The sequence below is a fragment of the Tachypleus tridentatus genome, chromosome 10, assembly GCF_004210375.1.
Source record: "Tachypleus tridentatus isolate NWPU-2018 chromosome 10, ASM421037v1, whole genome shotgun sequence".
NCBI lineage: Eukaryota > Metazoa > Arthropoda > Merostomata > Xiphosura > Limulidae > Tachypleus > Tachypleus tridentatus.
The window spans coordinates 190,387,904-190,509,799 of record NC_134834.1 but is presented as its reverse complement, the minus strand read 5'-3'; the positions used below and the strand labels follow the sequence as shown (position 1 = coordinate 190,509,799).

Below are 121,896 nucleotides of genomic sequence, written 5' to 3'. Positions count from 1 at the left end.
ACTGATTACGTTACAGGACTGTATTTTGCCTAAAGTCATTACTGATTACGTTACAGGACTGTATTTTGCCGAAAGTCATTATTGATTAAGTTACAGGACTGTATTTTGCCTAAAGTCGTTACTGATTAAGTTACAAGACTGTAGTTTGCCTAAAGTCGTTACTGATTAAGTTACAGGACTGTAGTTTGCCTAAAGTCATTACTGATTAAGTTACAGGACTGTAGTTTGCCTAAAGTCATTACTGATTAAGTTACAGGACTGTAGTTTGCCTAAAGTCATTACTGATTAAGTTACAGGACTGTAGTTTGCCTAAAGTCATTACTGATTAAGTTACAGGACTGTAGTTTGCCTAAAGTCATTACTGATTAAGTTACAGGACTGTAGTTTGCCTAAAGTCATTACTGATTAAGTTACAGGACTGTATTTTGCCTAAAGTCAATACTGATTAAGTTACAGGACTGTATTTTGCCTAAAGGCATTACTGATTAAGTTACAGGACTGTATTTTGCCTAAAGTCATTACTGATTAAGTTACAGGACTGTATTTTGCCTAAAGTCATTATTGATTAAGTTACAGGACTGTATTTTGCCTAAAGTCATTACTGATTAAGTTACAGGACTGTAGTTTGCCTAAAGTCGTTACTGATTAAGTTACAAGACTGTAGTTTGCCTAAAGTCGTTACTGATTAAGTTACAGGACTGTAGTTTGCCTAAAGTCATTACTGATTAAGTTACAGGACTGTAGTTTGCCTAAAGTCATTACTGATTAAGTTACAGGACTGTAGTTTGCCTAAAGTCATTACTGATTAAGTTACAGGACTGTAGTTTGCCTAAAGTCATTACTGATTAAGTTACAGGACTGTAGTTTGCCTAAAGTCATTACTGATTAAGTTACAGGACTGTAGTTTGCCTAAAGTCATTACTGATTAAGTTACAGGACTGTATTTTGCCTAAAGTCAATACTGATTAAGTTACAGGACTGTATTTTGCCTAAAGTCATTACTGATTAAGTTACAGGACTGTATTTTGCCTAAAGTCATTACTGATTAAGTTACAGGACTGTATTTTGCCTAAAGTCATTATTGATTAAGTTACAGGACTGTATTTTGCCTAAAGTCATTATTGCAAACCATTATTACTCTTTTCTTTTTCTTTTTTTACAAATTATTCTTATTGGCAGCTACTTTTCTACAAATACACTCTTTACATTACTACAAACCTTTAATTTCTCAGTTTTTTAACAAAGTAAAATTTTAGTTGGTAGTTAACCAAACCAACTGTAAATACAGTTAAATTTGGTCACTTTCTTTAGACATTACTTATATTTTTTGAAAAGCTCCTAGAATAAAATGTCCACTTTTAAAATTCATGTACTGTGGCCAGCTGCACTCTCTGCTGGCAAAGCATTAAACAAATTATTCCAGGTTACATCTCTTTACAGTACCAGTCACTCCCATTCTGTCATCCCAGGAGGTTTGGGCGTAAGGTCATAGAGAATCCGGGACACACCTGGAACTGCTTGTATTTCAGCTACCATCTTATTCAAAACCTAAAATACAATGTTAAGCATACATTGAAATTATTCACATTGTTCATAGTGATTATTTAGGTTTGAATACAATAAAAAATAGCAATTTTTTTTATAAAAAAAGTTTCAAGAATATTTATTTAATCACTAGGAACTTAAAAAGGAATTTCACTTTCTGCTGGTTATTTTGATGAAAACATTAAATCATTTACTCGCACTGCACGCACAGGCACCAACAATCGAGACAACAACAGTGAGAATCATTTACTCGCACTGCACGCACAGGCACCAACAACCGAGACAACAACAGTGAGAATCATTTACTCGCACTGTACGCACAGGCACCAACAACCGAGACAACAACAGTGAGAATCATTTACTCGCACTGTACGCACTGGCACAAACAACCGAGACAACAACAGTGAGAATCATTTACTCCCACTGTACGCACAGGCACAAACAACCGAGAAAACAACAGTGAGAATCATTTAGTTACACATGCAAAGTTTTTTGTATCTTGGGTAAGGGAGAAACGTGAAAAATGTAAGATACAAAAACTTCCTGAATAGGGAACGATTATTGTGTTAGTATATTATTGCCTACCTCCAATGATAAATGTTTACCGGGCGTGGCTGGAATTCCCATCACATAATTGTGTGATATAAAAGTCCGGATCACAACTGACCGCTGACAAGATGGCTGTCTTGAGACAACATCACGGTCAAAATGAATAGGAATAAGAACAGCAGTCATCTGAGAAATTTTATTGTAGTAGCCACTAGAATGGAGTATGTTCTGTGCCAAAAAATCAGCTTGTCTTAAAGTACTCAAAACCCCTGTGGTGAGGAAGGTTGGAGTGATATCCAGCACAGGAAACTGGACTGCATCTCCACATATGTATACAACTCTATGAGAGAAACATTCTGTTAGCATAAAAAACTCTGGATTCTTTCTATATAAAGAAACTAGGTAACATGAAACTGGATAGTGCACATATAAAAGAAATAATCCATATACAGTACTTGTTACAAGATAGATTTAGATAAAAAACAAAAACTAGTGAAGAGAAAAGTTTCTAAAAACCTTTGTGTGCTTACAATAACAACAAGCGTGGTTCAAAGGCTGCAGTTTTTAAAAAAACTTTGTGCAAAGCTGCATGAAGGCTATCTGCACTAGCCATCCCTAATTTAGCAGTGTAAGTCTTACACTGAAGGAAGGCAGCTAGTCATTACTACCCATTGCCAACTTTTGGACTATTCTTTTACTAATGCATAATAGGATTGACCATCACATTATATTGCCCCCATGGCTGAAAAAACAAGCATGTTTGGTGTGACAGGGATTTGAATCAACAACCCTCAAATTGTGAGCCAAGTGCCCTAACCACCTGGCCGTTCTGTGCCTTAAAGGCTGCAATCACCTCCAATAAACAGTTACAATAACTTAAGATACACAATTAAGTGTTCAATGATATTTCATTTTTATTTTTCCTATTTCTGTAAGATGAAACAATACCTCTAAATGCCATAAGATTAACACTGAACATTTACAAGTAGCCTATCTTTCCCTGTTCAGACACCCACGACAGATGCACGTTATACCACAGAATACATATCTTAACCTGAATTCATAGAAGTAACGATATTTATTTGGTGTCCTTTCATACTCAAGTCAAATTCCAGTATTAATGAACCAAATATTTTGATAAAGAGAGGAAATGAAAATAATGTTTGTATATAGGCAACAGATAAACAATGAAAACAGTTACAATGTTGGCAAAACTAAGCCAAATTTTATTACTTTATAAACTAGGTACAGCCAGTCTCTGACTTCTGTACCTGCAAGGCTAAGTTAAAGTTATAAATGTTTATATTTGCCATTGTATCATTTTTTTGTATCATGTCCCCTCTTTTATTATAAACTAAAATACTTATTGAAATTGTGTGAAATCTCGCATAAACTTACAAGCTAACATCTAGTTTCTGCTTAAAAACATTCATACAATTTGATTTAGCATTTCTATCACTACCATTTAGATCGTGAAATATCTAAAATTTTGTTGTTAGTGTTTTCTTATAGCAAAACCACACCAGGCTGTCCGCTGAATCCATCAAGGGGAATTGAACCCATGATTTTAATGCTGTAAATCTATAGACTTACTTCTGTACCAGAAGGGGACTTTTGTTGTCAGACTTTATTTTGAAAAAACAACAACAAACATTCAAAATACTTTCCTTGTTTTACAAGTTGAAATATTTCATTGTTGATGAAAGTTTCATTCTGCACTTATTTTGATAACGTATTCTGCTAATTACAATATCTGCCAATTGCAACCATAAATAAGAGAAAACAGAGGAAAAACCTACAAAGTTTTACTAGTAATTTAGACAAAGGTAAACTGACAAATAACAAATTACAATCATAATGAAGTGGTTTATTTTAGAGAATATACTATGTTAAACAGAACACTGGTCCATTGAAATGTACACTCTCCAAAATAAAACTACTCCATTATGCTTATAAACTGTTATGTCAGTGTAATATGGTTTGATGCCCAGGGTGGCTTAGATATTGTTGTTTTTTAGTAAATATCAATTAATAGTTTATTTTCAATAGATAATAAAAGTTATTTTACTTGTATGCCTTATTTGACTATTATAAACTTAGCAATAATATTCAATAAATAAGAATATAACTCATTGGAACATTTTGTCATTATAATTTGTGTTTACTAAACCTAAATAAATTTGTCTGGTGTTTTATCAAAAAAGAAACCTTTTTGTAGCTTTCAAACAGATATAATTTAACACAAAAACATTTGAAAGAATGAAAGGAATGCATATATAACTATGAATAAACTCCCAGATTTGTGGTTTGTTTAGAAATTTTCTTAAAACTTCCATTAGACTTTTGTTCTCCCCTACAGAAGCTCTCAGTAGTCAGTATTTTGAAAAACACAAAAATTACTGTTCAACCCACTCTACACTGAAGCACATAATAGAAAGAGATGATAGTTTATTAGAAAGTGTAAACAATGCTTTGTGTGATCAGAAAAATTCTTTAAAAAAAGTGAAAGGATAAACATGCTGTGTTGCTTAAAGTCAGCTCTTCAGAGCTGCCCAGAAATGAAAGTTGAAACTTTTATTCTTTGCAAATTATTGTAAATTTAACAAAATAAAATATCAAGTTTAAATATTTGAGTTAAAAATTGTTGAAAGAATTACAATTATTATTTCAATTTAAACTTTGATTCAATACGAAAGTGTCCATTTGACATATGAAGAGTGCTCTGTGGTATGGAACACTGCATGGGCTCCGACAGATTTATATGAATTCTATTTGTTACATTGTTTTATGTATTATAGCTTAGAACTGCATCTTCAGATATGTTCTCTTAAAACTTACTCTAATAATCAAAGTACTTATAACTGTAAATGGCTAAAAATAATTATATATTAGACCAATGAAGGAGAAATGAAATTCAAGAGGTCACTAATTTCTTAATAGAGAAAAGACCAAAGGTACAAGAACAATTTGCACGAACTCCATAACTTTGAAATGACACCCTAGAGGGAAGACAGCTAGTTAGTGACACATACTGATGACTGGTAGTTCACATTAAGGTAACTCAAAAAGAGATTAATGCCAAAATGTAGTCTTCTGCCAACTTTATAACATGATGTACCTGGTACTTTATCTTGAAATAAATTATTCTTTACATATTAGTGTATAAACAAGAAAATGTAAAATTTGTGCAGTGAATTCATGATAATATAAAGATGCACTCATGTATTAAAAACATAAAAATATTCATATACAAGCTTATTTGTTCTATCAAAATAGCTTGTAGAAATACTGACAGTCACCTGTTAATGTTATGGGCAATCCTCGGAATTAGTTTGGCTAATTCCATTATATCTTCCCAATTTCTTGGTTCTTTGTTACTTGAAAGGCCTAGTGCATAGCTGTAAGTTCGTTTTCCCATCTGAAGAGGTTAGCATAATATAAAAAGTCAGCATTGGCTGTAAAAATTATAGATTAGATCCTTCTCTTAAATTATATCAATATTTAAATAATATAATATATTTAAAAATTTTCCCTCTTCAACTTACACTTTTTACAAGAAACTAATCATATTAAAATTACTTCTTTGTAAACACAAAATCTGCTATAATTTAAACCAATTTCTTTATACAATTTTTAACTACCAAATCTTTGTATTTGGAGTAAAATCCTACGTTATTTATTAATTTTTATTTTGGTAACAACATGTACAAACAATAAAATGTTTAGTATATTAATTTTTGCCAACACATTACAAACCCGAGAAACTTGGTCTTCACGTTTCTTTTATAAGCAAATTTATTAAAAACCTAGAAAACTTTTCCTTACATGCCTCACCTTTTTCACATTGTCAGAGTAACAAAGAATTTTCCCAACATGGTAAAAAGAGCTGTGATTAAAACCTGTATTAGTATTAATATTTTATTCATTTTTTCTCTCCTTTTCACTGCTAGAGTAAAATAATAAATCAATTTACCTGAACTCCCAAACTTTGAATGGGGATAAGTGTTGTTGTCAGCTCATACTCTTGAGACACTCTAATTAAAAAAAATTGCTCATCCTCATTTGTGGTATTTTGTACACGATTAATGAGTGCATGTTTCTAGAAGGGGTGTAAAAAAATATTGTTATTGAAGTTATTTGTGATTTGCCACAAGCAGTATTATTAATAATGAATCTCTACCATATAGCAATAAATCTTATCTCAAACCAAAAGAATTTCTTTTTTTTAAAGTTCATTTCATATTGTAGCCATGGAATATCTGGCTACAGGTTGTGGTTCACATTTTAAATATAAGGCCATAATGACATTGCAAAAGATAATTACAAAGTGAGGAAGTACTCAAGTAGGATAAAATTGTCCAATATTTCCTGTAATGATAGTGATCAGCACATCGAGTATTAAATTTGTTTGTTTTAAGCTACCTGGGGGTTATTTGCACTACCTGTCCCAGATTTTAAAGTTATAAAGGGAAGGCAGCTAGACAATATCACCTACCACCAACTCTTGGGCTACTCTTTACCAGTGAATAGTGGGATTGATTGATACATTGCAATGTTTTCATGGCTGAAAGAGTGAGTATGTTTAAGTGAGGGGGATTCAAAAGCAGGGCCTGCAGATTGCAAGTTGAATAACATAACCACCAGACCATGCAAAGTCCATTAAATAAGTGGTGGAAAGGAAACACTGCTAGGAGTGTCAAAGTAATGTAAATGTTTTTAAAAACTGAAAAGAAAGCCTTATTTCTTAGTAATGAATGGAGTTTTTAGTTGTACAAAAATGTTAAATTATTTTTTATAGGTAACTTGATCTGTAGCTATATTTAAAGATTATCCCTAATAGATGTAAAAAAAGATTAAATTCTAATATTTTCTTGGGTGAAATTTCCACAGTCCTTTTCAACTGTTTTACAAGGTGCCAATTCAAGAATTTTCTACCTGCAGTACTTTGAAAAATGTGTCTACTACAAACTCTGTTTATTGAACCACAATACTTAAACCATTTCCATATTACGTTCTTCGAGTATAACACATAACAAATTTCAAAGTCAATTTAAGAAAAAACAAAACTGTTTAACTGACAAGCAATCTTAAACCATTGTTCTTTCAAACTACAAAACATTTTATTATATTCTGTTAACTGCTGCACGTAGAACAACTGTTCTTTTTTTTAAAAGGTAAAATTAAATCGTTTAGTTTGGTTTGTTTTGAGTTTTGCGCAAAGTTACACGAGGGTTATTTGCACTAGCCATCTAATTTAGCAGTGTAAGACTAAAGGGAAGGCAGCTAGTCATCACCACTCACTGCCAACTCTTGGGCTACTCTTTTACCAAAGAATAGTGAGATTGACCGTCACATTATAATGCCCCAATGGCTGAAAGGACAAACACGTTTGGTGTGACGGGGGATTCAAACCCACGATCCTCGGATTACGAGTTGAGTGCCTTGACTACCTTGCAATGCCAGAGAAAATTAAATTCTAAACTCCCCCATGTAAACACAAAATAACACATTACTATGACATTTATTCAATATGTACATTTATCTGACAAATTAAGACAATTGTCCTTAACTAACATTAAGAACATACTTAAATTTATGGATAAAACAAGAGTTACGACAATGTAAAGTTAACAAACAATATGTGACATAATTATGTAACTTAAAAAGAAAAGATTTAATTATGAAGTTAGTGTTAACTCTTGTTAATTCATAAATTTATGTTTTACTTACTTTTTCAAGAGAATTACCATAATTTACAATAACTTTAGCCAAAACACTAGTTTCTGAAAAGTCTTTCTCCATGTAAGCATCATCTGCACATATAACACGAATAGCTAGACCTGGACCTGCAGATAAATAATAAAAAGTGTGTGAGATTAATTTTTGTTGCTTCAATTTTTTCATCTTATCTATGCATAAAAATGGGTTCAATGAGCGGAATTCAAGTTAACCCCAACCCACAAAATGGGTTCAATGAGCAGAATTCAAGTTAATCCAGACCCACAAAAATGGGTTCAATGAGCAGAATGCAAGTTAACCCAAATCCTCTACTGAATGGCATTACTAAAATAGTGGAAAAAAAAAGGTTTTCTTTGAATTTCTTACTTAAGAAGGTCTAAACTGCATAATAACACCTTTATAAAATACGTTTTGGTAGGTTATAAATAGGTATGTTACTTTAAAGCAACATTCTTCAATTGAGGAATGAACAAAAATAATTACATGGTTTATTTTTTTCTGTTTCCTGTAAGTAATGAGCATTTAACTTATATAGAAGAAGCATTTGTTTGTGTATTATAAAACAAAGATAAAATTACAATGTTGTTACATTACACTGTAGAATAACAAGTTAATTTAATAAATCAGGCAACAGTTTATATGTATGCATCCAATAAAATACTGTAGAAATTTATTTACAGGAAGTGTTTTAGTTTAGATTGAAGGATGTTAACCCAGACCATAAATAAACCTTTTAGGATAGCTGTGAATTTGTAATTCAAACAAACAAACACACATTATTTGTTAAAGTAAACAAATTATAATAAGAAAATACATTTATTAAAAATAAGAACTGTTGGTACTCGGGTGTAGCTAGTTTGATTGTTTTTTGTTCAAGTATTAATAACTCTTCTTATTGGCCAATGAATTAAAACTTTACATGAAAGTGAAAAAAACCCAGAATAATATCAGAATGAAGCATCCATTTGAGGCATATTTAGAAGAAACCTGCAAACTGTGATGAGAAAACCCTATATTATATTGTAATTAAGTTTCACTGCAGAAAAAGCTTGAAAATAGCAAATAAATATTTATTACATAACATAACATTTCACAACTGGTTAAAAAAAAAGAAACAAGACACATATGTTTTACCTTAAAAAGTTAAAACAATTTTTCACAATACATTTAAAGTATATAAATTGAATCTATTATAATAATGCTCAATTTTTGTCTGTCCTGAAAATGCAGGCACATTTCACTTGAATGAATGTAAACAAAAGATAGATGTGAGCATACTTTAGTAGATGCTTTATACAACAACATATTAAAAGCTTAAAGGTTTTTTTTTAAACATCTGAAGTTTATTTATTGATAGCACTGAGTAAGATAAAGTTTACGAATTAGAATTTTTTAATATTATTCTAGAAACCCTCTGTTTAAAGAAGTACTGTTACAATAAAGATATTAATCTGACCACAAATGTTTTGTGCATCTCTACTACTTTTAATAAATATGTAAATGAGAAATGAACTATCTGCTGGAAAGTCTTTGGTCATTACTATTATAAGTTTGAGTTAAAGTTTCTGAATTTCAAAGGACACTTCTCAATAAGACTAAAGAATTTCATAAAATAAAAACACATACTAGGAAATGAATGTCTGTTGTAACTTTCTGTAGGTAACCCTAAATGTTTCCCTAAAACTCGAACTTCCTCTTCGTGGAAATCTTTCAATGGCTCTAAAACCGTTTCGCCTTCTCTTAAAAGATGCATAAATTGTGCATCATCATGTTGAGTTATGACTTCACTAATATCGTGGCTGGCAAACTTAGTGACACTTTCTATTAGGTCTGGTCGCAAGGTACCTTCAAGAAGAGTTACATTCAATTGAAATATATTAAAAGTCAAATCTATATAATATTCTATAAAATAACTTCTTTTTATTCAGAACAACTAAACATTTCTTTAACCTACATAATTTTACATCACCAAAACTGAATTAAATCAAGATATTCTTATTTGCAATGAAGCTCATATCATAAAAACATTGTTCTTGGGTAGATACAGATACATTAGTTGCCATTTTATATTACTTCTTAATACAAAAGAAAAAGACCCCTTTTTTCCAAAAGAAGTTCTCATAATGGAGCTGTTAAGATTTTTAATAAAACACATTTTTAAAAATGTTTAATACAATATTTCTTAAGCTGTGTAAACACTAAATATTTCACAAATAAATAATTTTTTTTTGAAACATTGTAACACAGAAGTGGTATTTGCAGAACTGACTTAAAAATGACAACCATATATACTTCAATTATTAAGGATCATAGTTTCACAAGTAAGATCGTCAGCATCATGAGATATCTGTGACATCTACAGTTTTCTTTGTTTTTCTTTTCCCCTCACTTCTGTAATTATGAAGTCTCACCAAATAATGATGGCAAGTATCAATGAATAACAAAGGTAATTTAAACTTTAATGGAAAGTATGGATTGTTGTTACAATAAAAAAAAGTACACAAACAACTGATACAAGCTGAATAGATTTTAAAATGACTTGGCTGGCAGATTTAGACCAATCTGTACAATTAGTATCAACTTTACTTTATCATGTACCTTTTTTTATTACAGCAATAATCCTTACTTCGCAACAAACATTTTTCTCCATTTGTTTGTTCAATTTTTATACAGATGCCCACAGACAAGTCAAGTAAGCCTGGGTAATGACAGTCTGAGCAGTGTGGGAGCTATACTTACCGATATGATCAAGGTAAGTAGCGGGCAAAAAAGTTGCTATTTTAGAAAGTTCTTAATTGTAAACAACATTTTTAGTTTGGGATTGTGATTAAAATATCATAACCAATACTTTGAATGGCTTGTTTTTCACGTAGGAATTGGATAGGTCGGTTTTTCAACACATGAATTATTTGGAAACCTCTGTACTTAATAATAGTATTTGGTTAAATGAGTCACCTGTTACTAAAAACGAGGTAAAAGCAAAGACTGGAAAACTTTCAGGTGTTACATCTTCACTCTAAAGGTACAAAAAAATGACACAAAGTTTATATGGACAGAGACAGAGTTCTATGTATGATGTGAAAAGTTTATCAAAATTCAACAATTTAATATTATGTTGTACTAATAAGCAAGTTACTGCAGAAGCTATGGGAAGAAGGAAAAAAAAATACTTGAAATTTCATAAATGCTACCTCAAATATACACAGTTCTTACCTTGACCAAGGTAAATATTTTCAGGCTTTAACTGGAGTTCTAAAATAATATCCTTCACTACCTGTGATTTGATATTAAAAAAAACGTTTATTTTACATGCAGACAAATTCTACATTCAAAATGAGAATGAGCAAATATACATTTTTTATGGTTAAAATTTAAGATAAAACTTTTGACATATATATATTTTCTCAGTCTCTGAAATTGCAAAAGAGAAAAATTCTGCTTTGTTTCACCACTACCTGGAATGTTATACATACTTTTGTTTTTATCTTAGGCCTAATACGTGACCAACATGCTGGTTTATTTGCTACCTGAAATTTTATGTACTGTTTTAATACATGATTAAAATTTATTAGTTGATTACTATACTTTAAAACTTTTATCCTTCAAAACACCACAAGATCAAAAGTTTAGTGTAGTTGAATACACACTGAATAAAAAATACAATTTATGGAGTCAAGTATCTTACAACCAATCCTATCATTTGTGGACTTTACCTGCCCATTAGCCAAGCGTTTGTAAAATGTTAAAAAAAAAGAAAACAGACTTGTATGGTGTTTACTTTTATCTGCATAACAGTCAATGATTGTATTATTGGAGTCACTTTCAGAGATTTTACGAACCTGTCCATCAAATTATTGTAATAGCTAATAAATATGCACGAGTCACATATATTGGCTCACAGTAGAATGCTGAGCAAATAATAATAAAATGAAACCAAAAGCTTGTTTTATTTGATTACTAATGGAAATTTTATGAATAAATTATTTTCTATCTTCAAAGTAGCAGTTGATCTTGGATGAAATGAAACAATTTCTGTCACAGAGACTTCTTTTATTCAAAGATTTAAGAGAGGTCAAGTTTTACAAGAATACATAAATAATATATATGCACACACACACACATACATACATAAAAAATTTATATAAAATGGGCTATAAAGAATCAGAAATGTATATACGTGTAAACATGTTGGATATGAATATTCACGTGTGTGCGAAAAACATTTGACACACATTGCACAAAACTATTAAATATGATAAACACCCAAGTTACACAGATGATACATTTCGCAATATAATTGACTGGTTCATGAGTAAAACAGCAAGTGGATAAATAAATACGTGTCAAGTTAATGTGTACAGAAAACAAACAGTTTTGACTTTTAACCTAAAAAATAATTAGAATCTTGAAATGTAATGTATCATTGAGGGAATGTTAAAAATTATGCAAGAAAAAACATTCACAGGCTTGTCACATAAAAAAGTACTTAATATTTAGATTTGATAAACCCCACTTGGAGGGAGCAAGTGCAATGCCATATTGGGGAGTCAAGTTAAATACTGTTGAAAATGTTCTAGCTACATTAAAAATAACATTTTGTTTAAAATGATAAATTTTTGACAGCAAGGCCGTGCTCATTTCGCCCTGGCAACAGTAACACAACTGCTCAGCGCAAGCTCGTTAGACAGGTCGGGTTAGATATACTCTGTGCGCATGTAAGTAATAATATAATAAACATTATCAGTTTGGATGAATTTGACAAAAAAAAACAACACGTTTTCTTCATGACTGAATGAGAGTTAGTTTTGAAACTCTTAAAAGCTTTGATAGAACTGTTTTTTTTCAATTTTAAAGAAAAATAAAGATATACTTTTATGTGTCAGAAATATACAATAAGCTTATATTTCAATGTTTTCTTACTGCTCTAAATCTATGCATAGCTAGTTTATGTAATGTAGTTCTCAAATGTATATTTTCAGTTTACAGTGTACCAGGAGCTGGAAGCAATTTTAAAGGGTTAGTTTAGTTACAAGCTCATTTTATTTCATAAAATAACAATTCTGCTTGCATACCAAGTATATTAAGAAATGTTATGCAAACTAGCACTTTCCAGACTGGAGAAGTGTCACAGATATTTTGAAATACTTAACACAATTGTATTACACTTACTATGTGGATACTAAATAGTATCTGGCTTTGATTTTAATAGAAATAAATTTAAAATTTATACAATTTAACACCAACAATATTTTCAAGAATAAGAAGGACATTTACAGAAACAAGACATTTCCAGATTGTTGGTTCATTCTCAAGTTTGCTAAGTTTCCAATTAGATCCCTTTGGGTATCTTTAAAAGAGCACTGGGTAATCACTTTACTAAATATTGACTTAAACTGTTTATAATTAAAACAAAAATCAAACCATATATAAATGTTGTATGTACTTATTTTCAAAGCTGTGCTTCATGAGTATTTTATTCAGATTACATGAAGACAACATAAAAAGGTGAGAACAAGCTATCAATTCTAAAGTATGTTGTGCAAGTGTGAACTTGGCACCTGAAAGGTTATCACTGGTCAACTTCAGGTTAACTGGTTATTTGGAATTAAGCAAAAAGCTAAACAATGGGCTATCTGTGCTCCGAGTACCATGGGTATCGAAACCCGGTTTCTAACAGCGTGAGCCTGCAGACATACTGCTGTGCCACTGGAGGGCAGTTGAGGTTAATTAAATACAAACACAAAACTATATTGTGCTAAACTTATTATGACATGATCTGAAAATGTTAAATGCATACAAAAACAAGCAAGCCTCTACGTATGTACGTGACTTAGCTAACTGTAGTAATATAGAAACCTTAACAATACGAGAGGTATTAAAACAAGGAAGTCAAACCTATAAAAACTGAATTGCTTAAAAATGTATCCCCACTTTAGCTCAGACTAGCACACTTACAACGTCTTGCCAAAGTAGGGATAAGTTTTTGTTTCAGTACTTTTCATAGCATTAAACTTTCTATAGTACTACAGCTAGATAAGTTACTTATCTTTATGAAATTTAAAATCATTTATCATAACCATTTTCATTACCTTATTTTGGTGCACCTACAATACCTTGCATGAGGAATACATACATTCTATTAAATTTTACTTATTAGAATCTCTACCAGCCTACTCTCAAATCTAATTATAAGCTCAAAGTGACACATCTTCCATTTTATATATATTATTGTTTTCAGTACAGAAAAAGAAACATGGGGACCCCAGATACAGGAATTCCATGAGAAAAATAGAGCCATATGGTTCATTTTTTCCCCACATGTATTATATATTATATTATATTTTCTTATGTTTATGATGTTTCTTTTGATACACATATGGTTTAATGTATAGTCAAGTTTCATTTCTTACATAACTGACCTACTTCTAAATCCAAATTAATACACACGATGCAATATACTAAGCTGTAATTCAGGGTTAGATTCTTGCAATATGCACGGAAAAGTTATTTACTTTGCTTGAAAATCTGTAAAAATAGTGAAATTTCGTTTCACTCCATAAACACGTATGTAGTGATTGACACGGCTTTGCTGTTCAGCTAGTATTATGAAATAGTTATTGTTAATATTCAGATATTTTGTTTAGTGATGGTCCCTACTATCAATTAATGCTTTACTTAAATATTAATTGTAAAAAATTAGAAAAAAATTTATATAATGTAAAACAAGATCTAGTCTGACTGATTAGTGCTCTGTGACTATAAACCAATAGGTTCAACTACTATTCTTTAATTTTTTACCTGTCAGTTTTAATTTTTTTTTCTTGGATTTTAAACAAGCAACTGCAGTACATGACTTAGGGTTCATTTGCAATATAATTTTCATGTTAAAATTAAAAATAATTTTATTAATTTCAGTTTTCAAATAACCTCTAAAATGGTGGTTTCTAAACATTTTTCACTGACAACATCCTAACTTTTCTTCATTCATGTTAAATCCCTGCTGCCACTTGCAATATTTTTCTTATGTTCTTAATTATTATTAGTTTGGTGAAACTCTTGTAACACCCTTACCAACTTACACTGACACACTATTGTGTAGTGATTCTGTAAGATGTTACGTTTGTAAGTTAAAGGCTTTTATTTGTTCTTCTTGACAGTATAGACATACTGTGATGTTGTTAGACATGGGATTCTTCTATAGTAAGTGTCTGTGACTTGCTGGCAATAAATTGAAAAAACAACAACAACAAAAAAAACAAAAAAACAGCACTCCCTACACTTGTTTTCAAAATAATACATACAGACACACTGGAACTAGTTAAATGTATGTACAATAAACTCTTTACACTTTAGATTATCATAGGCATGTTATAAACACTATATAGTTCTCTATTACTATTACCAAACTAACTGATCATAATTTGCTTAAATTTTGTTGAGTTATCACGGTTGCTCCCTATACTTCTAAAATCATCTGCTCTTTTTTCATATTTAGGCCTACTTCCAATAAATGTCTACCTTTTATTAAAGCTCACAGAAGCTCACTATAGAACTCTTTTTGATGACGTAAACTATTCTTCTTATCTCATTCAACACCATTAAATTTGATTTGACTTTATTTCTCACCTGCTCTGTGTTTGTCTATGTGCAGTTTATATGTTTATCACTTAATTATCTGCCTGCTGTATTCTAGATAAATTTCATGTAACGTTTGATAACCTTGACACTAATGAGTTACAAACACAACATATGAATCTTATGGATTTACGTAACTAAATTTGTCATAATATTTACTTTAATAAAATAATTGCTTCTAACTCTGTTGTTATGAATAAAACTAGAGAATCATAAAATATTTGCTCACAAAATAAATAAATTAGTAATATGTACACCAAACAGTCTTTTCTATTATGACAGACACAGTTTGGAAACCACTGCTCTAAAATCTCCTCCATGGATAAGAAATTTCTTTGTTCCAGCAAAATTCTATATTTTCTCTACTCCAATACTGTATGGGCTTGGCTAATATGACCAACCTTGTAACCACAAATAAAAAGTATGAAATAAATGTAATTTACCCCTTTTTACTTTCTAGTATAACTGAAGATTTTAAAATAAAACTACAAATGTTTAACATAAATAGCATCAAGCCTGTAACAGTATTTGTCTGCTTGTACATTTTATAGGTTGGTTTAATTCTGTGTTAAAACTATTTCTCAACATGAAGGGTAACTGCCTTCCTGCAACTAGTTGGAGACAGTGAAATGCAGTTGGAGTTGAGACGTTGTGGGTTCAGGTCCTCAAATCTTAACCCTTACTTAATTCTCCTTTGTTGCTGGTGAAATTTTCATCAACATATGAATTTTACTTGACAGATGAAATATCTCCAACCCATTAGGGTGTTATGGCCACAGAAATGATCATTTATGATTTAGGGATGACAATAAGGAACGATAATGGAGACATAATTTTAAATTGCAGTTTTATTGTATTGTTTACATATGTATGTTTTAAAAATATATGTGGAACCATGCATCCAAGTTGTAAGTTTTTATCTGATACTTACACTTATAAATGTATCCCCAATTATTTTCTTCTTCTCTTCAGGATTTGTGGTCATACACAGCATTCTTGTAGTTCTTTTTCTCACTGGATCTTTCTTGTCGATGGGGAATGTAGTTGTTCCATTGTAAAACTGATGAGAGGCATCTACAACTGGAAAAAAATAAAACAAAAATTATTTAGCCTTCTCTGGGCAAACAGGGTTACTGAGAAAGAAAATATTTAGTATTTCCATTGGAAATCTGTTATGAAATGATGTTTTAAAAGCATTGAAATATTTACTTTTGGTGCTTATTTTATTTATTGTTTAACTGTGTCTAAAATCACATAAATGTACTCAGTTATTTTTTCAGTAAAATTAAATGTCGTGTCCGAGTGTTTCTGATAATTACATATTCATTTTCTCATATGTTCATAGAGACTCCGTACAAAGAAAGAAAGTACAATTAAAAAAGGAAAAATCAGAAAGCTCCATTTTATAAATACAGTTAGATCTAACATGTTTCACTGTTGAACAGCACGTGTGTTGACTGGTAGAAAGGAAATTTGAATTAGTATCTTGGCCAACACTAAGTGATATTTTTACCAACTAGATTTCTGGTTAAAACTTATCCTCTCTAATGATCATAGTTTGTCTTCAGTAGATACAAAATTCTTGAACCTGTACAAGTAATAATTCATACAGATAAAGTTTTTCAGCCATCTGAATAGTTCACCATCACAAAACTCCTAGCTTAGTGTACTAACTGTAATTAGCATCTTCTCATAAAAGAATATTTTTATATTATTAAAACAAGCATAATATAACATAAGACTATCACTAATGTTAAAGATCATCAAATGAAACAATTAAAAAACAAAACAAACATGTTTGTGGCTTGTTTCTAATTTTGTAAACTTTGCATAAGAATACTCTGTTCACCACTATGAGAATTTCTGCTACTTGTGTTCTTGGAAAACATACATTAGTGCTTACCTAAGTCTTTACTTTATAAACACAGACACAAGAAACCTTTCTTTCTTATCCTTTTAGCTGCTGGATCTACCTTGTTTTGAGGCTAAAGTTTTATTATTTACTGCCAAATCTACCAGTTTTGGCATCATAAAGACCTCTTGACACAAGCTTCTTGAAATAATCATTAAGAGAAAATTTAAGTCACTTGAATGATAAAACTTTGAATTAGTGTACTTAATAATGAATTCCAGGGCCTGGGATATATATAAGCCCATAACTGGAAATTGGCAAAACATATGTGTAAAGGCTTTACAGTTGATATCATATGGAATTGCAGAGAGATTAAAGTTCACACATTTTAACATTTTCTCTAGAAATTAAACTAAATACATTTTGCACACTTACAAAATATCAAATTATTACATATTTTTAAGTAAAAATAATTGCTGAAATTGGCAATTTTAATTTCTAATCCAAAGTTGACTTAACTCACTCTTAAAGAACTAACACAATGTAAAGAACATTTCCAGAAGAGAAAAAACAATTGTTAAATTAAACAATAAAAATATATCCGATACAAGAAAAGTTATTTCATATTCTTCTATGTTAACACAGCTTAAAATGTTTGGAACATAAATCAGGAATGTTTTTAAATTCCATCTTCAAAATTAAATACAGTAAAATGAAAATATAAATGAACAAAAACAGAAATGAAAATCTACGTAATGTTTTTAATATTTAACTTAACTTAATAATTACTTCTTGCTGGCTAACAGCTATCATATTTTCTTTCATATAATATTCTTCCCCAGTGAAGGTGATATGAAATATATCAGCTCATTGAGAAAGAGTTAATAACTATTGAAGTAGCACATGTGGAAAGTCATAGATTTTGTAACTTAATTACTTATTAAATGGCAGAATTCTCGAGTTCCTCCAATAAGTATATTTTTGGTGAATTGGTTACTATGTTCTTCCATGGTTTCTCCAAGATTACTTGGTGTTTAAAGAAATATTTGTATATTTTTGGTGAATTGGTTACTATGTTCTTCCATGGTTTCTCCAAGATTACTTGGTGTTTAAAGAAATATTTGTATATTTTTGGTGAATTGGTTACTATGTTCTTCCATGGTTTCTCCAAGATTACTTGGTGTTTAAAGAAATATTTGTATATTTTTGGTGAATTGGTTACTATGTTCTTCCATGGTTTCTCCAAGATTACTTGGTGTTTAAAGAAATATTTGTATATTTTTGGTGAATTGGTTACTATGTTCTTCCATGGTTTCTCAAGATTACTTGGTGTTTAAAGAAATATTTGTATATTTTGGTGAATTGGTTACTATGTTCTTCCATGGTTTCTCCAAGATTACTTGGTGTTTAAAGAAATATTTGTATATTTTTGGTGAATTGGTTACTATGTTCTTCCATGGTTTCTCCAAGATTACTTGGTGTTTAAAGAAATATTTGTATATTTTTGGTGAATTGGTTACTATGTTCTTCCATGGTTTCTCCAAGATTACTTGGTGTTTAAAGAAATATTTGCCCAAATTAATTTGGGTGAACCATTTCTCACCATACATTTTAAAAGGTTTTCCTGAATGTATTATGTATTACATTAAGCTTTCTTTTTTAGCCCTTTTAAAAAAAAATAAACAAAGAAAAAACTACTAGCAATAGATTAATCAAATCAAGCCTTTGAGGTTGCCTTATAAATAATCTTTTGAAAACAAATATACAAATTAATTCTCTTTGAAGCTAGCTTCATGTTTGTTTTCCTTACTTTGCAGTTTCACACCCAACTGCCTGAGAGACTGCTCCACTTGTAGACTCTCATTTTTCCTCATGAAACCATTATCTATGTGAACGGCAACCAGCTGTTCATCTCCGAGGGCTCTGTGTAACAATACTGCACACACAGTTGAGTTAACACCTCCACTCACTAGCATCTGATATCACAGAGAAAATAATTATGAGCTAAACAGAGAAGAACTCCACAGTCATTTAACACTATATGATATAATCATTTTGAAGCAAACATTAGTTTTCTTTGTAAATCAGATACTTGGGAAAACCAGTATTTTTATACTGTATTGTCAAACTGTTATCAACACTTGTTCTTTAACAGTAATTTGTTCTTGGCAGTTATGCCAAGCACCATACAAATCAGTTTTTGTAAACAAGTTATTTCCTTAGATTTATCACATCTTGAAGCTGTATTGATTGTTGTGTAACCATTCTGATTTGAACCTTCCCACAAATCAGTCTTCACACTGTTTACAATTAAACCTGGTCAAGCTTCTCTTAAAAAAAATCAAAAAAAATCACAGATTATTTGAAATCCAAACATTTGCATTTTGTTTTAATTAACATTTCAAAACAAAAGAATACCTAATTATACGATTCATTTAAAATAAAAAATATAAATATTATCACAAAATTTAAAATATGCATATAATTTAAGAAGTAATTTTAAAGAAAATGATTATTAATTGAAAACTCTAAGCTATCTCTTTAAGCCTGACATGAGTTCTCTTTAGAAATGTATGGATAAATGAACACGTTTGTTCAAGATACTTAAGTAGCAAGTATATATATATATATATATATATATATATAAAGGGAGCTTTTTCAGGATTTTTGTACTAAATAAAAATAAAACTAAATAAAATATACCTATTTTATGATTCATTCCATAATATATTCTTGAAGTACTGAATTCTTGCTACAGTTTTAGGTGACTAAGTATAAGAAGCAATCAAACAAGCACATAAAACTAAACAATCCTTACCGGAATTATAGTTTAAAGCGAGAAACTATGTCTTCTAGGTTTACTTACTACTTATTTCTTTTGTTTGTCTGTTTGCTATCAAGCAAAAAAAACAACAAACTATACAATGGACTATCAGTGATCTGCTTGCTTGGGTATTGAAACCTAATCTTCAGCAATACAAGCCCTCAAACCGAGAGCCACTTACCAAAGATCTATCTATCCCTGTTAAATGAGAAAATGGTATAGATTTCCAGTTTTGTAGTTCTAGCTAACATCAAGATTCAATCTTAGTCTAAAAGCAAAAAGTTTAAGGTTTTTAAAACTCTGTATTCTTCGGCCACTTTATCAAGTCCCTGCCTATCTAATAATAATTTCTTTAGTCTTCATAAATGTGTAAAGATTTATAAAAAGAAAATTTAATGAGTGACATTGAAATAGATATTTTGTTTTACCAGGGATAGAGAGATCATCATAATACTCTCTTCATTCACATACCTCAACTTTTTAATAAAATGGAAGATATACCAGACAGCAAAATATGACATCATATCCACTTCATAAAAATCCCGTGCATATAATTTCAACTTGCCAACACATGTGACATCATAGGCTAAATGGCCACATTACAGACTATATATAAAGTTAATGCACAGTCACCTATCTTCTAATTATAGTCAGCATCACCCACTGGCTACAATACTATTTTCAATTAAATAGTGGGATTAAATGTCACTCTTACAATGCAACCACTGCTGAAAATACAAGAAGTATTCAGCAGTCTACTCTAGTTCAAACCTCGGACTTTGAGATCTGAAGCCTAGAACATTAACTATTAGTTCATACACAGCCCACATTTTAAACTAAATCATTTACAAGTAAATATGTGGTCTTACTTACGAGCACTTTTTTATCTTGAACTGTCTTTCTGATGAACTCGGTGCATTCTATTTCTCTACTTTTCAATGTAAATGTTCCTTTCAAACTAGCAATATCATACAGAAAGTTCTTGAAAATGTCCTTGCCCTTTCCAGTTAAGTTGACCTCAGGATGGAACTGAACACCATATAGCCTTAATTTATCACTACCAATAGCTAGAAACACCAAATAAATATTACAACACTCATATAAATCTAATGCAAATGTTGTACTTAAGTCTAATCATTTACAAATGCTCAGTTAAATGCTTAAGAATTTACATCAGACTAGACGTATACTTGAAAGTTATAAAAATTAAGATTATTTTTCTGTTATTCTGATTGCATGCTGCTCAAATTTAAAATATATTTTTCACTTGACTGAAACTAACATCAACAACACTAACTGTAACAGTTAGTTTCAAATGAATCAACAAACATACAAATTGCTGTTTTTTCAAGCAGAAACAAAATAAAAAACTAAATAATTATTCAACTTGTACCAAAAAAAATGTATGTTGATAGGTTTAATATGTATCATGTTTTATGATGTGTATAGTGGCTTTCCTGTTAAGTACCAACTGTTGGCAAGGGATATTTATGTAATATTACATTACAATTCTTCTTTTCTCCCATGATTCAATATAGGATTCCATTAAGAACAGATGTAATAACAACAATTAAACATTAATGTAGACTAACACTACAAACAAACAAACCTTGGTTTCTTGCAAAAGGCAGCATGAACTGTTTTAACTACAGAAGGTTTTGTATGTTGTTACCATGCTGGTCTCTACTGATACCAGTAAAAACTGACAGAAATTATTTTTAGTTTTATTGTGATACGATACGACATATATTACTCACTAAAAAGTTTCTTACATTAATCAATTTAAAAATGTGTTTAACAACTGATACCAATTTTAAGAAAATAATCACTTGTACAGCTTTTGCATCTGCAGTGAACTTTGAGAATGTATTTGTGAATCAGTTTTCTGTAACATCTTGTTAAATACATCCACTTAGCAGCTAAAGATAAACTGTCGATGGGATATTTACTTGTTTGAACAGTTCTCCATTTTATTACAATACTCAGCATTGTTTTGATATATGTAAAATTAGTGTATGTAGTTGTTTTAAATAGCTAACTACGATGAAATAGACAGTAAAGCATCAAACAAGCTCTAACCATAACTAAAATTTGTGTACATGGTGATATGCAGAAAAATATTAATTTAGAACAGGTAAACCGATACCTCCTGCTCTTACTCGCTGTGGAAAGACAAGAAGATAAACCGATACCTCCTGCTCTTACTCGCTGTGGAAAGACAAGAAGATAAACCGATACCTCTTATTCTTACTGGTTGTGTAACGACAAGATAAACCAATACTTCCTATTCTTATTCATTGTGCAAAGACAAGAAGATAAACCAATACTTATTATTCTTACTTGATGTGGAAATAGAAGAGGTGCAGCCAGTACTTGTTATTACATAATAATGTGAAAAGATGTTCAAATGAATAATTATTGTTCTTAGTTGATACACAGAAACAGTTAAAACGATACTGATAATTTAAATTTAATAAATTAAGACAAGTGGTTGTTACTTGTTTTATTCAATATAAGGAGAGAGACCCTGCTTTTTAAGGCAAAGACAAACATATTTCTTAGTCTAGTTTTTTCAATTCAAAATGCATTAAAATAATAATTTATAAAATTTGAAAAGGATAGAAAAACCTGAAACAGAATGCCCACAAGTTGCTATAATTTTCATGCTTATAGCGACCTTATCCACACTATCTCCATGTGTAAAGTATGCCAGCTGTTCTTTCTCAAGACCCCTGGAATTGAAAAGGGAAAATAAAGAATAATTTATTTCAACAGTCTTACAGTCACAGTTAGATATAGAAAATTAAGTTTCTCATTGCACTTCACAGAATGATAGTAATACTAATATACCTTTTGATAATCAAGAAGTCTTAAACTAGTACTTATTTAAATAATTTCCCTTCACAAAACTATAGGGTACAACAAAACTTAGTCAATACAGTTAATAGATTTTTTCTTGTCTATTAAAATATTTAGAAAAATACACCTTAAACTTCTAAAATATTCATCAAACTTACTTGAATAAAGGGGACTTGTTGTCAACCAAAATTTTTAACTGACCATCATTACGGATACCTTTCTTTAGAATTGTGCCACCTAGTGCTATATTCATCAACTACAAAAAAGTAAGAGAGCACCTTAAAAATGTGAATAAAACTAAAAACTTCTGTATGCAAAGTTCCTTATTTTAAATTTGGATCAAAGTAATAATAGATTTCTTGAATATGGCCACTTCAGCTTTATCAAATATGTGACTAATTTACCACAAATCAAGTCTCCTTAAGAACTAATCTAGAGTACTATTTTGTTTGAATCAAAGAATGAAAAGTGAATACGTCTAGACAAAGTTTCTATTATTAATTGTTTATAAAGATAACACACAAACTTTTATAAATCTGTTTCAATTGTCTTTGATGTTAACAATCATAAATCACAAGATCTACAAATGCTAAAATAAAATTTAAAAAAATTATTTTAAGACTTGGGTACTTAGTTTTCCATAAATGCAAATATTTCAATGAACAGTTTAGAACTAAACATAATTATAAAACCTTGATTTTATATTGTTTTGTATTTCGTGCAAAGCTAGATGAGTACTATCTGAGCTAGCCGTCCCTACTTAGCAGTGTTAGACTAGAGGAAAGGCAACTAGTCATCATCACCCACTGCCAACTCTTGGGCTACTCTTTTACCCATGAATAATGGGATTGACCATCACATTACAATGCCCCCACAGCTGAAACAGCGAGCATGTTTGGTATAAAAGGGATTCAAACCTGCAACCCTTGGATTATGAGTTGAGTGCCTTAACCACCTGGCCATGCCGGGCCTTGATTTTATATACATAACTTTGTGATAAAAGCCATTTTACCCTCTCCCTTCCACCACATTAAACAGTAGTTTTATAGTACTTGGTTTTGTGGTTCATTGTTGAGTAATTCACAATGTAGTTAACTACTAGAGCAGGGATGGCCAAACGTGCTTAACGTAAGAGCTACATATGACAAACTTCAGATGTTTGAGAGATGCAAGACACGAACAAATATTACACACGTTTTTATTGTTACATGAGCATTTTGTGTGTGTGTGTTTTTTTTTCTTGTAGCAAAGCCACATCGGGCTATCTGCTGAGCCCACCGAGGGGAATTGAACCCCTGATTTTAGCATTGTAAATCTGTGGACAAACTGCTGTACTAGTGGTGGGCAAGCATTTTGTCAGAAAGTTTTTATAAATATCAAGAAATACATGTACATAATAATATCTATCCGTGAATGTAGTTTTTAAACTGTTAATTTGTATTAGTTTCAATAGTAACAAAGTATATATATATATATATATATACACACACACACACACGACGTTTTCGAAATCCTGGTTGATTATTGTTTAAACTATATTGAGGGTATTTAATACGGCAATGAACTACGGAAACATCTAAGACAAATATGCAAATTTGTATTTCATTAACATTAAATGAGACTGACAAAAAAAAATAAAAAGGGTAAAAACAGATATTTTAATGATATATATTTTAGTAAATATCTGGTCAAAACATGGAAATAAGTAAACCATTAAAGTTAGAGATATTTTAATCAGATATCACCTTACAAAATTTTAGTCTTATCATAATATTTTTCTGACACAAACAGACACTGATACAATTATCAGCCTGTTTACTGCTAGTACAGGTCTTGTGAGTTTCCATCTTGGTTGTGAATCATTGAAATTCCAGCTAATATCTTGTCAAGGCTGTACGAGTTAGTTCTCTCAAGTGTTGATTTGTAAGGACTTCACAATGCCTCGACTTCACAAACTTCATTACAGAGTACAGTGATTCACAGCAGTATGTTGTACTGAAAATTGAGATGAGTTGCACACTGGTTTTCTTTAGTTCAAGATATGTTATGTCTGGAACTTGCTTCCAGAACTCAACCGTAGAATGGGATTTATGGATCATCTATATACCCAGGTCCTCCTGTAGTCCTATTAGTTCCATTTCCACAGCAGATGATTCTGTAACCAGAGATTCAAGAATTGGACAACCATCAATGATCACATCAACCATGAATGGATTTACAAGAAAGACAGAGTAGAACTTCAGCAAGTCCTCAAACCTGTCTAGAAAATTATCCAGTAATCCTTATAATTTATCTTTGTATTGTATACTTCCAGTTTGTGGTCTTTTACTTCAATTTTAGGGAACATATTTACTCTCCTTTTGAGATTGGGAAAGTAACTGTAGTTTCTTGACAATATCTCTCTTTGAAAAGTGTTATTTTATTTTGAAAGCTGAAAATTGTTTGAATAAGATCAGAAAGAATCTTATCCTTCCCTTGGAGTGCCAAGTTGAGAGTTTGAAGATGATTCATTATCTCAGTAAGGAGCATTAAATCTTGCATCCATTCATCATTTCTCAGTTGAAGACAGAATATTTTCTTTTCTTTCAGAAAAGTAATAATAGGTTCCAACAGATCCACAAACCCATTTAAGACACTGCTAGTTGACAGCCACCTCATAATGCAGCAGAAAGAGACACTGCTGGGTTTATCTTTGAGCTCCAGTTCTTCAATAAACTTTTTGAGCTGTCAGTGGGTCTTCCCATTTAAGCATATGAAATTGACAATTTGAAGAACAAATTTCATAACATCTTTACACTTGAAGTATCTGACTGTCTGGTGTTCATGATGAATAATTCAATGAACAGGGAGAAACTCTGGAAAGCTGGTATCACTTTTCATAAGTGCAATTGATCCTGCATTTTTACCCACCATTGCAGGTGCTCCATCTGTTGCAGCACTGATGAGTTTAACCAGTGGAATAACAGCATTTGTCAAAGCTCTGTCAAAGCAGCGGTTTGGCCACCCCTGTACTAGAGAATAGGCTAGCCAGATGTGTAATCTGGAGGTTATTTGTCTGTTTAAAAATATGAAAAAGGAAGAAATAGACAGTACTGACCAACAAGTTCCATTTTATATATCCAATTAGGTTCAACTTGTTTTATTTCAACCAGTTAGTTATATTTGTTATTTATCTTTGCACTGATGAACAGTAAAAGCTGTATCAATGTAACCCGCATTTGTATTCTAGGCCTACAGTGATAATGGGCAATATTTTTCCAACTATATTTTTGGTCAAGCTTAATTTCTCACTAATAATTATATTTTGTTTTCAATAATTAAGGAGTTGTACTTGTTATTTGTTGTGTGAGTAATAATAAACTTACTTATACACATTAGTAGAAAGCTTTTCCACCATCTGAATAATTTGCCATTGCATAACTCCTAGCTTATCATATTAACTAACCCTAAAATATATTGTCATCCCTTATAAGAAGACTGCTGTAGTTTTAAAACAGATTAGAATTTAGTGTATCTCTGACTTCATTTTTAATCTTTCCTATTTGCTAACTGATTCAACTTCCTTAGAATGTGCAGACTAATGAGTTTTATCTAATTCATCATATGATTGAAATGCATCCCCCATGCAAAATTTTGCATTTTCAGCCATGTTTTCTTCATCCCTCTGGATTTTGTGACATACTGCTATTGATCTTGAGACAAATTTGCACATGTGCAATATGATTATAGAAAGACAGCCTTATGGCTATTTGGTCAGATAAAAACCCACTTCTAGAGGGGGGAGAGGATTTTTGATCTACATATTTGACCATTTAATGAGAAAGAACTTGGACTAAACAAACGAGTTTCCCAAGAACTTATCCTTAGTTATATAAAGAATAAATAGAGTTGTTCTTCTAAAAATTTTCTTTCATGATGTTATAGATTTTCCAAGAGGATTCAACACTCCTTTAGCACGTAAGAAACTAAACTGTAAACCTCATACAAGTTAATCCACACGACACAGATCTTCAAAAAGCAACATTTGTGCAGCAAGATTTTTGTCATTATGGTGGGGAAGACAATGTTATACTTTAAAAATATCTGGCTTTTCTATAAAGTGATAACAAGAGATCAGCTTGCTAAAAGATCTACAAGCATGCAAAAAAAAAAAAGAAATCAACTGGAAGAATTTTAGTTACAAGTTTCAAACAAAACATATTGATCAATCAATGTACCTACCTGCATACCATAACAAATTCCTAAAACTGGTAAGCCACAGTGAAAAATATCAGGATCATACTTCGGATCATCTTCATCATAGGCAGAACCAGAACCACCCAAAATAATGATAGCCCTATTACATGAATGGATATATATATATTACCTCTCAAAGACAAATTAGCAAGATTTTAATAACAATAATAACACATTATTTTACCTAAACACAGATTTTTAGTCTGGAGAAACAAAACTCAGAAGTTTTCCAAGACAGAATAAAAATGCATCTGCCAATATAAAAACTTTATTGCAAAATATTAATTAACAATTAAACTGGTGTTACTGTATTAATATTGCTTTGATGGTTGTTGTTTCATGCAAACTTGATGTCCAACATGAAATTAGCTGTTAAGGTTACTGTTAATGTAAAGACAGTAAAAACTTATTTTTTTTCTATAACCGATATTTGAAGGCATCAGTACTTCGTGAAACTCCATAATTACAGAACTGAGGAAGACAAGGCATTCATGACCATTATTTTAAAATAAGTTTTTACCATCAGGTATTAGGCAAAACCATGGTCATGAATGAATTATGAATTTGCAAGATGTACAATTGTCTTGGTTTTCCAAATTTCTGTCTTTTTTTTCATTCATTAAATTACTGTTCTCACACAACACTAAATGATGAAAAACAGACCATACTATATAAAGGAAACAAACAAGAAATTGAGATGACAACCAGTTAACCTCTTTGATTAGTAAATCCATTCACTGTAAATATTAGTAAAATATCAGATTCACCTCAACCAAGTTACCATTCTCTCGTGGTAAGTCTTGCATACACTAGCTATGAAGGTCTTGTGTTTCAATCACTACTTGAAATGTATTTATTATTTAAGCCTATACAAAAGACACTTCTAAGTCAAGAACCTTTAAAACACAAACAAGAATTTTTATATACGTGTATTACTGTGCCTTGGTCCAGGTGTGTGTGTGTGTGTGTGTGTGTGTGTGTGTGTGTGTGTGTGTGTGTCACTGATACTTTTTGGTTTTTAATTTCTCACAATGAAAATATTCAACTTAAATGTGTGAAACTTAGAACAAAATGATCAAATACATTAGCCACATTTTAAAATTTTGTTAGAAAGAGCCTGAATTATCAATTGTCAAATTTTCAGTCACATTACACTTGCAGTGTGCATCAATGTTTTTTGTACAGCACCCACTTTTATAAACACGTATTTTATTGCCCACTCCCCATCTCTTTGCACCCCAAACAGTGCATCATTTTCCCCTGTTAATCACTGCCATATAGTAATAATAGCTGTATAATATTAAAAATTCAGCATTTGTAAAAGTTTATTCTTTCAGATATAAATTATACACTACTTTTGTCATAGTTGTGAACTTCCAATACTGATTCTGTGCTCTTACACCAATAGTTGTATATCATGACCAGCTGGCATCAGACAAATACAGTCAGCTAGGCAAGATCGCTTAATATATTTATTAAAGAAAAAATATTTTTTTACATGTATTTGTCAACACAAAATAAACAAATTTCCCTTATACATCTACTTACATTCATTCCAAAGCTTTGGATATATGGTAAGCACAACATAAATGAACATATAAACAATTATTATTCATCCACAGCAGACGAAAAATGGTGAATTAAAAACAAAGAAAATTTAAAAAACTGTAAGAAAATTATGAAACAATAAATATATTTTTTTTACAGAATTGTAAAACTAACCACCCTTTAACCAAAATAATTGCAAAAAACTATTGGGAGGACCTAATAATTACAAAAAGTGAAATACATTAAATTTGTTTATAAACTATTGAAATATAGCTTATTTTGTTTACTTTACACAAACATTTTACTTATATGTAGATTAGGATCATTCTAAAATATCACACATTGAAACTTTAGTGAAATATTATTCTTAACTTACTTGAAGCATTCTTTTATCAATGTCTGTGCACTTGTGTTGAAAGGAACAATTACGGTCTCCACACACAGTTCACGGACAAGTTGGTCAACCACCTAAGTTTTAAACAATTGTTAGGTTTTAAAAAAAATATTTAAAGATAAACAAAAGACAATCCACAAAAGGAAAGTCAATATTTCTTCTAAAAACTGTCTTGGCAGTAAAAATCTAGATAAAACTTCATAATTAATGTAACTTCAAAAAAAATTATTATAACTACCAGCTGTTCACAAGTGCCTTCCAATGATACTACCACAAGTATCAGACCAAAAGGAACTACTGTGAGGCACCTTCTCTTGGATATGAACACACAGTCATGTGAAAAATTAGGACACCCTATGAAAGCCTATAACATATGTAACATATATGTAACAATTTTGGATAAATGGATATGTAATCTCAATTGTAACAATACTGAGAGATTATAGGAATATAACTAAACAATTAAAACTGAAGAAAAGACTTTTCAAGATCTTCTGTAAATGTAATTCTACAAAAATGCATATTCTAACTGAGGAAAAAGTTAGGACACCCCCCACATTTATTCCCACTTAAAATGGCTCAATTCACACACAGGTGTATCACACCAGGTGCACATGATAAGAAGATCGTTACTCAGCATTTTGAATGAGGCTTGTCTTATTTAAACCTCAGACATTTAGTTTGGTTTGCTCCTGACTGTTGAAGTGAGAGTGAGCACCATGGTGAGAGCAAAAGAGCTGTCTGAGGCCTTCAGAAAGAAAATTGTAGCAGCTTATGAGTCTGATAAGGGATTTAAAAAGATCCCAAAATTTTGAAATCAGCCATTCCACTGTCCGAAAAATATTCAACAAGTGGAGTGCTTTGAAAACAACTGCCAACATGCCCAGGTCTGGTCATCCATGCAAGTTCACCCAGAGAGCAGACCGCAAGATGCAAAAAGAGGTCTCCAAAAACCCTAAAATGTCATTATGGGACCTACAGCAGGCTCTGGCTACTGTTAATGTGAAAGTGCATGCCTCTATAATCATAAATAAACTACACAAGTGCAACTTGCATGGGAGGTGTGCAAGGAGGAAACCTTTGCTCTCCAAGAGAAACATCAAGGCCAGACCGAAGTTTGCCAGAGAGAATGTAGACAAAGACTAGGTCTTCTGGAATAATGTTCTTTGGACAGATGAGTCCAAAATTGAATTATTTGGACACCAGAACAGAGGACATGTTTGGCATAAACCAAATACAGCATTCCAGGAAAAGAACCTCATACCAACTGTGAAACATGGAGGTGGAAATGTCATGGTTTGGGGCTGCTTTGCTGCAGCAGGACCTGGACAGCTCACGATCATAGAATCCACCATGAATTCTACTGTGTATCAGAGGTTCTTGAGGATCATGTGAGTCCATCTCTGAGAAAATTAAAGTGGAACTGGACCCTGCAACATGACAATGACCCAAAACATACCAGCAAATTCACCAAGGACTGGCTTAAAACTAAGAAACGGAGAGTCCTGGAATGGCCAAGTCAAAGCCCAGACCTTAATCCCATTGAGATGCTGTGGGGTGACTTGAAATGGGCTGTACATGCAAAAAACTCCTCAAACATCTCACAGCTGACAGAATTTTGCATTGAGGAGTGGGGCAAACTTTCTTCAGACCGATGTCAGAGACTGGTAGATGGCTACAAGAAGCGTCTCACTGCAGTTATTTCAGCCAAAGGGGGTAACACTAGCTATTAGGGAGTAGGGTGTCCTAAATTTTTCCTTAGTTCAAATATGCATTTTTGTAGCATGACATTCACAGATCTTGAAAAGTCTTTTCTTCAGTTTAGTTGTTTAGTTATATTTCTATAATCTCTCAGTATTATTAAAATTGAGATTAAATTTCTATATATCCAAAAATGTTACAAAAATACAACAGGCTTTCATAGGGTGTCCTAACCTTTTCACATGACTGTAAGCTGCTGGACAGTTTTGTGATTAGTCCTTATTTACGGTGTATTAACATTTTAGAAAATGCTACTATCCTCACATCAAAACTAAGTTTAAAAACCATGTTACTTTTTACAGACTTGAGAAGTACTCACCTTCCCATATTGAGTCCCAGTGTCAAGAATGGCTACTTTCTGGGAGTGCAGGATGCCATTGATGTGGTTTTCCTGTCCTGTGTCATGCATGACACACACTCCACAACACTAATACAAAAAAAATGTGCTTTCATTATTTTACAAATGTTTCTGTCAATGTGTACAAAAGATAGTTTTTATATCTGCCATCACAGATAAGTACTCACAATGCTCTCAAGCAAAAACTTGATACCTACAGATGTGAGATGACAAGTCATACTGTGGAACACATCCTCTAGGAAAATGAGAGCCAGTACTGTTGTGGAAAACACTGGTTCTGCATAAATTTCAAAATTGCTACAAGTTCTTTCAACCAGTTGCCTTCCCTCTAGGCAGAAGTTCAAACTTACTGACAGGTATCCTTGGTAGTTGCACTGCAACAAAGGCAGGACAATTATTTTTGATAACAATGGAAAATGAGTCCAAGACCCTCAAATCAGGTTTAAACCTGATATGAGCTATGGATTAAATTTAATCTAATGTCAAGTGATCCTTAGAGTGCTATATATGACTAGGACAAGCATATTTACAGTGAATTTAATAAATATTGAGAAAAAAACAACTTTGAAACATTTAAAAAAGCTATAATAGTTATGACACGTATAGTAAGAGCCACAGTGGCTAAGACAGTTTCATTGGAAGGTTGCTTCACATCTCTTGCCATTTGAGGTTATCAGATATGAGAAAATGTGACCATGAACACATAGTGACACAGAGGTGAAAGGTGATAAAAAGATGATGGTAAAATTCAACCATCGTCAGTCTCCAGCTGTGCCTTGCAAAGAACATTGCAATAAATGAACTACAGCAGCAAGAAATTGCACTGCCAAAATCAAAAACCTTAAGTTACCAGCAAGAGTCCACTGAGCAACATTTTATCCTTTTTTGCACAGTAAAAGACAGATGTAGAGAGAGTCACATGAATAACTTGACCTTTTATTGCATGATCTCAAACGTCCAGACCTGTGGGGGTGGAGTCATAGTTTAAGGCAGTATTGTCAATGCTTCAAGCTTATTGGCTCTAGTAGTTTCAGGGCTGAGAGATCCCCTGCTTCAGGCTATAGAGCTGGCTCCAGTGCATGACCAACCATAGTTTAGGGCAAATTTTCCTAGCATATCCTGGATTCCTCTGTCACTTTAGAAAATATTGAATGAATATAATTGGAATCAAGTGCACTTAGCAATTCTTCATGTGTACCCTGATGGGAATAACTAATTTCAAGGCCATAAATGTTCTACCCATATACCCAAGTTATGTAATCATGGTTTGAGGAATACATTGGAGTATTTTTCATGGCCACAGCAATCCCTGGATTTTAAGATTTAAAATATGCAATTAGCATCACCACTATCTGATTATTTTGCATCATGAACTTCGAATAACATAAATGACTCAATGAAGAAATACCCTCAGGCATCTTTCAACACTTTATGGATTGTATTTCTTGTGGCATGTAAGTCATTTATGCAAATGGTGATCCAATCTATTATTTGGTATAGGTCCTAGGTAAAGTGGCCAGCTAGCCATGTTTAGTGATACTCTTATGTCTGGTTTATCAACTTCACACTGTAAAAATTCTAACATCTGGCAACAGACACAGAATAAGCAAAAAACAACCCCCACTTTATTTGTAATCTTATTAAGGTTTTCCTTCAGAAATAACTATTACTAATTTATACCAATAGATAGCATAAATGCATGAATACGTTATATTGTAATTTGTCAGATGATTCTGTTTAAAGACGAAGCCTATGTACAGTACTATCCCTAATAGCATTGATATGATTCTCACGTGACATATATGTAACTAATTATTCCTATTAGAACACGTATGTTATTAAGAATGTTGCTCAACAATTGGTCAAGCTAATATATAAGAATGCATACAAGCGAATCACAGCACCCATGGTAATATAAAACTAGTAACAATAAAAATAGATTGTCGTTAATGTACAGCACAGTCAGACTGCTAAAACCAAGATCATTAGTGATCTACGAAGAATTGTCCAGTAATATTAGTATTCTTGGTTTCATAACATTATTATGTGTATTAACTGGAGTACAAGTTTGGGTTTTATATATTTTGTAGTGTGTATTGTTCTTTATGACAGATACACTTCACGTGCAAATTAAATATGATGTCATAAAGATAAATTAATGGTATCAGATCTGAATTATTATTACATATCTCTTAGCCGATTTCACTAAAGATAAATGAACTAAAAACTCGAATTATTTTTTTTAATGTTTACTTCAGCAATATGAGAGAATATAGAACTTTACTGGAATAGAAAATACTGTCCAAAAACTTTGAATATAATAGACATGTATTACGAGATGGATCTTAAAATAGAAACTTGATGCGCGTTAAATCCACTGCACATGAAAGGTATTGTCCAGTAAGCAATTATTAAGCGTTTGTTTCCATGTGTAAAACAAAGGCTACGTTCGCAGTTCCTTATTGGCTGTATTCATAGATGCTACTTTTCAAATTTAAAGTTCTCGTGCAATACAAATTAACACTTTTTTTATACTGGATATATATTTACATACACAAAAATGCCAACTTTGCATAGTGAGATCACAATGAATGGTGGTATTGATTTCATTTTACGTATTAAAAACCCTATCACCCCTACAAAATGCTCCATTCTACACAGAAGCAGGTAAAGTAACGACTAAATTGTCTCACGATGACGAGAAACCTACTTGAAGTGAAAAATGTATCTTAGGTCAAAACGCTGTTCTCTGCTTTATTAGTAAAAGTATTAATATCCATACCAGCCATCCTGAGACACACAACTACCATGGCCAGGTGGTTAAGGCATTCGACTTGTGATCCCAGGGTAGCAAGTTCGAATCCATGTCACACCAAAACATGCTCGCCCTTTCAATGCCGTGGGGGCGTTATAATGTGATGGTCAATCCCACTATTACTTGGTAATAGAGTTGCTCAGGAGTTGGCAGTGGGTGGTGATGACTAGTTGTCTTCCCTCTATTCTTACATTGCAAAATTAGGGACAGCTAGAGCAGATAGCCATTGTGCACCTTTGCACGAAATGAAAACAAACAAACAATACATAACTACACTGGTTAGTAGTGAACCACTCGAAACCAGCACTGTCATAGATAAATGTAAGACCATTTCCCAAGATATATATGTATAAAATGGAACTTCCTGTGAATTAATTAAACTTGACAAACACATAATTATAATTACATAAAACTAAAATGCAGGAATATTCATAACTACTTAATAAGTTGTTTTATAAAAACACACTTGCTGTGAGAATTTCAATATAACAATGTTTTGGAAGATAAATAATATAAAACTAAACACACGTGTAAAATATTTACATATAAATAGTTTGTATGATTGTGTAAAATAAAAATAACACATTTATAAATCATTTTATGTAGCAATTTACTATATTTACTTTGCATTCTTGACCGTGGACTGGAAAATAAGTGGTCCTATACCAAAGGCATTTCCACCTATTTTAAATCGATGTGCGACTGCCATGGCCACAGGGAATGCTCCAGGGTACATGATATACAACGTTAGAAGACACACCTACAAATACGTATCTCAGAATGGCTGTTATGGTTATCGACAGTTATTAATAAGGAAAGACCAACGCTTCCTAGGTCAACCTGAAGATGGCCTAGGAAGGTCGAAACGTTGTTCTATTCTTGTCAATAACAGTGTTAATAGCCATAATAGCCGTTCTAAGAAACTTTTATTTCAAGCGAGTTTCTCGTTATCAAGACTTACAAATACATGTTATTTAGAATATTTATGTGGTAAATAAAGAAGTTTCTAGGAAAAACCCAGCTGACGTCACAAATCTAGACAAGTTCGAAACTGATCGAAAGTTGCAATTTGTTTGTGATTATTTTTAATTAAAAATCTAGTTTATAATAATACAACAAAATAACTGCAGAGTATTGAAAGTATTTATAAACTATTTTCGTAATGTATTAATAATATATTTTTATATTATGCAATGAAAACTAACAAATCCAAACTTTGAAGTTGAACCATGCAACTTTGTAAAAAATAGATTATACACAGATACTTTTGTTTTGGAATTTCGCACAAAGCTACTCGAGGGCTATCTGTGCTAGCTGTCCCTAATTTAGCAGTGTGAGACTAGAGGGAAGGCAGCCAGTCATCACCACCCACCGCCAACTCTTGGGCTACTCTTTTACCAACGAATAGTGGGATTGACCGTCACATTATACACCCCCACGGCTGAGAGGGCGAGCATATTTAGCGCGACGCGGGCGCGAACCCGCGACCCTCGGATTACGAGTCGCATGCCTTACGCGCTTGGCCATGCCAGGCCCAATACACAGATACATAGCCATGTGTTTTGTAATGTAATATCGTCAACTTCGATAAAGTGAAAATGCAAATATTTTTAAACTTTTATTTACACTATAAATGCTTGCACTTGAAAACAACAACAAACATTCATAACGTAAAGACTGATTGATAAAATATATTTTTACGTATTTAACTTATTTGAAGACACCCACAATAAAACACAATGCTGGTGTGATGCCTTTATATCTCAAACAAAACAAGACGTGTATCATAAGGTAGGTTCAAAGAAACCTTCTAGAAGATTATTTACATTTCATTTTGTTTTTCTTACGTTCCTTTTTCTTTTGGCCTCAAGAACATAGATTGATTCCTGTGTTCAATATTTCTGACAATTATGCGCAAAAATAAAACCGATCCAGTTTAGGCAGCATTTTTTCATTCCAGAAATGTCATCTTAAGGGGTTTGTTCGAGGGGTGTCCAAATAATTAAATTATAAAATTATTACCTAGTTATACGAAGTTGACCCTGTACTTGGTAATAAGACGTATGTGTATCTTTCAGTTTCAACATATTATCAAGTAAAGTACAACAGAAATCTCTAATTGACAGTGCAACCTGTGAAGGAGTCATTTTCTAAGCCTTCAGTAAGCACTGGACTTCAATAATACCATCAGACATTGCAGTGGCATTTGGGATGCTGCCAAGTAACCATTCTCTATGTCCACAAATAGGTCACGATCATGTACTTGGTTTCCAGTTTTAGTGGAGTAATCAAGTATGGCATTTCTCTTGTTGCTTTTACTGTACTCTATTGCAGGCATAGAAAAAGAACTTTATAAAATTATTTTCATTTTGGAGCTGCATGATGTAGTATCTCTCATCTTGCAAATTTCTTTAAAGTGGGAAGCTGTAAGTCATTGTTCCCTTTCTGTCCTCCAAGAACACTTGTTTTTTCTGACTTTGTGTTTGTTTTCTATTTCAATTTGTTGTTCTTTTGTAACTAGTAGTTTTTAACAAATCATTTTTCAGTTCTATGAACTTTGAATCTGAGTTTTCTGACTGAGGTCCATAACTCTTCATTCCATTGTTATCCATAAATAGAAGTTTCTTGAATGTCTAGCATTTCTTTTTTGCCTCAGGAGGTAAAAGTCTTTTGTGACCATTAGGTAAATAGCCACAAGGTAAAGGATAGCCAATGGTAAGAAAACAGTAAAAGTGTAGTGAAATAGCACAAGTACAGTTGACAAGTTAGTCTCAACAAGAGAAGGACAAAGTGCTTATATAAAAATTGAATAATAAAAAGGAAACATGGAACCTGTCAAACCAACTCTGTCACATTCAGAATCACTTTTCACAAACTGAGTTTTGACCAGCTCTCACTTTAAAACGTTCACAACAGGTTTTAACAGTGAAATAATCATTACTTTCTAAACCTTGTAGGCTACAAAGTTTGATAGTTTTTATTCTATAGGTATTCTATCAATGAACAATTACAGAGATCTGTAAAATATTGTTTACACAAATTTTATATAAAAACGAGTTTTTATGTTTAGGCCAACATGAAAGTTTATAAAGTGACATATGAGAAATGTTTAGGAAAATCTGAATTCATATTACTTTTTTATGTTTGCATGTGTGTGTATGCATATGTCCTGATAAAACTATGACTTACAGTCATGTGAAAAACTTAGGACACCCTATGAAAGCATGTGTATTTTTGTAACATTTTTGAATATATAGATACTTAATCTCAATTTTAATAATACTGAGAGATTATAGAAATATAACTAAACAATTAAAACTAAAGAAAAGACTTTTCAAAATCTTCTGTGAATGTCATGCTACAAAAATGCATATTTGAACTAAGGAAAAAGTTAGGACACCCTACTCCCTAATAGCTAGTGTTACCGCCTTTGGCTGAAATAACTGCAGTGAGACACTTCTTGTAGCCATCTACCAGTCTCTGACATCGGTCTGAAGAAAGTTTGCCCCACTCCTCAATGCAAAATTCTGTCAGCTGTGAGATGTTTGAGGAGTTTTTTGCATGTACAGCCCATTTCAAGTCACCCCACAGCATCTCAATGGGATTAAGGTCTGGGCTTTGACTTGGCCATTCCAGGACTCTCCGTTTCTTAGTTTTAAGCCAGTCCTTGGTGAATTTACTGGTATGTTTTGGGTCATTGTCATGTTGCAGGGTCCAGTTCCACTTTAATTTTCTCAGAGATGGACTCACATGATCCTCAAGAACCTCTGATACACAGTAGAATTCATGGTGGATTCTATGATCGTGAGCTGTCCAGGTCCTGCTGCAGCAAAGCAGCCCCAAACCATGACACTTCCACCTCCATGCTTCACAGTTGGTATGAGGTTCTTTTCCTGGAATGCTGTATTTGGTTTATGCCAAACATGTCCTCTGTTCTGGTGTCCAAATAATTCAATTTTGGACTCATCTGTCCAAAGAACATTATTCCAGAAGTCCTGGTCTTTGTCTACATTCTCTCTGGCAAACTTTTGGCCTTGATGTTTCTCTAGAGAGCAAAGGTTTTCTCCTTGTACACCTCCCATGCATGTTACACTTGTGCAGTCTCTTTCTGATTGTATACATCTTGAGTATGTGTGTGAATACACGGATATGTAATGACAAAACTGTGACCCATCTTGTGTATGTGTGTGAATACACGGATATGTAATGGCAAAACTGTGACCCATCTTGTGTATGTGTGTGAATACACGGATATGTAATGGCAAAACTGTGACCCATCTTGTGTATGTGTGTGAATACACGGATATGTAATGACAAAACTGTGACCCATCTTGTGTATGTGTGTGAATACACGGATATGTAATGACAAAACTGTGACCCATCTTGTGTATGTGTGTGAATACACGGATATGTAATGACAAAACTGTTACCCATCTTGTGTATGTGTGTGAATACATGGATATGCAATGACAAAACTGAGACTCTTGTCATGTATGTGTGTATATATCTAAACATATAAAAATGAATGCATACAATATTATGAAAGATGAATTTGAAAGGTGTGGACCTCTCTTCTGAGAATATGTTAGTCATTCCTGTAATAATAACAGGTAGAAGTGCAGAACTCTTTGTAAGTGAAAAGATCCGACCCGATCTATGTGCTGTCTGTACAAAGTATGTATAGAACAGGAATATTATGATAAATATTACAGATTCATATTTGCAGAAACAACTGGGTGGAATTTCTCCCACTTTTTAGCATGTAAACCATATTGTTTGTTTTATATTTACTGTTAAATAAAAACAAAATTCCAAAAGGTATTTTTGTATATTTTCTAGGACTAAGAGTAAGTAGTTTTTTTAGCTTCTTAGTTCCTTAGAGAAAATTTTTTCCAAAATTTCAACACATCCTTAAGAGAAATCCCTTCCTCCCCCAAATGAATTTTTCTTGTACTTTCAACCAAGGTTCCTAAACATATTTCCTTAATTTTTCACTGTGTCTGATAACAGTGATTCAATTACAAAACCACATAATCAGTAGTTTCTTTTTCTTTTCCTTTCCAATTTTTGACATTTTCCCACTTAATTGTTTTTCATGACACAAAATTCTTCCACAATTTTCAAAATCACAAAGTAATTCCCATATTTTTTGGAGAATGATTTGGAAGAATATTTATCCCCGACATGTAATTCCAATTATGATATCCCAAACACTTTATCTTGCACAATAAATGCCATTCACCAAATATTCATCTAACAACCTTTTCCAAACTGGTTTGCAGTATAACATCCTCAATACAGTTATAGATAGTCCATAAATAACAAGGACAGTTTTAGTCCATTAATAAATTTCACTTTTTCTTGTCCAACCACTCCACAATTCAATTTACAAACCCTTTCCCCACCAATGTGATTTTCTTAGCTAATATTTTGTGTTACACCTTACAAAAGGTTTTTTTAAAATCAAAGTAAACCAAGCCTACACCTTTTCATTATTCAGATAACACATAATAAAAGCCAACAGATTGACAAAAAATGTTCCAATTTAGCAAATCCATGTTGATTTCCTTTTGTGTCTTTTTAGGTGGGTGTAAATGTTTCATCAGATTCTTTCAGTATTTTTAACCACTACGGAAGTGGGATACAATTTCCATTGTAACTCTTACCATCACCTCTTAAAACATTCTTCAGTCCTCAGGCCCACCAAAAACGAAAACATTTTAAATTTCTAAACGTAAACAAATGGTATACAAAACACGTTATGCATTTCCTAGTTATCAAATGATACAGTTCAAATAAATTTGGACCTCAGATTTGGAATCAAGTAAATTAAAAACATAAAAATTAATATTTTACTCTATACACTTAATTTTGAAACATGGATCAGTCAGTATGTAATTTTTTGTTGTTGTGCAAGACAAAACTTTAACAGATGCTGACTTCTAAATTAACAAGTGATTTATGGTTTATTTTCTAATTAATATAAAATTAAACTTTTTCCTAGTCTTCATACTGACAGTATTGATATTAGTAGTAGTACTGGCAGCTCAATACCAACATTATTAACAAAAACAGAGAAATAGAACTTTTCCAAAAGATTAATATAATTTCTAAAGCCAATATATCACTACATGTTTATTTAGGTTTTCAGCCAGTGTTTCTTTCTGTTATTCTGGTTTTCACTCCAGTATAAGCCTACAGACCACAACAAAACAATTCATAGGACACTGGGCCCTGCATGGTCAGGTGGTTAAGTCACTTGACTCGTAATCCGAGAGTTGCAGGTTCGAATCCCCGCCGCACCAAACGTGCTCGCTCGTCCTTTCAGCCATGGGGGCGTTATAATGTGACGATCATTCCACTATTTGTTGGTTAAAAGAGTAGCCAAACAGTTGGCGGTGGGTGGTGATGACTAGCTGCCTTCCCTCTAGTCTTATACTGCTAAATTAGGGACAGCTAGCGCAGATAGCCCTCGTGTACCTTTGCGCGAAATTCAAAACAAACCAAAATATATTATATCGGTTTTCAGCCAGTTTTTCTTTTTGTTATTCCGGTTTTCGCTCCACTATAGGCCTACAGACCACAACAAAGCAATTCATAGAGTATGTATACTCACGTTTGATATACCGTACTTACAACGACAATATAGATTCACATTAACAAAACACACTGTAAACCACGGTACTATTCAAATATGATATAAAAACAAGGGGTAACAAAATAAATTTTAAATATATTTCTTTATAAAACAAAAACATGTAAACAACTAAAATTCAACAACAGTCGTACATACCAAATTCTCTATCACATACCTTTAACAACGAGATTTTGCAGAAAGTGAAAACTACATCAGCCACCCAATTCCGTGGTGACCCCCGATATTTAAGCGCATGCGCTATATCAGTAGCAACGTCATCTAATACAAAGAGAAAAACGATTAATTTTAAAATTTAGACAAATAGAACAAATCAGTATTCCATTTCCATTTATCTTTTCATTTTCTGCTTACAGAACATTTAAAAAGTTTTCAATAATTAACAACAAAATTATAAACTACTAACATATAACAACTAAGTTTTAAATCTTGAATAAAGGAAGAGCTAAGCGGGTTTCTACAGATAGTGTCCATACAAGTATTGATAAAACCTTTTATAATTCTCAACGCGGCATCCAGTATCACGTACTTAAGCGATTTAAAAAAAAAAAAAAAAGACAGCCACACCATTTTCACCGATTTCATTATCGACGACGCATTTAACTCAGCACGGAGATCATTAAGCTGACTACAACATAACAAACATAAGTGGACGCAATACTATTAATTAATAAAATTAATTTCTTTCTTTGAGTAAATATTGTTATGAAGTGAATGTCTTTTCCAAGTTGGCAAAGCACGATTATAATTAATTTGCCTCTCATAATACATTATTATTAAGCCTATTTTATTAGCCGCGGCGTAGCGACTCATTGAATGGCGAAACGTTTTTAAAGTACAAACCTTTATATCATAGCTTTGCCATCTCTTGGTCTATTTGAGATATAATTATAGTTTTGGACTCGGGAAGTGAAACCCTTTCGATTGATGTATTTGTTCGTGTCTAAGGTCTCATAGGTTATTTTGTAATAGAAAAAAAAAATTACCCGTGAAGAAAGTTCTTTATTACATATTTGTGACTTAAGTTATGCTCCATCGAACTACAGCATTTGGAGAGCATAAAAAACACGTTTGTGGTTGTGTTGATTACCCCAGAGCGTAGCTTAGTGCAGTTTAAAAATACCTTCTAAGAATTTATTTATAAAAGCAACATTCTAGACTTGCTTTACAATAGAGGTCGCTCTATACATTGAGGTCTCAAAGGACTGCAGTTACTTTCCTCAAAAATAGAGTCATCTTATTATACACCGGTGAAAACGGTATCGAAAAACAAACAAAACCCAACAATATATAGAATCATCTGTTGGACACATTCACTATTAATTATATTTTCAGGCATAGTATTGAAACATTTGCGATAATAGTCATTCAAAATGCACTGAGGTATTTGATAAGTGTGTGTTCGAATGGTATTGTTGTTATTTCAATTTCTTCAACAATTCTTTTCATTAGAAGAAAAAATGGAATTGTGACTGGAAGTTTGTGAACATTTGATTTATGAGCCTTTATTAACCGGCCCGGCATGGCCGAGCGCGTAAGGCGTGCGACTCGTAATCCGAGGGTCGCGGGTTCGCGCCCGCGTTGCGCTAAACATTCTCGCCCTCCCAGCCGTGGGGGTGTATAATGTGACGGTCAATCCCACTATTCGTTGGTAAAAGAGTAGCCCAAGAGTTGGCGGTGGGTGGTGATGACTAGTTGCCTTCCCTCTAGTCTTACACTGCTAAATTAGGGACGGCTAGCACAGATAGCCCTCGAGCAGCTTTGTGCGAAATTCCAAAACAAACAAACAAAGCTAGCGGAGATAGCCCTTGAGTAGCTTTGCGTGAAATCCAAAATAACATAACTTTGTTAACTTTAATTTCTTATTTATTACTATGCTAACAGTACCAGGAAATGTGTTCAGTTTTATCGTAATGCTTTTTTGTTTTTACATTGGAGTTTTTTTTTTTCAAATATAGTTTTTAGTAAATATATGGATGAAGTTAAATTCTTAGAAAGATTTGGGGTGAAATTTATGAGCACTTTTTCTATTTAAAATGCTCTTCTGTACAATCCCTTTTTTTACTTCTATGAAGTACATTGAAGATTTTTTTTATGAAACGTTGTATACGTTAGCTTTGCAACGCTTAACCATCTCGCTAAACAGATGTCCTTCTTGGAAATGTCTATCAACCAAAAATATATCCGTGGTAGCATTGAGGTATTGAACGTTGGGGAATTATCCGTGAAACAAATCTATAATATATTACCTGTGGTCAATGGCTCGTGTGTACAGCGATAAACTACTAGAATATTCAGGCCTCATGAAGTATGATTAACATTTTAAAACCGACCATGTGTACATTCATCAAGAAAACCAGATGGAACTTTTCCCTTCATGTAATGTTATGTTTTCTTAGGGAATTAGTGTAGAACAGTGGTATAATAAACGGTTAGTGTGCTATAGCTAATAATTTTAAATCTCTTTATGGTTGGTTTGCTTTGAATAAAAAGACTAAAAATGATAAACTAAACACGTCAACTTGTAACGTCAATCTGTAACTGTTGTCTCTAATTTTGTATTGATAGAGTAAAAGGTTTGTTTTGTTTTGGAAATTTACGTAAAGATATTTGAGGGCTATCTGAGCTAGCCGTCCCTAATTTAGTAGTGGTAAACTAGAGGGAAGGTGGCTAATTAATAGCACCCACCATCAACTCTTGAGGTGTTATTTTACTAACTAATAGTGGGATTGACCGTCCCATTGGTGCCTCGGCGGCTGAAAAGGAAAGCACGTTTTGCAATGGAGATTAGAACCTACAACCTGTGAGTCAAGCGCCATAACCATCAAATCATGCCAGACCAGAGAAGAGGGAAAGCAGCTAGACAGCAACACTCAATGCCAATTCTTTGGCTACAGTAGTCGCCATTTTTACAATCCATCCATAGCACCGTAATATGGAGCGTGGTTTCCTTTTATGGAAAGAGTGCGTGAGTCATAAACCTTTGAATTCACAGTTTATCACGCTGTCACATCTGGCCTTAAATCCCAAGAAAACTATATAAAATAAGGACAGAACATCCTCACAGATTCACTATGTATAAGAGGCTACGTCCCAAACAAATATTAAAGAAACACTGTAATGTAATTCCCATTACCTTAATCGCACTTGTATTTGGTAATTTAAACCTGAACGAACCCCTTATGCAACACTCAGGTTAACGGTTAGTTTCAGGTATATCAACACCTAACTTAGTTTGCTTATAAGTGAGATAGAAACCAATTATTTAATATTTACCACCTAGATTAAAGGAGTAACGAGTATGACTAATACTGGTACAACTTTCTTTTTTTGAAAAATAGAAAACATGTGGCACACCTCGGCTTGAACCTTGGATCTTCAGATGCGCAGTCCAGCATGTTGGCTACTGAGTCCACACCTGGCCTTTTAACTAAAATAGAAAATAAAAGTGCTTTGTTTTGGTTTGGCTGTGAAAATAAATTAATGCATCATTCTTATTTATTTGATTAATTGTTTACAGATTACACGTTAAACAATGAAACATTTTATAAAGTTTTTGTTAAAACCTATTGACTAGTTTACACAAACGAAGAATGATGAAAAACTAAAATTAAGTTCAAATTTAAGTCAGTGATAGCCTTTCCTTTAAACTTTATAAATTGTTTATATAGGCAAAGGCCCTGGTGGTTAGGGAGCTCAGCTCTAGATCTGCCTGCCACTTCCGAGTTCGAATCCCATTCCACCAAATATGCTCGCCCTTTCAGCAGTGGGGGTATTATAATGTGATTGTCAATCTCATTATTATTCATTGGTAAAATAGTACCCCAAGTGGTTAAGGCACTCGACTCGTAATCCGAGGGTCGCAGATTTGAATCCCCGTCACACCAAACATACTCACCTTTTCAGGCGTGGGAGCGTTATAAATTATGGTTAATCTCACTATTCGTTGGTAAAAGAGTAGCCAAAGAGTTGGCAGTGGGTGGTGCTGACTAGTTGACTTCCCTCTAGTCTTACACTACTAAATTAGAGATGGCTCGTGCAGATAGCCCTCGTGTAGCCTTGTGCACAATTCAAAACAAACAAACAAACAAACAAACAAACAACTTTATAAGAACGTTTCTGGTAATACTTACTTATTAATGTAAACTTAGTTAGTAGTACTTTCTAAGTATATTGAATAGACTGACAAAACTGTGGTAACGTTTTTTTAGTTACGATAATTTGTCCAAAATTAGGGACAGCAGCAGATAATTTTAGTAGTTTTGCCACGAATGAAAAATATAAAAACCAACCTACAAGCATTTTTATAATGGAACGTCACAAAAACAAACGTTTACAGAAGTGTCGTCAGACATTGATTCAACTTAAATCATAATTTGTTTTTGTACCGAGGGAGGGCGCGCTATTCATAGTGTAAGATATTAAGTTAAAGTACCCCTATTTTTTTATTTCTTTTCACTATAGTGAAAGGTTATCATAGTAAGAATAAATGTCAATACTGATCAATGTGTCATATCAACCAATTGTATGTTTCTAAAAACAATATCGATATTCTCTCATTTTATTATATTATTAACCCTGGCCGATAATGCTGCTATATAACGTATTATATTGCCTTTCATCTCTCTGATTTAAAATCAATTTCTTGCCTTTATTTATCCAAAAGTCCCAACGTTTTCGTGTGCATTCAATAGAAAAAAGTAATTTTGATAAGCCGGTAACATCTTCCATCATTGTAATAAAAATGCTGTATTTTCATTTGTTTTTATTGTTCTTTCACAATGAACTAGGGTTTTCCAAGATCATTTTTTGTCGCAGGGAAAATTGCGTAACACGGGAATATCCATTCTCTATTCAATAAACAGAATCTTTTTAAAAGCCAATAACAGGGTACTTAACAAAATAACATACGATGTTTTGTTTGGATGAGTGATTTTATGAAATTTCTCTTCTATTACCATAATCGCAAGTAAAATGATTTGTGTAATACAATATACGTACAGTATTGAAGATAATTTTTAAAAGGCACAGATGATACGCATAGAAAAGTCACAAAAAACGAGCGCATGCAAGCAATTTGTTAATTTATCGCAAATACAAACCTCTGTACAAAGAAAATACAAAAGTAAAGTGAATAAACTGGAGAATGAATTGATATTTTCTATCAATGTCTGATTGTGAAATACTCTTCGAAATTCTGTAAAGTCGTTTAGCTCCTCGTTAACATTCTTAGTTTCCATGTAAGCCTACAAAGCCTCAATAATATTTGTATCGTGACCATATTCAGACCAAGTCATGGTTGCGAGTGTTTAATCAGTCCATTTTTCTCATCACATTAACTCCATGCTTAGAATCACTCTTTTGCTAGAAGATGAGTCTTTGAAAACGATTTTTCTTTGAGACAGAATTATGTGATGAACAAATACTTCATTATGCCAGTCAGCAGTCAGGGTGCCATCAATTTTGTGTAAATTTTCTTATACTGTAGAGGTGTAGATGTTATACTTGGACCGTGATACTGTGGTTCTCTTCCGTGCCATTGAACAAACTATTATTATTTGTTGACAAACAAGTTTGAACTGGATTTGTTGGGGGGAAAAAAGTGTCATTTTTTCCTCTCTTCTCATTTTATGAAGTCTGATGGTTATTTTGAACTTTCAGTTGAGATATATTTATTAAGTAGACTTTTAATTGAACCAGTTAAGGCTCCTCGGTGTTAATGCATATCTTGAGATGGCATTCACACCTGTACTTACTGTTTGATCATTGGCAAAGTCTGTTCTGAGTTGTGTCACGAATTCAGCACACTCACAGTTGTTTATCGCTATTTTAAAAGACTGCGAACTATCTTTCGCAACTGATTATATTATAGGCTGTTCTGGTTTCATATACTTTATTCAATTTCTATGCATTTGAGCATTTGCCAAGAATACATGAATATATACACCAGTGCTACTTTATGTACTCCATCACTGTATGGTATGCACTTTTTATAAGAAATTATGCTGAAGTAGCATTGTGTCAATGGTTGGATGACAGCCAGTCACGTGATTGTATTCTGGTGCAGTTCGTTTTCTTACAGTAGAGGAGTTGAAATCCTATAATGTTTATATTTTATAAGCATTTTATTCACTGTAACCATAATTATTCCCTTTTCGAACAAAATATATTAAGCTTTATCTTTTTATTGATTGAAATTAAATCTAACCATTTCAAACGTTTATGGTTCCTGTTGTATTGTTTTGATTGAGATGTCCATCATGTTATTAATCTTTTGTAAATATTATTATGGATCTGTTACCTCCAGGCCCGGCATGGCCAGGTGGTTAAGGCACTGGACTCGTAATCTAAGGGTCGAGGGTCGAATCCCCGACAAACATGCTCATCCTTTCAGCTGTGGAGGCGTTATAATGTGATTGTCAGTTTAACTATTATTTGGTAAAAGAATAGCTCAAGAGTTGGCGGTGGGTGGTGATGACTTTCCCTCTAGTCTTACACTGCTAAATTAGCGCAGACAGCCCTCGTGTAGCTTTGCGCGAAGTTCAAAAACCAAAAGCAAAACTGCTCTTCTGAACTTGACAAAACATAATATTCAAGTGGGATGTCTGAATGTGAAAATTTTCCCAACTGTATTTATATCTGCAGGTGACTTTGACAAAATATTGATAGAAAAGTAAAACTGATGGAGTGAGTTATTCACATTACTTCACAATGAGTGACACCAGTGGTTATGAAACTAAACTTGTCACGTTCTTAACGGTAATATGTTTAATATGTGTTTACAGACGTGACAGTTTACATCAAGACTGTTCTGGAAACATCAGCGTGAAATTAACGGTTATGATAAACCTTTAGTTATATCAGTCCAGAAAGAACTTAGGAAAACATCTCACAACTTGTGTGATTAATATGAAAGTCACATGTAATAAACAACCGTTACTCAATATAGTAAATAACCGTTACTCAGTATAATAAACAAACATTACTCAGTATAATAAACAAACATTACTCAGTATAATAAACAAACATTACTCAGTATAATAAGCAATCATTACTCGGTATAATAAACACACATTACACAGTTTAATAAACAACCATTACTCAGTATAATAAACAAACATTACTCAGTATAATAAACAAACATTACTCAGTATAATAAACAACCACCACTCAGTATAATAAACAAACATTACTCAGTATAATAAACAAATATTAATCAGTATAATAAACAAACATTACTCAATATAATAAACAACCATTACTTAGTATAATAAACAGTTATTACTTAGATTTCTATCGATCGACCTACAAAATGGAGACTATATATGTTAAAACCGAAACCTAAATTTAGATATTAATTAGAAAATTGGGGTTTAGAATCTCAAGGTTACGAATACTGAACGATGTATTAATACACAACCTAATGCAAGTTCCAAATACAGTTCTGTTTTCACTGTCCCCAGGGTATTGTTGTATAATAACTAAGGTGTAGTACAAACATGTAACACTTGATCTGGGCCTAAGGAATACGACTTTAACGTAGGATTCCATGGAGTGGTATAACTCTGACTTGTAAATATTCATGTAAACTGGATATAATTGTACTTCATCGGCTTAATATTGTTCATACTATAACAGCTGCTGTTTATGCACTTTGATAGTATAAACAATTCTTCAACCAATGCCGCTTATCTCGTATCACAGTCGGCCTACGAGCCGTGGTATTGAGCGAAAGGCATCGTTGGCACTGGATGTAGCAGATACAGTGTAGTTGACGTACTGTTATGCATTATTCTTTGCTTTCAGTCTTAGATTATTAGGATGGATCTTTAAATCCCAAGTGCATAATGCACGTGTCCAGTGCTGTGATTATAACACCATTTGTAACTTATAACTTTAAAGGCAAAATTACGTTTATTTCATAAGCAACCTAATGTTCAAAAGTGGTTGTTTTCCCTTTGTAGTCAAACCGAAACCAAAGGTTATTTCATCAGCATGCAGCACGTTCTCGTCCAGCGTAAATTGCAAAAGTAGATATAGATTGGAATGTATGGAATACATCGCCAGACAAGTTTATAATTAACAGCCAACGTAATAAAGCAACACGTAGTTTTCAAGAAACGTGAGACGATGAGAAAAATGACACATAGAATAAACATGTCAAGAATTAAAAAGTCTTCGAACCAGAACTAGTTTCGTATATAAATTATTTAGAATAATCAATTATAACGTCTCTGATATGGACCCAGTCGATAATTCTATGAGTTAATGTACTCGGTTTGCGATTGTACATCGTGTCTTCAAGCATGCCTATATCATATGATCTGTACCCCATCGATATTTCCAAGTGTTAGTGTATTCAGTGTTGTGTGTGTTTTTCGTGCGTTCCAAAACGTTAGTTATTACTCTAGAGCAGGGGTTCTTAACCAGGGGTGCCCGCACCCCTAGGGGGTGCGAAGATGATTCCCAAGGGGTGCGAGGATGCCCATGAATAATTAAAGCAAATCTATATTTGTACATAAGAGTATGCTTTATATTTCTCCAGGGGGTGCGAGAAATGATTACTGATTTGAAAGGGGTGCAAACACTGAAAAAGGTTAAGAACCGGTGCTCCAGAGTGTAAACGAATGACACTTCATATTCGAAACGTTCAGGTTGTTTTTACACGTGATACGGGTATGATAGTCTTAGTTCATCTCGTGTAGCAACACGTGTTTGTTTGTTTTTAAATTTCGCGCAAAGCTACATGACGGCTATCTACGCTAGCCGTCCCTAATTGAGCAGTGTAAGACCAGAGGGAAGGCAGCTAGTCATCACCACCCACCGCCAACTCTTGGGCTACTCTTTTACCAACGAAAAGTGGGATTAACCGTCACATTATAATGACCCCACGGCTGAAAGGGCGAGCATGTTTAGTGCGACGGGGATTCGAACCCGCGACCCTCAGATTATGAGTCGAACGCCTTAAACACGTGTATGATAGTCCCAGTTAATCTCCAGTAACATATGTATGTTAGTACAGTGCTTATATCTAGTAACAGAACATGTAAAGTACCGTAATGCTAATCTCCAGTAACACACGTATATTAATGCAGTGTTTATATCTAGTAACAAAATATGTAAGGTACTGTAATGCTAATCTATAATAACACACATGTGTAGTGTAATGCTAATCTGTAGTAACACACGTGTGGTGGTATAATGCTAATCTATGGTAACGCACGTTTGGTAGTGTAATGCTAATCTGTAGTAACACACGTGTGATACTGTAATGATAATCTATAGTAACACACATGTGTAGTGTATAATTACATTCCTTTCTTGTTTAATTTAGAACTTTATATATATTGGACTCTTATAACTTCCTTCAGGCACACGCAGAGCGAAATGTTATTACAATTTGAAGCATGTGTTTTGAACGTCTACGTATAAGATTTGATTTTACAAGTGGCAACGTTTTGCGCCTTAATAAGTGAGTTGTTATAAACCTGTTCCAGTAGAAACATCCAGAAACCAGCCTACGCTTTTCAAAACAATAAGCAATAAAACCGGAAGTTACGTGGAATTTAGGTCTTCTTCGGCTGCTTTCAATAAATCCTGTCTCTGACGTCATCAAATCTCGTTTAACGATAGGTTGGAAAGTCAATAGAGTTTATGTTTAAAGGCTTAGGAAACGTTCTATAACATATTTTAGTTGTACACTTCAAATAATTCACAGGATAATGGAAGATAAACGTCACGTGCGGCAAATAAAGGCATCTATCTACTGCTTGGTAAGAAAACATGAAAAACACAAAAACGGTTAAAATGGCTTTAAGGGGAAGCAAAGAAGGTAGGCAGTCATTGGATGAGGAAGAAGGTCTCTGTTGAAATATTGGTCATGTAAGGTGTTTCCCTTCGCAACAACATGAATAATTTCTTTGTATTTTAAGACAATAAACGTCAGCACGCTCACAAGTGATTTAGATGCACGCTAGAGGCCTTTAGTCGACTTCGAGTGAGTGGGGTGTGGACACTGAAGGCAAAAATAAGGCAAGAAGAAAACTTATTACGTGGAAGTCATTGGAAGATTTGATTCTAGTAGGTAAACGTGTGACTGAAAAAAAGGTCTGTCTTAATAAAAGCTTTTGGCGTTTTACTAACACCACTCTATAAATGACGGTGTGTTTGTTTGTAAGTTAAACACAAAGCTACACAATGGGCTGTTTGTGCTCTGCCCACCAAGGGTATTGAAACACTGTGAGAAAGGTTCTGGTATTATATTAAAATTACAAGCATTTTCAAATATTTATCAAATTATCTAGGTTAATGTTTTTAAAGATATCAGTATCTGACGCGACCGCAAGGAGCAGGCAAATGAATGATAAAAACTGAGATGAGTTTTTTTTTTAAATTTATTACAAGAAAAACAGTTTAGAAAAAAATTTGACTAAAGAAAACAAACTTATTCATAAACAGTTTGAACCTAAATAAGACAAGGCCTCTTTTGTCTGGTTTGGCCAGGAGATGTCATCTTGTTGTTATAATTTGAAGTTAAGCACAAAGCTACACAGTGGGCCGTCGGTGCTTTTCTCACTACGGGTATCGAAACCTGGTTTCTAGCGGTGTAAGTAAGCAGATCTGCCGCTGTGCCACTATGAAGGGCAAAACTTCAGGAGCTTTAGCAGTCGGTACCACCAGACTAAATGGCAGCAAATTTTTATGGTTTGAATAATTTAAGGGTTTTGCGCTTCTTCGTGCCGCGGGGATCGAACCCCTAATTATTATATGTAGCGTTATAATGATTCAAGGTATTAAATGAAAAAGTATGCTTTAAAATTAATTTCACAAATCGTTTTAAAAATATAGCGTTCCTAATAAAACTATCTACAGGGTTTCTTTGACGATGTAGAACAATATCTTGTAAGATATTGTAATGCTTTACTTGTAACGTTTTTAAGAAACTTGAATCGAGAGGTCAAAAAGCATCCGTAGTTTAATTTTAATATCCATAAGTAACAAGCAACAAGAACAATTCTTTATAATCGTACTAAAGCAACTCCCCTTCCCTTCTACCAGTAGTTTAGAGGCCAGCCAGCTGGATTTGATACTCTGCAACTCGTAGTGGGCACATCACAGATAAGTTTTTCTTTTCGAATTTCGCACAAAACTACTCGAGGACTATCTGTGCCAGCCGTCCCTAATTTAGCAGTGCAAGACTAGAGGGAAGGCAGCTACTCATTACCACCCACCGCCAACTCTTGGGCTACTCTTTTACCAGCGAATAGTGGGATTAACCGTCACATTATAACGCCCCCACGGCTGAAAGGGCGAGCATGTTTGGCGCGATGGGAATGCGAACACGCGACCTTCAGATTACGAGTCGCACCCTTAACACGCTTGGCCATGCCGGGCCACATCACAGATAATTCATTATGTATCTTTGCGTTTAACAACAAAGAAACAATAATTATTAAAGAACTTTCAAACTTACTTACAAAACCGATAAGATATTAAACGTGACTTATTCATTGTAGGGTTCAATTTCGAACCTAAACACTTAAATTACAACTGACAAATTAAAATTATCGACAACAAGGTAATAATTCCATTCAAAGTACAAGGTGGAGTAATACTTACGTGAGTCAATATATATATAAATATACGATCGAAAATTTGTATAAATCTAGGGCATTACCACAGCCGTTCCAAATGCTAGAGATAGGATTCTACTATTCTTATCGGCCTAGCATGGCTAGGTGGTTAGGCGCCCGATTCGCAATTTGAAGGTCGCGGCTTCGAATCTTCGTAACATCGAATATGCTCACCCCTTCAGCCGTTGAGGCGTTGTAACATAAAAATTAACCCTACTATTCGTTGGTAAGAGAGTAGTCCAAGAATTGGCGGTGGGTGATGATGACTAGCTACCTTCTATCTAGTCTTACACTGCTAAATTAGTGACGGCTAGCACAAATTCCTCTCGTGTAACTTTGCGCGAAATTCGAAACAAACAAACGTGCTATTCTTATACTTGTAAATAAATCTAAATATATTAAATAGGGAGAAACAAAATTCTCGTGATAATAACAAAAGGTTGAAGTGTTTGGCGGTAACACCATTTACTTGTTACATCTTCCATATTTATGTTTCGCTTCTTCTTTGTGGGTATTTGGGAATGTTGGAAATTTTGATACCCAGGAGGGTCAGGTGCAAAAGTCTTTTTCCTCTTAACACAGCTGACACACTTCGCTTCTTCTTTGTAGATATTTGGGAATGTTGGAAATTTTGATACCCAGGAGGGTCAAGTGCAAAAGTCTTTTTCCTCCTAACACAGCTGACACACTTCGCTTCTTCTTTGTGGATATTTGGGTGTGTTAGAAATTTTGATACCCAGGAGGGTCAAGTGCAAAAGTCTTTTTCCTCCTAACACAGCTGACACACTTCGCTTCTTCTTTGTGGGTATTTGGGTGTGTTGGAAATTTTGATACCCAGGAGAGTCAGGTGTAAAAGTCTTTTTCCTCCTAACACAGCTGACACACTTCGCTTCTTCTTTGTGGGTATTTGGGTATGTTGGAAATTTTGATACCCAGGAGAGTCAGGTGTAAAAGTCTTTTTCCTCCTAACACAGCTGACACACTTCATTTGGGTGTGTTGGAAATTTTGATACCCAGGAGGGTCTGGTGTAAAAGTCTTTTTCCTCCTAACACAGCTGACACACTTCGCTTCTTCTTTGTGGGTATTTGGGAATGTTGGAAATTTTGATACCCAGGAGAGTCAGGTGTAAAAGTCTTTTTCCTCCTAACACAGCTGACACACTTCGCTTCTTCTTTGTGGGTATTTGGGAATGTTGGAAATTTTGATACCCAGGAGGGTCAGGTGTAAAAGTCTTTTTTTCCTAACACAGCTGACACACTTCGCTTCTTCTTTGTGGGTATTTGGGAATGTTGGAAATTTTGATACCCAGGAGGGTCTGGTGTAAAAGACTTTTCCTCCATCCCTAACTTTCATTCTCAGCTATTACTATGTTGTAGTTGTAGTGCTTTAGGGTCAGAGTAACCCACACTGCTCCGGCCCTTTTCAGGACAATGTCCATATATTGTCTTGATTTGCTTTTTTTGAAATGTTTATTTATTTTATTTTGTAATCTATTTATATAAATATATTTATGAACTATGAATATTATACTAATTCTAAACGTCTAGTGCTTGGTGGCCAGCTTTTATTTCTATTTCTTAAATATATATTCATAGGAGAAAGGTATGTAATTGTCACAAAACAATTAATTATTTTTAAATAAGAGCTATATTCTGTAAGGTTTTTAATAATTTTCTAAATAAAAAGAAATATCTTGAGCTGTGAACAATAATACGTATAATAATGCGCGATGACGAGAAAACCCACTTGTAGAGAAAAATATATATGTAAAAACGGCTGGTATGGATAGAGAAAACTGTATGTAGAGGAGCGAACAATGTTTCGACCTTCTTCTGTCATTGTCAGGTTCACAAAATAAACCAACACAAAGAAACACCTTTATACCTATATCAATAAATATAATCCAGCATATAAGCACGTCCTCTGCATTCCTACACTCAATTACACAACCGTCTTCAAACATGTGGTCAGCTATCGATCAGTTATGTCTTTTCTTCTTTGTGAATGTGACGATGACCGAAGAAGGTCGAAACGTTGTTCGCTCCTCTACATAGAGTTTTCTGTACTCATACTGGTCGTTTTTACATATATACTTAGGACTATGTTTATCATGTACGTGGTATCTGTCGAGATCACATAATAAATCATTTTTATGCCAATTTTTATCAAAATAATTTAGTGTATTATGCAAGAGTCTATCGGATGCTTCTCTCAGTTTGCATACTTGTGTTTGATTGTTGATGAAGTACTGGTACTAGCTGAGGTTATGATTGAATTTTGTATTTTCTGAAGTTTGTGTTAGTGATTTTGTATTATGTTTATCCAAGCTGGACTTGCGTATTCTATTATATGTCTAATGCATGTTTTGTAGATTTTTGTTACATTATCAGGTGATGTACCTTGATTTTTACCTGACAGACTTCTTGCACAATTTGCTTTTTCCAGATTCTAGTCAGGATATTGTTAGTATGCTGTATCCACGTTAATTTGATATCGTAAGTTAATCCTAAAAATTGAACCAAAGTAGCAGTCTGTAAAATTGATCCATTCATGTATAACTTTGGTGGATCTTTTTTCAGTTTATTTAATCTGGTGAATGGTATTACTAGGTTTCTCAGAATATTTATTTTTATTCTATATTTCTGGCAGTATTCTTCTAAACTATTCAGAACTGGTTGGAGGTTCGTTGCTGCTACTGAAGGAGTGGGGACACTTTTCCAGACTGCTACATCGTCAGCAAATTGTGATGCAAAACCTTTAGGTCCGACAGTGGCATATTACTCACATACACGATAAATAAGATAGGGCTAACTACCCCTCCCTGTGGGACTCTTACCTCGGATGAAAAACACTATGAGTAGGCACCATTCACATCTACTTTACACGTTCTATTGTTCAAAAGGTTAGATGGCCAGCGAATAGTTAGTTCCCTTGGGTGAATCCATTTTCATTAAGCGGTATCGTAATCCGTGATGCCAGATCGTGTCGAATGCTTTCTCAATGTCGAGAAAGCAAGCTACAGCACATTCGTTCTTGTTAAAACTGTCTGTAATTGTTTCAGTTAATCTGATTATGTGGTCTGTAGTTTGTGTGCATTTCCTAAAGCCGTTTTGAATTTCGGGTAATTTGATATTTACTTCTAAGTATATAGATAGTCGATTATTAATTATTTTTTTCTAATATTTTTTCCGATGCAACTGGTTAGACTAATCTGGCGGTAATCGTTTGGCTTATTTGCTGGCTTTCCTTCTTTCTGAAACATGAAAATTACGGCTTGTTTCCAACAAACAGGGATATATCCAACTGTAAATGATAAGTTAAATAAAGCTGTTAGGTGTACATATAATTTCTGACCACCATTGTTTAGGTGGATGGTTTGTATTCCATTTTCTCCAGGTGTTTTTTTGTTTTTGTTTTATCAGTTGATGAGTGTTCCAGTATATTGTTTTATCTGGTTTTATTGATGTGTTTATTGTGTTTACTGGGAATTTTGGTATAAACAGCTAGTCATCATCACCCACCACCAACTCTTGGGCTACTCTTTTACCATCAAGGGTGGGATTGACCGTCACATTATGACGCCCCCATAGCTAAAAGGGCCGGGCATGTTTGGCGTGACTGGGATTCGAACCACTGACCTTCAGGTTACGAGTCGAGCGCCCTAACCACCTGGTCACGTCGAGTCTCGATTTTTAAACCAGGATAACAAAACAAATTGTGATTATTTTTCAGTTATTATTGCATTTCAAGCGGAACATTTAAATAAAGGTAATGTGGTAAACAACAGCACAATAATAACTTTAAATATCTTGTTTTATTCTAGCGCAAAAGAACAGAATCGGTTAAGTGCGTTCGGTTTACCACGGGTATCGATCCCTGAATTTTAGCGTTATCCCGCCAGTTTATATAGATTTATGTACCATCTCTGTTCAATACACAGATGGTATGATTTAGTTATTTAGAAACATGGACTGTTTTCAATACACTGGTTTTCATCTTGAATAAGTAGTTTATGTAGCGGTATTTTTGGTCGCGTTAAACCTAATGTTTTTATTCAGAGTTTTGTGATACGTTTCAGAAAAAGCTTAAAATTATTTCTCATAAATATTTTCAGTTCTCTCTTTCAACAGGGCTCATAATCCGAGGGTCGCGGATTGGAATCCCGTCACCCCAAACATGTTTGCCCTTTCAGCCGTGGGGGCGTTATAATGTGACGGTCAAATTCGCTATTCTATGGTAAAAGAGTAGCCCAAGGATTGATGGTAGGTGGTGATGACTAAATGCCTTTCCTCTAGTCTTACACTGCTAAATTAGGGACGGCTAGCGCAGATAGCCTTTGTGTAGTTTTGCTGGTAGATTTATAATGATAAAATTATGGGTTATGTTTTCGCAGGCACAGCACAGATGGCCCATTTTAAAGCTTTGCGTTTAACAACAAAGAAAGAACAGAATTTCCACTTTTAGAAACATTCATAGGGCGACAATTGTGATTGGTTTCCCAATAAAAAAAGTAATAGCAAAAAGACGTGGAGTGAAACTAAAAACTATTTCCTCTTCGACCAGCAAACACAATGATTTGTGAACGAATTGAAAGTTGGAATATTTATCACGAACCATTGTTGCCACACCTTTCAACTGTCTGTTGACCAGGGTACATTATGTCTTTTTTTTTTTGCACTCGACAAACACATGAACTGATTCAAAAGGAGAGCCAACAATGTCCATTTCTTTGTTTAGAATTAAGCACTAAGCTACACAATGAGCAGCTGTCTGTGCTCTGCCCACCACGGGTAAGGGAAACCGATTTTTAGTGGGGGAGACGGGTGTGTGTGTGTGTGTGTGTGCCAACTGAAGAGGTTTATATTTTGACTTTGTAATGATCACTGTTACAGTGAAAAAAAGAATCAGAATATTCGATTTCATAATATCTTTCGTTTTCATAAGTTAATGGAATATGTCAGATTTAATATTAGATTTTAATTTGTTATAAGCTGATGGAAAATATTCGATTTTATATAATATTTTTCGTTTCCATAAATTAATTAGACCAAACTTTTGTTAACTGTTATATTTGAGATTCATTACCGTCTATTAAGAAAAATAAACAGGAACAAAAATTTCTTTTCATCACTTTTAGAAATTAAAACTTACCAAATTTAGACCATTCATATCCAATTTACGTTAAACACCATTATGATCAGAGTGTGTTATTGGGTGTTTGATAGAAATTAAAACTTACCACATTTAGACCATTCATATCCAATTTACGTTAAACACCATTATGATTAAAGTGTCTTATTGAGTGTTTCATAGAAATTAAAACTTACCAAATTTAGACCATTCATATCCAATTTACATTAAACACCATTATGATCAGAGTGTGTTATTGGGTGTTTGATAGAAATTAAAACTTACCAAATTTAGACCATTCATATCCAATTTACGTTAAACACCATTATGATCAGAGTGTGTTATTGGGTGTTTGATAGAAATTAAAACTTACCAAATTTAGACCATTCATATCCAATTTACGTTAAACACCATTATGATCAGAGTGTGTTATTGGATGTTTGATAGAAATTAAAACTTACCAAATTTAGACCATTCATATAAATATGAACGTCAAGATTTCGGTCAAAACTGTAAACATTTTTTGTGTTTATTGTCATTAAATAGAAAACATTTGATAACTTATCAGTTTCGTATTTTCTTCATGTTTTATTTTTTTTAGTGTTACATATTAAGGACTAGAACAGGATATTGCTTAAACGATCAAGCGAGAAGCTTTTAAATTGAGGTACAACATTGTAAAATTAGAACAGAGTTTCGTGTCGGTGTCTGCTGAGACCAATTATGACTCTTGATATAATTTGTTTTAACCTGTATGAAGCGTGCTCAGCAATATCGTGTCTCTAACGTTGGGCTGCCCCATCAGCAGCCTTGCACGATGAGTACTAGGTCACGCCTACAGATTAAGTAAGTACTAAACATAATTTGTGCAAACGTACCATGCATCGAACGTGTCTAGCCTTTGTAATTTTAATGTTATAATTAAATCAGTGTTCGAGCAACAATCAGGTGTGTTTGGTTTCAGAACTTTGTGCAGTGCTGTACTAGATACGTGTGGATGTCTCTGATTTTGAGCTGAAAGACTAGGGTTAAGGAAGTTAATCAACAGCATACATTCCCAGTAGTAGGCCTACTTCTGTATGGTCGAATAGTAGAATTTCACTCTTACTCTCAACAGCACCCACTCCCAGTAGTAGGCCTACTTCTGCGAATAGTAGAATTTCCTCTCAACACTTCTGTATGGTCGAATAGTAGAATTTCACTCTTACTCTTACAGGACACCCTCGGTCGCAAAGTACGGAGCATATTTCTGCGTTGTCAACAACGGATCCTAGGTTTCACACTGCAGGCACGCTAACCCTAAGTCACGCCTGGACTTAACTAATTTCAGAAGTTGCATTGTTCTGTATAACACAATACATTCACCATCCCAAACCACTGTTTTAGTTGTTGTGGCGTGTGTGTGTGTGAGCACTTTATTAAGACTGTCTTATTTGAAACGTCTTACAAATAAACATAAATTACGATCAGTTATGTCTTTTCTTCTTTGTGAATGTGACGATGACCGAAGAAGGTCGAAACGTTGTTCGCTCCTCTACATAGAGTTTTCTGTACTCATACTGGTCGTTTTTACATATATACTTAGGACTGTCTTATTTGAAACGTCTTACAAATAAACATGAATTACGACTGTCTTATTTGAAACGTCTTACAAATAAACATAAATTACGATTGGTGAAAATATTTTGACATATTCTTACTTACACGTTTGTGTTTGTACGCCAACCTTATTTATATTTTATATTCTGAGCATGTTTTGATGTAGATGTTGAACAGCACATTGGACGATACACTGTACTCATAGCTCGGAAATAACATGGATTGAAATCTAAACTTCTTTGTTTGTTTTTTTCAAATTTCGTGCAAAGCTACACGAGGACTATCTGTGCTAGCCGGTCCTAATTTAGCAGTGTAAGACTAGAAGGAAAGCAGCTAGTCACCACCGCCAACTCTTGGGCTACTCTTTTACCAACGAATAGTGGGATTAACCTCAACATTATAACGCCACCACGGCTGAAAGGGCGAGCACGTTTGGTGCGACGGGGATTCGAAAATGCGACCCTCAGATTAAGAGTTGAATACCTTAACCCTCTGACCATGCCGGGGCCCTTAAATCTAGGTAATTAGAACAAAACTTGAAGGCAGCCTCAACTTTTATTTGGCACCAAGCCAAATATACGCAGATTTTGAGGAATAACTAAATCATTCCAACTAAATCTCATTAGTTTATAAATAGCCTCGTGAATTTCCTGTAGTTTTAACCAACTTCATTATGGGAAACGTGAGTTACAGATTTTCTGAGGTGAGTGTCTATACAATGTCAATGATAAATGTTATACTGCGTGTTTAAATTATTATAAAGCCAAGCTTATAACGGAAGGGAAACACAATATGCATATTCCTGTTCATTTACTAGAACACCGTGTATGTATACAGTAATTATGTTTTTCGTGTTGTTGTTTTTTTTAAATAGAATTGGCAGTAAGTAAAACTGGATGAGTGTTACTTGTTTTTTGAATGAATCGTAGTCATGGTGTTAGAAACACACGTGAGCTCAAAACACCAGTTAAAGACAAAATAAAAAAATTATTTTACCCATGTTTGTCATTACACGAAAAAGTCTAACCCTTCAACGCTGTTGTTTTTTTAGTGCGAATTACACAATGGGCTATCTGCATTTTGAACCCCGAATTTCAGCGTTAAAAGTCCACCAACTTACTGCGGAACTTACTTTTCGAAAGCGCTTGGGTTATATGGTTTATTATCTTTATCCAGTAAATCACAATAATAATTGAAAACAAAACATCACAGCAGTAATCACTGTTGAAAATTAATTAAATATATTGCTGCTACTTATTTCAATTGGCCCGGCATGGCCAAGCGCGTTAAGGCGTGCGACTCGTTATCTGAGGGTCGCTGGTTCGCATCCACGTCGCGCCAAACATGCTCGCCCTCCCAGCCGTGGGGGCGTTATAATGTGACGGTCAATCCTACTATTCGTTGGTAAAAGAGTAGCCCAAGAGTTGGCGGTGGGTGGTGATGACTAGCTGCCTTCCCTCTAGTCTTACACCCCTAAATTAGGGATGGCTAGCGCAGATATCTCTTGGGTAGCTTTGCGCGAAATTCCAAAACAAACAAACAAACAAACTTATTCCAAAATTACGAAATATCGGCTATAAAATAATTTATGCATTAATAATACCTCACTGTTCATTAGTTGTATGGTCGTAAATATTTAATAAAAGTCATTAGATGGTGTATTTCTCCACCCATCTATATATATGCACACACACACACTCAAATAAATATATTCTAAATTTGTTATCGAAATATTGGTTAACAAAACTAACACTAAATGAAAGACAGGTTTCTCTTTCTGTCAATATAATGGTCACACAGCACGTTTTGCAACATTGAAGAAAAACCACATAACGCATGCGTAGACATATAGATTGAATAAACGAAAAGCTCAATGCGCACGTATGGTTAATAGATAGAGACTCCGAATCCTGATACATTACCGCTTTGTGCATGAGCGTCTAACCTTGTGTTTCGCCGGAAAAACACTTCTCGGGTCAGTCACTTCTCAGCTGTTATAATCTTCTATCGCTCGAGTTTAAACATCAGCGAACGTTTGGTGTTCAGCTCGGACTGATTACGGAATTGAAAGAAGTTCATGATTTGCCACATGGTCCAATAGAACATTCCGTGCATGGAACCAAGAGCAGTACAGAGAGCGAAGTACAGTTAACATCACACAACTAAATTATCCTCTGGAGTTTTGATACAGTTGCTGAAGCCATGGAGGTATTGGTTTTATATTGTGTAAAATAAAATTAGTCTTTAACTATGAGCACACTTCACGAGAGTTGCGTCTGCTAGACAACTCCAGGACTAATTAGGACAGGTAAGCTCAATTAAACAACCTTTATTTCTATTCTGAGTAGTCTTTGGAATGTTTTAACTTTGCTAAAGGTCGAGTTTCAAATGATTTCGAATTCTCAGCCAATACCTCGGTCCGCCAACTTTTTTTTTTTGGTATTTCACGGCAAACTTAAAACAAACGGTTTTTTTTTTTAGAAAAGCCCAAAAGACGCTTTTGGTACCATTCCAAAATCTAACCTTTAACGGAAAGCATGAAATGGCGGCTATTTTAATTTGGCGTAAAAAAAAAGAGCCCAGATGTTTTTAATTAATTACACGTCTTTCAAGATGGTTCTGTTTTTTTAGTAGGTTATTTAAAAGAAAGCCTTGAGTATTTCAGTATAACGGATTATTTAAAGTAGCAAGTTAGGGATATGTTTTAAATATTTTTTTTTTACCGGCTATTTTTAACACAATTAATTCCAAAGTTTGCCGCTGTACTCTGGTGCTAACTGGATAATTTGTCTCTAACAATAGTCTTTGAAAATGTTTGTTTTTGAATTTCGCGCAAAGCTACACGAGGGCTATCTGCGATAGCCGTCCCCAATTTAGCAGTGTAAGGCTAGAGAGAAGGCAGCTAGTCATCACCACCAACCGCCAACTCTTGGGCTACTTACTCTTTTACCAACGAATAGTGGGATTGATCGTCACTTTATAACGCACCCACAGCTAAAAGATGAGACCGGAATTCGAACCCGCCACCCTCAGATTACGAGTCGAACGCCTTAACCCATCTGGCCAAGCCAGGCCTGTATCCATAAGCATTAACTCGTTTTTACAAAGAAAGAAAGAAATCAGCTTACATGTATTATAAGTTATTTTTTATGAAAAATACTCCGTCCATCTATATACTTTAACTTTTTTCTTGTATAAAAAAAACCTTTGTATACGTATATTTTATCTCCTTTCAGGTAAGAAAACCCCGTACATCCGTATTCGTCAACTAGATTGTATAAGAAGTCCTCGTATATTTATATTCTAAACTCGTTTTATCAACGTTTTTGTGTCACTTACAATTTTAATATATCACACAGTTAGTTGTTCCCAATATGTAGCTGTCAGGTAGATACAGAGGTGCCTTAGAAGGGCGTTGACCCGCCAGCTTAGGTTAGTAAATTACTGTGAGTGTCGTAAATACATTTAACTGTACATAGAAACTATAGACTTATAGTTTTTAAAAGTACAAGTACAGCTCGCGCAGGTCGGTGATTGCATTATAACCAGTAATGGACTGAATCCGCTAATAAGCTTTTGGACAACGTTTTTTTTTTTTCGACTCTTTTTGGCCTAGCCTCGACCCCTTCCCCCTCACACTAGTGGCTGCGCGTTAAGTTTTTTAGGCTTATATAGTGAAAAGTTGGGTTTCTTTATCTGCACATGTAGCTCATTGCGTAGTTTTGTGCTTAAAATGAAATACAACTTGTAGTCGAAACCTTCTCTGAAGCAAGTACTATATATCAAGTCAGCACATTAGCAACTTTTCCTTACTTGTTACGTCCAAATAGAAGCTTTACAGGGATTTAAGGTACGATGTAAAAGTCAAAAGATGGAATCCCAGGAGCATAAGCAATATTTTTACACTACTTATCTTTAAAGTTCTCCGACTTATCGATATAAATTAATAAAACAAAGAAACACCCTTCTTCGGGAATCTCCAAGGTACATACTAGGTTTGGAGACATTTGTTCCAGTGATTCGACAGATACCACAGACATATCTTGTGTACCTTTGTTCTTAAAGCAAGGAAAATGTCATGAGATTTATTCACGGCACTGCTTCATGTGTCTTTGTTTACTTATTTTTGGTTACAAGGTAATACCATGGTTCTGGAAATTACAAAACAGAATTTTATGGCATAAAAATTAAAGACTCGTTGATATAAATTTGAAAAGTCTCGTGGGTTTTCTGTTTTTTTGTTTTCAGTTTCATTGGTTTGTGTTTGTTTTGAATTTCGCGCAAAGCTACTCGAGAGATATCTGCGCTAACCGTCCCTAATTTGGCAGTGTAAGACTAGATGGAAGGCAACTAGTCATCACCGCCCACCGCCAACTTTTGGGCTACTCTTTTACCAGCAAATAGTGGGATTGACCTTCACATTACAACGTCTCAACAGCTGAAAGGGCGAGCAAGTTTGGTGTGATTGGGATTCGAATCCGCGACCCTCGGATTACGAGTCGAATGCCTTAACCACCTGGTCATGTCGGGCCATAGTTTCACTGGTGGAAAAATAAATTTCACCAAAAGCTTTTACACAGTAATATCGATGATTGATTTTAGTCTAGGTTTCATTAAATGATAACCAACGAGAAAATAAACAGACCTCTTCAGGACCATTTTGATCACACTATATACTTACATTATGTTCTTCAATTTAGTACCTAGAAATATTTAATTTAATACTTATTTATATCTTTTATTTTTATATCTTTTTTTTTTTTACAATTTTAAGTTCATCCACGTTGTACTGTTTTAAATTTTGAAAGTGCTTGTAAATTGACTCACTATCAAAAAATGGGTTACAAACACAGGCCATCGTCCAAACTATGGAACGAGTTACTGCCTTTATTGAAATGATTTCTCTTATTTTAAATCCTACTTAAGTGTAACATAACGGAAATTTTAAAGGTTTGTGTGGTTTAACTCGAAATCAGGCATTTAGTGCATGCAAAACATACTTTATTAAATACAAAATGTGCGTACAGAAGAAACTGAACGTCTGGATGTTGTGTTTTAAGCCATTGTGAAGGTATATTGGAAGTTAACCATTCGAAGAGCTGCACGAAAACAACCAGATGAGCCACAATTCAGTTCTCATTGAGAACAACAAACATGTATGGTCTATTAACTATTCATCACTCGCGTGTATGTATGAAACTTATATGTATATTTATATGGTGGTTCCACGCTGGTTTAAGAGATTCTTCGTATTTTTGTGGAATATATTTTTTATTACACGTATAATTTTCGTTTTCAAAACACCTTCATGTGATGTGTATGTAGGGATCGAGTTCTATTTGTTTTGAATTTCGCGCAAAGCCACACGTGAGCTATCTGCACCAGCTGTCCCTAATATTTTGAAGTGACAGACAGCTGGTGAACACTGCCCACCGCCAACTCTTTGGCTCCTCTTCTACCAACAAATAATGGAACTGGACGTCATGTTATAGCGCTGAAAGGGCAAGCATGTTTGGTTAGGGAGATTCTAACCCGTGACCTCAGATTGCGAGTCAAACCTCCAAATACCCAGGTCATGCCGGCACGATCAGATTTAGATGTAATAGAGGTTGGGAAAACCTATTTTTTAATATACAGCTTCTAAATCCGCTTCAGCTGGTGTATATAATATATATATGTTTCAGCGGGTGTTATGCAATGTTTTAACTTATTGATCGCATTTTCAAAATTTCATACAAATACATCAACTTTTGATATCTATTTCATCTTTGCTGTCATCGTGGACTTTTATTTGGAATTATAGAAACTCAGATGGCTACTTCCCGTGGAAATAAAGCTTTATACCAAATATAATAACACGCTGTCGGTTTTGTTTTGTTAACTAAAGCTGATCAGAGACAAATGTCTCACAAGGTGAAACACAACTGTAAGGATTGTACTGTTACTGCTAAGTAGTTTATATTGGTGGATATGAATAAACAGACAGAAGAACAAATGTCTCACAAGGTGAAACACAACTGTAAGGATTGTACTGTTACTGCTAAGTAGTTTATATTGGTGGATATGAATAAACAGACAGAAGAACAAATGTCTCACAAGGTGAAACACAACTGTAAGGATTGTACTGTTACTGCTAAGTAGTTTATATTGGTGGATATGAATAAACAGACAGAAGAACAAATGTCTCACAAGGTGAAACACAACTGTAAGGATTGTACTGTTACTGCTAAGTAGTTTATATTGGGGGATATGAATAAACAGACAGAAGAACAAATGTCTCACAGGGTAAAACACAACTGTAAGGATTGTACAGTCACTGCTAAGTAGTTTATATTGGTGGATATGAATAAACAGACAGAAGAACAAATGTCTCACAGGGTAAAACACAACTGTAAGGATTGTACTGTTACTGCTAAGTAGTTTATATTGGTGGATATGAATAAACAGACAGAAGAACAAATGTCTCACAGGGTAAAACACAACTGTAAGGATTGTACTGTTACTGCTAAGTAGTTTATATTGGTGGATATGAATAAACAGACAGAAGAACAAATGTCTCACAGGGTAAAACACAACTGTGAGGATTGTACTGTTACTGCTAAGTAGTTTATATTGGTGGATATGAATAAACAGACAGAAGAACAAATGTCTCACAAGGTGAAACACAACTGTAAGGATTGTACTGTTACTGCTAAGTAGTTTATATTGGTGGATATGAATAAACAGACAGAAGAACAAATGTCTCACAGGGTAAAACACAACTGTAAGGATTGTACTGTTACTGCTAAGTAGTTTATATTGGTGGATATGAATAAACAGACAGAAGAACAAATGTCTCACAGGGTAAAACACAACTGTAAGGATTGTACTGTCACTGCTAAGTAGTTTATATTGGTGGATATGAATAAACAGACAGAAGAACAAATGTCTCACAAGGTGAAACACAACTGTAAGGATTGTACTGTTACTGCTAAGTAGTTTATATTGGTGGATATGAACAAACAGACAGAAGAACAAATGTCTCACAGGGTAAAACACAACTGTAAGGATTGTACTGTCACTGCTAAGTAGTTTATATTGGTGGATATGAATAAACAGACAGAAGAACAAATGTCTCACAAGGTAAAACACAACTGTAAGGATTGTACTGTCACTGCTAAGTAGTTTATATTGGTGGATATGAATAAACAGACAGAAGAACAAATGTCTCACAAGGTAAAACACAACTGTAAGGATTGTACTGTTACTGCTAAGTAGTTTATATTGGTGGATATGAATAAACAGACAGAAGAACAAATGTCTCACAAGGTGAAACACAACTGTAAGGATTGTACTGTTACTGCTAAGTAGTTTATATTGGTGGATATGAATAAACAGACAGAAGAACAAATGTCTCAGAAGGTGAAACACAACTGTAAGGATTGTACTGTTACTGCTAAGTAGTTTATATTGGTGGATATGAATAAACAGACAGAAGAACAAATGTCTCACAAGGTAAAACACAACTGTAAGGATTGTACTGTCACTGCTAAGTAGTTTATATTGGTGGATATGAATAAACAGACAGAAGAACAAATGTCTCACAAGGTGAAACACAACTGTAAGGATTGTACTGTTACTGCTAAGTAGTTTATATTGGTGGATATGAACAAACAGACAGAAGAACAAATGTCTCACAAGGTGAAACACAGCTGTAAGGATTGTACAGTCACTGCTAAGTAGTTTATATTGGTGGATATGAACAAACAGACAGAAGAACAAATGTCTCACAGGGTAAAACACAACTGTAAGGATTGTACTGTCACTGCTAAGTAGTTTATATTGGTGGATATGAATAAACAGACAGAAGAACAAATGTCTCACAAGGTAAAACACAACTGTAAGGATTGTACTGTTACTGCTAAGTAGTTTATATTGGTGGATATGAACAAACAGACAGAAGAACAAATGTCTCACAAGGTAAAACACAACTGTAAGGATTGTACTGTCACTGCTAAGTAGTTTATATTGGTGGATATGAATAAACAGACAGAAGAACAAATGTCTCACAGGGTAAAACACAACTGTAAGGATTGTACTGTCACTGCTAAGTAGTTTATATTGGTGGATATGAATAAACAGACAGAAGAACAAATGTCTCACAAGGTGAAACACAACTGTAAGGATTGTACTGTTACTGCTAAGTAGTTTATATTGGTGGATATGAACAAACAGACAGAAGAACAAATGTCTCACAAGGTGAAACACAGCTGTAAGGATTGTACAGTCACTGCTAAGTAGTTTATATTGGTGGATATGAACAAACAGACAGAAGAACAAATGTCTCACAAGGTAAAACACAACTGTAAGGATTGTACTGTCACTGCTAAGTAGTTTATATTGGTGGATATGAATAAACAGACAGAAGAACAAATGTCTCACAAGGTGAAACACAACTGTAAGGATTGTACTGTTACTGCTAAGTAGTTTATATTGGTGGATATGAACAAACAGACAGAAGAACAAATGTCTCACAAGGTGAAACACAGCTGTAAGGATTGTACAGTCACTGCTAAGTAGTTTATATTGGTGGATATGAACAAACAGACAGAAGAACAAATGTCTCACAGGGTAAAACACAACTGTAAGGATTGTACTGTCACTGCTAAGTAGTTTATATTGGTGGATATGAATAAACAGACAGAAGAACAAATGTCTCACAAGGTAAAACACAACTGTAAGGATTGTACTGTTACTGCTAAGTAGTTTATATTGGTGGATATGAACAAACAGACAGAAGAACAAATGTCTCACAAGGTAAAACACAACTGTAAGGATTGTACTGTCACTGCTAAGTAGTTTATATTGGTGGATATGAATAAACAGACAGAAGAACAAATGTCTCACAGGGTAAAACACAACTGTAAGGATTGTACTGTCACTGCTAAGTAGTTTATATTGGTGGATATGAATAAACAGACAGAAGAACAAATGTCTCACAAGGTGAAACACAACTGTAAGGATTGTACTGTTACTGCTAAGTAGTTTATATTGGTGGATATGAACAAACAGACAGAAGAACAAATGTCTCACAAGGTGAAACACAGCTGTAAGGATTGTACAGTCACTGCTAAGTAGTTTATATTGGTGGATATGAACAAACAGACAGAAGAACAAATGTCTCACAGGGTAAAACACAACTGTAAGGATTGTACTGTCACTGCTAAGTAGTTTATATTGGTGGATATGAATAAACAGACAGAAGAACAAATGTCTCACAAGGTAAAACACAACTGTAAGGATTGTACTGTTACTGCTAAGTAGTTTATATTGGTGGATATGAACAAACAGACAGAAGAACAAATGTCTCACAAGGTAAAACACAACTGTAAGGATTGTACTGTCACTGCTAAGTAGTTTATATTGGTGGATATGAATAAACAGACAGAAGAACAAATGTCTCACAGGGTAAAACACAACTGTAAGGATTGTACTGTTACTGCTAAGTAGTTTATATTGGTGGATATGAATAAACAGACAGAAGAACAAATGTCTCACAAGGTAAAACACAACTGTAAGGATTGTACTGTTACTGCTAAGTAGTTTATATTGGTGGATATGAATAAACAGACAGAAGAACAAATGTCTCACAGGGTAAAACACAACTGTAAGGATTGTACTGTTACTCCTAAGTAGTTTATATTGGTGGATATGAATAAACAGACAGAAGAACAAATGTCTCACAGGGTAAAACACAACTGTAAGGATTGTACTGTTACTCCTAAGTAGTTTATATTGGTGGATATGAACAAACAGACAGAAGAACAAATGTCTCACAAGGTAAAACACAACTGTAAGGATTGTACTGTTACTGCTAAGTAGTTTATATTGGTGGATATGAATAAACAGACAGAAGTGTGTGTGTGTGTTTTTTTAATAACAAATCCATATCAAGCTATTTTCTGTGTCCACCGAGGGGAATCGAATCCCTGATTTTAGGATTGTAAGTTCGTAAACTTATCGCTGTTCCAGAGGGGGACCAGACAGAAGCAGGCGTGTATGTGTGTGTGCACATGCGTAGTTTTAAAGTGAATTTTATTTTTAAGATATGATAAGAAATAGTGCAAGTAAAAAAGGAAATAATTAGATTAGCATGAGATAACTCAGAAATACATGAGTCAATAACAAAATGGAAAACAGACTAAGTCTGAAAAGCACAATGCATGACTCAAACATTACGAAGAATTTCCTTAGCCAGTGTCGAGGACCTATGTTTTTTTATCACAGTGGACTTGCGTTCATTTAACGACGGATCAAGAGTTTTGTGTATGAAAATCGCACTTATAAACATTTGCTATCTACCACACACACTGTACCTTGAACACTCCACTCAGACCAGAGGAAGCTCCGAGTATTTTAGTGCCAATACAGCCGGATTTTGTTGAGTAGGAATAATCTGAGTTTTCATGTTTCTTTCGTTATGCGACCGCTGAACACCAGTTGTAGGAGACCCTCAAATTATGAGACGAGGGTTCGAATCCCCGTCACACCAAACTTGATCACCCTTTCATCCATGTGGCCGTTATAATGTGACGGTCAATCCCACTATTCGTTGGTAAAAGAGTAGACCAAGAGTTATTGGTGGGTGACGACGACTAGCTGCCTTCCCTCTGGTCTTAAAATGCAAAATTAGGGACGGCTAACGCAGATAACTCTCGTGTAGATTTGAGCGAAATTCAAAACATACAAAGAAAACAAGCATTGTTACCAAAACGTTTAGTGGAAAGTTTGGAGTTTGCTGTAATATATTCTCGACATCGTGTTATCTCCTTGGTTTAGAATATCCAAAAACCTTTTGATCAATCATCACATCTATACACTACTTTTTATACTGAAAATAAACAAAACAAAACATTACTTAGCAGAGACATTGTATATCTCCTAGAAAGCAGTGTATTGTATTTAATATTTACTGCTCTGGTTGACCGGTTAGGCTTACAGATTGCTAAGCCTAAGTTAATTCGATTTCCTATACGATATTATAATGGACACTATTTCAGGTCTCATTCTTTTAAAACACAGGAGACTTCAAATCAAACTGTTTTCTTCATGTGATTTCCGTTTTTATTTTATTTTTTTATACTCGAACATTGAACGAAATCGCTTGTACAGGGCACTTTAGGATTTCCATAAATTATTAGCTTGGATATTATATTCCATTTTGGATTTCCATAAACTTTTGACTTGGGTGATACATTCCGTTTTGGGTTTCCATAAACTACTGACTTAAGTGCTATATTCCTATTTGGGTTTCCATAAACTACTGACTTGAGTGTGATATTCCATTTTGGGTTTCCATAAACTACTAAATTGGGTGTGATATTCCATTTTGGGTTTCCATAAATTACTGACTCGGGTGTTATATTCCTTTTTCAGTTTCCATAAATTACTGACTTGGGTGCTACATTCAATTTTGGGTTTCCATAAACTTTTGACTTGAGTGCTACATTCAATTTTGGGTTTCCATAAACTTTTGACTTGGGTGTTATATTCCATTTTGGGTTTCCATAAACTACTGACTTGGGTGTTATATTCCATTTTGAGTTTCCATAGACTACTAAATTGGGTGTGATATTCCATTTTGGGTTTCCATAAACTACTGACTTGGGTGTTATATTCCATTTTGTGTTTCCACAAACTACTGACTTGGGTGTTATATTCCATTTTGGGTTTCCACAAACTACTGACTTGGGTGTTGTATTCCCTTTTGGGTTTCCATAAACTACTGACTTGGGTCTTATATTGCATTTTGAGTTTCCATAGACTACTAAATTGGGTGTGATATTCCATTTTGGGTTTCCATAAACTACTGACTTGGGTGTTATATTCCATTTCTTAATCCTTTCAAAAATTATATAAGTACACTTTAAACCTTTTCTTCAACTTGACTGAATAATCACTAAAGATCAATCTTCTATTAACGTATTTTTGGACCGTGTGATTTAGGAAAACAAAGTAAAATATCATGACTGTTATAATTTCGTATCGACTTTCGTTATGGCAGTCAACGATTGTAACCCTTAAAAAAATTTGCTTAGGGAACTATAGAAAACCCCATCTACTGGTGGATTGTTTGATCATGTAATTTAAGAAAATAAAGTGAAATACCATAAATATTAGGTTTTCGTAAAAAGATTTCTGTTTTTAATTAGCAGCACACACTAAGCTGGTTTAACGTTAGTTTCATGAGTATAAATAAATTGTGTATATAAGATATATTTCTTTTAAATTTACAAATTTTATCGAGGAAAAAAAATGTGATCGCATTTCAGGGACATTTTTGTCTCTCATCATCAAGTCCAATTATTTAATCGAATATTATTTTATATACAACTGATAGTGGACTCTTTAATGGACTATTTGAGAGAAAGGTGAAACATTAAAACTGTTTGTATTTATGATGATTTTATGATGAATATTAAGTACATTACTTTCTAGTGTTTTGCTAACTTTCAAAATTCGAATCGTAACTTTAAAGTGCAGTTGCAGACTATAAGAAAGTATCTTACAGGGTAAAGTTGAATGTCGACACAAATTCACCATTCCACATCACAAAAATTCGACCCATGTCTTTTAGCTGTGTTTTAATTAACTATAAAACTTTCACAAAACTTGGGACATCACGTGTTTCATTTTATATGATTTAATAAATAGTTCTAAGTTGCTTTTACATCAAGCGATCTAATGTCTTACATTTGCTTTTTTTACATATAGATGTAGATTTTAGAATATAACACCGTAGTGTTTTCTCTACTCTGTTGTTTTAAATCTTATAGCGTGTTAGACAGGGGCACAAAATAAATCAGTTCATAAATGTTGCCCCATGTATCTCAACAGTCACTTTGTAGGGTAATGATGTTAAAAGTAGGGTTTCGATTCTGGTGGTTGGTAGAGCACGGGTGTATTTGTTTTTGAAATTCACGCAAAGCTACACAAGGGCTACCTGCGTTAGCCGTCCCTAATTTAGCAGTGTTAGACTAGAGGGAAGGCAGCTAGTCATCACCACCCACCGCCAACTCTTGGGTTACTCTTTTACCAACGAATATTGGGATTGATCACACTTTATAATAACCCCACAGCTGAAAAGGCGAACATGTTTGATATGATGAGGATTCGAACCCGCGACCCTCAGATTACGAGTCGAGCGCCTGACCATGCCGGACTAGGTAGAGCACAAATAACTTATTACGTAGTTTTTTTTTCAAAACAAACAAAAACCAGACTGGTGATTATAATTTACTGATATTATTCTATGTGATACTGACTGTTCACTTCTAGGCGATTTGTAAGCCTTTATGCCTACAAAACATAGCAAAACCAATAAATTCAATTGTCACATTATCAGAAATAATTTGTTTTCAAGTGTTACTGACGGAAATATTGGTCAGGAGGTTTGGGCGCTTGCATCCTAATTTCAGAGTCGCAGGTTCGAATCTTAATCATATCAAACATGCTCGCCCTTTCAGCCATGGGGGCTTTATAATGTGACGGTAAACCAGTAACACAAGAACTGGTGGTGAGTGGTGATGACGGCTAGCGCAGATAGCTTTGCAAACAAACCAACCTCCCCATGACTCAGCACTAAGTTTGTCGACTTAAAGCACCATCAATCAGGTTTTGATACGCGTGGTGGGTACACCACAAATATCCCATCGTGTGGCTGTGCTTTATATAACGAACAAACCATTTGATTTAAAAGCACTGTACGTCCAGAATGAAGCAACTGCTATTTGTGTGTCAAGTTTTCTCGTGCTTGGAGGGAATTAGGTTAATTAAGGTGTGAAAAACAAAAGAATTAGCCATGAACTCATAACAACACTATAATGACCTAGTGTTTTTTTTTTTCCTAGGCCTAACTGAATTCATTGTGTGAGCTTTGTCGAAAGTTACTACAATTGTGAAACACTAACTTTGCACTACTAGAATCAACACAAATGAGATCACACATAAAAAAATACACTGTGCTAAGAATATGCAACTCAATGAGACAATGAGCCACAGAGCGGTGTTGTCGCCCCGTTCTTAAAAAAACACTAAATCTTTGTTCCTTGCTTGCTAATTAGGAGAAAGCTTTAAGAATCAATTTTACACGTCCGTAAGAGAAATTAACTACGTTTTTAATGATAAAGTTCTTTTCAGCAAATAAGTCATTAGTTTTACTTTCAAAAGTTTGTTCTTACATTTTTAAAACATTTGGTTAGGAAGAACTGTATAGTTTTTAAACATTTATGCGAAAAGTTTATCGTACCTATTAAAGAAAAATGCCCCCTACTGGCTCAGCGATATTTCTGCGGACTTACAACGCTAACAATCGGGTTTCGATACCCGTGGTGAGCAGACCACAGATAGCACATTGTGTAGCTTTGTGCTTAATTCAAAACAACAACAACATTAAAAGGAAAAAATAACTTTCAATCTATTTTGTTTTACCTGGATGCGGGAACTGATTTCTCAATAAAAGTAAAAATTTCGCTCTTTTTTGGCTTTTCTGGTCCTATGTTCAGAACAAAACTAAATCTAATTTTTAGTTGGAGTGCATTCAGTTGTTTTCCAACAAAATAACTGAATCCGTTAAAACGATTAAAAAAAAAACACACCAGACACACGATTTACAAATGTCACTAGTACTAGGAATATATCTCAGAACGGTTGGTATGGGCATTAACACTTTTAACAGATCATCTTCAAATGGGTTTCTCGTTATCAAGAACTAGAGGAAGGTTCTGTCTTATATCGGTATGTATAATGTTCATTAAGAGTTAGCTGTAATCTTTTCCTACTATTGACGCTGAACGATAAACACGTTCCTTAATTCAAAGGAACCGGCAGTGATATTTTTTCTGACAGCTTAGTGTCTTTACGCATCTATATAGTAAAGAAACCAGCAGTGATACTTTTTTGCCAGCTTAGTGTCTTTACGCATCTATATAGTAAAGAAACCAGCAGTGATATTTTTCTGACAGCTTGAAACTATTTGAACAAAAGAGAAAACTGAGAAATAATTTAGAATAATTTTTCAACCAATGAGAGTGTCGGTGACTACGACTTCTTTGTACTGTCTACGGTTCTAACCAATAGTTATGAGATTAGATAAGACTTGATGAAATTAATTTATTTTCAACGACTTCATATAATTAGTCTGTATAAGAGAAAATAGAAATAAGCAGTTTTAACCAATAACAATTTTGAACTGAAAAATTGTAACAAATGAACGGAAGGCTATTCTACTTGAAGTTCACTTTTATTAAGTTTTGTTCGTTTATTTTTGCCCATGACAAAGCTACTGTGGCTGTCTTCCGCCATCCCTAATTCTGAGTTGCCAACCAGAAAGAGAAGGCCAGCATCATCCATCGCAAGCTCTTGGGATGCTATTTTACCACCGAATAGCGGGGTTGACTGATCATTCTAACATCCCCACAGTTAAAAGGGCAAGCATGTTCAGCGCCAGGCTTCGATTCCACGAGTCGATCGACTTAAGCCTAAGTCTACCCAGCTATGATAGGACTATTTTACTGGTAAATCGTTTTGATTGATTGTTTGTTTGTTTTGAATTTCGCGTAAAGCTATACGAGGGTTATTTGCGCCATCCGTCTCTAATTTAGCAATGTAAGACTAGAGGGAATGCAGCTAGTCATCACCACCCAGCGTCAACTTTTGGGCTACTCTTTGACCAACAAATAGTGGGATTGACCGTCACATTATGACTCCACCACGGTTGAAAGGGCGAGCATGTTTGGTGTGACGGGGATTCGAATCCGCGGCCCTCATATTACGAGTCGAACACCTTAACCACCTAGCCATGCTGGGCCTAAATCAACTTGACGAATATCTGATAAAATAACTGAATTAACAACCCTTAAAAACTTTGATATATTTATAATTAAAACAGCGATCCCCTCGATACTGGAAAGTTGTGAATTAGGTGTCCGATTCTTCGTGATGGACACAGAAGATAGCCCAATGTGGCTTTACTCTAAAAGAAACAAAAAATATACTGTAATATACGTATATTTTGATATGCGTAATTCATAAGAAACAGATAATGAAGCAAAAAAGTTATAGCCTGCTGAATATACAGATCAGAAAAACAATCGTATTTAATTATAAATGCTACACCGACCACCGACATTACGTAAACATTTAAAAAACATTAAAGCGTTTTCGGAGTTAGTCATAAAAATAACTAAATTAATTACCAAAAATTCTGATTAGAATTTTTTTGTATATTACGTAAGTAGGATATTTGTAAAATTCAAAAGAGAATAAGACTTCTGAGTGAAATAAACGAACAGTGTATAATAATACATCAACCATGCCGTATCAGCTGTATCGCGTGCCGACGAGGCCTTTGGTTAATGCTAAGACTCTAACAAGCGGTTGTAAAAAACTGGCTTGGTAGTAAATGAGACTATTTGTATTAGCAAAGTGTTTAAAAAAAACCGATTTCCCCAGTGGCACAGCGGTATGTGTGCAGACTTTCAACACTAGAAACCGGCTTTCGATACCTGTGTCAAGTATAGAACAGGTAGCTTTTGTATAGCATTGTACTTAATCACAAACAAACCGCAACCGAATTAGCAAGTTGAAGCATATTTTTTGTTAATGTTATTCATGTTACTACGTCTCACAACCAGGGTACATTTTTTGACATCGTATCAATAATTTATTATACAGTAATTAAATCTAATCATCATTTAGAATGACTGGAGAACCAGAGCTACAGATCTGAATAGAATGTGTTTTAAACGAGAAACAAATGTTTTAAATAAAAAAAATTCCATTTTTACATGGCAATGATTACACTGGTCAACAAAATTTTTGTTGCATTTATATCAAACAATTGGTATTACATAATTTCTTGCCCTGATTTCAGATCTGAAGTTAGTTTTTTCCTCAGTGCTCTACTTTTTTTGCAATCAAGGTATTTGAAAATCTCAAAATTTCGTCATCATCACATTGACGTCGTAGTCTATCATGAAAAATATGTGATAAAATATGTTATAAAACTCTTTAATATAGCTGGGCAATAAAAAAGAAAATGCAAGATAGTATAAATGTATTCAAGTTATTTATATTAATTCAATTTATTTATATAAAACTGATTAGTAGATAAGACATTTGCTACTATGAGGAGGGAAAGCTCAATTGCAGTCTACTCAGGCATGAATTTCCGCTTGTAGCTCTTGCGTTTGTGGACTGTCTCAGGGCATTCTCGTTTAATGATCCAGCAGTAATCTGCCATCATATGTTTGTCCCATCTCCCTTGGTAACGCTCTTCCATGGTCTTGAGGTCCTGATGGAACCGCTCGCCTTGCTCGTCACTTATAGCTCCTGGGTTCTCAGGGAATCTATCAAGATGACTGTACAGGTAATGGAGTTTGACACTCATGTTACATCCAAGGTCGCGAAAAGCTGACAACATATTCGTTACAAGGGTTTCATAGTTGTCAGCTTTTTTATTACCGAGAAAGTTTGCCATCACCGCCACAAATGAAAGCCATGCAGTCCTTTCCTTGTCGTTCATCTTTCTGGCAAATTCTTGATCACGCACAAGTGCACGAATCTGTGGTCCATCAAAAACACCTGTCTTGATCTTCTCGAAGGACAAACCAGGAGCACAGAAAATATGTGTTGGAAGCATTCACCGTCAGTATTCAACGCCTTCATAAACTTTATATGCAAAACGGCTCGTTTGGGTTGAGAAAATATTTTACACAAACTGTTTCATCAAGCCCAGCATGATATGGAGAGGAGGAAATATGATCTTTTCCTCAAATGACAGACAATTGGATTGTTGACAATATTTGGCATACCTGCCTTCAGAGTCTCACGTATGGGCCACTCCTTCTGGTTCCAGTGCTTTTCTCGAGCTCGGCTGTCCCACATGCAAAGATAGCAGGGGTACTTTGTAAATCCTCTTTGTTGACCTAGGAGGAAAGTAACCATTTTGAGGTCCACACAAATTGTCCAGTTGTGCTCGTGGTATTTTAGTAGGTCAGTCACAGTCTTAATGACATTATATTCCTCTCGTAAATACACAGAGTGTCCAATTGGAACAGCTGCATAGACATTGTCATTATGAAGTAGAACGCACTTCAAACTTTGCTTAGAACAATCTAGAAATAATCGCCAGTCATTTGGATGGTATACTGGCATCCCTAATTCCTGGAGAAGACCTGAGATATTATGACAATAAACAAACATATTCTCCTCTGTAAAATATGGCACAAAAGCCTGCTCCCGATTTCGGAAGTATGACACTTTAGTTGTATGGCTCAGCTGATTCTTTTCTTGCATCCTGGAAGCTAACACTTCAGCTGCATTTTTGAGAGACCCAAATCACGCACAAGGTCATTCAACTCTGGCTGGCTAAACTGTTGAGGAGTTAATAACTGTGGGGTCTCATAAGAAGGATCGCCAGATTCTGAAAGTATTTCTTGAGTTTCATCAGCAGTCTCTTGCTCTTGGTCACTACCCACATCTTCAGATGGAAGAAATCCTTTAAAAACTGGGATTGGGAGCTCATCAGAGTGCAGAATAGGTCGGATTGCTGAGGGATACTAGGATATGAGATTTTGTGTCTGTTTTTCTTGCCAATGCCCTTGTATTGACCAGACAAAAATAGCAGTCAGTTGTGTGGTCCATCGGTTCTCGCCAGGTCATGGGAATTCCGAAAGGTAAACCCTTACGTTTCCCTTTTGTCCAGTCACGCAGCATTTCCTCGCAGTTATGACACACAATATGTGGGGCCCATTTCTTGTCTTGGTCACCAAGAGCAAGTCCAAAGTACGCTTTATAAGCACGCCTCAGAAATGATGTTATATTACGCCTTTGACGAATAAGCGTGAAGCATCCACAAATATAACAGAAAGCGTCCGGCTTGTTCTCACATTGACGTCTCCTTGTAGCCATGATCAGATCTGAAACAAAATCTAAACAATTTTAATATCTCTGTTGATAACATAAACGTGTAAGTAATTAACACGTTTCCTGCGATGGGACCCACCGGTGTCCCACTATTGTCTTACCTTTAACTAAGTTGCAGGCAAGAGACAAGTGTAACGACAACCTCACGTTATCATAGCTCATGCAGCACTGAAGCTGACAGATGTACAAGAGCATCGCAGCAGTTGCCGGTTTGCCAATATAGGCATCGCAGGAAACGTGTTAATTTGACCACAAACGGCTAGAATGAAAAACTTAAAATTGCATTAAAACTAGAGCATGTAGAGCTGAACCGTTTTCATATTTGAATTTAGCAGGTCACAAAGGGTAAGAATAAGTAAAAAAATCTTATGCAACTGAGATTTCGAAAAAATTTGTTGACCTGTGTTATCAGTCAATGTAACAGTCATGTATATAATATTTTAAGTTATTATAAAAGAAATATTTCAAGCCAATAACGCACATAAAGACAAATTCATTATATACTAAAGTTTGTTTGTTTTTGAATTTCGCGCAAAGCTACACGAGGGCTATCTGCGCTATCTGTCCCTAATTTAGCAGTTTAAGACTAGAAGGATAGCAGCTAGTCATCACCACCCACACCCAACTCTTGGGCTACTCTATTATCAACGAATAATGAGATTGATGGTCACATTATAACGCCCCATGGCTGAAAGGGCGAGTATGTTTGGTATAACAGGGATACAAACCCGTGGCCCTCGAGTTACGAGTCGATTGCCTTATCCACCTGGCCATGCCGGGCCTTATACTAAAGTATTTCTCATGCATTTATGTAAACATAGTCCAGTCTTTATGATTTACTTGAGTTATTTCGATATATTGCAGTCAGTCTCAAATTTGTAACTATTAGATTGTTACAATGAAATGTGGGATTTTTAAAAGAAAATGTGAAACACATACGCCTTTTGTTGTTTAATTTATTTAATCAAAACAAGCCCCCTCCGACCCAACACACATCTGCCAATGAGTTGTAAGTTTATAAATACCATCTTTAAAGAACCGGGTGTCCTTTTATGCATTAAACTCTTTGAAGGCATTTTCAATTGATATTTGGTTTGAAACGTTTTTTTTCCTTAAAAAATGTCTAAATGTTTGAAAAGTTAATAATCTGTAGGGGAAATATCTGGTGAATATGGTGAATGAGGTAAAGTTTCATAATTAAGTTTTTTAGTTTTTGTATAGTAACACGTGAGACACGAGGTCGAGCATTGTTATGAAGCAGTATAGGACCATTGCAATTTGGTATTGCTGGATGTTTTCGTGACAACTTTCGGTGTATAATTTCAAGTTCACAACAATGTTTATCTGCTGGGATCTTTTCTCCGTTTTAAGAATGAATAATGGATCACACCTGCTGACGACCACCAAGTGCTGACCATAAGCTTCTTATAGTGAAGAGCTGGTTTTGACATATGCTTTGGTACTTCTTAAAAACAAAGTCAGTGTCTGGATGATCAACTTTCAACTCGTCTTGTTTGATGGTTTTCACTCATTTCGTGAGGCATCCATCTATCGAGCTTTTTCGCCTTACCAATTGCTTTAAGATATCGGAAAACTATTGAATAATGAATGAACATTAAGTTTGTCAGCAAGTTCTCTCATGGTTTGGTGGGTATTTGATTCAACTAAGGTCTTTAGTTCTTCCTCATTTATGGCTGTCTGAGGGCAGCCCATGGGTCATTTTGAAGGCTTCTGTCACGGGAGTGAAATCTCAACCAATGCTGTGCTGTGCACCCATCAGCTGTGCCATCACGAAATGCATGGTTGGTATTACGAGCCGCTGTTGACCAAGATTGAACTCGTACAAGAAAAGTACATGAATATTAATTTTATCCATGCTGACAAAAATCATTATACATGTGATTTAGTTTCTGAAATAAGAAAAATAAAGTGTGCTTGAAATGAACCAGATAATATAATATATTATAATATTCTGACAAAATTACGATAAACAATATAATATATTATAATATTCTGACAAAATTACGATAAACAATATAATATATTATAATATTCTGACAAAATTACGATAAACAATATAATATATTATAATATTCTGACAAAATTACGATAAACAATATAATATATTATAATATTCTGACAAAATTACGATAAACAATATAATATATTATAATATTCTGACAAAATTACGATAGACAATATAATATATTGTAATATTCTGACAAAATTACGATAAACAATATAATATATTGTAATATTCTGACAAAATTACGATAAACAATATAATATATTATAATATTCTGACAAAATTACGATAAACAATATAATATATTATAATATTCTGACAAAATTACGATAAACAATATAATATATTATAATATTCTGACAAAATTACGATAAACAATATAATATATTATAATATTCTGACATAATTACGATAAACAATATAATATATTATAATATTCTGACAAAATTACGATAAACAATATAATATATTATAATATTCCGACATAATTACGATAAACAATATAATATATTATAATATTCCGACAAAATTACGATAAACAATATAATATATTATAATATTCCGACAAAATTACGATAAACAATATAATATATTATAATATTCCGACAAAATTACGATAAACAATATAATATATTATAATATTCTGACAAAATTACGATAAACAATATAATATATTGTAATATTCTGACAAAATTACGATAAACAATATAATATATTGTAATATTCTGACAAAATTACGATAAACAATATAATATATTGTAATATTCTGACAAAATTACGATAAACAATATAATATATTATAATATTCTGACAAAATTACCATAAACAATATAATATATTATAATATTCTGACAAAATTACGATAAACAATATAATATATTATAATATTCTGACAAAATTACGATAAACAATATAATATATTATAATATTCTGACAAAATTACGATAAACAATATAATATATTATAATATTCTGACAAAATTACGATAAACAATATAATATATTATAATATTCCGACATAATTACGATAAACAATATAATATATTATAATATTCTGACATAATTACGATAAACAATATAATATATTATAATATTCCGACATAATTACGATAAACAATATAATATATTATAATATTCCGACATAATTACGATAAACAATATAATATATTGTAATATTCTGACATAATTACGATAAACAATATAATATATTATAATATTCCGACATAATTACGATAAACAATATAATATATTATAATATTCTGACATAATTACGATAAACAATATAATATATTATAATATTCCGACATAATTACGATAAACAATATAATATATTATAATATTCCGACATAATTACGATAAACAATATAATATATTGTAATATTCTGACATAATTACGATAAACAATATAATATATTATAATATTCTGACATAATTACGATAAACAATATAATATATTATAATATTCTGACATAATTACGATAAACAATATAATATATTATAATATTCTGACATAATTACAATAAACAATATAATATATTATAATATTCTGGCAATATTACGATAAACAATATAATATATTATAATATTCTGGCAATATTACGATAAACAATATAATATATTATAATATTCCGACATAATTACGATAAACAATATAATATATTATAATATTCTGACATAATTACGATAAACAATATAATATATTATAATATTCTGACATAATTACGATAAACAATATAATATATTATAATATTCTGACATAATTACGATAAACAATATAATATATTATAATATTCGGACATAATTACGATAAACAATATAATATATTATAATATTCTGACATAATTACGATAAACAATATAATATATTATAATATTCTGACATAATTACGATAAACAATATAATATATTATAATATTCTGACATAATTACGATAAACAATATAATATATTATAATATTCTGACATAATTACGATAAACAATATAATATATTATAATATTCTGACATAATTACAATAAACAATATAATATATTATAATATTCTGGCAATATTACGATAAACAATATAATATATTATAATATTCTGGCAATATTACGATAAACAATATAATATATTATAATATTCCGACATAATTACGATAAACAATATAATATATTATAATATTCTGACATAATTACGATAAACAATATAATATATTGTAATATTCTGAGAAAATTACGATAAACAATATAATATATTATAATATTCTGACATAATTACGATAAACAATATAATATATTATAATATTCCGACAAAATTACGATAAACAATATAATATATTATAATATTCCGACATAATTACGATAAACAATATAATATATTATAATATTCTGACATAATTACGATAAACAATATAATATATTATAATATTCTGACATAATTACGATAAACAATATAATATATTATAATATTCTGACATAATTACGATAAACAATATAATATATTATAATATTCTGACATAATTACGATAAACAATATAATATATTATAATATTCTGACATAATTACGATAAACAATATAATATATTATAATATTCTGACATAATTACGATAAACAATATAATATATTATAATATTCTGACATAATTACGATAAACAATATAATATATTATAATATTCTGACATAATTACGATAAACAATATAATATATTATAATATTCTGACATAATTACGATAAACAATATAATATATTATAATATTCTGACATAATTACGATAAACAATATAATATATTATAATATTCTGACAAAATTACGATAAACAATATAATATATTATAATATTCTGACATAATTACGATAAACAATATAATATATTATAATATTCTGACATAATTACGATAAACAATATAATATATTATAATATTCTGACATAATTACGATAATGCTTCTCTTTCAGCCACTAAAAATCGAGTTTCAAATTTGCACATGTAAATCCCACATTTCATGTGCAACAGCTTGATATATGACTTACATTATTCACGTATTTTTTATCATAAATATTTTATAAGCATATTCATGTTTCATTACAAATATTCTTTAGTTTACTTGGCATTAATTAATTAGTTTAATGTTTTGTACATATATTCATGTTTCATTACAAATATTCTTTAGTTTCCTTGGCATTAATTAATTAGTTTAAAGTTTTGAACATATATTCATGTTTCATTACAAATATCCTTTAGTTTCCTTGGCATTAATTAATTAGTTTAATGTTTTGTACATATATTCATGTTTCATTACAAATATTCTTTAGTTTCCTTGACATTAATTAATTAGTTTAAAGTTTTGTACATATATTCATGTTTCATTACAAATATTCTTTAGTTTCCTTGGCATTAATTAATTAGTTTAATGTTTTGTACATATATTCATGTTTCATTACAAATATTCTTTAGTTTACTTGGCATTAATTAATTAGTTTAAAGTTTTGTACATATATTCATGTTTCATTACAAATAGTGTTTAGTTTCCTTGGCATTAATTAATTAGTTTAAAGTTTTGTACATATATTCATGTTTCATTACAAATAGTGTTTAGTTTCCTTGGCATTAATTAATTAGTTTAATGTTTTGTATATATATTCATGTTTCATTACAAATATTCTTTAGTTTCCTTGGCATTAATTAATTAGTTTAATGTTTTGTATATATATTCATGTTTCATTACAAATATTCTTTAGTTTCCTTGGCATTAATTAATTAGTTTAAAGTTTTGTACATATATTCATGTTTCATTACAAAATGTTGCTCACTTTTCTCGGCATTACTTGATTAATTTTGCAAGTTTTTTTACACTTTATATTTTTTTCTTTGCTAATTATGTCATTTTATTTTTTTCATGTTACAAATTTGTATAATTTTTTGACGTTATGCATTACAAAATTACTTTTTAAGTTTCTTTATTACGTGGCCCGGCATAACCACGTGGGTTAAGCTTAGCGCTTGACTCGTAATCTGAGAGGCGTGGGTTCGAATCCCCGTCGCACCAAACATTCTCGCCCTTTCAGCCCTGAAGGTATTATAATGTGACAGTCGATCCCACTATTCGTTGGTAAAAGAGTAGCCCAAGAGTTAACGCTGGGTGGTGATGACTAGCTGCCTTCCCTCTAGTCTTACATTGCTAAATTAGGGACGGCTGGCGCAAATAGCCCTCATGTAGCTTTACGCGAAATTCAAAAACAAACAATGAATCAGAACGATTTACTAGTAAAATAGTCTTTAACTGTTAAACTAGAGACGGCCAGCGTAAATATCCCTCGTGTAGCTCTGCTCAATAATTAAAAAAGAATCTTATTATATAACTAGATTTGCTTTCATTGTACAGTTTTATTCATATTTCTGTATTATAACTTAGCCTATTTGTTTTGTTTTATACAAGCTTTTCTCACCTTCCATACTAAAAATATTTCACAAATGATATTTGTCCTTGTAACTGTTGTTTAATCTTTTTTATATAGTTACTGATATAACAGTATTAAACAAACTTAGTATTTCATTTTGTATATAGATCTGCAAAAGCCCACAAAACCTCAGATGTTAATGCCAATGACACTTCTCTAGCCTGTTCCAAATAAAGAAAGCCAACAAGACTTCTTCACTGGCCAAATCAGTTATACTAATTGAAACAATAAAAAACGCTCTCTGAGCCACAACTCCAATAATTTAAATGTCCCAGCAGGAATTTTTCCTCAACACATGCTATGATACGAACCGCTGACCACCAGAAACTGACTACAAATGCAGTTATATTGGTCACTTTGCGTGAAATGACAAAAGTGACAGCTTGAGCAATTTGCCCTCACTAAAACCTCCAGTTACGTCTTTAGTTGTGTCTCTAATATTGTTATATAAGTTTATATAGGTATTTCCACCTCCAAATAAAGTAATAGACAAGGCCACCGGAAATGTTCCCAAAAGATAAAGTGCAACATTAACAGTCTTTATGATCCTACAGGTTTTTTTTAGGAATATATCTCTTATGATGGTATTATAAATGGAAACTTAGTAGTAGAACAAAGAAGCATCAATAAGAGGATGGTACGCAAAGACAAAGTAGTAACCAAAGACTGATATGCTACCAAGTACTGACCGAACCAGAAGTATCAAAATGGTCTTCCACTCAAATCAAACGGAATGTCCTTCCATAATAATTGTTGGCAAGAGGAAAGTGACATAAGCAAAACATCTTATTCTAAAGGTCTCAGAGAGGTCAATATTCCTCATAATACTCACTGAAAGACCTTTGACACTTACAAAAAAAGCGCAAAGAAGGGTTAGCGGAACACAAATATACTGTTTCTCAAACATTTCCGTGAAGTGGAAATGGATTAGAAAATCCTTCTGTTCCTTTATTATTCAAAAGTACATCTCGTTGGATCGACTAACCTGAAGTAATTACGTCACTGTTTGACACACAATAATCGTTCATTTCGGATTCAGTTTCGTCTTAACACGTACTAGTGACCAAATCGGCATCTCGTTTTTATTTCTTCTTATTGTTTTCTTCTGCATCAATTTGATGTGTCAAAAAATAATTAGAAATATGTAATGAGAAAAACGTTAAAAATCTATAAAAATATGACTATAAATGCTCACCATAATACACATAAAATGTACTGATCTTGTGTCCTAACAGCTGTCAAAACTCTTACAACACCTTTTATAATTTTATCCTAAATGCGTATTAAAACAGTTATAAGATCTGTTTAAAGTATAACCCACATCTCATTGAAACATCTACAGAATAAAAGCTCAAAACTTTACCTAAAGCTATTGTATATATATATATATATTTAAATTGAACTTACACGGTGTAATTTTATTTATGTTAGCTTACTTTACTATATAAATATTTTTTGAGACTGCTAGGCTCCCGCTGGTATAGCGATAAAGTTTCAGATTTATTCCGCTAAAATTAGGGGTTCAAGTCCATTCGCTGGACTCAGCAGATAGCCCGATGTGGCTTTGCTATATGAAAACACACACACATCAGACTGCTAACTATGATATGATATATATTCAAACGTCTATTTGAGAGACGTTATATTATTTTACTATTACCTATTTTCAGTTTACAAGCACTTATAAGTCAGACATCCTGGATCATATATTCTTTTGATATAGAGTTTCTGACTTATAAGTGCTTGTAAATTTATTACTTGTTTTCATGAAATCAGTTTAAAACCACAAATAATAAATTGATAACAAAAAAGTATAAAAGAAGACACCGTTATTTGTTTTTACTTCCATCTTTAACCAGTGGTTAGCTCAATTGTTTACAAAGCTAAAATTCGGAGTTTGACTTCTACTGTGGGTACAGCTTAGAGAGCTGATAGTGGAGTTTTACGCTTAACAACGACAACAGAACAATCGAACCTCTCTCCTTTGTTTTCGATGCAATATTTCAAACGATTGTTATAGCTTAAGCTCGGTCAGAAGTACATGTTTTATTTTTAACGTGTACAGTTCTTTGGTCAATGTTACTACATTGTATCCTATAAGATAGATTTATAGGTTTGTTGGAGGTATTTGTACAAGAGCTATCTGCACTACCGTTGTTAAATTTGGACAGATAAAGGGAAGACACGAAGTCAAACAGCACATTACGCCATCTGTTGGGCATCTCTTGTCTGATCGAAATGTGGAATTTAACTGTCACTGTCATAGTGCACCCAGGTCCCCAAACTGCTGAACGTGATTTTGTAGCAGCGTGACGCAAACAATAAATCCTCTGACATACATTCTGGTTCATTAACTAGTTATTTTATTTTATCTCCGGTTTTAGGGTCTGACACTAATTATCAGTCACTAAAACTGGAGATAAAATTATAATTAAAGGTTAATATTCCTTTAACGGAATCAGAATCATTCACCTGGACGTTGCCTTGTGCTACACTTGGACCAAAGGGGCGCGTCAGAGACCCGTAGGCTTCAAGTAATAACCGTCCTTGATTTTGAATTATTGGCAAAGAAAGCAGCCAACCAACAACACAAGGACTTCATCTGGCTCTTTGAACCGAATGAGAAAATGAAATGTCACCTAGATTGATCATAAAGTAGAATGTTAGGCTGCATCATGTCTCGAACCCTGGACTCTTTAATCTGCATTCCGACTCTTTAATCACTAATTCACGCGCGGCTCACATTTGAAAGATTTCATGCCAATGGTAGGATTCTTTTACGTTTACATTTGATAGAAATAAATAACGCAACGTGTAAGTTTCCGCCTTTTGGTGGAGTGATCCGTACCTACAAAGCTTGACAGGAAGTAAATAGGCATCGATTATTGGAAAGCATTTCGTCTTATTAAATGAACAAACATGAAACAAAGCACACAACGTTAGAATTAGTGTTTGGTGAATCTGCCCTTTACCATGTTTGAGGGAGAAACGCTGTAACAGGTTTTATCTAAAATATTTGAACTTCTGCCTGTAGGGCTGAATCTTTCGCCTGGAAATAACTCAGATAAAGTTGTCAATAGAAATTGGCCCTTTTGCAAAGTTGTGTCGCGCATGCTCAGTAGGATCCATATTTATTGTTAATTCTTATCATTGAAAAATGATAACTTCTTGACCTTTGAGACATCATTTTGCGGTAATGTCTTGACCTTTAAGACATTATTTTGTGGTAATGCTTTGACCTTTAAGACATCATTTTGTGGTAATGTCTTGACCTTTAAGACATCATTTTGTGGTAATGTCTTGACCTTTAGGACATCATTTTGTGGTAATGTCTTGACCTTTAAGACATCATTTTGTGGTAGTGCCTTGACCTCCATGCTACCATTTTGTGATTCGCCTGATTAAGAAGAACCAACCTCACTGCTTTGTTTGGTAAATTGGCCACTGAAATAGACAGGAGGAAGGTCTTGCTTAAGATGTAACGTGTAACAGTGACCCTTGTATCATGCGCACCCACAGCTAAACGGGGAAGGATACTCGGTGTGACGGGTATTCGAACCCGCGAAAAATTAAGTTCCGTATCTTAACCTTCTTGGTCTCCCTCCCTTATAGGGAGACATAAGTGAAAGTGGAATAATTACATATCATTGAAAAGCCCTCCCCTTGGCTTAACAGTAAATCTGATAACTTATAGCGCTAAAAATAGGGTTTCGATACCTGGAATGGACAATACATTGATAACCCATTATGTAACTTAACGACAAGCTTTTATTGAAAAGTATTTGAGCACCGTGTGTGTCACATAGATATACAGCGTGTTCACAGCCTCAGATATGCTGCCCACCAAGTGTCACTAAACCCAGTCTTTTTTAGTTTTTAGTCTTGAGATTTGAGGACAGGTTTTTATTGTGAGGAATAGGAAGAACGTGGTATTTTGAATTTTTTTTTTTAAAAACACCTTATTAGAAACTTTTATTTTGTTTAATATTTTACTTAGTTTGGTGTATCACTCTTCAGGCTTGCAAGAGGTTTTAATTTGGATTCCAATTAGTACAAAATAAAAATGTTGTATACATTATGTCTTTATATGAATAACACAAAATCTAACAATAAACGGTATTGTTTATATTAAGACACCTGTCTTCAAAGGTTAATGAGGCTTAGTTTTAATAGAGAGTCGAGGTAAGCAAATGCCTAAGATGTAAAAAAGAATTACTATCCCGCATTCATTTCACATCTTTTAACATTTTTAACTACTGATTTGAAAACCAAAAGTTTATAACTCTGGAAGATGATCAACTGAAGAGGAATTTTGGCTGTGATGAATTTTTACTGTTTGTTTTGTTTTGGATTTTGCACAACTTACACAAGGGCTATCTGCGCTAGCCGTCCCTAATTTAGCAGTGTAAGACAAGAGGAAAGGCAGCTAGTCATCATCACCCACCGCCAACTCTTGGGCTACTTACTCTTTTACCAACGAATAGTGGGATTGATCGTAACTTTATAACGCCCCCATGGTTGAAAAGGCGAGCATAACTGGTGTGACGAAGATTCGAATCCGCGACCCTCAGATTACGAGTAGAGTGCCGCAATCCCTTAATCATGTCGGGCTTTACTGTATGAGAAATTATGATATCTGTAAGACGAGTGTCACGTCTCGTGAGGAGTGCCATGTGGACCGTGAAAATATGTTCATTGATTACATGCTTAATGACACACCTGTTCATAAGTATTGAAGAGTCAACAGACGTAGCTATTAAAATTTTAATTGATTGAGAACTAAATACGTGTTGGTTAAGTAACACCATGGATAACACCACATATTCAGGTGGTAGAGTTAAATACCCGTTTATCCAGGTATAAGTTTAAAGTCTAGATTGAGAAGTGTGGTCTTCAAAACAATAAACAAAATTAAAGTTAGAAATAAACAACAATACATCTGGTGCTAAATAGTACGAGTAAAAAAGAAAATAGGAAATCCTCAATAGCCGCGACACTTAAAGTTTTTTTTAGGTAAAAAAAGATGGAATCCTCAATAGCCGCGGCAGTTAAATTTTTTAGGCTAAATTATCGTAACTTAAAGAATGAGACTTTTTTTGTTTACTATATCAACCTCATCAGGATCTCTACCAGCCTATCTTTACACTGAAATTATTTTGGACGCGATTAGAACAAACTAATCTTCGAAACCTTGGACGTCATCTAACACATCAATCGAAAGTGTTTGACCTCCTGAGTCCAAAACTGTAATTACATCTCAAATCGGTTAAGAGATGGCAGAGCTGCGATCTAAAAGTTTGTACTTTTTTAAAAAAAAACTCTTAGGTATTGAATTAGTCGCTAGGCCGCGATTAATAAAATAGGATTAATAATAATGTATTATGATAGGCAAATTAATTATAATCGTGCTTTGTCAACTTGGAAAAGACGTTCACTTCATAACAGTTTTTATTGAAATAAATAAATTAATTTTATTAACTAATAGTATTCCGGCCACTTGTGTTTGTTATGTTCTAGTCAGCTTAATGATCTCTGTGCTGAATTAAATGCGTCGTCGATAATTAATGAATTCGGTGAAAGTAGCGTGGCTGGTACGTGATAGTGAATACAGTGTTAAGAATTATAAAAGGTTTTATCACTACTTGTATGGACACTATCTGTAGAAACCCGCTTAGCTCTTCCTTTATTCAATATTTAAAACTTAGTTGTTATATTTTAGTAGTTTATAATTTTGTTGTTAATTATTGAAAACTTTTTAAATGTTTTGTAAGCGGAAATGAAAAGGTAAATGAAAATGAAATACTGATTTGTTCTATTTGTCTAAATTTTAAAATTAATCGTTTTTCTATCTGTATTAGATGACGTTGCTACTGATATAGCGCATGCGCTTAAATATCGGGGGTCACCACGGAATGAGGGAGTTAAATGTGAAATGAGAATGAATTTTGTTTGATTTTGGGGATAGAGATAAAGGGACGAAAACCCCTGAAAAACAGAGATTGTTTATGGAAAATAAACTGGCGAGGTCAGTCACATTATAGCTTGCTGTGACAAGGGGTATGTGCGAGTGACGAGCTCAGATTTTGCTTGTTTGTTTTATTTAAAGCAAAGCGTTCATTACGTCTTTGTAAGTCAATAAACTTATCGCTCTCTGAGAGAGATAATACGAGAGTGTGAGTTAAGCAGTTGCAAAATTTGTAATGAAAAAATTATTCTTATGATAGACGTAATGAAAAAGTCTATTATTTGCTACAGATTTGTATAACATTATTTGTAATGTACATATAAATTATATTTCGATAATTTTATAAATAAACGACAATTCGTATTTTTGGAAATAAACTATTATTATTGTTTGTTTGTTTGTTTTCCAATTTCGCGCAAAGCTACAAGAGGGCTATCTGTGCTAGCCGTCCCTAATTTAGCAGTGTAAGACGAGAGGGAAGGCAGCTAGCCATCACCAGCCATCGCCAACTCTTGGGCTACTCCTTTACCAACGAATAGTGGGATTGACCGTTACATTATAACGTCCCCGTGGTTGAGAAGGCGAGCATATTTGGTGCGATGAGGATTCGAACTCGCGACCCACAGATTACGAGTCGAACACCTTAACCCACCTGGCCATGCTGGGACTTCGTATATTAGTATATTAGTACGTACATTTCTGTATATTTATTTCATTAACAAAATGTCATATATTAAATTGAAATTTTTATATTTAAATTGAAGACGTGATTGTGTCTTCTTGATTTAATTTTTTTATATACTACGAATGCTAAACATAAAATATGCTTCCCAGTGTCACACAGAATTTCATAATTTCTCTACAGATATTTATATATTTCTGTGGAATTTTGCGTATTTTCTCGCAGATTTCGACTATAGAATTTCGCAGCACATAGAAAAACGCATGAATAAAGATACTAGTCTTAAGAAGTTAATCACCAAAGCGTTTCTTTCTGTACGTTTGTACGTTACAGCAGAGAAAAAGAGAGAATGTAAGGAAATGACGACTTCCATAATTTGACAGGCCGGGCATGGCCAGGTGGTTAAAGCACTCGACTCCAAGGGTCGCGGGTGTAGAGAGAAATGTTTATAGTCATACAGGTGGGTCGCGGGTTCGAATCCCTGTCGCACCAAACACGCTCGCCCTTTCAGCCTTGGTGACATTATAATATGACGATAAATCCCAATATGCGTTGGTAAAAGAGTAGCCCAAGGGTTGGTAGTGGATAGTGATGAAAAGCTGCTTTTCCTCTAATCTTACACTGCTAAATTAGGGACGGCTAGCGCAGGTAGCCCTCGTTTAGCTTTGCGCGAAATCCAAAATTAAACCAAACCAAATCCAAGAACGTAGATTTTGGAAGAAGTACTCTATGTATATATACATATATAGGTGTATTAACAGATGATAATGGTGTAGTTATAATGCAAGGGTTTGTTTGTAGGTAAGATCAAAGCTAGAAAATGGGCTATTTGTGTTCTGTTCAGCACGAGTATCGAAACCCAGTTTCTTGCAGTATAATTTCGCAGACATATATTGGTGTGTGTGTGTGTGTGTGGGAGCACATTAAGTCAGTCACAAAGTTATGTTGTACATGTAGAATTGAATAAGAAGCGACATGGATTAGATTTTTACATAAAAACATATTACGATTCTCTATTATTTTTAACAAGTTGGCTAAGTGGTAAGTCTGAAGACTTATAACCCTAAAATCCGGAGTTCAATACCCACGAGGGGTGCAGTGTAGATAGATTGTTGTGTAGCCTAACAAATTGCTTGTGTGTATTTGTAGCTTCTTATAGCAAAACCATATCGGGCTATCTGCTATGTCCACCGAGAGGAATCAAACCCCTTGTTTTAGAGTTGTAAACCCGAAGATTTATCGCTGTCTCAGCGGGGAGACACTTAACAAAGAATAAGTTAGTTTTTAGCATGACGTAAATTAACTGCCGACAGTTGTTTCAAAAGTTGGTAGTACTGTGTTTAAGGAATTTATGATAACCAATCAAATAATAGTAGCAATATGATAACCAATCAAATAATAGTAGCAATATGATAACCAATCAAATAATAGTAGCAAATGTTATATGTATTTTTCTATTTATTATGAAAATTGATTTGATGTTTTAAGAGGTGAGGTTAAAAGGTTGTTCTCTACTTTATTTTAATATTTACACCAGCTGTCTTGAGATACATTTTTACTTCAAGTGGCTTTCTTGTCATCACAATCTCACAAGTTCCGCTGAACCGTGAGCATGGTTTTGAAATCGCAACTTTATGTAGAGGGCGTTAATAATTGTAAGAATGAAAAATACAAACATATGGTTCTCAGACATGCACACACAAGCAACATGTATTTCGTGAAGTAATTTTTTCTTTTTGTTTTTATAAATGCAACTTAATGATATAAAATTCACAACTTACGCACTTTCATTTTAAACTGCTGGTCAAAACCGGAAATGAGAACTTTCGAGAATGTTTCTCACTATTTCCTTCATCCTTTGGATTTCCATTGAAAATTTTCAAATGTTTTTCAACCTAAGGTTTTTTTTTTCCCACGAAAAATCTATTGAAACGAAAATTTAACCTTTTTTAACGTAAGTACCCCGCTGGTACAGCGGGAAGTCTACGGATTTACAACGCTAAAATTAGAGGTTCGATTCTCCTCGGTGGATTCAGCAGATAGCCCAATGTGGCTTTGCTCTAAGAAATACACACATTTAACGTAAAGCCCCAAGTCTGCAAACTTACGAATGCTAGAAATCGTGTTTCGATACCTGTGATGCGCAAGCCACAGATAGCCCAATGTATAGGTTTCGCTAAATAACCACAAGAAGCAACCAATAACACTTTTTATGTGAAAAAAAATTAACCATATTTACAGGCAATCCGGAATTCATTGTTATACTTCCTTTGTATTTAATATTTAGGGTTAAGCACCTCTGGCTCGGTTCACGTAAAACCATTCACCTTCCCTCTGAAAATCATGTATAAAGTCTCTAATCGAGAAATACCACCAGGTCACAGAAGCGAGAGTAATGGGGCGCAATTGATCAATAATTGACCAAAAATACTTGCACGTGATTAAACATGCTTGTACCTGTACACACGCGCGTGTCGTGAGAAGGATTCATTGATTTTCCTCTGTGGCACATTCGATTCTCGTATCTTGATCAAACTTTTCAGGCACGCCCAGGTCGATATGCAAAGATCTAGAACGTTAAAGAAAACAACAACAGGTATTTATCTGTGTAAGTACAATACAAATAAGAGAAAATGGCATAGCAACAAGGCAAAACAGTCTTCTGTAACAGTGTATGCAAAGAAACGAACATTACTGAAAATTAATATACGTTCGTTAGCACTGCCGGTCAATTTATGTGTTATGATAAATCAAGTTTACATCAAAAGCCTTTTGGTTACGTATTTAACATCGATTTTATATGGGAAGTTTGTTTTGAAGTTAACCAAAAAGGAACAGAAAGGCTATCTGTGCTCTGCTTATAATGGGTAGCGAAACCCGTTATTTAGCGCTGAGAGTCCGTAGACATACCCCTGTGCCACTTAGGGGGGGAGTTATATAGAAAGTATTTACATTGGTTTATTTCTGTTGAATATTCACACAGGGGCTACCTGTACTAGTTGTCCCTAATTTTCAGCTGATAGAGTAGAGAAAAGGCAACTAGACAATGACACACACCGTCAACTCTCAGGCTACTTTACTCGAATAGAGAGATTCAACAGCTGTTCTAATAACAACCCCCCCCCAGTCTCAAAGTGCAGAATACAATTTTTCATCTATCTTTCATTTTGAGAGAGTTGTGAAGAGAAAATGAAGTATTAATAACGAACTCATGACCTTTATCACCATGACAGTATTCATTTATGTTTCCTTCAGTGCTCCTGTTAATGCCCTTATCAATCGCTAGGGGTAAACACCTTAAGTTTTATATACGATCTCATGAATATAGCTATTATATAGGTCTTTTGAAAGGGTATAAATAACTTATTTTGTAATTATGGCGAACCTACTAAGGTTATGTGCGACAACACATAATTTTGAGCTACTGACCAGAGTGACGGCAGCCAATCAGCAACACCCTACCATTCACCATCCGTGGTAAGGGATTGACTGTCACGCTTATAACGTCTTCACAAAGTAAAGTATGGGAGATATTTTTTTGGTGTGTATTAATAATCTGGAATCGTTTCTTTTTACTATTTTTTTAAATCTCGTTTTCAGGAATATACGTGACAGTTTTTTTTTATATTAAGAATATATATATTTTATTTTTGTGTCGTGGGTTCGAATCCCCGTCGCACCAAATGTGTTCTCCCTTTCAGCCGTGGGGGCGTTATAATGCGACGGTCAATCCCACCATTCGTTGGTAAAATAGTAGCCCAAGTGTTGGCGATGGGTGGTGATGACCAGCTAAGCTACCTTCCCTCTAGTCTTACACTGCTAAATTAAGGACGGCTAGCGCAGATAGCCCTCGTATAGTTTTTCGCGATATTCAAAAACAAACAAACAAACGTCAAGTGGAACTAATTTGACAGTTCACTTAGATTAATGTTTTTTTTTTCTGATAGTCAATTTTCTATCAGCCTCATTTTAAACGTTTTAGAAAGAGCTTACAACAGCCTAGACGTTGGATGAATGATCACCCATTCGTTATTATTGGACGTCAGTAAATAATATTTACACGTGTCACGAGATCGACTATCCATATATCAAACTGTTAATTCAAGTTATGGGTGCGTCTTTTGTATAAATGTTTTTTACATTACTTTGCTGGGAATTATAAACCTTTTCTTCCGTCTCGTACTGACAGCTAACTATTCACTTTCCCACCAAACATTTGATTGACTCGTCTTTCTTGTACGTTGCTAGCAGTGTCTTGCGTTACATACTGGCTCAGCGAATGAGTTCTTACAAAACAAAGTAACTTTCGAAGTAGTTTTCTCTGTATTGAGAGCATACAATAGAAGGAAATATTAAAGACGTCACAAATTGTAAACTTAGTGCATTCAGAAATGATTCGATTAGCACATCTGTATATTAACTGTATGATGAAAGCAATTATGTTAGTTGAAGCTATTAGTATCATGCACTTAAACCTTTTAAAAACGTTTATTGTGGATCAGTTTTGAAATATTTATATATGGTTCTTTTCGTATAAGATGGTTGACTTTCGCTTGCTTGAAGAGAGACTGTGACTAGAATACGTTGAGCAATATGATATTCGGCATTCACGAGAATTCTGTGCTTTTCATTTGTCTGTCAAGCCAAATTGTGTTCTATTGTTTTTGTGTTTCTTTGGAACCCTATACAAGATGATGTTTTCAAAATAATTTAGGATAATTTTTGTGTGAGTTCAAATTGGGAAACAATGCAGTCCAGAAAGCATCAATTTGGTATTTGGATTACTTCTCAACAGACTAGGCCCGGCATGGCCAGGTGGTTAAGGTACTCGACTCATAATCCGAGGGCTACAAGTTCGAATCCCCGTCACACCCAATATGCTCGTCCTATCAACCGTGGGGGCGTTAATGTTACAGTCAATCCCAATATTTGTAGGTAAAAGAGTAGCCTAAGAGTTGATGTTGGGTTATGATGGCTAACTGCCTTCCCTCTAGTCTTACACTGCTAAATTAGAGACGGCTATCGCAGGTTTTAGGTGCTGTTTCAAGAGCAAGTCTTTTTTTTTTTTAAGGTGGTTTTTACTTGAATGTTCTTTAGAGTTTTGAACAAATTCTTGTACGATTCCTATTATGAACTACTATCATGGTTCATGATATCATATATAAGGCATACAGTCTCAGGGAAGTGTTATATGCCCCACAGTGGCTCAGTGTCTTTAGGACTTATACCACTCAAACTCGGGGTTCGATTGTTGCGTCGGACACAGCGCACCTACCTCACTGTGCGTCTTTGCACTTAAAATATGCTTGTAATCTGTCTTGTAAATCTTAGTGCCAAGCTAAAATAACAGTTCTTTCTATCTACGTTTTATAAACAAAATTCAACATTTACTTTCATTGTTGTGGCGAAACACTGGAATGAACAGCATTGTTAATAGCTTTTATTGTTCTATCTTTTGTATATAAGTGAAAAATTTCAGTTTTGTTTACGTAAGTTACATTTTTTTTTAAGTATTTCGATTTTGCTAATTCTTTCCGTATATCAATATTACGGTTTGTTATAATGGAATATTTCATGTTTGGGTTTCTACTGCACTATTATCACCTGCTGTTAGGACGAAAAACCGTGGTTTCGACAGAACGACTTTGACAAATGATTGGTGACGACAAAGCGCAGTATTGTTGAAACTGATTAAGGCGGCTCTATACTGTCTTATTAGTGCGACCAATAGGAGTTGCTAGCCTAGGATGAATAACATGTACTTTTAATACCAGTTTTTTTTTTCTTCTTTCGCAGAAAGTGATTGCCAGACCATCAGATCTATATATATGTTGATCAATGTTCTATATATAGAAACCAGCCAGAAGAATTGATTTAAGTTTAGGTACAACGTATGAACAAAGATAGAAAATACTTGTTTCATTTGCTGTTCTGAGATAAAACATTTACATTCCTGTAAATTGAATTATCTTACAATTAATAAAGGTATGAAATTTCGAACATCCTGCTTGTTTGTTTTATAAGCGAAAAGCCATACAATCATCTATCTTGTTTGTTTTGAATTTCGCGCAAAGCTAAACGAGGGCTATCTGCGTTAGCCGTCCCTAATTTAGAAGTGTAAGACTAGAGGAAAGGCAGCTAGTCATTCCCACCCACCGTCAACTCTTGGGCTACTCTTTTATCAAGAATGGTGGGATTGCCCGTAACATTATAACACCTCCACGGAGGAAAGGGCGAGCATGTTTGTTGCAATGGGGATTAGAACTCGCGACCCTCAGATTACGAGTCGAATGCATTAACCACCTGGTCATGTCAGGCCTTACGTGTGTGAGTGTAAGTAAATTATAACCATATTAAAAAAAAACGAATAAAACTTGTCTTAAATATGTCGCTTTTAATTAAAACAACAAATTAACACTGTTTAATTGTTATGTCTTCCTATTTGAAACATTTTTAGTGTTTTATTAAATAAACATCATGAAACAAAATAAACAGTTATCAAAGTCATAATAAACATTGCAAGATTAAAAAACAATCCATTTATCTTTGTTTGTTTTTGTTACGCACAAAGCCACGCAAAGAACTATCTGCTCTGCCCACCACAACGGGAATCTAAATCCGAATTTTAGTAGTATAAGTCCGCATACAAACCACTCTGCCATCCGTGGTGATGGGGGGGAGGGAGGAGGGAGAGCATTCATTTAGCCAAACAATGTAAGTACTATAAACAAACTCCAAAGGTAATGAATACTGATTGCAACGATCTGAATTAGGTTTAAAGCAACATTTTTCACGCCAAATTAACAAGAGAAATGAAATCAAAAAGTGTGACATCCTGATAACTTTTTGTTGGTAAGAAGCAGGTGTACACTCTTCAAAAGTGATCTCGATCGTAGAGGGTGTAGCTGAAGATTTTCGTTACATCGTGTTACTTCTAATAATATCCCTAAGTAGAAATGTAATTAAACCTCAACGTTGCTGTACGTATTAAGTTACACGAAGCTCGCTATAAGCATTCTAATGACTTAAGATGAATTGCTTTTGAACTCTCTTTTATACCTTAAATTGATTAATCTGTTACTAATATACACTGATAAGCGTATTAGCCCTAAATTGGAAACTTGTGTCTAATAGAAATCCTATAAGCATAATTACTCTTTAACGACGCGAAGTTAAGCAGCAAAAAGGAAAAGAAACAACAACTGAGGAAGACCCATAAACTAATAACTTTAAAACCCAAAACGGGAAATATGCTGAAAGTCAAATGAGATGAAACAGATGTTTTCAAACCCATTTTTAATGACCGTTTTTATACTAAGCTGACAATGAAAGTTTTAGATTATTGGTAACCAAAATTAGAAAGAGTGACTGATAGAGTATTATTCTTATCTATCAAAAAAAATCCACTAATTTGTTCTAAAGTACTTTGTTTTGTTAAAATAAATAAAATATTCTTATACGTATGTACGCTAGTCTTATATTCTGAGATTAATTGTCAGAAAATACGTAAAATACAAATATGAAGAGGCGGACTACGTTAAAACGAATTTGGAGCTTCACCACGTCGTTACAGTCCATGTCGCAATGTCCAACCATACTTAATCTGATACGCCCCTCATCACAGTGACACAGCGATATGTTTGCTGATTTACAGCGCTAGAAACGTGGTTTCGATATTCATGGTGGTTCGAGCACAGATAGCCTTTTGTGTAGCTTTTTTCTAACATACTGACAACAACCCCATCAGTGTAGTTTTCATTGAAAAAGGCTCAGTCGGAAGGCTGTTATCTACAAAGCAAACCACTTCTCCACGTATGCTTTTCATAATCCAGATGAAGTTCCTTCTTGATTATGCTGCTTACTGTTCCCTGAGACACAGTGACGTCTTTACGACACTAATCCTTATGTACGTGGATTTTCACTTGTTGAAAGAAGCCGTATTCGTCTTACCACATCTGGGATACGACTAGTTGCAGGTCTCTTTCTGGGTGGTTCTGGTACCCCACGTTGATCCATATTCCTTCGTTTTCCAGTGCCATTACTTACAAGGGATATTCTCGTCGTGGCAAATTTAAGCTCTTGATCTGAACACGTCTTGACTATTCGAGCGTTTTAATATTTTGCACCGGAAATACTTACTGCATAACCTTTCTAAAAGCGACTACTTTTCGGTGCCATTACACTAGCCAAGAATTTCCAAACAATGTTCAAGTGTACATTTGATACCTGCCACTTCGACGTGAATTTGTATCGGCTGTTGTTGTTATATAACTTTCTGAATTGCATGTTTAAACTCGTTTTGATATAACATATCTAATCCTCTACATTGGTGCACGTAACTTAGAAACTCTGTTGTAAACCAACACTTTACGTTATTGCTCAAACAGAACGATACACAGCTTTTAAACAGTAAGTTAAGTAAACATTGAACTTACACATAACATATTATTCAGTTGTTCAAACACAAATTACACGATAATTCAAATAACTTATAACACAATTCAAAATAATTCAAACAGCATGTTGTGTAAATTTTGAACAGTACGATATTTAGTCATTCAAACAACATATTATTGTTGAGGCAGTAGTAGTAATAACTGTCGTTATAACTTGAGTATGGAAGCACATTATGTTAATATAGCAATAAGTGACGATTTATAAACATAAGGACAACTTTTATTGATGGTTGAACATGCTACATGTTTCGATAGAACATTGACCAACCTTCTTCGGGTTATAAGTTCAAACCAAATTAAAACATAGGATTCAGAATATATATATGTAACAAAATAGGCTTGTCTTTTCGCGAATCGATAAGAGAGACATGTAGTTGATTAATCTATGTCTAGAAATATTTTCGGGAATATAAGTTTGTATTTTCGGAACGTGTGTGTGGTTAGGAAATAAAACTGGTAACAGTGTATCTCAAGATGGCTGATAGGGTATTAAAATAAAGTAGAAAACAGCGTTTCGATCTTCTTGGGACATTTTCAGGCTAATCAGCCGTCTTGAGATATATTTGTACTTTAAGTGGGTTTCTCATCATCGCGACAAAATGGCAACATGCACGCATGTCTAGCTTGACAGGGAAGTACGTTTAAAGGGGTTCGTTTTCAAACAATTTACAACAACAATGTAAGTTATACACTTCGGTGCTTTTAAACAACTGGAGTAAGAACAAAGAAACATTTTTATTTGTTTCAAATAAAACGAAGCCTTTTGTATTTTTTGTGAAATATGGAGAATTAAATCTTATTAACATAATTAAGTTATCGATGATGTAAAGTTTGATTTGGCTTGTTTTGAATTTCCCGCAAAGCTGCACGAGGGCTATCTTCGCTAGCCACGCCTAATATAGTAGAGATAAGGCAACTAGTCATCACCATCGACCGCCAACTCTTGGACTATTCTTTTACCAACGAAGAGTGGAACTGGCCGTCACAATATAACACCCCCACGACTGAAGGGGGGTGGCGGGGATTCGAACTCGCGACTCTCAGATTGAGAGTCAAGTGCCCAGTGGTGTTAAAGGAGATCTTAAACGGAAACCTATTCCAGTCACATTTTGTTTAACCTTTCTTCCTTTTGTTCGCGTTCTTTTAAACTGAGAAATATGCGCTATCGAACACTTCAAGAACACATTCGAAAGCAAGTGACATAACTCAGTCACCAAAGTGTCCAAAGTGACAATACTTAACGTCTCCTTTCAGGAGCATATAATAGCTAAACTGTATTGAGGCATTGCTAATGAATATTCAAGAGGTGTGTAGAGGGTAAAGAAGATTGATTTCTCATTCATGTTCCCATTTTCCAAAAGAGGGAGCTACTGTAGCCGTTGTAGATGTATCCTATATTTCAAGCAGAAATAAGCGTGTTATATGAAACTCTATCTTCTAATAAGGTCCTTCAGTGACGTTTGACACGTTTTTCTTATAGGCTCTTCGATGGCTCAGAATCAATTTGATTGCTTATAATTCTAAACTTCGGGGTTCGATCCTGTCGGTGGAGAAATCAGATAGAACAATCTATTTTGAGTATCATAATATTAGTACATTAAAGAAATTAGAACTGGAAATTTTTAACCTAAACAACATCTTAAACGCATGTACTAAAAGACTCGTATGATTAAGGTATATCTAATTTTTAAGAACTGATCAGCCAACAATTAGCTTTTATTTTTATAAGGGCTTTGTCCAGCTTTTCGAAACAAATAAAAGTCACCTGCTGGTCCAGCGGTAGGTCTTCAGATTCACAACGCTAAGATCAGGGATTCGATTCTCCTCGCTGGACTCAGCAGATAACCTAATGTAGCTTTGCTTTGAGAAAAACACAAAGAAAAAGAATTATTATAATTTTTATAAAGCGCCCTCTATAGAAAGTAATCAGTGTGTTCAGTGGAATACATCTCGATTCAGTTACACGAAACGTGACACATTTTAGTTAGCGAAATCTATTGTGAAACGTGACACCTTATAATTATTTATAAACATAATGTCTAAATTAGAATAATGAATTTCGTTTTCCTATTACAAAGACACTTTTGGAAAACATTCCATGAACTTAGATTTCAAGATTAAACTTCTTAACAAACGTTGATCAAAGTATTGTTTGAACACGAACTTAGACTTTACGATTAGACAGTTTACGTTTATTATATTATAACACTACTATTAGAAATACACACTTAGAAGTACAATGAAAAGTGCATAGTGAGTTGAACCATATTTCTATGCTTTGTGTTTTGTAATACGTAAATTAAAACTCGATATTTTGTGTTTTCACCTGCGTCATAAATTTGTACTTCTGCTTACGTGTGTGATATTTATTTCTACTGATAGAGAGAATTTTGTTTTCTATCTGTGCAATGTTTCTTACAAACTTATAAAGAGTTATACTGTTATATTAAGTGCAAGAAACAAGAACAATAAAACGATGATGGAAAAGAAACCTGAGTTAAGATAAACGTAAAAAAGGAAAATATATTCTACTAACGTGTATTTTACGGAAGTTATGGATCTCACAGGGAAGGATGTGTGTGTCAGGTTTCCCGGATCATGTGATGCTACTTTTCTTATCCAGACAAACATTGTCTGGAAACATTAAATGGTTAGGTCAGAAACCCTTAGAGTTCAGGTATAGTGGTCAATAATTTTGGACTACTGATCAATTTGATGACAGGCAGTCACCCAGCTACACCCGTCGCAACATGGAGTGTGACACGATTTTTATTTTAAATTGTAAACTTCATAATACGTTCACAGTTGAAACTGTGGAACGTGTTCAGCAGTACAGGTTTCGAACCTTGGACCCTTCAGTCCTTATACGTCATGCTAACCGTTAGGCCACGCTCGATCCATAAAATAAAATTATTCGCTGAGAATTTAACATATTAAAATCGTGTAGCATAATAGGTTAGTGGAAATAACCTTTATTTTTTTGATCTTAGTGGCAGTTGAAAGTTTATATAAAAGACATACAGTTTGTATATTTTTTTAATCGTTGTAATTTAGCAAAGATATTTGAGTTTAACGTGATCTTTACAAAAAACTAATCAAACGTTGCTAGAGGATTACAGTTAGAATTATATTAAGTTATAGAAAAACTAGGTCATCATAACTAAAGTTCGTGTTTTAAATCAGCGTACAACATTTCCTTCTTGATGAATGTAGAACTGAATGTCCAGGTTCTAGAAGTATAAAGCTGTTTTCTTCTTTTGGATGAAATAAGTTCTAAAAAGCTCTTTCAACTGAAATTCAGAGCCACGAGCCTCTATTTAGAAGTCGCTAAGAGTCTTCGAGATGATACGTCAAATTTGTCGAAGATTTTCTGATTGGTTTAGATATATATATAATTATGCAAGATATTCTTCCGCAGGTTCTCCGAAAATGTTCTGTTTCAAGAATGCATAGAATCAAAATTAAGAGTAACATATAATTTTATTTCTTGCTTTTCAAGTTCACGTGTCATGCTGTGTTCTAATCTTCTCGTGATTCACGGCATGCGCACGTTTTACTGACGTCACGGCAGTACAGACTGAAACGTAAGACATTTATTATATGACGCCACTTTAGTGTCTACTGACTGACTTACAGACAACACACTACTGTTGCGAGAAAGATGTGAAACGAATAAGTATTTCGCTGCAATGTCGTTAAATTGTTAAACAAAAGTGCACATTTACTGTCTTCAAAACGTTTCAGAATAAACTATTAGAAAGTAAATGCACAGAAGACGAAGAAAACATTTATATCATTAAATACAATACAATACGATACGATACAATACAAGTTTGACAATCTTGTTCTTTCCCACCGGTGGCTGAGGACTAATAACACTAAAATCGGATTTCGATACCCGCCGTGGGCAGAGCACATATCGCTTTGCGTAATTTTACGCTTAACAAAAATAGAAATAAGGAAATAGGTATCCTCCTATTTTAGTTACGACAGAATTTACAACTTCGAGAAGTAATTATAAACCAGTTTCATTAGGGTCGATGTTAATCACAAATTAACCGGAAAATGAACTTCATTGGAATAGTTGCTGATGCAAGCTAATTAACTCTGTTCCCTGTTTTTGTAATAATAATATATATATATATATGTGTGTGAGTTATTACTCTGAAAACTAAATGTTTTAATTAGGTCTTTTGTTTTTGTTTTCAGTAATTAAAAGTAGTTACGAAAACATTTTTATGAAGCCATAACTGACACTATGATCTATGTTAAAATACTTCACATCTGTTGAAGAGAGAGACGTTCTTTACAAAGATGATTCTATTATTAACCTGTGAACGTTGTATTCCGACATTTCGTTCATCAGAGATGTCTGTATGCATTTTCCAAGAGTAGTCTGATAAAACATGAGGGCTGAACTTTGGGAAAGAGAGAGTGTGTGTGTGTTTTCTTATAGCAAAACCACATTGGGATATCTGCTGAGCCCACCGAGTGGAATCGAACTCCTGATTTTAGCGTTGTAAATCCCTAGACTTACTGTTGTACTAGCGGGGAACTTTTAGCAGCTGAAAACGTGGAATCTCTTCAGCGGTATATCACAGGCTCAAATTTTGGACCTTTCGATCCGCATCCAGAAATGCTAACCACAAGTTCTCACGTTCGATGTAACCCGCATTTGCCACCCTACCATACTTCTGCTGTGTTTGTTAACATTTATAAACGTAATCCAGGACGACTGTTTTAGAGTATGTCTATTTTTACCTTAGGTACGATATGGCCATTTTATAGCTTATATTGCACACGACAAAAGTAATTGATACATTTGTTTTCATATTAAAACGGAATTACTAACTGTTGAAAAATATTAATTTAACCCTTTCTATCAACCACTTTGTTATTGCGTGTTTCATGTTTTCAGATGTATTTTATATAACGTATTAAATAGTTACATTGTTAGGATACCGGTTAGAATGTGAAAAGCGATTTGACCATCTCTGATTGACACTGCGAAAACTAGACTTTTGTTTAAAACGTTAGGCTGTCATGGTAATATCACCATTTCTTCACAAACTTTGGACTAATCCCTTCGCGATATCAAGGTTTGATTTTGGTTAATCAAAGTTTATTTAGCATGCTTACCTAGCGTTGGGCCCCGGCATGGCCTAGCGCGTTAAGGCGTGCGCTTCGTACTCTGAGGGTCGCGGATTCGCGCCCGAGTCGCGCCAAACATGCTCGCCCTCCCAGCCGTGGGGGCGTTATAATGTGACGGTCAATCCCACTATTCGTTGGTAAAATAGTAGCCCAAGAGTTGGCGGTGGGTGGTGATGACTAGCTGCCTTCCCTCTAGTCTTACACTGCTAAATTAGGGACGGCTAGCACAGATAGCCCTCGAGTAGCTTTGTGCAAAAAACAAACAAACAAACCTAGCGTTGGTGAGGGCTAGCCCTCTGTCGTCATAGAAAAGTTAAAACTGGTGGCCACTCTGTGAAAGTCAAAGCTTTTATATTTTTGATTGATTTGCAAACAACAAACTTTATTTACCAGAAAAAAAAAAGGCTTCATGTGTTGGAGTCGTTCAACATTTTGTATCAAGACTGGTTTAAAATTGTGTAAATTACGTAAACGTATAGTAGTGCTTTACAATTAATTGGGTAAATTATCTAAACACGTGGCACTTGAATCAGTACTCTAAAATTAACTGAGTAAAGTATCTAAACATATGGCACTTGAATCAGTACTTTACAATTAATTGGGTAAATTATTTAAACACGTGGAACTTAAATCAGTACTTTAAAATTAATGGATTAATGTATCAAAAGTTCTCTGATGGGACAGCGGTAAATCATCAGAATTACACCGCTAAAATTCAGGGTTCGATTGGCTGCGATGAACACATCAGATATTTCAATGTTGCTTTGCTAAAAACGTAAGTAGGTTTTCATAACATTCAGTTTGTTTTGAATTTAGTGCAAAGCTACACGATGGCTAGCCGTCTTAAATTTAGCAGTGAAAAGACACGAAGGAACGCAGCTAGTCGTCACCACCCACCGCCAACTCTTGAGTTGCTCTTTGCCCACAAAATGTCTTCACAATTGAAAGGGCGAGAATGTTTGGTGGGATGGGGCTTTGAACCCGCAACCTTTATATTGCGGGTAGAGCGCCCCAATCACCTGGCCATGCCGGGGCCTCATAACATTCAGCAGTTCAAGTTTCGAGCTTCTGAATGGTTGACTGCTATTCTTACATTGCGTGGTCTGATGTTTAGGGTGTTCAAGTCGAAACCCGATGGTCACTGGTTCAAATCTCCATCCCATCAAACATACTCGCCTTTTCAGCCGTGGGGAAGTTATCAAGTAACGGCCAATCTCACTATTCTTCGATAAGAGTAACCCTAAAGTTGGCGGTGGGTGGTGTTGATTAGCTCCTTTTCTTCTAGTCTATCACTACTAAATTAGGGACAGTTAGTATAGATAGCTCTCGTATGGCTTTGTGCAAAATTCAAAACGACCCAACCCTATTCATGCTTCATTCTTGAAGAAGAATAGTCATCTATACGAAAACGTTTGTGCTTCTGTCAGTTTAGAAATCTAACCCCTCTCTCAGTTTAGCGGTTGTCTGGGATTCGATTCTTGTGGTAAAACACAAACAAATATTTTAAAAATTCTCCCTCATTTGCCCTCAATCATACGTGGTCTGTGATATAATTCTAATCTTTTTAATACGACGTTGTCTATGGTACAGTCCTAATATTTTCAATCCGACGTTGTCTGTGATATAATTCTAATCTTTTTAATACGACGTTGTCTATGGTACAGTCCTAATATTTTCAATCCGACGTTGTCTGTGATATAATTCTAATATTTTCAACCGACGTTGTCTGTGATATAGTTCCATTTTTTTTAATCCGACGTTGTCTGTGGTACAGTCCCAATGTTTTTAATCAAACGTTGTCTATGGTACAGTCCTAATCGTTTTAATACGACGTTGTCAATGGTATAATTCTAATTTTTTAAATCCGACGTTGTCAATGGTATAATTCTAATTTTTTAAAATCCGACGTTGTCTGTGGTACAGTCCTAATATCGAATCTTTATATCAGAAGCTCTTCACAAGAACTAAGTTATCAGTTATTTTCCTTATGTTTCAAGAGTGAGTGCTTAAAGTAACATGAAATGTATATTTTCTTTGAATGTACAGGTCTGTAATCGTATAGGGTTTCACCGTTCGTTTTTCTTTCTAAACATAATTAAAAAGACAATTTTCTTCAGATCGGTAACTAGAAAATAACTGATGTTTAATCACTCGCTTGTAAGACACCACTTCCATTACACTTAGTCGTCTAATTAAACCTGTATAGCCGGTGAAAGAAGAGCTGGTTAAACTATTTTAAAAGGTTTTCAAAGTATTTCTGGTGCAGAAAGACAATTTGATGTTTCATTAGGCTTTTTAAAAGGTTTTCGAAGCAGTTGTTTAATGAAAAGGAAATACATTCAACAGCTGAATAAACGTGTAATGTGCCACCTTCCAGTCCAGGAAAGAGGCGCTTTTGTTGTTTATTTGTTTTTTTTTGGAATTTCGCGTAAAGCTACACGAGGGCTATCTGCGCTAGCCGTCCCTAATTTAGCAGTGTAAGACTAGAGGGGAGGCAGCTAGTCATCACCACTCACCGCCAACTCTTGGGCTACTCTTTTACCAACGAATAATGGGATTGACCGTCACATTATAACGCCACCACGGCTGAAAGGGCGAGCATGTTTGGTGCAACGGGGATTCGAACCCGCAGGTGTCTTCTAAATAATAAAGATTATATAAGGTATGTAATTTATTGTCAATGGTAGATAATCTGTTAAATATATATATATCTGAAACGAATGTCGAATATACACACGCATATATACACACAAAATCTTTAAGATTTACTGGTGTACCCTGTTTTTTTAGATGGGGGGATTTAGCATAAAAATAGGGCAAAAATGGAGCAAAGTTCCATTAAGTTGTTATGAGTTGGCATTTTATTTTTATACGATGTCGTTTTTATGTTGAACAACATCTAAAAAAATTCATCTGTCAGCCATTATACTAGTGTTTTTCTAATATCCGTATTTTAAAGCCAATGCAATCATATTCTACAATACTGTAACAAATTTTTTTAGTTTTCATTCTTGATAACTGCTAATAAAATCGTCTTGTTTATTAGAGAAATATTTTTTAATTGTATGATACTAGTCTTTAATCTATCGTATTTATTGTATACACTAGTATTTTTAGTATTTAAGATACAGTAAAATGACCTGTAGTTTCATTTTTAAAGTGCTGTTTGTATTCGGTTAAAAATGTGTATGTTCTAACGGAAATGCTCAGCTCAATCTAGAGTACAACAAAAGCTTTTTAATTATCTATTTTACAGAGGAAGTATTTTCGTGGGTTTGTTTTTTCGGATCCTCCGCTGGTACAGCAGTAAGTCTACGAATTTACAACGCTAAGATCAGGGGCTCGATTCTCCTCGGTGGATTCAGCAGATAGCCTAATGTAGCTTTGCTATGAGAAATCACACACACACACTTGTTTATTTCGTATATTCTTGATAAATGCTTGGATATCCTGATTTAAAACTGGTAGATTAGAGAGACACGTAGTCAGCATTCTCCACGTCAACTTTTAGGTTGATCAAATAACGCACTTAAGGCAGGAAAGAAATGTTTATTATAGTGGTAACCTCCCAGTGACACAACGATTTCGGCACCTGGGGTGGACAGAGCACAGATAGCCCATGGTGTAGCTTTGTGCTTAATTCTAAATAAACAAATACTGTCTTGTAAATGGGGCCATCGGATCCACAGCCCTATATTTTAACTATTAGATAACACCCATTCAAATATTAATTGAAGATAGCTTAGAAAATACTTGAAAACATAAAAAAGAGTGTGAAAAAAACCTCTGAAAATCCGAAGATGCTCAACTTGACTTCAAAATATCGATATTACGAATTATGATTATTTACTGTTGTCAAACCTATAAAGGTTCGGTGTGGATTGGAACAGCGGTAAATTTCTGGGCTTATAACGTTAAAATCTGGGGCGCGATTTTATAAGAATCTTTGTTTTTCGCCATGTCTTCTTTTGTACTGACGACGCTCTAACACTTTGTTTTCGATATCGCTTCAAGTAGCGAATCTCGCCAACTGGTCATCTGTCCTGTGGTCAACAGATGAAAACAGGAAACATCGAAACCAAAACCATTTTTCTTTAGTTGTTTTTTTACCGCACACTTAGCCTATTGTATGCATATGGTGTTCAGGTTCAGGAACAATCGTTTAGGTAAATACTGAGTCGGATGTGTGTAGTGATAACGAAATATTCAAAAAGCGTAATTTTGTAAATCAAAAAAATACGAAAACTTTAATTATGAGTCTGAGCAAAGTACACGTAAAAAAACGAAATGTAATGATCCAGTTTTACCTTTACAAACATATCCGTTATTCAAAACAACCATCAACCATCTTAGCGCAACAACCAAGAAAAAGTTATTAACATATGACTGCAACCAAGCTGAGGTCTTGTTATTATTCGCTAAAGTGAACACAATGATGTATTAGGGTTACTTCTCCTGAATGGACAGGTAGTTCACAATGAACTGGTTTAATTGTGACAAGGCACACTTTGTTTGGGTTTGTTATATCAGTAGTTCTCAAACTATGGAACATGCCTCTGAGGGGAGGGGCTTAAGATGTGTCAGGAAAACGTTTCGTCTGCCATTTTGTAAAGCTATATTTATTATTTTCAGCAATGGCTGCATATGTATATATATATTGGTTTAAATGAATTGAACTTTTTTGTGTGGGTAAAGTGAACTATAGAGAAAAAGTGGAGAAGGACCCAAAAAGTTTGAGAAACATTATGCCACGTGACCTAGTTTAAGATAAGAAACATTATGCCACGTGACCTAGTTTAAAATAAGAAACATTATGCCACGTGACCTAGTTTAAAATAAGAAACATTATGCCACGTGACCTAGTTTAAGATAAGAAACATTATGCCACGTGACCTAGTTTAAAATAAGAAACATTATGCCACGTGATCTTGTTTAAGATAATAAGAATTCTTATTAACATAAATGACCAAGCGTGTTAAGGCATTCGACTCGTAATCCGAGGATCACGGGTTCGAATCCCGGTCGCACCAAACATGCTCACCCTTTCAGCCATGGGGGCGTTATAATGTGACGGTCAATCCCACTATTCGTTGGTAAAAGAGTAGCTTAAGAGTTGGCAGTGGGTGGTGACGACTAGCTGTCTTCCCTCTAGTCTTACACTGTTAAATTAGCGACGGCTAGTGCAGATAGCCCTCGTGTAGCTTTGTGTGAAATTCAAAACAAACAAACAAACTATTAACATAAAAAGTAATAAAATTTATTAACTAGTATTGAAACTTCAGTAATTTTAAATATTGCGCTATCTGCTATGTTCGCTGCGGGGAATCGAACCCCGGAATTTAGCATTGCAAGTCCGTAAGTTGTCACTGACGCACCGGGAGATGCTAATTAATGTAAACGTGTTTTTTTTTTTGCATATCGAACCATCTTACCCACTAGATTCAAAAAGAAAATAGCCACCATTTGCTAATTCAACGCTTGTTAAAGGCCATGTCATAGCCCTAAGGAAACGAACGAAACATAAATTCGTGTTTTGTTTGTTTAGTTATTGTTAAGCGCAGAGCTATACAATGCAATGGACTGTCTGTGTTGTGCCCAGGTTTTTAGCTTCACAAGCCTTCAGATTTACCACTGAGTTAGTGCAAAACTTGTGTATGGATCTCTTTTGTGTGTGTGTGTGTTCGTTTTAAATGCAGCTGTGAGAACAGGATATTTAAATGAAATAATATAAATGTGCATTTTTTATAGGTTTACGATTGTATGTATTTACTAAAACTACATTATAAAAACACCTCTGTTGTACTTTATAACAAATTCTTAATTGCAATGAGTTGAAAATAATTTATCTGCAGTGGATTTTTTTTTTAATTTTCTCAACCTTGCACGAAGTCAATCCTTTTAAAGTGATGCATGCCTTGAGCAACATTGTTATTCGTACAAATAACTGTATGAAGATTCGTCAATAGAGTGTTAGAAGATTGGTTTCTTCTAGTTTTAATGTACCCTATGTAAAATGTAACAGTAGATGTTTTCGCTCCATTATTAATACTGAGAGCTGAGAGTTTTATTTCATTTCTGGCAACGAATTGATTACAAGCTAAATATTACTCCTAGCTAAATGTGATATATATAATACCTCAAAGGATCCAGGAATCTCAGTTCCAGTTGCTAGTTATTAGGGTATCATTAAAGCAATTCTCTCTCGAAGTAGTTACTTGTTTAGGCTTAGTTGTATATTATCGTATTTTTCGGTGTATAAGACGGACCCTTATGTTCAAGGCTATCTTTAGGAAAAAGAATATTTTTCACAGTTATCATTTCGTTATTTGTTCAACATCGGCATAAATCTTTCATTATTCTTTAGAAGTAGTGTCCATAATAAAATAAAATATGGTTGTTTGATGAACCTACATCAAAACATTGTTCATTCACCATGAAAACTTCCTTCTTCTGCATCACTGAAAACAAGTTATGAAAGTTTATTTTCACTTGTTCTTAAACAATATCATGTTTAGTGTCACTAAGGCAGTTTTGTTCACATCAAATTTTTTAAATGCCTCTATTACAGTTTCCACACTTTGAAGAAGAAAAAATGATTTGGTACTTTTAAAAGTTGAGGAAACGAAAAAAACTGCTTACTTGCCATAAACCCCTTTAAGATACGCCTAGAAAGACGTAAAGTTTTTTACCTTCGATGTATAGGACGCAGGGTGTCCTAGCGCTAGCCGTCCCTAATTTAGTCATAACCACCCACCGCCAACTCTTGGGCTGCTCTTTTACCAACGAATAATGGGATTGACCGTCACATTATAACGCCCCACGGCTGAAAGGGCGAGCATGTTTGGCGTGACGGGGATGCAAACACGCAACCCTCAGATTACGAGTCACACGCCTTAACACGCTTGGCCATGCCGGGCTGTTGTGGGCTCGGATTAGCCCCTTGTAATAGAGATTGTTCTTGTAGTTAGTCATAAAGCTACGCAAAAGGCTACCTGTGCTTTGCCCACGACAGGTATCGAATTCCGATTTCTAGCGCTTTAAGTCCATAGATATATCACTCTACCACTGCTGGGCGAGTGCGTTATAAGTGGGTCAGTCAGTCCATTAGCGTAGATGATAGGATGCTGATGATTGGTAGTCTTTCATGTGGTAAGCATTTACAAGTTAAAATAATGTGGGTATCGGTAACAAATCGTAATAGATAATAAACGACTTGTTTTGGTCTTGTTTTTTAATAAGGAGTCTGGAAGTCTTTGTTCTACCAAGTAGAAAGTTGAAATACTTTATGTAAATCGAACAAATACGATTTCACAAAAAACTTATCAAGTGATATTGTTAAATGAGTATATAGGTTTTTATTTCAATTTATCGGAACAAAAATCAGATACATAAACCTTCCAGAGATATTGAGGAAAACAAGCTTTGACAATACTAAAAACTGAGAACCAGCACCTACTAACAGTATATACTTACTATCAGCACCTAGTAACAGTATATACTTAGTATCAGCACCTAGTAACAGTATATACTTAGAACCAGCACCTAGTAACAGTATATACTTAGTATCAGCACCTAGTAACAGTATATATTTACTATCAGCACCTAGTAACAGTATATACTTAGAACCAGCACCTACTAACAGTATATACTTAGAACCAGCACCTACTAACAGTATATACTTACTATCAGCACCTAGTAACAGTATATACTTACTATCAGCACCTAGTAACAGTATATACTTACTATCAGCACCTAGTAACAGTATATACTTAGAACCAGCACCTAGTAACAGTATATACTTAGTATCAGCACCTAGCAACAGTATATACTTACTATCAGCACCTAGTAACAGTATATACTTACTATCAGCACCTAGTAACAATATATACTTACTATCAGCACCTAGTAACAGTATATACTTAGAACCAGCACCTACTAACAGTATATACTTACTATCAGCACCTAGTAACAGTATATACTTACTATCAGCACCTAGTAACAGTATATACTTACTATCAGCACCTAGTAACAGTATATACTTAGAACCAGCACCTAGTAACAGTATATACTTAGTATCAGCACCTAGTAACAGTATATATTTACTATCAGCACCTAGTAACAGTATATACTTAGTATCAGCACCTAGTAACAGTATATACTTAGAACCAGCACCTAGTAACAGTATAGACTTAGTATCAGCACCTAGTAACAGTATAGACTTACTATCAGCACCTAGTAACAGTATAGACTTACTATCAGCACCTAGTAACAGTATATACTTAGTATCAGCACCTAGTAACAGTATATATTTACTATCAGCACCTAGTAACAGTATATATTTACTATCAGCACCTAGTAACAGTATATATTTACTATCAGCACCTACTAACAGTATATACTCAGAACCAGCACCTAGTAACAGTATATACTGAGAACCAGCACCTACTAACAGTATATACTTAGAACCAGCACCTAGTAACAGTATATACTTACTACCAGCACCTACTAACAGTATATACTTACTATCAGCACCTAGTAACAGTATATACTTACTATCAGTACCTAGTAACAGTATATACTTAGAACCAGCACCTAGCAACAGTATATACTTACTATCAGCACCTAGTAACAATATATACTTACTATCAGCACCTAGTAACAGTATATACTTGCTATCAGCACCTAGTAACAGTATATACTTAGAACCAGCACCTAGTAACAGTATATACTTACTACCAGCACCTACTAACAGTATATACTTACTATCAGCACCTAGTAACAGTATATACTTACTATCAGTACCTAGTAACAGTATATATTTACTATCAGCACCTAGTAACAGTATATACTTAGTATCAGCACCTAGTAACAGTATATACTTAGAACCAGCACCTAGTAACAGTATACACTTAGTATCAGCACCTAGTAACAGTATATACTTAGTATCAGCACCTAGTAACAGTATATACTTAGAACCAGCACCTAGTAACAGTATATACTTAGAACCAGCACCTAGTAACAGTATATACTTACTATCAGCACCTAGTAACAGTATATACTTACTATCAGCACCTAGTAACAGTATATACTTAGTATCAGCACCTAGTAACAGTATATACTTAGAACCAGCACCTACTAACAGTATATACTTAGTATCAGCACCTAGTAACAGTATATACTTAGAACCAGCACCTAGTAACAGTATATACTTAGTATCAGCACCTAGTAACAGTAGATATTTACTATCAGCACCTAGTAACAGTATATACTTAGTATCAGCACCTAGTAACAGTATATACTTAGAACCAGCACCTAGTAACAGTATATACTTAGTATCAGCACCTAGTAACAGTATATACTTAGTATCAGCACCTAGTAACAGTATATACTTAGAACCAGCACCTAGTAACAGTATATACTTAGAACCAGCACCTAGTAACAGTATATACTTACTATCAGCACCTAGTAACAGTATATACTTACTATCAGCACCTAGTAACAGTATATACTTAGTATCAGCACCTAGTAACAGTATATACTTAGAACCAGCACCTACTAACAGTATATACTTAGTATCAGCACCTAGTAACAGTATATACTTAGAACCAGCACCTAGTAACAGTATATACTTAGTATCAGCACCTAGTAACAGTATATATTTACTATCAGCACCTAGTAACAGTATATACTTAGTATCAGCACCTAGTAACAGTATATACTTAGAACCAGCACCTAGTAACAGTATATACTTAGTATCAGCACCTAGTAACAGTATATACTTAGAACCAGCACCTACTAACAGTATATACTTAGTATCAGCACCTAGTAACAGTATATATTTACTATCAGCACCTAGTAACAGTATATACTTAGTATCAGCACCTAGTAACAGTATATACTTAGAACCAGCACCTAGTAACAGTATATACTTAGTATCAGCAACTAGTAACAGTATACACTTAGTATCAGCACCTAGTAACAGTATATACTTAGTATCAGCACCTAGTAACAGTATATACTTAGAACCAGCACCTAGTAACAGTATATACTTAGTATCAGCACCTAGTAACAGTATATATTTACTATCAGCACCTAGTAACAGTATATACTTAGTATCAGCACCTAGTAACAGTATATACTTAGTATCAGCACCTAGTAACAGTATATACTTAGAACCAGCACCTAGTAACAGTATATACTTAGTATCAGCACCTAGTAACAGTATATATTTACTATCAGCACCTAGTAACAGTATATACTTAGAACCAGCACCTAGTAACAGTATATACTTAGAACCAGCACCTAGTAACAGTATATACTTACTATCAGCACCTAGTAACAGTATATACTTACTATCAGCACCTAGTAACAGTATATACTTAGTATCAGCACCTAGTAACAGTATATACTTAGAACCAGCACCTAGTAACAGTATATACTTAGTATCAGCACCTAGTAACAGTATATATTTACTATCAGCACCTAGTAACAGTATATACTTAGAACCAGCACCTAGTAACAGTATATACTTAGAACCAGCACCTAGTAACAGTATATACTTACTATCAGCACCTAGTAACAGTATATACTTACTATCAGCACCTAGTAACAGTATATACTTAGTATCAGCACCTAGTAACAGTATATACTTAGTATCAGCACCTAGTAACAGTATATATTTACTATCAGCACCTAGTAACAGTATATACTTACTATCAGCACCTAGTAACAGTATATACTTAGTATCAGCACCTAGTAACAGTATATACTTAGAACCAGCACCTACTAACAGTATATACTTAGTATCAGCACCTAGTAACAGTATATACTTAGAACCAGCACCTAGTAACAGTATATACTTAGTATCAGCACCTAGTAACAGTATATATTTACTATCAGCACCTAGTAACAGTATATATTTACTATCAGCACCTAGTAACAGTATATACTTAGTACCATCACCTAGTAACAGTATATATTTAGAACTAGCACCTAGTAACAGTATATACTTACTATCAACACCTAGTAACAGTATATACTTACTATCAACACCTAGTAACAGTATATACTTAGAACCAGCACCTAGTAACATTATATATTTAGAACCAGCACCTAGTAACAGTATATACTTACTATCAGCACCTATTAACAGTATATATTTAGAACTAGCACCTAGTAACAGTATATACTTACTATCAACACCTAGTAACAGTATATACTTACTATCAGCACCTAGGTACAGTATATACTTAGAACCAGCACCTAGTAACATTATATATTTAGAACCAGCACCTAGTAACAGTATATACTTACTATCAGCACCTAGTAACAATATATACTTAGTATCGGCACCTATTAACAGTATATACTTACTATCAGCACCTAGTAACAGTATACACTTACTATCAGCACCTAGTAACAGTATATACTTAGAACCAGCACCTAGTAACATTATATATTTAGAACCAGCACCTAGTAACAGTATATACTTACTATCAGCACCTAGTAACAATATATACTTAGTATCGGCACCTATTAACAGTATATACTTACTATCAGCACCTAGTAACAGTATATACTTACTATCAGCACCTAGTAACAGTATATACTTAGAACCAGCACCTAGTAACATTATATATTTAGAACCAGCACCTAGTAACAGTATATACTTACTATCAGCACCTAGTAACAATATATACTTAGTATCGGCACCTATTAACAGTATATACTTACTATCAGGACCTAGTAACAGTATATACTTACTATCAGCACCTAGTAACAGTATAGACTTAGTATCAGGACCTAGTAACAATATATACTTAGTATCGGCACCTATTAACAGTATATACTTAGTATCAGCACCTAGTAACAGTATATACTTAGAACCAGCACCTAGTAACAGTATATACTTAGTATCAGCACCTAGTAACAGTATATATTTACTATCAGCACCTAGTAACAGTATATACTTAGTATCAGCACCTAGTAACAGTATATACTTAGAACCAGCACCTAGTAACAGTATATACTTAGTATCAGCACCTAGTAACAGTATATACTTAGTATCAGCACCTAGTAACAGTATATACTTAGAACCAGCACCTAGTAACAGTATATACTTAGAACCAGCACCTAGTAACAGTATATACTTACTATCAGCACCTAGTAACAGTATATACTTACTATCAGCACCTAGTAACAGTATATACTTAGTATCAGCACCTAGTAACAGTATATACTTAGAACCAGCACCTACTAACAGTATATACTTAGTATCAGCGCCTAGTAACAGTATATACTTAGAACCAGCACCTAGTAACAGTATATACTTAGTATCAGCACCTAGTAACAGTATATATTTACTATCAGCACCTAGTAACAGTATATACTTAGTATCAGCACCTAGTAACAGTATATACTTAGAACCAGCACCTAGTAACAGTATATACTTAGTATCAGCACCTAGTAACAGTATATACTTAGAACCAGCACCTACTAACAGTATATACTTAGTATCAGCAACTAGTAACAGTATATATTTACTATCAGCACCTAGTAACAGTATATACTTAGTATCAGCACCTAGTAACAGTATATACTTAGAACCAGCACCTAGTAACAGTATACACTTAGTATCAGCACCTAGTAACAGTATATACTTAGTATCAGCACCTAGTAACAGTATATACTTAGAACCAGCACCTAGTAACAGTATATACTTAGTATCAGCACCTAGTAACAGTATATATTTACTATCAGCACCTAGTAACAGTATATACTTAGTATCAGCACCTAGTAACAGTATATACTTAGAACCAGCACCTAGTAACAGTATACACTTAGTATCAGCACCTAGTAACAGTATATACTTAGTATCAGCACCTAGTAACAGTATATACTTAGAACCAGCACCTAGTAACGGTATATACTTAGTATCAGCACCTAGTAACAGTATATATTTACTATCAGCACCTAGTAACAGTATATACTTAGTATCAGCACCTAGTAACAGTATATACTTAGAACCAGCACCTAGTAACAGTATATACTTAGTATCAGCACCTAGTAACAGTATATATTTACTATCAGCACCTAGTAACAGTATATACTTAGTATCAGCACCTAGTAACAGTATATACTTAGAACCAGCACCTAGTAACAGTATATACTTAGTATCAGCACCTAGTAACAGTATATACTTAGTATCAGCACCTAGTAACAGTATATACTTAGAACCAGCACCTAGTAACAGTATATACTTAGTATCAGCACCTAGTAACAGTATATATTTACTATCAGCACCTAGTAACAGTATATACTTAGAACCAGCACCTAGTAACAGTATATACTTAGAACCAGCACCTAGTAACAGTATATACTTACTATCAGCACCTAGTAACAGTATATACATACTATCAGCACCTAGTAACAGTATATACTTAGTATCAGCACCTAGTAACAGTATATACTTAGAACCAGCACCTAGTAACAGTATATACTTAGTATCAGCACCTAGTAACAGTATATATTTACTATCAGCACCTAGTAACAGTATATACTTAGTATCAGCACCTAGTAACAGTATATACTTAGAACCAGCACCTAGTAACAGTATATACTTAGTATCAGCACCTAGTAACAGTATATACTTAGTATCAGCACCTAGTAACAGTATATACTTAGAACCAGCACCTAGTAACAGTATATACTTAGTATCAGCACCTAGTAACAGTATATATTTACTATCAGCACCTAGTAACAGTATATACTTAGTATCAGCACCTAGTAACAGTATATACTTAGAACCAGCACCTAGTAACAGTATATACTTAGTATCAGCACCTAGTAACAGTATATACTTAGTATCAGCACCTAGTAACAGTATATACTTAGAACCAGCACCTAGTAACAGTATATATTTACTATCAGCACCTAGTAACAGTATATATTTAGAACCAGCACCTAGTAACAGTATATACTTAGTATCAGCACCTAGTAACAGTATATATTTACTATCAGCACCTAGTAACAGTATATATTTAGTACCAGCACCTAGTAACAGTATATATTTACTATCAGCACCTAGTAACAGTATATATTTACTATCAGCACCTAGTAACAGTATATATTTACTATCAGCACCTAGTAACAGTATATACTTAGTACCAGCACCTAGTAACAGTATATATTTAGAACTAGCACCTAGTAACAGTATATACTTACTATCAACACCTAGTAACAGTATATACTTACTATCAACACCTAGTAACAGTATATACTTAGAACCAGCACCTAGTAACATTATATATTTAGAACCAGCACCTAGTAACAGTATATACTTACTATCAACACCTAGTAACAGTATATACTTACTATCAGCACCTAGGTACAGTATATACTTAGAACCAGCACCTAGTAACATTATATATTTAGAACCAGCACCTAGTAACAGTATATACTTACTATCAGCACCTAGTAACAATATATACTTAGTATCGGCACCTATTAACAGTATATACTTACTATCAGCACCTAGTAACAGTATACACTTACTATCAGCACCTAGTAACAGTATATACTTAGAACCAGCACCTAGTAACATTATATATTTAGAACCAGCACCTAGTAACAGTATATACTTACTATCAGCACCTAGTAACAATATATACTTAGTATCGGCACCTATTAACAGTATATACTTACTATCAGCACCTAGTAACAGTATACACTTACTATCAGCACCTAGTAACAGTATATACTTAGAACCAGCACCTAGTAACATTATATATTTAGAATTAGCACCTAGTAACAGTATATACTTACTATCAGCACCTAGTAACAATATATACTTAGTATCGGCACCTATTAACAGTATATACTTACTATCAGGACCTAGTAACAGTATATACTTACTATCAGCACCTAGTAACAGTATAGACTTAGTATCAGGACCTAGTAACAATATATACTTAGTATCGGCACCTATTAACAGTATATACTTACTATCGGCACCTAGTAACAGTATAAATTTAGAACCAGCACCGAGGAACAGTATATACTTACTATCAGCACCTAGTAACAGTATATACTTACTATCAGCACCTAGTAACAGTAAATATAACTTACAGTCATCACCTAGTAACAGTATTTACTTAGTATCAGGACCTAGTAACATTATGTACTTAGTATCGGCACCTAGTAACAGTATATATTTAGAACCAGCACCTAGGAACAGTATATACTTACTATCAGCACCTAGTAACAGTATATACTTACTATCAGCACCTAGTAACAGTATATATTTAGTATCAGGACCTAGTAACATTATGTACTTAGTATCGGCACCTAGTAACAGTATATATTTAGAACCAGCACCTAGGAACAGTATATACTTACTATCAGCACCTAGTAACAGTATATACTTACTATCAGCACCTAGTAACAGTATATACTTACTATCAGCACCTAGTAACATTATATATTTAGAACCAGCACCTAGGAACAGTATATACTTACTATCAGGACCTAGTAACAGTATATACTTACTATCAGGACCTAGTAACATTATATACTTACTATCAGGACCTAGTAACAGTATATACTTACTATCAGGACCTAGTAACAGTATATACTTAGTATCGGCACCTAGTAACAGTATATATTTAGAACCAGCACCTAGGAACAGTATATACTTACTATCAGCACCTAGTAACAGTATATACTTACTATCAGCACCTAGTAACAGTATATACTTACTATCAGCACCTAGTAACATTATATATTTAGAACCAGCACCTAGGAACAGTATATACTTACTATCAGGACCTAGTAACAGTATATACTTACTATCAGGACCTAGTAACATTATATACTTACTATCAGGACCTAGTAACAGTATATACTTACTATCAGGACCTAGTAACAGTATATACTTACTATCAGGACCTAGTAACAGTATATACTTACTATCAGCACCTAGTAACAGTATAGACTTAGTATCAGGACCTAGTAACAATATATACTTAGTATCGGCACCTATTAACAGTATATACTTACTATCGGCACCTAGTAACAGTATATATTTAGAACCAGCACCTAGGGACAGTATATACTTACTATCAGCACCTAGTAACAGTATATACTTACTATCAGCACCTAGTAACAGTATATACTTACTATCAGCACCTAGTAACAGTATAGACTTAGTATCAGGACCTAGTAACATTATGTACTTAGTATCGGCACCTAGTAACAGTATATATTTAGAACCAGCACCTAGGAACAGTATATACTTACTATCAGCACCTAGTAACAGTATATACTTACTATCAGCACCTAGTAACAGTATATATTTAGTATCAGGACCTAGTAACATTATGTACTTAGTATCGGCACCTAGTAACAGTATATATTTAGAACCAGCACCTAGGAACAGTATATACTTACTATCAGCACCTAGTAACAGTATATACTTACTATCAGCACCTAGTAACAGTATATACTTACTATCAGCACCTAGTAACATTATATATTTAGAACCAGCACCTAGGAACAGTATATACTTACTATCAGGACCTAGTAACAGTATATACTTACTATCAGGACCTAGTAACAGTATATACTTAGTATCAGGACCTAGTAACATTATATACTTACTATCAGGACCTAGTAACAGTATATACTTACTATCAGGACCTAGTAACAGTATATACTTAGTATCGGCACCTAGTAACAGTATATATTTAGAACCAGCACCTAGGAACAGTATATACTTACTATCAGCACCTAGTAACAGTATATACTTACTATCAGCACCTAGTAACAGTATATACTTACTATCAGCACCTAGTAACATTATATATTTAGAACCAGCACCTAGGAACAGTATATACTTACTATCAGGACCTAGTAACAGTATATACTTACTATCAGGACCTAGTAACATTATATACTTACTATCAGGACCTAGTAACAGTATATACTTACTATCAGGACCTAGTAACAGTATATACTTACTATCAGGACCTAGTAACAGTATATACTCACTATCAGGACCTAGTAACATTATATACTTACTATCAGGA

The 121,896-nt window shown here is 33.9% G+C and overlaps 1 protein-coding gene across 6 annotated transcripts; it reads right to left on the bottom strand.

Annotated features, from left to right (window-relative positions):
• Positions 1-1,140: 1,140 nt before the first annotated feature.
• On the bottom strand, positions 1,141-41,057 carry LOC143227832 (GMP synthase [glutamine-hydrolyzing]-like). 6 transcript variants are annotated; one of them, XR_013015103.1, is made up of 17 exons: positions 40,928-41,018; positions 31,498-31,674; positions 31,262-31,369; positions 29,164-29,255; positions 27,225-27,339; positions 23,162-23,259; positions 22,773-22,876; positions 21,018-21,211; positions 19,131-19,296; positions 16,400-16,548; positions 11,047-11,107; positions 9,460-9,678; positions 7,825-7,940; positions 6,068-6,193; positions 5,394-5,549; positions 2,131-2,434; positions 1,141-1,548 (listed from the first exon to the last, which is right to left on the bottom strand). XR_013015103.1 is itself a non-coding variant. In XM_076459111.1 (17 exons), exons 2-17 carry the CDS (start codon positions 31,516-31,518, stop codon positions 1,447-1,449), a joined length of 2,094 nt encoding a protein of 697 aa, XP_076315226.1. In that variant the 5' UTR covers positions 31,519-31,674; positions 40,928-41,018; the 3' UTR covers positions 1,141-1,446. The 6 variants fall into 6 exon arrangements, 4 of the variants coding, with proteins under 4 accessions (XP_076315226.1, XP_076315228.1, XP_076315229.1 ...); XM_076459111.1 differs by having other exon boundaries at positions 5,394-5,512; XM_076459113.1 differs by lacking the exon at positions 31,498-31,674 and having other exon boundaries at positions 5,394-5,512; positions 40,928-41,057.
• Positions 41,058-121,896: the final 80,839 nt, after the last annotated feature.

Bases quoted from the DNA above. Each gene is read 5' to 3' on its own strand.
- LOC143227832 (XM_076459111.1), bottom strand. From the start codon at position 31,518: ATGACTTGTCATCTCACATCT. The intron at 22,877-23,161 runs GTAAGTTTGATG...TTTCAATTCCAG, and splicing joins AACAAGTCCCCTTTATTCAA to GGGTCTTGAGAAAGAACAGC. The intron at 7,941-9,459 runs GTATGTGTTTTT...ATTTATCTGCAG, and splicing joins CAACAGACATTCATTTCCTA to GTCCAGGTCTAGCTATTCGT.